This window comes from Gymnogyps californianus, chromosome Z, assembly GCF_018139145.2.
Source record: "Gymnogyps californianus isolate 813 chromosome Z, ASM1813914v2, whole genome shotgun sequence".
Classification (NCBI taxonomy): domain Eukaryota; kingdom Metazoa; phylum Chordata; class Aves; order Accipitriformes; family Cathartidae; genus Gymnogyps; species Gymnogyps californianus.
The window spans coordinates 56,124,683-56,246,578 of NC_059500.1; the positions used below are offsets into that span (position 1 = coordinate 56,124,683).

The following is a 121,896-nucleotide window of genomic DNA, read 5'->3' on the forward strand; positions in this document are numbered from 1 at the left end:
TTACTGAGTCCCAGTAGTATTTCATGTTTACATGCAAGCAGTCTTTGCTCTGAAGAGCTGACGGTTTTACATATGGACAGTGCAAAAATTCAGCTTCCCTAGTGAAGCAGGACACCCGGCTGTAATGTTTCCCAGGTATGTTGTATGACCAGGTCTGTAGTTCTGCTGACTGCTACAGTCTTATGGTTATCTACAACAGTCATTTTTGCTTTTATTGTAAGTCCATGTTTCCCCCTTTGTTTGCTTGTTAAACCTTATCTTTTTTCTCACATAGCTTTTGCTTTGAAACTCTTTTTTTTTCCTGTGCTTTTATTTTTTTAATAGCACTGGATAATTTCTATTTTCTTATCCCAGCCATTGACTGTACTTTACTTTTTATGTATTTTCATGGCATTTGTTACGTTAGGTTTTTCGGAAGCTCTGTGTTAAACTCTCACCTTGCCAGACATCCCTTCTGGGAAGACTCCCGTTGGAAATACTCCAGCTCCTTGCAGGAACGTGGCTTTGTCCAACAGGTGTCCACCTACTCCTGGTGGCCACACAACAGGGACAAGTTTTGCTGAAGGGTTTGTGTACTGGAGCCTTCATCACACTGCACATTACTAAGCGATGTGTGGAAAAGGAGGAAAACTGGGAAGATGAAGAAGGACAGTGATAAGGAGCAGGTGGAGGCCTGATGAAGCAGAGCTGATAGGCAATAATGACTGGTAGCATTAGAGCATGAATGAGGGAAGAGGGAAGAAATGAGGGAGCACCTGGAGGTGGTCTGATATCTTTGCAGCAGCTGGCTGTCTGGAGTGATGCTAGTGCTGCCAGTGGGCAAACAGGACCCAAGGGACCACAGCAGCAGCTGCTGACCATGGGGGGCAGATGGCCTCAGGGGAGGAGGAAAGTAGCTGAGCTGTGCAATGCCCTTGGCCCGAGGCCCCCGGGGGAGGGTGCTCTTTCCCAGACTTCTCACTGCCTTTGGATGCCTTTCCTAGGCTTGCTGGTTTGGTCTTTCTCCTGGTGGCATTTCTGTTCACTGTCTGTGCTGGTTTCCAGCGGGTTGGTCACCACACCTCTTCTTGTGGCTAGCAGCTTGCCCCAAGGATGTGCAGCTCTCTTCAGGCTGGTTCCTGGCACTGCCAACCACAGGGAGCGGGGAGCCTGTCCTGTGGAAGCACTGCACTGTGCCTGGCCCCTCTCGTAGCCCTCCCTGGGCACCTGCACTGGCCTCTCTTGGAGAGAGATGTGTTACATGGATCTTTAAGTCAGACCTGCAGCGGCTGCTGTCACGGTTTTGTAACTAGGCCATAGGAGTTAACTGAGTTATTCCTACTTCAAGAGCTTATCTCCTGACACATCTTTAGAGAAAGACAGGGAGTGTTCATTTAAAACATTGAGGTGAGAGCACTGGCCTAGAAAATTGCTCTATTGGTTAATTACATTTACTGATTTTTAAAAATGAGCATTTTTTTACTATGAATTCAGCTGGCTTCTGCTTCTAGCTGTTTGGTCTTGTTAAGTCTCTGCCTGATGAAGAGCTCTCTGCTAGTAGTAATCACCTCCACATGTAGCTGCTCCTGGACAGGGAGCAAGTCACCTCTTAACCTTTCCTTGGCTAAATTGACTAGACTGTGTTTCTTCGGTAAATAGCTTTTCCTGAACCTCCCATCGTTCTCCTTGTTTTCCTCTGAGCTCTTTTCAATATTGCAATGTCCGTCATGGAGGCTCCCAGCAGAGGTGTGGGATTCCGTAGTGGCTGTACAAATGCCACGTGTAGCTACAGGGTAATACCTCCCTACTTCTTCTGGTCGTAGTCCTGTGCTTATTACTTATTCTGTTAGGCACGCTGGCAGGGCAGGGTCAGTGGGTTAACCTGCTTGACTCTGAAACTTTTTGAATCCTGGCTTTCCAAACTATGACTGTATTTATGTGTCCTATAGCCTTCGCTCCTACATCCGTATCTATAGACATAATGCAACATGTTAGTACGAAGTTGTCTTACCATTGGGATACAGATCTGACAGTAGTCATGACTCAATCTATTCACCATTCCACCAGTTCTGGCTCATCTTCCAACTTTTCCAGCTGTATGTTTGTCATCATGTAGAGGAAAATACATCAAATAGCACTGGACTGTGAACAGACTCCTTTGGCCCACCAGAAATGCCTCCATTTGTCATCTGTCTTCATAACTGAGATCTAGCAGCAGGCAGACATCTGAATATGGGTCTGCCAAGTTGATACACAAAGGTATCTTCTGGCCAAGTTTATACTGGTGGGTAGGGTTTATCCAGTGTCTGACTCAAAACTGGACTGAAAACTCTGCTGAAGTAATGTTTGGTAGAGATCCAGGACCTGTGTACTTCATAATTCATTCCAGTCTTCAGACCATGGCCAGTCCCCTGTGGCCGATTAACAGTAATTTTCCAGGAGTTAAACTACGAAGTATGTTATGAAGGCATGCTTAACAAAAAAAACCAAACAAAAAAAACCCATGGAAAAAAACCCCAAACCAAAAATGGAGAAACAAAAACCCCCGAAAGAGCCCTTCCTGGGTTTGGTAGCAGCAGACTGAGAGCTGTGGTGGCTCTAAGGAAGAGATGAACACAGAAATGCAAGCTTGCTAGGCTTGCGTCTCTGTGCAGGACAGAGACACAAATTATGCCAGCTGTGGTCAGCTATGTGGGGTGGGTTGGTTGGTTTGTTTGTTTTCACACCTGCTGATCTGAGCTCCTTGCCCAGCTCCTGGGACTCCTGTCACCCAGGTAGCTGGGGCCAGAAAGGGCAGTTAGTTTTGTCCCCTCTGCCCTCCAGCCCCACAATGTGGACATGAAGCACCCAGTCCAGCCCCAGGGATGCTTCTCCCTCTGCCTGCTGCTTTCTGCACCAGGCACAGAGGGTGCAGAGAGCAGCCTGCAACTTTTGCTGAAAGTGAAGGCTTGGTAGCTCTGGCAGAGCTAAGCAGGCAAAAGCCTGCTTTGAGGCAAGAAGGGCAGTTGGCACACTGGAGAGTTTCAAGATAGAGAGGGGCTGGGAAAGATAAACAGGTAGCAATACAGATGGGGAGAGTACCATCTAAGGATGAGCAAGGGTACTTGAGCCTGTGTGATGGAGCAGGAGGACATGGGGCTGAGGGAGCAGGCTGGGGTCGGTGGAAGAGGTTGTTTTGAGCTGGAGGCTGTACTGAAGGAGTGGAAAACATCCAGAGCGTCTCATGAAATAATCCCGCACCTCTGAATATGTAATGCTTTTATTCATGCAAATGTCCCGAGAAACACTTGACAGAAAAAAGGCATTCACTGCAGGAAAAGAGGGAGTCCAGGCAGCACATACTTCAGGCAAAAGTCCTCCATCCTTTCAGTGGGGAGAAATAAGAGAAAAACTAGACCTGGGTACTGAGACGTGAGCATTTGAACAAAGGGGAAGTTCAATGTGTTTGTGCCATTGAATGATTTATATCTTCTCGGCTTTATTGTGGCGAAGATAAAATAGAAATAGGTCACCGTGGTCTAAAGGTGAACAATCGCTGGGAGGTTACATATACTGTGTTTTCTTAATGTATTTATTGAGAACTTCACTGACTTTAGGTATTTTGCATGTATCAGTGCTTTTTGTGAGGTCTTATCTTTTACGTGACATCTCAATTATCTGTAAAGTCAATGCAAACAGCTAGGGCTTTTTTCTCTGTAGACATTTAGTTTCAAATTACTGGTCATCAAAGTGGGACCTGCTGGACTTTTGTGCATGTGATCTCTTCAACTCTCCTTCTTCTCAATGAGCTGTGGATTGACCGCTTAAATACAGCTATTTTTGTCTTCTCTTTTTTTTATACCTATCCTGCAATCTGAGTTCTTCCACAGTGATAAGAACTCATGTTGCTGCTAAAAAGAAGCTCAAACAGTATGATACGATTGTTCGTTTATCACTTGTGGAAATGAATTTCCAAATAAAGCCTTGTGTATTGTCCTCCATTCAATGGTGAAAAAGCAAGGCTGAAGAAATAAAAATATAAAAAAGAAAACAACACACAAACCCACACGACAAGGCCCAGCTATTTACTATGGAGTGTTTCCTAAAGGCAGCAAAAAAATACAAATGTCTCATTAAAAAGATATTCCATATCTCAGAGGCAGCATAAACAACCGTATGATGTGGCAGTTTCTATAGTGACTACTCGCTTTCCTTTGAAAGCTCCCTAAGCAGTCAGACAAAACCAGAGTGACTGGCTGAGGTGTTGTGTAATTATTTCCCCCCCTCCCCCCGCCCCCCAAAAATACTGAATACACAGATTTTCTACCCTTGAATTGGAAATGCTCCTCCCTGTGAAAGAGCCTTTGTTGCACGATAGAAAGGAGGGGGAGGCTTCAGAAACAGCTCAGCAGTGGTGTGGAGAGCAGAAAATTAGCGAACTAGCTGAAACGGCTTCAGGCTTGTGGTCTGGCATTTGGCTGGCTCTAGCGGGACCCTCGGTGGGACCGCTGCCCGCCAGGCATGCCGTCCTTGCCTCCGAGGCATTGCAGCCGTCTCAGCCGCTCTGTCGTTGGAGGCAAATCACCAAGCAGAATAACGTAAAGAACATGAACAGAAGCACAGTGTTACACTTGGGCTTCCTGAAAACCTCTGGGCTGGGCTGTGGGGTGACAAAGAGCACAGTTACAGACCTTGGGAGAGAGATACATGCTGGTAGTTTCAAGGAAAAAGAAAAGAAAAGCTCCTTTTTTTTTTTTTCCTTGAAGCCCTTTGTTCCCTTCCAACATCTTTGCCCTACTTTTATTTGATAGGTGTTTAACAGCAACACTTTTTTACTTTGTGATATGAGCACTTTATGGCAGAGCACTGAGTGAAATCACGTGCTTGATTCCTGCTGTAAGTTTTCAGCTGATTTTTATGAATGCCTTGTTGAGCACTAATTCCTAGAGAATGGAGAATCAGAGATGGGCTCATCAGAAGTTTGATTCTTTTTCCCCTTGCGGCTGCTCCTACTGTATTAGTAGCATCCCCCTTGACGTTGTCACTCAGTGCTTCAAGAGCTGCCAGACAATCCCCTGTGGCTGACTGACAAGAAGTGGATATAAGCACTTTAGTCATGGGGAAAAAAACCCAAACCACTTGGTGTCCAAAGAAATATGACTCACCTGACAGCACAGGCTGCAGTAACATTGAGATTAACCTCACCTCTAAACAATACTGCTCCAAATATGTCCTGGCTAGTTCTGAGTAAATAATTCAGCGGTGCATGATTTATTTGATTTGTTTCAGCTCTCCCTCTGCTTACAGAATGGTGGTGACACAATCCTGATTTTCTATCCTTGAGTTTCTCAGTAAAATTTCCCCCTTCTTCCTGAACTCTGGATTTATGGCAAACATTTTGCTGTGAGAATTCAGTGCTTAAGACTGGAGGTACATTGACTAGAGCATCAATCACATGGCGTTGCTCTGTTGTGTTTTGGGGTTTATGCCTATTCTGGATGGATATAGCTTGTGATCAAAAGCTTGGGAGATACTTCTGTTCAGAGAGGGGTGTTTGGGTATCAAACCTGTGAATTTAAAACTTGCTTTCTGCAGGTACGATGGGAATAAAGTAAAATTGCACCAATAATAATGGGAAATGAGCATAAAAGGAAAGAGTGTATTTCAAGGAATAGTCAGAGAAAAACATGTGCATACCTTTGCTAGTGGTACTTTAAAAGATAAGTTGGCACGCTGACCGTGAACTGTTCTTGTGGTAATTAGTTTTATTGTTGCTGAATGATGTTATGGTGCTAAAATTGAGTACAATTAAGCTGTGCCTTTGGAAGGACAATCCTGGTTTTGATGTATTAATATTCTAATACAGAGTAAGACAAAAGCTTTGAAAAGGAAAAAGGAATGCTGCAGGGTGGGGTTTTGGCAAGAGAAACACCGTCAAAATTGTTGCTGCTCTTAACATACAATTCACTTAGATAATGTTTTAATTAAAAAAAAAATGTGCTATCAAAGTAGATCTTAACTGCCTTTAAATTGAGAAGATTGAGTTGTGGATGAGATTATGATCTCAGTAACTTATCTTCTGTCTGATGCAGTATTTTGCTTCTGCATCTGTGACAAATCCAGCTGCTCTAGACACACTTCATAAAGAAGCGCCATAAATTAACGTGGTGTCCACATATAAATACTGAAGAAAGGGTGACAAGCTAGTAAAAATGGTGGTTGCAGCAGTGCTCCAGAAATTAGAAAAGTTGATTTTAATATCTGACTCTGCCACAGACTTTCTCTGAGACCTTGAACAGGCCCTTGAAGCCTGGGCAACACGAAGCAGTCTGTGGTGCATGGTCTGAGCTGCAGTACTCTCACTGATGTAGCAGTCCATAGGGCAGCGTCGAAAGGCTGCTTTATACTAGCATGGCTTATTGCCTTCTCAGATGGGAATATAGTTTATGGGTACAAACAGTAGTGTTCATGGCTGGGATTGTCAGTATTTCTCAGAGCTGATCTCATTTTCTTCCGTGGGATCAGAATCAAGGTCATGCAAGCTGGCTTTGAAAATCTAGCCCTACAATGTCATTTCAACATTACTGCTAGCATTAACTGGTTTGTTTGCAACAGCAACGGAAAATGCCATCCGCACCATTTCTGTGACTTCTATATTGTCATTGCAAAGGTGTTCAAAGAATTGAAATAAATAATTTCAAACCAAAGTTTGTTGGTTTACTACCTGCCAGGGTTTGTTTACAGATTGTAAATGGATACGCTAAAGAAGAAGTCAGCCGTGTGATTTATTGAAACGTTTATCACCTCAGCTGATTTTACTTGAGCACAGATGCGTTTATGAGATTTACACACAGGCTGGAGAGGAGCTTGGAGAGACCTTGCATTTTTTTCAAGATGCACAGGCAGGTTTTTGTGTGAAACAGCATGTTCATTTCAGAAATCACCTTCCTAATATGTATCTAGTCTTCTCAGGAGACAAGACCAGCGACAGACCTTGCTGCTGTGACTCATTTGACTGCTCTGCAACCCCATGCTCTCTGCTACATGGGAGCAAGCTGCCGCTTCAGCATTTTCTGCACCTATAAGGAGTTGGGTTTCTCGGCTTGTTTCCTCCCTGGTCTGAGCCCGAGTCCCTCTCGCACAACGTATTGCTCTGTCGCCCACCACTGCCCAGGCAAGCAGTGGACTGGGCTAGTTTTTCTCTTGCTATTTGAGCCTGGCCGTGCTGATGACAAATGCATCTACACATTTCTAACACATAGGAGAGGAGCGTTGGCAACTTTAAACCCTCACATCTCCCTAGGTCTAGGGTCTGCTTCGTTCCACCTCAAGTAGTGCCTTGCCCATTGCATTTTCACATCTTTCATGCTTCATTTTGCAAGTACAAATGCTTGCTTTCAATGAAAGCTCGCTTCTTTCTGTGTTGCAGTACTGAGTTTTGAATTGCTAGCAAGGTTTTGTCATCAGCTGAAATCAAAAGAGATAAAAATGATAACAGGATTTTGCAACTTACTAAATGCACCTTTGCAGGTTGCCCTGTGCAAATATATCCCTTCACAGGGGTTAATAAGGTTGCAGTGACTTTACAGGCAGGTCAGATGGGATGCAAAACAGCCAGCTTTTGCTTCAGGCAAGGGCAGGAGAAGGTTGTATACATGGTCTTGACTGATGTATATCTGGTGGAGGGGAGGAGGGTTCATTAAAAGAGCACTTTCCTGAGCCACAGGTGAGCTTTGGAGCCCCTCTGAGGTAATTACTGTGCCACGTTGTATGTCACGAGGAGGAACCTGCAGCCTGAGGGTCATCAAATGATAAACTGATAAGAGACAGGAGGCACACTCGCTGCTATGAAAGCTCCCACCTCAGCAAAATCTTACTTGTTGCAGAGAATAGCCTGAACCAAAATCTGAGATGTGAGTGGTTGTGAGTGCAGAGGACATATGGAACCAAAGGTTGTGGCTAGCTCATCAATGGGAGTGTAGGAAGTAGCATACGGGACCAGCCTGCAGGTACGGGTACCCAAAGATGTCATGTCCCAGAGCTCTCTTTCCTGAAGTATTATAAGAAACTCTGATACATCTACTATTAAAGAAATACCCAGTATTATAAAAAACTCTGCCTGCAATGACATTTGCATCATGCAAGTTGTTAAAATGCCCTGTCCACAAAACCTGTTAATTTTCAGCATTGGAAAACTGTTCTGTTCCAAACAAGAAAGCAGAAGTATGTGTCTTGGATTAGATGGAAAGGTGCAGTAGCTGGAAATATCCTGGTACCAAAAGAGGGAGTTCCCAAATTGTTAGTGAGACATCATTTGTCTCAGCCGATAATACTTCCAAAAATTATTTACACACTGAATTAGCAAGGAAGTTTTATAGCTAACTGTGGCTCTCTGTAGATACTTTTACTTTCCTAACAATGAAACAATATTGTTCTATATTGTTGGAGATATTAAAAACCTGACTGGACATGCTCCAGGGCAACCTGCTGCCCCTGACCCTGCTGAGGCAGGAGGTGGGACTAGAGGATCTCCAGAGGTGCCAGCCAGTCCCCCATGATTTTGTGATTCTTTTTTTTCCTAATGCTAAAGCTGCTATTGATTTTTTTTTCTCCCACAGAAATGAACAGATTTGACAGGTGCATCTGTCATCTGGTTTTAGTGAGCAATTATCAGTTAAATAGAAAATTTAAAGAGGGATAAATAGGATTTTAAACTTAAAAATATAGGAACTACAAGGAAAACCAAGGCTGAAAACAGTAGGCTTAAGCAAAAAGACCTGAAATTAGATTATTCATTCCTTGAAAAACACATCAGAATATTCTAACAGTAAGTCAAGGGAAACTGAGACAGCCCAGGATGGGCCCAGGTTGGTAAAGCTGAGGCCAGAGCTTTTTTTAAAAAAAGGCAATGCTCCCATGTAGACAGAGGGCATCCCACTGAGCCCCAGTGGGGTGCTGAAAGCCATCTGCTTTGTCTCCATCCCGAGCTTTGAGATACTGACCCAATTGTCTGGTTCATTCTTTTTCATTGGCTTGTCAGACTGACTACTTCCACATATGGGGGAAAACCCTGATGGCAGGTCATGGCTAGAGGTCCAGGGCAGGTTGACCTACTGGTCCTTGAAGCGGCAAAGCTGCTCTTGGATGCAGGGGTCCTTCCTCCAGTAAAGGCATTGGCGGGATGTCTGGGGGAAGGGAGAGCAAGTCCCACGGGGCCGTTAATTGTGCCACTGCTCTGCTGCTGCTAATGCTCAATTAGCACTTGTTGGGACTGTACTATTCCAGACCTTAGCCCAGGTGATAAAGGCAACCAGGAGTAAAATCAGACATTGCTTTTAATTCAGCATTTTCAGTTGTCAAAAGCAATATACCATTCTTCATGGGTAGGTGCTGATTATAGGATTTGCAAAGGAATAAATGGAGTAAGATTTCTAAGCAATTATCCTGGTTGTTAGAGAGGTGAATGCTCACGGAGCCACTTCTGACGTCACTGGCACCAAAGGAACAGGAGTTAAATATATAACTCTTCTTGCCAATGGCACCGGTAGAATGTGAGATCTGTCATTTTCCTTGTGTTAAGAATGAAAGAAAAGTTGCTTTGACAGTCTTGATTAAAATCCTACTCTGAAGCAAAAAAGTAGGATTCAGACACTTGAATTGGTGATTTCACCCTGACCAATCTCTCTGTAAGGCCACCAGTTCTTTCATCATTTCTCAGTTATCCAGGATACTTTGGCTGCAGTGGCCACATGAGAAATGTCTTTGCATGAATCCTCTGTGCGGTGAAAAGCTGCAGAACTGTAGTAGCTGTAGTAACTGTAGTAAAAATTCATCTCCACTTGTTGGAAATAGATCCATGCCCTGGAGTAAATGCTGCATGGGATGAAATTTCCATGACCAGCTGTCCATGGCAAAACAACCTGCAACAAGTCTAATGCAGCAACATGTCTTGCAGTGAGATTTTGTTGTGACCAGATGTCCACGGTAGTGATTTTATAACTAAAAATATGCAGGAAGAGGACAAAAATCAAAATGGCACTCTGTTTTTCTTGATGTCCGAAGGATGTTTGCAAGAAAAAAAATCCTTTGTGGGAATTAAATTAGAAAACACTGACATGCATCATTAAATTTTAACACTCAACCCTAATAAAAAGGGGAATGCTAAAGGAGATTGGGCAAGTGATTGATGTAGGCCTGGCACACCTCAATTCTATTAAGGCAGCAAAATGACTGGTAAGCCTGAAATGCTCTGTCAACGCTACTTGAATTAACTTGCCAACTCCAGCCCTTCTCTTGCTCCTGCAGCTCTACCGACTCCGGTAGCCAGAGTGTGGATGCTGCTGCCATGGGAAGAAGCAATGCTGGCGGGTGCTGTGAGGACTCAGTTTATGACTGTTCCTCCTACATGGCAAGATGTCCTGCTTTCCTCTGAAAAGGGGGGTGGGAAGTGGGGGTTAGGCAGTCAAAACCCTCTTCTGTTCCAATACCAAGATTTATTGATTCTTGAGAATATTACATTTTACAGTGATCTGCTTTTTCCAGTTAATGCAACTTGAATCTGAACCTGGAAAATTTATGATGGCTTCTTAGATCAATACAAGCCTGCCCAGAAGCACATCATTTATGCAGTGACCAAAAAAGGGAGAGAAGACAAGGTTAGGTATTTCAGCTGCAGAGCAAGGAACAATAAATATGCTTTGGAGATGAAGCCTAATTTTGCTACGAGGTAATCCAGCTGTTTGAGACTCCAAGAAGAGATCACAAAACATGCCACAGCCTACAACTAATTCTGTTTAACTGCAAACAAAAATTTTGAGCGAGGACAGCATTGATGTAACACCATTTAAAAAAATAAAAAAGCATCTCACCTCTTTCATACAGTGCCAGAAACAACCTGCACGGTTTTATGAGAGAAGAGGAGCATTGGCCCTTATAGCACAGATAAGTTCTGAGGATGAATCTTCCACATAAACATGCAGTGTACACATTTCAGAAGTCCTGTCTGCTACTGAGATCTCAATCCTTCTTTGCCAATGGGCCAGTCTAGGTGACTTGTCTAGATCTGTACCAGACTTCCTTCATCCTTAAGGCTGCATCTCAGGATCTGAGAGGTAAGAATACATGTCCCTTTAAGGCAAGTCCTATCATAATTGTCTATTAGTTTTTGGGGTGGGGTTTTTTTTGGGGGGCAGGGAGGTGTTTAGATCAGACCATTGCCTGAGATAGCCTGCTGAGGCAAATGAGAACTCATATAAACAACTAGAATAGTCCTGAGGGCTCCATACATTTTTTAGTTCAATTATTTCATTTCAACAGGGTGCCATATTACAGCCATAAAAACAAATGCACCACAATGGGAAATACTGCAGTATAGGAGTAGTGATTACATATGGTAATCTCATGGTATCTCATACCAGATGGAGTTGCCTGAACAATGGTGTGTGATCAACAAATGGTTGAGCAGTGTTCTCTCTAAATTTTCTTTTTTTTTCCTCTTCCTTTCAGAGCCATAATGATGGGCATCCAAATTTTGAATATCTCTTATCAAGGGTGTAGAATCAAGTGACCGCCCCTCCGTACTCCCTCTCCTACCCCAGCTTAACCTTGATGAACTGGTGTTGCTCTGAGCCTCCAATAAACTCTGGTAAGCATGAATTGCATATTTTACTAGGATGCAAACTTTCAGTTGCATGGGCCACACATAAATGACACTGTCAACTTCTTCACTGTGGTTCTTGATTCCCCCCCCCCCCCCCGAAACATGTTCCAAACATACCTATCACAGAATCTCAAAGCCCTCCAACTCCAAACCTTCAGGTTCGGTAAAGATGCTGTTGTTGTTCTGACAAGTGCCAAGGTCATTATAACGCATATGAGTTGTCAATACTTGGCATATAGCTAGCAGGAGAGCCTAAGCGCCAGCTCAGTGGCCAGGTAAATAAAAGAAGACATGTGCCACTGACCTCATTGCCCATTTTTCATGTTTCAGCCCTTTGCCACTCTGAAGGCTGTGCCCATTTAGGGGAAGTCGCCACAAGGTTTCCGTTCTGCTGCACCCAGAGGAGCGAAGATATCCATCTGTGGCCCATGATGGGGGCAATGGCACATGGCCTTGTCACTACACACTTCCAGAGCATTACCAGTGGGGTGGGGGGCAGCAGGCAGAAGATTGGCTTAACCTGTGGTTGCCCTCTACAAATTACTTAATCCAGTGTTGGCTTCCACCTAAAACCCTAGAAAACGATGCAGTCTCCTAAATGGTGCTCTCTGGTAGAACTTCCTTAGCTCCAAGTCTGGATGTGAAGAGACTTTTGTTAGGGGAATATCTGCAGCAACAGCATACATACACAAGCAGTCTCATATCCATCCCATCCTCCTCCTGGTAAGTGTGCTAAACCCTTCCCCTTGTCAGGGGCACTGGTGCAGAGCTCACGCTGCTCCACTCCGAACACAAGACACATGCATTTCTTAAACCAAGAGCATCCTTTAGGTTGCTGGGAAGCAATGCAGCTGTAAGATCCTGAGTGGTTCAGCTTTAACGAATTGCTGAAATAAAAGCAAAATGTTTTTTTCCTCTGTTTTGTAACATACGATGTCCTGGCGCTGTGGTCTGGTCCTTGCTGCCAAGCACTGCTGAGTTCTGGAACTCACCCAGTCCCTGTTCGGCTTCTGAAACACTTTGTGCAAGCACCTAGGATCCACTGAGGAGGACTGTGAGTCGCATGAGCAGTAAAGATATGAAGAAAAGGCCAACAGGCCTTTGTTTTTACTTCGGTGAGTGTTTGAGATGTGCTTGGCCTTCCAAAGGAAAGTTAGGGTCCTCCGGAATAAACTTCTAATCTCAGGCAGTTTATGGTTCTCCATCACTACTTTCCCAATACAGCTGCTGTGCATTGCAAAGCATTTCACACATGCCATGCCCCTGTGATTCAACCCTTTCGCCTGACAGTCTGCAGACAAATGTGTTCATTTTCAATAAAGGTCATAAGTTAAAGGGAAGCAGGAGAGCTATAAAACGAAAATGTACGCTATCTGAAACACTGTGACAGAAACAGTATAGAGCAGATATTAGTAATACAATATAAACATTGGATGCAAGCCCAGTAATAAAGCTAGAAAAGCAGCATTTCAGCTAGCAAAACCCTGAAAGAAGAACTGGAACTATGAGAAAGAGTTTTAGGCTTGTCAGCCTCTGTTTTGCTCTGACGGTTTGAAATTGCAGCAGCAGGGGTTCTTGTTTAGAAAGGACATCTTTCATCTCCATGCTGCCAGGGACAGTGAAAGGCATCACACGCTTATTTTTTCCCATCGCCACTTTAAACAGTGAGGCAAATCAGAAGGGAAGGTGTAGCAAGGACCTTTGTGAAAGTAAGGGTAAAAAGATGTGGGATAATAGGTAGTGAGCTGGAAATGGGCTCGCAGGCCACTCTCTGCAGAGCCAGACCTGCTTTCATGTGTTGCTGCTTTGTGCTGGAGAGGCATTTCCTCAGGGAAATGTCACGTGTGTGTGTGTGTGTGCGCGCCTCTGTGTGTGTGTGTGTGTGTATGTGTGTGTCTATGTCCTTGCTTTTCTTATTCAGCTTTCCCAGGAGTAGCCCACAGATGACAGCTGAAAGCCCCTGGTGGAGATCCCTGTTAGTGGCCCCAATTTTAACTGGGGATGCTCACTTGCCAAGTTTAGAGTTTATTTAGTGTTTGATCTAGAGGTTATTTGCTGCTTATTAAAAGTTAGACACTACGATGTGAGTATTTGGACTCAGTTGCAAAAGTTTGGTGTAGAATTATTAATTGTCCTTGGTGTGTAAAAAAATTGGTAAATTTTCAATTTTATCTCTCCAAATGAATGGTAATTGTGTCTGCTGTGTTTCAGTTGGGATTAGTAATACTTTGTGCTTCCAACCAAAATAAATCTGAAATAGCTTCACTCTCTTGGTGCTTAAATGATTGCCCAATTTCAGTAGTGTCACTTATTGCTCATATTTTGGATGAAAACAGAACCTCCCCCTCTTCTTATTTTTGCACATTCCTGCCTCTGAATTTGAGCTGGTGACTGCTAAAGGTCAAAATGCCAGCGAGATTCAAACTGATATTTGAGTTCACCTGTACATATGCTGAACCTTCCTTTATTTCTGCTTTCAGAATTAGCATTTCTGTGTACGTGCAAAGGCCAACTAGGAAGTATCTAACAATGAATGTATTAATTTGAATGAATGAATACCCACTTGCATGCAAAAATACGTGTCTGTATGTTTCACATACAGTTTTAGAGGCAGGAGTTTAAAAGCTAGTACTGAAAATAGAACCTTAAAGTAGGCAGAAGTGGCAAGAGGCTGGAGGCAACTTGATGTGATGACTATAAAGAACTGCAGAGCTGTCATGAAACAACATCTATGGTACCAAAGTTGACTTGCATAAGGGTGAGCGACAGCAAAATTACTATGGGTGGTTCAGTGGGTAATGAATTTCAAGTTTTTAATGCTGTGTCAGTTATGGAATATACTATTACATGGCCAAAGGGGGTTGATATGAACAGTGATTAAATCTTATGACCCTTTAAGCAAATTCAGTATCAGAGATGCAATGTGCCAAATCTGTCACTGAGTGTTATGCTAATCTCCCATTGACTTTTATGGCAGTTCCCCTTTCAGGGTGATGGCAAACGGCCAAGGGCTCTGAGGCAGGTGGCAGTGTCCCAAAAAATATTAGAAATGGAAAAATAAGGAAATTTTGTTATCAAGCAGCTTTGGGCATGTTGGGATTCAAATCCTGCTGCTGTCTTTTAATGGGTTTTTGTGAGGGATACTCTAGGAAGTAATTCATCTTTAAAGACTCCCCAACAATGGAAAGTGAGCAAACCTGAAAGTCTCCAAAGATCCTGGAAGATGACACTAAATACATTGATGGAAAAAGAGCCCAGAACATCAAAAGTTAAGTACAATGCTTTTGAAACGAGAGGGGGAGCGTATCTGAAAAAACTTTAGAGGGCAGGGCAGGCAATAGGACTCATCTTCTTGCCACTCCATCCAGGCAGTGTGCAAGAGCTGCCTGGGCAGTGTCTTCTCTGAAGCCCTACAGTACGAATGCCCTTACCTTGGAAAAGGCTGCAGCGACGCGCTTAAGAGCCTCCCTTTTCATTAATTTGTTTTTGCAGCTTGTCCTGAGATGCTATTTATCTGTTAATTTCGTTTCATGCAAGTAGAGCCTCCATTGCCCTGATTAACTGATTTTGTAGCGCTCAGGTGCGTGCTAGGGTGGAGGGTATCATTTCATTACACATCCACTGTGACTCGGAGTTTCCTGTTTTCTTGCATTGCTCCTGAGGGCTGTGTTGCTGATTATTTAAATGCCCTCTTATTAGCAAATGTCCTCATGTGTTGAGCAAGCAGACATCAGCTTTATTAAACAAAATTTCCTCTACAAATTTTGGCAATTAGAAAGTCATTAGAAAGCATAGACAGCAAAATGTAAGTTAAAAAGCTCATTTCGCAAAATGGGAATATTAAAATAATCGTTAAAAAATGAGGAGAAGAGGTTTGATCAATTTTGAAAGTCCCTGTTTCATCACAAATGTTTTTGTGCTCACATTGTCCCTACAGTAAGCATGCAAAGTAATAGATAGTGGTTGGAAATGACAGTGTAGAGAGAATCTAAGGCTGTTTAAAAAAAAAATGCATCTTGGAAGTGTCTAGATAGGAAACAGAAAAGGAGGAAGAGAGGAAAGCAGCATTGAGAGGATATGAAAGATGGATTGAACAAAGTAAAAATCAAACACAGCAAGGCAGAAGAAAGCAGCAGAGATGGGGAAGGTGGCATTTACAAAACCCAAACCTGAGGCTTTTCTGCAGGCAAAGGCCATCTGGGAGGCTGCTGGAGTGGAGGAGGGTGTCCCTGCACTCTATCACAGAGCTCACCTACATATTTATATGCAAGTGATGGACTCTGCTCCTCTCCTGTTGTTAAGCGATGAGCAAGGGGACCAGCTCCCAACGCTTGCCTGAAATCCACATGGGCCTGTGCAGGTATTGCGTCCCTTGTAGTCTTTCGGATCTTGGTATTTTTTCCCACCCTGGCTTTTAATGGAGATTTTTGGGGGCATGGAGGAATACTTTGGGGAAAGAATAGTATCAGGGGCAGGACATCCTTTGTTGTTTATAGCTGAGAAAAACTGGAAGCTGTATGTTTGTGGCCTTAAGTTTTGTGGGACCCTTGTGAAGCCAAAAGGGTTCTGTGGAGTGTAAATTAGCAGTCAAAAATATAGATGGGGCCATTTCTGAAATGTAATAATGAACATATGGGGCCTGAATTATTCAGCTCTATATTTTGTCTTCAAAACTCATAGCAAAGCATCATGTTTGCTTACAAAAACCCTAAAGCTATGTGAGTGCGAATGGAGAGCTGGGATATCATGCACTCTTGAAATCAATTCACTCTCACTGCTGATCAGTCCGTGCAATTGGAAGCAAACCTGGGCTACCGAGTTTGGTATCTGCAGGGCTGGGATACCCTAATACACCTATGACCCTTCCTGCTTATTCATATTTCAGAGCTTAGAGGATACTTCTCTGTGCTTGGAAGAGAATAGCCTTTATAAAAGCTTGGCAGAGGTGATTGAGGCATGTGGGTGGGAGAAGGGGAGCTGGCTCTTCAGGGTGGGAAAAGCCCCTTCCTCTGGAAGCCAGCAGCCCAAGAAGCCGTGGGTTCAGCTCCTCCAGGGAGAGTGCTTTGGGTCCAGGTCTGAAGGTTGCAAACAGAAGCTGTAACCATAAGAGTGAAAATGACATCATCCATTACATTTTTAGCCACTGCTTTATTTTAAGCAGTTACTTGCAAATGTAATTTTAAGAGGGGTTAGTCAATATGTTTGTTTCCTTCTGATACAAAGCTGAATAAGCAACTCATGCATGAAATATATCAAGACTTGTTAATTTTCCATTAATTCTGTGAAAAGGTAATTTTCCCTGCAGACAAGATGTTTATTATAATAATTAATTACTAATGTTCTGAAACCTGAATTTGGATTTCTATTGCTGCCTTTCTCTCATGAATGTCCAGGTATACACTTTTGATATATCTTTAAAAGACTGTTCATTCTACAGAACTCTAAAGTGTAGATGCATGTATATAGAGAAAAGTGTTTGTGTGTGTGTATATTTGTGCATGTGTGCGTGTATATTTGTGCACGTGTGCAGAGATAGCACGTGCATGTAGATATACATATTAGTCTTTCTAATCAGCATATACATTATATATATATTTAAAGAACCACACTGCAAGTGTACAGTGTATATTTTTAGCATGGCTGAAATGCAGCCATCATGATGGGGCGGAAGGAGGACCATTAACAAACCATTGTGCAGGAAACAGCCATTTCAGCCAAACACATCAGGCAAATTCTCACTCCTTTGTGAAACCCAGTGCTATCTTGAACATGCAGGTAACAAGGAGGCAGGTGGTGAGTTAAACTATGCGCACAGCTAATCTACGTGAACACACACTCAGGTTATCCCTGCTTTATCCTCCTCCTCATGCATCTATTTGTTTGGGACAAGTGTTTAATTCTATTATTGGTGGAAAAATGTTGGCCTTGAATGCTGCATAGCTCATGCTTTTATAGGAAGAGCCAGGATTGAGCCAGAGAAGGACATTTTCATCTGTCTGAGGCAGTCACTGTTGTTTCCTTTCAGATTTCTGCAGCACCCAGCAGAACTGTTCACCCTGAATTTGGGCTAGATGGTAATGATGTAACACAAATGAATAATGATAATAATGATAAACTATTCCTGAATGTAGATGAAGCAAAACTGAATAATTCAACAACAACAACAACACAAAAACAAACCAAAAAAAACCCAAAACCAGAAAGGTTTTCCAAGGAAAACATATGCTTTAGCCAGGTGGAGTAAGCAAGGGCTTGTGACCTCTGTGTGAGTGTGTCTTTGCTCTCTATAGCACTATGTGCTTGTTTCTTACATTAGGAAACTGTATCATCTTGTTTATCCTGGCAGACTTTCTTGAAGGCTGGGGAATTAAGAGGTTTATGACTTCAGTGTGGCTATGAAAGTAGGGTGAACTTCACTGGGAATTTTTATTCCCAGCCCCTTTGCAGTGTTTTGGGGGTTGGGTTCTCTGCTGCATCTGAGCTTTCCCAGGACATTGGGTGGGCAGCATCCCCACACACATACACACTAGACTGGGAGCTGGGCAGGGTCCAGTGTCATGTCCCAAAAAACCCCAGGAAAGCACTGCCTGGAGGTGTTACTCAGACTTCCAAACCCCCGCTGGCTCCCCGGCTGCACATCCAGGGAGCCCACAATATACCACGCATCAGGCATCGCTTGATACTCATACCTGATACTCTATTGTTGCCACTGGTGGAGCTTCAGCAGGGATCATGTGGGGGAAGAAAGGCTATTGTCCACCCTGGCTGCAGCTGGGGGATGAAGGCAAGGGGGATGGGCAGGGGGCTGCACGGCCGCTGGGGTCTCCTGTGCTGCCGGACATGTGCGGGGCTAGTGTGCATGGGTGTGTGGTAACACAGAGCACGTTTCCATACCGCTCCCTCCTCATCCTGTAGAACAAAGGACATACCTGACTTCAGGCACATAGCCACTCAGAGGCTGGGGAAAAAGGGATATCCTTGGAAGGCTGTGGAATACAAGGTGTCCAATATGGAAGATCAATGTGCAGTGGGAAAAAAGTGTATATAGGACTGCTATTTTTCTTATCTTTAGAACCACACTGCAACTATCATAAGTTAGTATACTGCATACAAGATCCAGGCAAAGCAGCTTGCTTCTGATTTTCTGATTTTTTTTTTTTTTTGGTAAATGAGATGGTTTCTGTGCTATAGAAGCCACTTTTTGAAGTTAATCAAACTGTATATAAAAGGCTGGCACACTTTTCATTTTAATATGTTATCCTATTCTATATTTAGAGTAGCTTCACATACAGCAGGCAGGATGCTGTTCTCATTTCTACCAGTACGAATACAGAATAACTCCACTGGCTTTGATGTCAACACATGGCAATGAGAATCTGACAGTGCAGTGTGCTCATTTATTTACCAGCTGTCACCTATTAATTGTTGGTCACATGCTCCTAAGATATTGCTTAACCTTAAGAACGCAGGGCCATCCTAGTCAATCCTATGGCCTTGGGCCCAGGTTTTGCACATATGCGATGTCGTGTACATGCAGCAGTACCTCTGACAGGACCTCTGTACATACGCAGAGCCGCCCTGTTTGCTTCTCAGTGACAGCTGGTTCTGGGTAGCACGTCAGGCTGAGCTGCTCTACCCATACCAGGCTCATTGGCCCTGCCTGCTGTGGGTGATGCAACTAGCATTAGAGCAAAAGCTAGGCACTTGCTGTAGGGCAACCTTCAAACTGTTGGGTTTTTTTCGCGGGGGAGTATGCATGGAGATGAGATGGCACTGAGTAGAAAAGGCTCCTTGCCAAAGAAGAAGAGATTTTAACATAGCAGACAGCTAAATGCATGTTATCTTGCCTGATGGTTCAAAAGGCCATTCTTGTAAGCCCTTAAGTTCTGAAGAGCAGGGATCAGTCAGCTCTTCAGAAATCTCTAAGTCACTTCAGAGCCCTCAAGATCCCCTTTTTAAAAATCCTGGCAGATGGGTTTTCTCTGCCCCAAATCCTAAACTTTGCTGAACTACTTCTGGCAGCTCAATGTAGTCTCAGAATAGCATCACAAAGTGGAAACTCTGCACTGTTTCTTATTTCATGAATAAGAGTTTGACAAGGGGTGTAAATATCAGGATCAAATCCAGCCCCATCATGATTCCTCCATGAATTTTCTGACCCGACTGCTAGTAAACTTCGTCTGTATGTGCAATTAAATAATGCCGGCTCAAGGGATGGGTTTAATAAATTAGTATAGATCAGTGCAATGTCTTTTGAAAGCAGTGCCCAGTCTTACACTGATGTGATTGGCTCTGGACAGTAAGACAGTGGCAATGTTTTTTCTGATGGAAGAAAGACTGCTCTGTAATTCTGCTCCTGGTGTTTCATTCTAGTGGATGCAAATGCCCAGCAGCCTCCTCCTGCATCCGCTGAAAAGCAAGTTTTTTGTACATAAATGGATAAATAAAAGATCTGGCCAATATTTTGGAACCCAAACATTTCATTTATTTTCTATTACTTTAATCCAGAAACATGCCATAGAAGCTGTAGCTGCTGTGAATCAGTGTGTCACTACTGTGATACATATGTGTCTGTGCTTTGAAAGAAAGCACCACTCCTTGGCAGATTTTTTTCCTTTTGCCAGTTGCAGCATGAAAAAAAACCTTAATTTTTTATCCTTCATGCATTGAATATGAAAGTTAAAAACCATTTATCAGTAGAACACCATATGATTTTCCATTTTGACAGCCAAAGGACATTTCTTATTTATAGGAAGATCTCTGTATGTATCTAACTTTTTTAATTATTGCATTGCCAGCATTGCCAGCTGAGGCAGTGTCCTGGTTTCGGTTGCGATAGAGTTAATTTTCTTCCTAGCACCTGGTATAGTGCAGTGTTTTGGATTTAGTAGGAAACTAATGTTGATAACACACTGATCGTTTTAGTCGTTGCTAAGTAGTGTTTATACTAAGTCATGGATTTTTCAGCTTCTCATGCCCAGCCAGCAGGAAGGCTGGAGGGGCACAAGAAGCTGGGAGGGGACAGAGCCAGGACAGCTGACCCAAACTGGCCAAAGGAATATTCCATACCATATGACATCATGCCCAGTATATAAACTGGGAAGAGCTGGCTAGGAGGGGTGGATCACTGCTCAGGAACTAACTGGGCATCAGTTGGTGAGTGGTGAGCAATTGCATTGTGCATCACTTGTTTTGTATGTTCTAATTCTTTTAGTATTATTATTGTCATTTTATTATTATTATCATCATCATCATTATCATTATTTTTCACTCCTTTATATCCTATTAAACTGTCTTTAACTCAACCCATGAAGTTTTTTTTTTCTTTTCAATTCTCTCCCCCATCCCACTGGGTGGGGGGAGTGAGTGAGCAGCAGCGTGATGCTTAGTTGCTGGCTGGGGTTAAACCACGACAGGCAGGAATGTGTACCCCAGTGAAATGAAGATGTCTGGGTTTTGGCAAATCAAGTGAAAGACTTTGCTGCATTGGTACTGAATAAGGAATCATACCATTGAAGAGTCTGTGTTAATGGGCTACTTTTGAGTGAAGGAAAGCAAAGTCCATAAGGTAATGATTAAAGAAATAAGGAAAAAGCACAAATAATAAGGTCTCAACGTGGTTCAAAGTTATCATTAAAAATGAACAAGTAGTGAGCCTTCACCACATATGTGAGCTATTTGTGTGAATTAACAAGCACCGCATACACCAATTGCAGTACACGTATGCAAGAAAGTGCTAAATGACATGCAAAATGAAAGTAAAATGACAATGCAAAGGCCCCGATTCTATCTTAAAAGGAAAGAAAAAAGGGACCAATAAAGGCAGGAGAATGGAAGCGTTCCTTTCCAAGACCTTAGATCATAAGCTTATGACTGCAGGGTATAAAAATCAAAATTGCAAGGAGTGACATGCTACGGCCATAAGAAATCCCATCATCAGCCTCCTGGGATATCATTAAACTGATTGAGGACAAGATCAAAATGGTCTAGATAGTAATTTTCAGAGTTATGCTGATGACATCCATCCAACAGCTCCAGCATCACCCAGGTTGCAAATTAGAGGAGCTGTCAAAAAACATCTTATGGAATCTTAAACCATTGTTTTGTGTTAAAAGTCTATACTTATACAAAGTAAACTTTATGTCACTTTAGTTTTTTCAAATGTTGAATGCTGTTATACACATATACCAAGCATGCAGACACCCTTAAACAACATTTTAGCTCAGCCATCACCAGCATATTCCATTATTTTTTTGTTTCAGTGGAAGAGAGGGAATAATGAATATGATAGGTTTAAGTGAAGGCAAAATGATACCCAGGGCATGTGCATCTTGTTTGGTAAATGCAGTCTCAGCAAACGAAGGAATGGAATATTTCTTCTATATTTATATTGCTACTGTAATATAAATTCTATATTCTATTCTATAAATACATTAGCAACAAAAGGAGGGCTAAGGAAAATCTCCATCCTTTATTGGATGTGGGGGGAAACACAGTCACAAAGGATGAGGAAAAGGCTGATGTACTTAATGCCTTCTTTGCCTCAGCCTTTAATAGTAAGACCAGTTGTTGTCCGCATGCCCAGAGCCCTGAGCTGGACGACAGGGACGAGGAGCAGAATGAAGCCCCCATAATCCAAGGGGAAATGGTTAGCAACCTGCAACACCACTTAGACGCACACAAGTCTATGGGGTCGGATGGGATCCACCCAAGGGTACTGAGACAGCTGGTGGAAGTGTTCACCAAGACACTTTCCATCATTTATCAGCAGTCCTGGCTAACTGGGGAGGTCCCGGTTGACTGGAGGTTAGCAAATGTGATGCCCATCTACAAGAAGGCCCGGAAGGGGGATCCAGGGAACTACAGGCCTGTCAGCTTGACCTCGGTGCCAGGGAAGGTTATGGAGCAGATCGGGATCCAGGGAACTACAGGCCTGTCAGCTTGACCTCGGTGCCAGGGAAGGTTATGGAGCAGATCATCTTGAGTGCCATCATGCGGCACGTACAGGACAAGCAGGTGATCAGGCCCAGTCAGCATGGGTTTATGAAAGGCAGGTCCTGCTTGACTAACCTGATCTCCTTCTATGACAAGGTGACTCGCTTAGTGGATGACGGAAAGGCTGTGGATGTTGTCTACCTGGACTTTAGTAAAGCCTTTGACATCATTTCCCACAGCATTCTCCTGGAGAAACTGGCTGCTCATGGCTTGGATGGGTGTACTCTTCACTGGGTAAAAACCTGGCTGGATGGCTGGGCCCAAAGAGTTGTGGTGAATGGAGTTAAATCCAGTTGGCGGCCGGTCACAAGTGGTGTTCCCCAGGGCTCAGTACTGGGGCCAGTTCTGTTTAATACCTTTATCAATGATCTGGACGAGGGGATCGAGTGAACCCTCAGTAAGTTTGCAGACACCACCAAGTTGGGCAGGAGTTTTGATCTGCTTGAGGGTAGGAAGGCTCTAGAGAGGGATCTGGACAGGCTGGATTGATGGACTGAGGCCAATTGTATGAGATTCAACAAGGCTGAGTACTGCCTCCTGCACCTGGGTCACAACAATGCTACAGGCTTGGGGAAGAGTGTCTGGAAAGCTGCCTGGCAGAAAAGGACCTGGGGGTGTTGGTCAACAGCCGGCTGAATATGAGCCGGCAGTGTGCCCAGGTGGCCAAGGCGGCCAATGGCATCCTGGCTTGTATGAGAAATAGTGTGGCCAGCAGGACTAGGGAAGTGATCGTTCCCCTGTACTCGGGGGAGAGGGGGACCTCACACTGATGAGGCTGCACCTTGAATATTTGTTCAGTTTTGGGCCCCTCACTACAAGAAAGACATTGAGGTGCTGGAGCGCGTCCAAGGAAGGGCACACAAAGCTGGTGAAGGATCTAGAGAACAAATCCTATGAGGAGCGGCCGAGGAACTGGGGTTGTTTAGTCTGGAGAAAAGGAGGCTCAGGGGACACCTTATCGCTCTCTACAACTACCTGAAAGGAGGTTGTAGCAAGGTGGGTGTCAGCGTTTTCTCCCAAGTAACAAGCAATAGGACAAGAGGAAATGGCCTCAAGTTGCACCGGGGGAGGTTTAGATTGGATATTAGGAAAAATTTCTTCACCAAGAGCGTTGTCAAGCACTGGAACAGGCTGCCCAGGGAAGTGGTTGAGTCACCATCCCTGGAGCTATTTAAAAGAGGTGTAGATGTGGTGCTTAGGGACGTGGTTTAGTGGTGGACTTGGCAGTGTTAGGTTAACAGTTGGACTTGATGATCTCAAAGGTCTTCTCCGACCTAAATGATTCTATGTGTTTTCCAGTTACAGGTGCCAGCAGTGAGAGGTAGACTACTGAATCACTGGATATCATGTGTCCTGATTACCAAATACTGTGCTTGGGCAAGTGATTATAAAGGCATACATTGAGTATCACACTGGAAAACGGAGGTGAACAAACATTGATTTAAAATGATATAGAAACCATTCTGGTCATTTATCTCATAAAAATAATTTCTGTTAATGTCCCTTTGCAATCTCCCTGCAAACCATTTTCATCTGAAACAAAATAATTCCATTGATCACCATTGCATTGCTTGTATTTTCATTAATGGACCTAGGGATAGCTCTGGTCCTCATCTGTAGTTGTACTTACCCAAGCCTGCAAGAACTGTTTCAGAAACTCAAAGCTGTTATTTGACTAAGTTGAATCTTAGACAAAAGTTGATTCATCAAAGTGATTGCTGTGCTTTGATTAGGAAAAAATAAGACCCAGTAACTGAAACGATCCAGGATGAGAGATCAGAGTTAAAGATATTATTCAGTCTTTTCTGGGGATGAAAGTGTCCATGACAATACCAAAAAAGAGGCTGTATGGCTCTTACTTTATGTCTGTTCTCATTCTCCTGTTCATTTTGGCAGAATTTGGCCCTTGGTTATCCATTAAATTCAAGAGGCTACAGGAACATTACCAAAGAGAGATATTTGGCCCCAAACAGACGGGATATTCTAAGTGAAGGGGTTTGGGGTTTTATGTACTTGTTTATTTTGGGTGTGCATAGATTTGAGACTTTTTAGCCTGTTGGGGGGTTGCATCCATGTCTTCATCTGGAATATTCTTTATTGCTGCTTAGTAGGATATGAAGCCATGCAATGTCAAAGCTGTGCAGTGCCTCCTTAGGTACATAGTGAGGTTCACGTCCTGTCTTGGGGCTGTTCCATGTGAGGTAGTCCAAGAGGGATGATATTGTTGTGTGCATTGTACAGGCTGTGTGCTTTGTCAAGGAGATGTTATAATGATTCTTTCTGTGCTAGCTGCAATAATCTAAATAAAGCCATTCAGACTAAAAGCATGTGTGAGCTGTGAAGATGCATAATACCGGGTTTCACGGAATAATGTAACAGTGTTGGGCTGGAATTTCTAACGCAACTGGGGACTGTTGAAAATTAGAGAGTAAACTGTTTTCAGTGAAGTAGTGCAATAAACCATGAGAATTGTTCTAGCTATAGAGCAAACAAGGAACAAACTTTACTATCAGGCTCTGTGCATGTTCTTTGTCAAAACTCCCATAGTTTGATTTACCAGACGAGCCTCTTTTTATGGTGACCCTGATGTCAGGATTGCTTTGATTTTTTTTCATGTGTTGAATAAATAGACAATATTCCTGTCTGCTAGTGACTACGAGGGAGCTATAAGCTCCTTGAATAAGCCTTCTCAAAAAGCCCTTTGGCCAAGTTTTGTTTTAGAAAACTACACTGAATTAAAAAATTGGAAGGAAAAAAAAAAGAATTTTGAAGTTTATTTTAATTTGGTAATCTTTAGTCTTTCCTCAAAATTTCAGCTAATTAGTTGGCCTTTAAGATTTCTGCATTGCTCTGAATGTGGTATTTCTGTTCTCACACTTACTGGCGACCTTACCCTTAAAGTTACCCTTACCTCTAATTTGTCAGCTTGACACTCTGCTATGTTCAGGAGTAACCTGGGGGCTACTTGTCCAATCTGAGATCCCTTCAACACTCTGGTGGAGGTGGTAAAATTTACCACTGTTGTAGCACTTCTTAGAGTTTTTTACCAACAATGAATTAAACTAACAGCACTGAAAATGATGACATTTGAAAAATCCAAGAGAAAGGGCTGAAGAAATTGGCTCTTGCAGGACAAAATCTGTAAGTCATGGCAAAGTCTTTTTTTCATTCAAAGTATAGGATATTGGGAATTTAGTTATCATCTAGGATTCACATAAATGCATTTACCTTAACAGCTCATTTCACAGGGGTGGATATGTGATCTTTGTATGGAGATGGATTTTAGGTTGGTCCCTGCGTGATAAATATAGTGCAGGAAAAGGGGCTGGGAGACAATGGTAATCTGTAGTTCATCAACTATTTATATTTTTCAAGACTACAAAAACACTGATTCACTCTATTGTACCTCAGAAAAAGGCTGAAGCTTGACTTGTTTCACCTTTCAGGCCATAAACGGATGCTGATGGCAATCAGCAGACGGTGGGTGGCTTCTGAGCATGTCTAGTGGGGAGGCTTGTTTTTTCCAAAGCACAGTTTCTATCTTGAGAAGGAGGGAGCTGAGTTGTGCTGCATCACTCTCCTTGCAATCTGTTCTGGCACAACTCCCTGTGCTGTGCGAGGGAGTTCAGCCATCCTCCAGCATTGCCTTCGGATAGGAGTTAGGACTAATGAAGACTGAGGACTGAAAGTGCTACAGCAGAAAGATGTGAAAATATTGACATGTTTTTAGGAGGCAAAGGATGAAAATATTGTAATTTATAGCCCCTTGTTTTGTACGAGACTGATGCTGGAATGGAATACTAACCTATTTTCATAGCAAGGTACGCATGGGAAGTCTCAAGGTCCCCCATTTCGCTGGTCCAGATAAAATGCAAGAAAAGCAAACAATAAGAAGAAAATCTTAAGTGCTATTGTTTGAGACAAGCAACCTTCCTTGCCTGCATCAAAGAGACTACTCTCCGTCTAGCTTAGCTGATTGTAAGCTTTGCTTTATCATCACTGCTGAGCCTCCAGTTGGATGGGGTCCTAGTGCTAAAAGCCTGAAACTTCCAGAGAAGGAGCACATTTGGCAGCAGTTGCTGATGCTATAGCACCTTTCAGGGCAACTTGCTTCTGAGCAATCAAACTGGAAATTTCTTCAGAGCGTGGTGGTACAGACTGCGCTTGTCATCTGCAGCCACCTGCAGAGCTCTGGTTTTAAACCAGCTTTTGAGCCCATCACACCACCAAGGAGAGTAGCACAGTGGGAAAATCTTCACTTGTCTTCTTTTTTTCTCCTCCATTTCCCACTTATGCTTTATGGAAAACTTCATGGATGGCACTTTCCCTTTGGCTTACAATAGCAAATTAAAACTTAAAGTAGGGGGTTTGCTGTGTTTGTCTGTGCTCTCCAGTGTTGCACATCGTGCTGAACGTTCTGATAACAAGAAGGAGAAGCCACATTGGGCAGTATAGTCACAGGCTACGTTTCTTCTAAGCTGCCAGGGTAGCAAGAGGCAGCATAGCTACTCAGGGCAGGGCCAAAGCTGGGAAAAGGAGAGCTGTGACAGCTCCACTTACCTTGCGCAGCTCTGCTTGGAACTTGGAGACAGTTCGCAAGCCTCTGGTGACGGTGTTACTATAGAGACGATGCCCTGTGCCACTCGCCCTTTCACTGCAGTCAGCAACTTGCACAAATAAAGTCTGCCAAAAGATTTCTGCTAAGTGTTTTCTCTAACATAGAGGGTTTATATGACATGTAAATATACATTCAGATGCCCTCCTTATTAATTGTTACACCGAAATTTTGCAGGTTCCTGATTTCCCAAAGCAGAACGTCAGCTCTGCTTGAATTTTTTCTTTCACAAGATTGATTTAAATGCCACTTTAATACTGTACTCCCCCAACCTGTGTATGAGCTCACAACTCTCTGCCAGCAGCACTTACCTATTTTTACTGTAGCCCAATTATTGATCATAGTTATACTGATTTTTTCCCCCCCAGGTAATTATTTTACTAAGTGCTACATCGAGTACAATAAAAGCAAACCAACAGACCATATGGTCACAGGTAAGAAATCAAATGGCATCTTCTGTCCCCAGCTGGTCCCTCTGCTGTAATCCACCTGACCAAGGCATGTGCAAGAGCAAGCTGTTGTTAGACGGACACCTAAACTGGTCTGCCACTCAGCCAGGCAACCGAAATTACCATTGCATGTTACGAATTCCCTTCTGTGTTACAGTGAATTGCAGAGACTCGTGGAATTTGAGCTGTGTTTCCAGCTGGGTTTCGAAGGGCGTGGGACTGGTGTGATCACACTGTGTCTGTCTGTCTGTCTGTCGGCTTCCCTCCTTCCTCCTCCCTGTGACTTCTGGACTTATGGACAGGTTTCAACCAAGTTTGAGAGAGTGGATGATGTCGCAAACACAATTACGTTCTTGCACATATTATGAGCATTAGTGGCAGGGTAGAGAGAGACAAATTAGCACCCCTGTTTCAGAGAAAGGCAGTAAAATGTGATTACTATACGCTGTTTGGCAGTAATCTGTGGCTAGTCCATGGCTGTATTCTGCTCAGCTGTATGTGTAACACTTGGCTAGATTCAGTAGGCGTACTCAGGTGGCAGCACCACAGAAAACACAGTGAGGGAAAGCCGGGTTCGTTGTAGTGGGATTGAAATAAAGGAGGCAAAAGATACCATCAGGGGCTGAATCATCCTTCTTAGAATATTCAGCAACTTCTAAAGGAAAGTGCCTGCTCCTGCAATCCTGCGAACATGAGACTGCTTTCATTTAACAACAGTTTCTAGCTTACATGTTTTTTGAGAAAAGCTTAGAGACAAGACCTATGAATTTCAAAAGGCAAATTAAAAAAAAATCAAACAAACCCAATGAACTTTAAAGGTTTCTCTCTTAAAATCTCATCATATTTGAAAAAAATCTCTTGATCTGGGGTGACAGGACAGAACATATTCCTAATGCAGTAAATACACTTGTTTTAAGTTCATAAGACAAGTTCTTTATCTAATGCTCTGCTGAGTACAGTGACACATCTGCAATCAAACTCTTTGCCCATTTACTTCCTTGAGCTGAAACCTGCTATCCTGTGTGCTGCTCTACAAGTAGAATAGTTGACATCCAAGGAGCTGATTGTATGAGAAGGCAAATTTAAAGCAAGTAGTAAGCTTGTTTTTCAGACAATGTCTTTCTTCTCAACCCCCCCCCCCCCAACCCTCAGTTTAATGAGTTGGTGGGAAAGCAAGTCAATAAACCTTATATATAAAACACCGGCATAATGCTTACAGTTGCCAAATACTGTATACAGAGATAATAATGAACTAAAAGATTAGCAATTTTGGCTCTAAAGGTAGAAACAATATTTTACTATATTTAAGCTTCATTTAACTTCATGTTTGGAAACAATATTTTTCTTGTATGTGGGCTACTTTTTAAGTTACAAACTTTAAAAACCTTTCCAGCTTTCATAGTGTGTTATCTGAAGACTGAAGGTGCTAAAAAGTGTATGTATTTTTTAATAGATTTTATGTATGCTTAGAAATAGAAAGCCATAAAAGCAAAGTACATAAAAGTTTAGAATCAGTGGAAAAAAAGCTTACTTTTAACATTCTTATTGAAATGTGAAGTTCTTATTAATATCTTGAAGATGGTTGAGTCAGATTCCCAAAACACTGCAGGTGCACAAACCCCATAGACACAAACCCGTTCCCTTGTTGTTTGCTGATGCTCCCTTCATGGCCATGGTCATGCAGACGTTTGTCAGTGACTGCCCATGCTGCATGTTGGTTTTCCACCTTGAGCCTCACTGACCATGCAGACAGTGAAGCACACAGAGAATATGTTACAAGACCAGGGCTTCAGTCAGCAATTAAGTACTTTCATATTTTATTATATTATGGGTCAAACATCAGGAGAGTGTATACCAAATGGAGGACAACTGCAAAGATGCTCTGATACTTGGGTTGAATATGCGAACAAGAAAGTGTTGGGACTCGGGAAGGTTCAAAAGTTGCTCTGCACTTCAATTGCATGGAATTGTGTAATGAGTGGCAATTTATATTTCTCTACATTTTATTCGGGAATTATCTTAGAATCATCGAATCATAGAATCATAGAATTGTTTAGGTTGGAAAAGACCTTTAAGATCATCGAGTCCAACTGTTAACCTAACACTGCCAAGTGCACCACTAAACCATGTCCCTAAGCACCACATCTACACCTCTTTTAAATACTTCCAGGGATGGTGACTCAACCACTTCCCTGGGCAGCCTGTTCCAGTGCTTGACAACGCTCTTGGTGAAGAAATTTTTCCTAATATCCAATCTAAACCTCCCCCGGTGCAACTTGAGGCCATTTCCTCTTGTCCTATTGCTTGTTACTTGGGAGAAAACACTGACACCCACCTTGCTACAACCTCCTTTCAGGTAGTTGTAGAGAGCGATAAGGTGTCCCCTGAGCCTCCTTTTCTCCAGACTAAACAACCCAGTTCCTCGGCCGCTCCTCATAGGATTTGTTCTCTAGATCCTTCACCAGCTTTGTGTGCCCTTCCTTGGACGCGCTCCAGCACCTCAATGTCTTTCTTGTAGTGAGGGGCCCAAAACTGAACAAATATTCAAGGTGCAGCCTCACCAGTGCCGAGTACAAAGGGACAATCACTTCCCTAGTCCTGCTGGCCACACCATTTCTGATACAAGCCAGGATGCCATTGGCCGCCTTGGCCACCTGGCCACACTGCCGGCTCATATTCAGCCGGCTGTCGACCAACACCCCCAGGTCCTTTTCTGCCAGGCAGCCTTCCAGACACTCTTCCCCAAGCCTGTAGTGTTGCGTGGGATTGTTGTGACCCAGGTGCAGGAGGCAGTACTCAGCCTTGTTGAATCTCATACAATTGGCCTCAGTCCATCAATCCAGCCTGTCCAGATCCCTCTCTAGAGCCTTCCTACCCTCAAGCAGATCAACACTCCTGCCCAACTTGGTGGTGTCTGCAAACTTACTAAGGGTTCACTTGATCCCCTCGTCCAGATCATTGATAAAGATATTAAACAGAACTGGCCCCAATACTGAGCCCTGGGGAACACCACTTGTGATCAGCTGCCAACTGGATTTAACTCCATTCAGCACCACTCTTTGGGCCCAGCCATCCAGCCAGGTTTTTACCCAGTGAAGAGTACACCCATCCAAGCCATGAGCAGCTAGTTTTTCCAGGAGAATGCTGTGGGAAACGCATTCAAGAAAAAGTCTTGATGTACTACACATTCCTGTGCGGATCTATGGCATACCTATTATTGATCAGTTACTTAGTCTGTGTTCATTTAAACCTGAATAACAGATTTACAAGGTTCCGAGGACAAAAAGGATTAGAGAATATAATGGAAGGAGACAACAGTGTTGGCAGTGGAATATGTTACATGTGTGGTATTTTCTGCTTTCAGTGTCTCTAACTGAAATACAGGTTGGCATATGTACAGCCAGGATTTTTTTAATATATTTTTTATAGGTGTCTGCAGTAAGATTCCTTTGCCTATAGGAAGCCAGTGGGGAAACTCCACTTAAAAATTTGATTATGGTTTAAATACAGATATGGGTCTCTAGCTTCAGGAGCACATCTTTCAAAGTCTCTGCTTTCATGCTCCCAGAGTTTGACACAGGCCTGACTTGCATCAGTTTACAGCAATATTTTCAGAAAACATTGTCCTTTTTACACTGACATGAAAGCACAGTAAATCGTCTTGGTGCACACATGTCCATAGGTGCCCACACACATACTTGCGTTTGCGGATGCTCACCATTTTCCTTGTCCTGTGCATGAGGCTCAGAGACAGGAGCAGGTGTCAAGCTGAGGCTGCAGCCAAGTGCCATCTCTTCACAAAGCTGCTGGCTCCTGCCTTGTCGCGGAGTGTGTGCGCAGACCCATGGGACAACAGGCTGATCAGCGAGGTTAGCCCCATCTGGCACTGGGGTCCCAGGGCTGTAGAGAGCTGCGGACATGCTGCCTGGAACCCAAAACCTTACATAAAGCGGGTGAAATATTCCCAGGAAATACAACCGCACTGCTTGGCTGTTTTTGACTGTGCCTGAATACGGCCCTATTAGCCTGAGACAGGATATGAGTTAAACTTTGTACATATAGTCTGAAATTTATCAATGTTGTATTGTGACCTTTGAATAAGTAACTATATTAGGACTAGCCAGCAGGACTCTCAGGATAGAAATAATGAAGAAAAATTATGCAATGAGGATGAAAGACCTTCCCACAAACTTTTGGGAATTTGTTCAAAGATTACTTGGTGAACAGCTGATCCAAAGGGCTTGGCTTGACCTCCTGTGAAGTTCAGGAAATAGGTGGTGAACTGCAGGGTAAGGAGCAGAAAACTGCCAAGACAAAACTTTGCTATGCAAAAAGTGACTAATTTGCAAGAGTTGCTTGGAAGCTTTTTCAGGAATCAGACAGCTTGTCTAGAGTCTTTCCTCTTCTTTTATGTCCTGCTCTGTTCCTGTCATCAGGTTGATCAAGACATTGTTTTAAGGAATCTACCATATTGACCATCAGCCACAGACTCACAAAGGGAATAACATCAATACTGGACCCAGTAAGGCCTCCTGGGTAAGGATGATCACTGCTCTCATTTAGCACTTAGCATAAAAATAGGAAAAGAGCATGATGGGTTTTCTGAAGGGATAACACTGTAGAGAGGAGTAGAAGCTGAGTTGCAGCTATTTGCCCAACTGTGAACACTGTTAATTTATAAACATCTCCATTCCAACCTTAGTTAGAAATATTTTTAAAGAAAATAAACCTCGTTTGTAACTGGTGCATAGAATTTTGCGTTAATGCATTTACTGGATTTGCATTCTGAAGCGTAGAAAAAGTAGTACAAAATGATGTTCCAGAGGCAACACTCAAGGCAAAACTGCTTGTCAGCCTTTGACTTATTAAGAACAGAAAATCAATTTTCCTTCAAACACCTTATTGGACAGTACTTGTAAGCATCCGAATAATGGCATTATTAATGATTTTGTACTGTAACTCATTGGTTCATTGTACAAATTTGGAGAGAGCTGAAAGCTTAGTAGTCCCATCAAGCTTTTTTCATTGAGAAAGTAAAAACGCATGGCACAATCTCCTTCTCTTCTGGAACTGGGCTAACTTTGCCTTTCATGCTCCAAGACAAGAACTTTTAGAAATCCAGCATAATTTGCATACTGCTCACTACATATTCACTGTAGGCATTTATATCAGAGACCATAGTTAGAAGGCTTGTCTTTCTCACCTTCCAGTACAGACAACGCAGCGGAGGGCAAGGGAGTTCTTGTAGAGTTCAACTCCCTGACCTCCCCAACTGCACATAAGACTTAAGTAACCTTTCTTGCTACTCTGGTTGTCCTATGTACTGTAATGATGACAGTGTGGTGATGCAAATCCCACCTTGAAAACAGGAAGAACTAAACTGCAGTGCTGGTATGTCTGAGGGAAAGAATTTTTATTGCAGAGATATGAATGCAATAATGAATTATTCAATCAGTGTTTGCTCATTTGAGGTACCTTCCATTATTTCATTAAATTTCAGTTTCGATACCAGTAAAACTTATTTGATAGAAAACAAAACTTTTATAGAACAACCTGCATTACAAAATGGCTGTGACCTATGTGTGTTGCTAGAGAACCAGGTGACATTCGGTGAGAACAAACCCAAATCGATATTATAGGATGAGGTTATGGGTCAGTGTCTACCAATATGACATGGACGCAGAGGAAAAAAGGCAAAGTAAATGAGCTTTCTTTCATCTAAAGTATACATCATTGTTTCTTCCCTCAGGGGATCCTGGCGGTCAATGAATGTTTCAAGAAGCAAAATCAAGAGGTTCATCTCCAGTCATTTCATTAGCTACCTTTTTATTTGGACAGTTAAGTTTAGATGAAACTCAGCAATAAGACCGCTGAACAAGTGGCAAAGTGTTCATTCACTTCAGCTGGGCTTCCTTTACACACCAATGGTGGATAATCAGTATCTTCTAAGAATCAATTTGTCGTCATCAGCTGAGCACCCAAAACTACTTTAGCCTTCATTCAAAATTAGTAACTCCGTCACTTTCCATATACAACACAAAATTTTAACGTTATAAGCTTAAGTTACCACAGTTAATTTTTTAGGCATCTAATCTAGTGTCCTGAAGGGAAAGGTTCAGCGTCCTCAGTCCCAACTGCAATGAGCAGAGGAAAAGGGGCACTCCCGCAGAGTGCTGCTCACAGCACCCCAGTTAGGCTCCTACTGTGAACACCATCTTATCCTCTCCTGACGATGCAGGGAGCACACAAAGATTTCCTTCCTAACCTAGAAACCCAAATTTGGTGTCTTTCTTAGAGAGTATGACTGTTCCCAATATTCACGGTGCAGTTTTCAAATTTAACTTGTAATGGCTATTGTTGGGAAATCCTGATGTGATCATTACCCAATGCACATGTGTGCAGCATAAGTAGTAATGCACAAGGACAGACTGGTATGTTATTAAGGCTGCAATGAAGACAAAAGATGCAGTTATTGTGGTCTGGACTAAAGAAATGCTACAAATTTTACCCTGCTAGTATCCTGAAACTGTAAAACAACTGGGCCTCAATTATCATCCCATTAAAACAACTGAGATTTTTGTAGTGACTTCATTATGCCCCAGATTAGACCCAGTGTAAGCTAAGGCTTGGAAAGGTGGACAAATGAATTTGAAAATCAAGGCAATAATTGATTAAACTGGACATCAGATGATGAAGTGTCCATATTGAGGATATCCCATTTTCTGGAAATGTAACCTTTTAGGACAGGTTAAGTCAATTGAATGCAAAAATCTTAAGTATTTCAAAAAAGAAGACTAGAAGCTATTCAGGTCAATGTACACATTGTTACAGCCCCTATGAAATGTTGAGCGCACACTTAAATCATGTGGCTCATGCACACCTTATTCCTTAGGCATACCCTACACTTACCCAAGGGTGCGGCCTTTTTCTGGCCCTTCCTCCAAACCTGAAACACCTGCCGTCAGTCTCAGCTTATAATAACACCCACAGCTGCATTTTGGGGCTCTGCTTGGGGACTAAGGCCCAATTGTTATGCCTTAGGCCATGTGTTTATCCCCATCAGCCATTAAACCAGCAGCAATGTTCACCCCTGATCGTTATTACTTAAGTCAATATCAGTCTAGTTACTAAGCAGATGAGCTCTTACCAGGGTGATTAGGATGTGGTAACTGCATAGCTGCAAGCAAATCAGATCATTCCCTACCACTATCCACAATATGTATAAAAATAATTCTTCCAGGTGGTTCAAAGCTGTTGGCCGTGTGCCTAACAACTCACCTAGGCATTCTGGGATTGCATAATAAAATACTACTTGTCATGTCTTACTGCTTAATTATTGTTATCAGCTTCCAGAATTTCAGTAAACTGGGCGTACTGCATAATGAGGTTATACTAAGCCAGAGGCATTGTATCACAAGTACAAAGAGAGCTATACTACTATATTATACTGGATATACTATTACCGCATCACAGTAAGCTTTTCAGTCTCTTACATTTTTTCCTAGGGGAAAAAAAAACAGTTTAGACTAGACTTTTCTTCAGTGTGCCTGGATCTTAAATTCTCTGAGAACGATAAACTCTCTGATACGATAAACTCCCTTTGTTAATGTTATCACAGCAAGCTTAAAATATATCTGGAGAGCAGATGAGGAGACCCCTCAGGCTAGGAGACAGCAAAAGGGAAAGCAAAAGGAGAATGATCATCCTCTCATGTCATGAAATCTCACCTTCACTCATTTGCATAGTGACAACATCTCCCTGCTTTTTGAATCAATGACATCAAGAGCATAAATGCTTAAGGTAAAAAAACCCAAAAAACTGAGTAACATTAGCAGAAAATTCCTTAAAAGCAAAATATACATGTAGGAAATCAAGCAGAAGAAAACAAATGCAAACAAAAATCCAGACAAGAAATACCTCTGGCTTTGCTGTTCTCTGAGAATGAATATCTACCTTTTCTCCTATGTATTTCAAACAGCTTTCCAAAACCAAGCAAATATGCAGTTTATAAATGAGAAAACAGGAGAATAATGAAGGTCAAATACATGATTTAATATAAATACATCTATGCGACAAATGTAAAATACATTGTTTCCCTTGGCAGGTGGGCTCCTCTCATTCTTTCAGAATTACCTAACCTTACTATCCTCACTAAAATAAGATTTTATTAATTTTTACTGCCATTAGTAGCAGAGAACAAATTCAGCTCTTGGAAGATGAGCTGGATTTTATTCTGGTTTATTTATCATCAAAAGAACTGTTAATTAAATTCTCAGTGCAAAATATCACTGTAGATGCATCAACCCAAAATAAACCAGCTTGGCTTTCAGTGTTTATTAGATTCTGCTGTATGTTTTCCTGCTCATGCTCAGGAAAAAAATAGCAAAACAAAACCAAACCCTAAAAAAAGCTTTTAAATGGAAATTTGTCTAGAAGCCACTGGAAAACAAGTATCATGGAATGAAAATTTTAGTGGCTACCCCTAGTCAGACAGCAAGGCAACATCAAGTTGGAGATAGGTTAGATGCCCCTGACTAGTCCTTGTACGCTTGCTGCTGGTACAATTGTGGATGGACAGGCCAAGCCACCAGCGGCACAATGCAGAGATAGAGGGAGGCAGGGGTCTGCAAGCAATCTTGAGAAATTTCTCCCCAAAGACATGGAGTTCAGAGAGATCACAGCGCACTCAGTCTGGAAAATGCTTACTCATGAGAGCATCCCATTAGCTTTTGGACTTGGAGCCAGAGTGTGTTGGCACTGCTTGAAAAGAAGTTGAAGAGCAGCACGCTGTATAGCAATCCTGCGACGTGATGCTGTGCCCCTGCTTTGGACAAACAGTCCTGTTGATTACAGCAGGAGTTTTAGTGTGGTCTGTAAGTGCATGGGAACCTTCAGGTGCCCCCTCGGGAGCTGTAGAAGGCAACTCAGAAAATCTAGTCTGTTGTCAATAGGTTTAAATTCTCACTGTGGTAATCTGCACCTCCATGGGACAGCCCATACATTTGATAAAGGCTGAAATTGGATTAAAATCATGAGGAGTTTTTTGCTCAGTCTTAAAATCCTGGAGGTGGTTGGTGAGTGCAGTCAGCATCGGTCACCTTTCATAAGCACCCAGAGGAGAAAATGAGAGCTGTTGCAGGCATCCTGAGAGTCAGGAGATGCCAGAGGTGCTGACTGCATGGCCGGTGGTCTGCTCCATGGGAAACGCAGATGACCTTTGCTGCAAGAAATCGTTCTGCTTGTCTGAGGGGATGAAGTGACTCTTTTGGCCAGTGACCACCTTGACTTACCCTTTGTGCCATGCCTTGGATTTTGCAGGGTTGAGGCTGAAGGGGAATTGTAGCAGAATCAACCCTCTCCCCCATTTTTCCCCAAATGATGAATTCCCATCCCATATCTGGGACACTGATTCTCTTGAGGAGAGCGCATGGGAAGAGAAGTGATCAGGTTTAATGTTTGTTTAGATTCCTACTGTATCCATCCAAATCTCTTCCTACAGCTGCCCTTCCTTTATTTATGTAATTACTTTCCAAATTCAACTGAGAATGCCATGGCCCTCTTGCTAGTCACCTCTTTGCTCTTACTCTACTTTTCCCCCAGTGCACACAGCCTGAAAGCAGGTACTAATACATATTATCACAGAAATTTGCACAGTATCTGGGGCATCTTTCGCAACCAAAATAAACACGACTCTTTCTTGATTTCATGTTGTTCTTAGTCAGAAGCTTTTCCTCTTAAAAATATTTCACAGTCCTTGATGTTTATCCCTTTTCTGTGCTGGATACCAGCAGAACATGGGCTTTGCCAGTCAGCAATGCCCTTCAGAGCCAGACCGGCACGCTAGCCACCTAACTCGACTTTCTGCAAAGACAATGGCAAAAAAGTTTGTCATCAACCCTGATCATGCTTGGAGCATAAAACCAAAACCTAGACTTCAGAGAATATTTCTGAGGGAGAAAATAGCTTTGTCCGTTTTGTTATAACTTCACCAATGTCCTTTGTACTTTGTCTCCCAATCTTTTCTTCTTCTATTCATGACTCTTCTCAATACTTTGCACCGTAACGTAGTTTTAGCAGTTTTCTTCTAGATATAGTTTTACTGGTCCTTCTACCATGGTCTTAATTTAGTTTTCTATAAAGTGGCAATGGACAGCTGCTTTATACTCTGCACTGGGTTTGTTAGTATCCAATGAGATTGAGACACTAATTGAACCCAAGGAAAATGCTGTGGTCAAACTGGAAGCCTGAGCCTACAGCTTTGAGATGTTGGATGAAAAGGTAATCAGAGACTCCTCTGGAGATAAGCAAAACTTTTCATTGAATGAATCATCTACAATGATTTTAGTGCTGTTAAAAATAGAACGTGTGAATGCAGGAACATAACAACGAACAATTTTATGACCTGTGGGTTGTAAGGAATTGTTTGGGTGCTTTTTCTCAATAACGACAAAAACTGCTGTGACTGAACTTAGCCACATGTGATGCTGGTGGTAAGGATGTCCAGATAAAAAACACTGTTCCCTCAATTTATTAGTAAACCTATTTCCTGTTACAGAGTTGACACATTATGGTTTGTGGAACTGGGATTTTCTCGGTGAAATGTGAAAAAACAGCTCTGACCACATGTTGCTAAAGTCCAGAGCCTTTGTATTACCCCAAAATGGAGATTACATTCTGTCTGTGCAGTGTAATTCCATGACTTTGCTTGGAAAAGATATATTTGTTCACGTCTTTTCACAAAACTGAGTGCAACTGCAGCATACTGTGTGTTATCCCAGAAATAGCAGCATTTCAGTGCTGGAAAAAATTATTCCTGCATGTAAAAAGTTGTAGTTGCAGAATTACTAGGAGGAGAAAGAGGCTTTACATATATCATGTACATGATATATAGAAATACGTATTACTGTGCCACATAATGACAATAGCTGCTATCTCAAAAGTGTATACACAGGGTGACTGCAGTAAAATATGTCAGATCTGGCTAACACAAATCTTGCCTTCCTTGAGTTTTGAAGACTAAACAATGACCTTTTAAATTTGGAATTCAAAAAGTTGTTGGAACCAGCATAAAAAGAAGTTGGAAAAAAACCTCAGCCAAAGAAGTTCAAGCTATCTTGGGTAAAACTGAATGGAATATTTGGAAAAGAACATTAAAAATAATGCTCCTTTTCCACATTTTGAGATTTGCTTGGTCGTGGATCTATATTTTTGCATTGGAAATCATTTTTCAGCAACGACTCTAACATTGTTGCTCTACTGCCTTTGCAAGTAATGAAGAAGAACAAAACTTCTCTGTATTTCAGAAATACGATAACAGCACTCTAGCATTACCCAAAGAAGTTATCATGCAACATCTGGTAAACAGGATACCTGACAAAAATCGGGACAATTCTTAGAGAGAAATCATGGCAGACCCTTGTCTGTCCCATGGCATGGTTCCAGCTCCGCAAGGACTCTTGGGGCACTGCCATGGTGGGACCAGTAGAGACTTCCACAGGCGCAAGGCAAACACTTCCACAGGCGCAAGGCAAACACTGATGGTGACCCCCTTTATATCAGAATGCACAGTGGTGGTGGTCTCTGCCCAGTCCCAAAACAGGGGCCCTTTAGCAAAATGCTCAGCTTGCTGCCCTCTCTGGGCAGCCCTGCTGCACACTCTCCACTCAGGCCATTCACTAAATTCTGCAGCGTGACCCTTAGTCAGCACATCCCAACCTCCTGCAAAATACTGATGACTAGGAATGACTTATTAAATTCAAGAGCAGATAAAGTAAAAAGAAAGAAAAGATCAGAGGAAAACCATCCTTAAATCATTTGTATCGGTCTATTGGAGTGCACAGAGTAGACAGATAAATAGTAGACAGAAACCAAAGGGAAGCCAAAAAAAAGCCAAAACGGTGCCGCAAAATTGTACCAATAGTAATGTTGCTATTAAGCCACAATAGAAAGTGCAAGAAGGTGGAAAGGAAGCAGATGGTCAGTCTTGTAGGTGGTCTGGATGAACAAGTCTGGAATTTGTTTTGAGAGACATGTAAAACGAAGTTAACCATTCCTACTATTTATTCTGTAAGAGTATCAAGTTCTACGCAAAAAGTATGAGTTTCTGTTGTAGTTGAAATGGTTAAAGAACTGGATTATTGTGGGAGTAACGCTAAAGGGTACACCAGTAGAATGACTAAAACCTGTTTAGGCAATATCAGAGTCATAAATTATTCTCATAGGAATAGGCCACATTTCATTGTAACTTACTACACATATTTAGATGAAATCCAGTCTGTGAAAGAGAACTAGAATGAAAGGCCCCACCAAGACCCTTGCAGGAATGTAGTCTGCATGCACAAAAAATCCTGGGCAAGGGTGCAAAATGATGCACGACCCTGGTTGCAGCTATGAAATATGTGAAATTGCAGTGGCCTTGAAGAGCTGGGATGTTCCCAGTGCAGGACCATGGTCTGCTGGACCTCTGCAGTAGGCAGATCCAGCAGTTCCCCAGTTTCCATGTTCAGAAGCCGGTCAGTGCACTCTGTGAAATAATGCTTGCCTGGATTTCTTGCTTCCGATTCTCCATGCAGTAGCAATATGCCATTTCAATTGTAGTGTGCTCAAGAGAACATGAGATGGACCCTTGTAAAATGATAATAATCAGTTTTAAATCCTACAAACTAGCAGAGCTAGGCAACCTCTGCAAAGTATTTTAAGGTATGTCGTAAAGATAGATAAGAATATCATGTAAAAAATCTTCTTGATGTTGGGTTCCCAGAGGCAGCTTTCGATGATTCAGCATGGGGGGAAAACCAAAAACAATGCCCTTTGCTCTAGAGCACCTCCATATGCTTTTGCCACCCGAGTAGCTAGGATGGAGCAGCATGTGACCGACAGCCCATCGATATTTTTCTCCTCTGTGCTTCTAGTTAGTTACAAGACTAACACCTGGCATACAAGACAGCTGATGGTCTTCCAGCGGGGCCATGGACAGGGTGCGCTGCCAGGGCAGACAGGTTTCAGGCAGCCTACAGCCAGGCTGAACATAGGTGTTATGGCAGCCAACACCACCTTGCGGGAACTCTCAGCTTCCAGCTGCCTCCCAAATTAAGCAAATGATAGTGTACAGATAGTCATTCAAAACCCATGGCTTGATTCGCCCCTCTCTTAAGTCAAGAAGGAGCTCTAAAATTGGTTTGAAAGGAACCATATGTTAAGCCTCTGGACTGCAGGGCTCCTCAGGTAGGTGTGACAGGAGATAAATCGTATCTTGTCCCTAGAAGCCAAATGTAATTCTGCAACTTGCAGTCCTTCAACAAGAATTAAAAACCTGCAGAACCCACCTCCTGAAACCCAAACTATAGCCCACATCAACAAACTGTTCTTCTCTCTTTTGTTCAGAAGGGTTCAAAACTGCTCGAAGGAAGCTCAAAACTACTGCCTGATGCAGATTCACATTGTCTTACCATCGTTTTTGCTGCTGCTGCTGTTTTAATTACACATCCAGCTTTGCAGTACAATGGGTATCATTGCTTTCAATGTTTTTATTATCATTTATTGCTGAATTTTAAGTGTCATCCTAATTAGTAAACAGGATCTAATTACTTAAAACTGCTCTATTTTCTCTCCAACAGTGGAGACGCAACCATTTTATTTTCATGCAAAACTATGCGATTTTTTTCATAGCAAATTTCAGGATAAGTTTATTCAAAATCATTAATTTCTAATTTGTCTTTTTTTAATAGTCAAGAAGAAATTCCTTTTTTTAAATTTCATTCTCACTGCAGTTAAATAAAGTATTTTTCCTTTTTTTAGTTCTACCTTCTTTTTCCACTGAACAAAAAGAGGGAAATTACTCTGATAAAAAAATAATTAACTTTTTCCATTGGGAACTAGAGCAAAACGTTACTTAGTGTTATTTTTCTCTCACTTTAAGAGAGAAAGTTGAAAGTGAGAGAAAATTTTATTTTTAAAAGCAATAGTGTTGCTTTCCTCACTTTTTTTTTTTAATATTTAACTCCCTCTTTTCTATGGGGAAAGTGGGAGGAGTGGGAAACAGCTGAAATACTGACTGAAACGGGTATTTCACCGCAAGCAAATAAAAACTTTCTTTCTTTTGCTGTTTAAAAAGTAATCACTAAAATTGAAGTAATATAATTTAAAATACTTGAATGTCAGACAAGTAATTTTTTCTTTTGCATGTAGTTAAACATAAAGCTTGCCATCTTAAGAAGTAAAGTAAGTATTTCCCCTCTTAAAGAATCTCTCCAGGAGTTCAAGTCCCTGGCTGCTCACGCAGGTACAGCTCTCTCTGGTGCTGTAGATACTGGCCTTTGCCATATCACTGCTGCAGGAGAAGCTCCTCCAGCAGTGCCAGCTTGAGGATGTTAAGGATGAGGATGCCTCCCTGCCTAAAAAAATGGGGGAAGGCAAAGAGGAGTTGTCTTTATGAATCACACGGCCAGGTTCTTGCAGGGACGTGCAGGGCTCCTGACTAATCACATCACGGCCAGTGGCTGCAGGATGACACTTCTGCTCTGCTGAGGTCAGGGCGACGTGCTGACTGCCCCTCTGTGCCTGCACTTCTGCTGCGTGCTCTGTTGAGTTGTCCTAAAGGAGCAACGCATGGAGGAGACTCTGGGAGGTAAAGGCTGGACCATGTCGGGATGGTGGAGCTGCTGACTGCAGGAAACGGGGAGTGTGGGGTGACACATGGGGGAGCAGGAGTATTGAGAGTGACAGTAGGTCATACTGGGAAGACATCAGGTAAGGTACAAAATGTTATGGGTATTACTTGCTATAATGTTGGTGGCATATTCTTGACTTCATCATGCATCAGGAAACACTTTTTCACTGTGAGGGTGACAGAGCACTGGCACAGGTTGCCCAGAGAGGTGGTGGAGTCTCAATCCATGGAGATACTCAAACCCGAGCAACCTACTGTAGGTGGCCCTGCTTGAGCAGGGGGATTAGACAAGAAAGATGACCTCCAGAGGTCCCTTCCAACCTCAGCTGTTCTGTGATTCTGTCACCTCTGGTGTAGGCTGGCAAAGCTTCATCTCTAAAATACATTATGCCTTACTGCCTTATGAAAACCTACCCACTTTAGGAACTTGCTTCATGACACACTGTGCAGTCCTCAGATTGACACTTCTCTCAGTGAAGACAGCCTTCTGAACCACTTCACTTTCAGTAAAAGTTCTCTTAAATTGGTCTGAAGTAATGCACATGAATATGGATTTCTTTTATGCTAGGGGTGACATTTGGCCTCAGACAAAGGGCCAGCCTAAGGGTTTGTGCATCACTGAAACCTCATTCAAAACTTGAAGATAGGACTTGAACGAAACCTGAATATTAGTCAGTAACAAATGGCACACACCACTGACAAGTATCTTCTAGTTTTAGACTTCAAGCGCTTTATTTAAAACTGCCTGTTTACTTTAAAAAATACCAGATGTGCAAGAAAAATACAGCTCTACATGTAATGTTTGACTATATTCAATTGGGGGACACCAATTCGGTATTGAACATACTAAAGGAACAAAACCAAACCAAACCAAACCAAAACAAAGCCAGACAGCAGCAGGTATCAATCACTGTCTCTTTAAAACAGCAAGACATATTCCAGAGTCCACATGAGTTTTGCTGTTTCTTCTACTGAGGTGGCATATCTATGCGATTTAGCTGCAGCTAGGAAGCTGGTATTGCTTTCAAACAGTGAGGGTCATATGACACTGAGTCAGCTTTATACAGCACATCTCCACATTTCACCCAGCAGAGGATCTGCTGATATGCTCCATATTGCAGAATATAAATGGGTTTCCAGATAGGGAAAGATGATGACAAACAAAACTGCCTGAGTGAGATACCGACAGGGCAACTCACAGCGTGAACACTGACCACGGAGCTGGGAACCTGCAGCTTCCTCAGAGACACATCCAGGATGTTAAAGCACGTTTTCTTGTCTAACTTCCATCTCAGACAAAGCGGCATATGCTTGTGAATAGATGAGGGCAGAGGTCTGCATCCCTTGAAGAGTTCAGCGCAAGACCATTTTCTTCCAAAGGCAGCCTTTTGTCCTTAGGGCTTAATGTGTGACACATCTCCCACCACAAGACAGTTTGACTGTAACAGTTCACCTTTTATCATACCACGTTCTAGCTGCATATTATTTTACAGTGCAATATAAAATACAGGACTACCTCAGCAGGCTATTTCAAACATATCTGTATTACCTACTTGTATGTAAGCATTTTCTTCTTTGATACAATACATTCTTACTTTTCAAATTCACGGGCATTTTTCCAGATATGCATGTCTTCATTTTTTCTTAAAATAAGAAAGTGCTAAAAAGCACATATAATGCATTTTGTGTACTGGTGTGCATTTCTCAGAGTAATGCATTTAACCTACTGTGCTTGTGAGGCAAGTAATTGTTCTACCTTTATGTCCAGGAACCACTACCAGCCTATTCTGCAACCAGTTAGCAAGTCCCCTTGGCAAGCCTCTTCAGAGACCAGCTGGTCTCTGGTCTCCAGAGACCAGCTGCTCCTGTTGGTGATGATTGAAATAAAGGCATATCCCAAAGCTACGCATTGCAGTGGGAGAAGCCAGAAGCTGGCTTTCTCCAGTGGGCACCATGTGGCAAGTCTTGAGGGTATCTATAATTAGAATAGATTATTAGGGTGGGGGTCATATAGGACATGGCCACAGGGGAGTGGACACTATTTCTAGGTAGGCTTCTATACTACCCCACGGAAACCGCCAGGATCAGCGCGGGAACGCCAAAGTCACAGCCAGGCTCAGATGAACAGGGGTACCCAAAGAGCAACACTCTATGAATACCTCGCGAACTTTAGAAGAACTGCTGCTAGTTCTTCTGCATTTGCGCCGCTGCATTTGTTCTATCATCAGCAGTGTCAGCTCTAGTGAAGAATGAGCACCGTTGTGCTTTACCACCGTGTCATCTCAGCCACCTGACATGGCTGTAAAAATGCTTGTCCGCACTCTACAACCTTCAGACTAACAGCAGCTCAGAAAAATAGTCTACTTTGGATGCAACATCCAAACACATCACGTCGTATTAGCCAAGGCTCTCAGTGCTGTATTTATGCAGAGGAACTATTCATATTAAAAACACTAGGTGCTATAGGCAGATATAACGTTATGGACCAGCACCTACAACAATGGTGTTTCAATCTTTGTGGGTGCCTCTAGGCAAGTAAGACAAATAGCTTAGCAGTGACAACCTGAAATGCATGTTAATTAGAATGAGTCCAGTGTGCCCTAGAACAAAGTACATATTCTAAGAAAACAGGACTGATGTATCAGTTCATCCAGGCAAGCACTCTGTGTTTCTGAGCAGCAGGCAGTGAATTTAGGCAGTCAGTACTGGAAAGAGCTGCACACAGAGGAAGTGTCTTCTCAGTCAGGGACCAGAGGTTGTCTTAAAAACCAGGCTATAAAAGTCCTTTCCTAGGTCACAGTGAGATTTCTCCCACATCACTTTAGCCATATAAACAAGAGGCTTAGTGTAAACCTGTGCCTTGCTTCTGTCAGTAAAGTGAGAGGAACACCTCAGAGAGGCTGATTTATCTGACTGCTCTATCCCATTTTAGGAGAGGATAAAGCACTTTTAGGAGGTGATTGAGTGAATCTCTTGAGTGGGTCTCAGTGAGTATTGGGGAAGCAGATGTCTAAGTTTTATGTGGAGAAAAATGAAACCTTTGTTTTTGCAATTGTAGATGTCTTCCGATACCATTGCTCCCTGGAGTTGCTTGAGCCTGGTCAAAATTAGTTACCCAAAGCCCTTTGAACTTCCTCAGCCTTAAGAGTATGGGTTTCAGCAGCTTGTCCAAAGCCAGTGCTTTTCTGGTGCAAGTCATGTATCCATGGGCCTTGAATATGTGCAGAAAGGCTATGTTTGAGGTATCTTATTAAGCGAACTGCTTTCAGATGAAAAAAGGCAGCAAGAACATTGAGATTGCTGGTTGTGTGTGTGTGGGGGGGAAGTATGACTCAAATTTTGCTGCAGTGCTACAGCGAGATGGAGGAGACAGGACCCTTGCCCTTGGACAGCGGAACTGCTTTTTCATCCGTTGGCGTCAGGGGTGCAGCTGAAGCCCCGATGCCGGCCTTCCCCGACGGGCTCCCCAGGTCTGCCACGGCGTCACCTGCGGCTCCTCACCGCCGTGCTTCAAGGCTGGGACCCCGGGAGGCCCTCGGGCAGCCGAGGCAGCAGAGCCAGACCCCGGGGCTGACCAGCCCGGCAGGGCGACGCCCCGGAAGGGCACCGGGCAGCGCGGGCCGCGGGATGATCGAGGGGTGCGGGACCTGCGCCGGCCGGGGCAGCGCGGGCCGAGGGGTCCCGCCGCCAGGGCCGGGAGCCGGGCCCGGCACCCCTTGGCGTCCCCTCCGGGCGTCGTTCGCCCCCCGCGTCCTTCCCGCTTCCGGGGGCCGCCGCGGGGAGGATTTGCCGCAGATGACATCAGCTGTGGATGCTGGAAACGCGGCGGCGGCGGCGCAGGGATGCGCCGGCTCCCCCCCTTCCTCCTCCTCCTCCTCCTCGCCAGGTCCCTGCCCTGCACCGTCTCCGTATAAAAGCGCCGCCGCCTCCCCGCCCGCCCTCACTCCCTCCCTGCCGCCTGCGGAGCCGCCGCCCAGCGGCCCTTCTCCCCTCAGCGCCCCGGAGCCGCGAGGCGGAGCGGGGCGGCGGCGATGGCCACCGTGGTGGTGGAAGTGGACTCGGAGCCCTCCTGCAGCATCCCCAACGCCCCCTCGCCCAGCCTCTCCCACCGCTTTCTGGACAGCAAGTTTTACCTGCTGGTGGTCATCGGCGAGCTGGTGACCGAGGAGCACCTGCGGCGGGCCATCGCCAACATCGAACAAGGTGAGGCGGCGGGCAGCTGGGACGCCGCAGGCACCGCCGCGGCACCCCCCCCCCGCCGGCGCCCTCCCCCTCCCCCTCCTCGGACGCGGCCGGGGTTCACCCCCCCCCCCCCGCAGGGCACGGGCACACGAGCCGTCAAGTCGCGATCTCCGGTTCTTTATTCCACGAGGGTCCCGCCGCAGCCCCCCCCCCCCCCCGCCATCCTCCCCCGGTGGGGTGCGGGCGCTGCGGAGCAACGGCTGCGGGCCGGGCCCCGGTGCCGCCCAGCGCAGAGAGCCGCAGCGGGCTGGTCGCCTGCCGAGCCAGCCCGGCAGCGAGCCCCCTGACCGCCATTGTTGGGGCGGTGGGGCCGGGGTCGGGTCGGGAGCCCAGCGCCCGCGGCGCCGCCGCCGCCGCCGAGCCCGTCTGCCCGGAGACACCGGCGGGTGGGCGTGGCGCAGTCCGCACTGCGGTCCCTATGGCAGCCCGGAGCGGACAAAGGGCGGCCGCGGCGCCGGCGGCAAACGCGGCTGGGGCTGGGGCTGGGGCTGGGCTGGGGCTGCGGGGCGGCTGCTGCCCGCAGACCCCCGTCCCCCGCCGCTAAACCAAAGCGGCGGGATTCGGGGCGTTTTCCTCCTCGGCGGCAAAGACTGCCCGAGCGGGAGCGCAGCCGTGCCTTTGTGTCTAACTTTGGGCGGTGAGACTTTTTTTTTCTCTCGGCTGGAGGATTTTTCAGGACTCAAGCTTTAAATGGGCATATATATGTTTCAATAAAGAAAAACCGTATGGGTAACGAGGATAATACCCGAGTGCTCAGCCTCATTATTGTCAGGCTGCGGGCTGCTGTGACTCTCTATTTGTCCTTTTCTTAAGACGGCGATACAGGAAGGTGTATCAAGTGAAATGACAGTTTTCTAAGTTCTCGATGTGGTTTCTGATACAATAGGTTGCAGCGTACACACAGAGGCGGAAAAAAAGCCCCGTTGCAGTAATAGTGGTATGAAGCACAAAGAAAATTATTGCTGGACCCTATAGTTTGTTAAACTCAATTGATACCTGATTTTGTAACACATCTTTTTGTTCTGGACTGGTGAATGCAGAGATTTCAGAAACCTGCCATTGTTAGAGGGGAGGAAGAGACCCTGGAACGGGGGATTGGTAGCAGCCTTGTCATGTAGGTGTGGTTCAGCAGTCCAGCTAGGACTTCATTTGTCTCTATTGTTGCTTTCTCAAGCATTGTTGCTTTAGTTGGCTCTTTCTCTTGATTCTTTTTCACGACTGTGGTAAAGGGCTGCCTCATCACAGCTAACCAGCTTCACCGTGACCTGTTCATCTTTATTGCTACCATTGTCTCCTAGGGAGAACTACTGAGGCAGATGCTTTGTCATTCAGAGCCTCTTCAGCATTGCACTTTCCTAATTCTATCTAATTTTTGGTTGTGTCAGAAGTGAATTGGCTGCGTTTTAATTAAATTATTAAAAATTATAGAGCAAATGGATAAAACTCTGCCCTCAAGGCAGCTGATGTCATCCTTCCTCTGAAGAAATGCTCTTCAGTCTCTTCTTGAAGCTTCTATTGTACAGTTGCTGCTGCATAGCTCTGTTGCTGCTACCTCCTGCCTCTAAGCATAACACCCACTTACCGTTTTAGATGTTCAGAGGGAACGCTTTGGCCTTTTTATTCATCATTTTGGATTAGAAGTCACCTCACTGCTCCTGGTGTCAGACGATCTGATTGAGATTTTGCCTGCTAGGAAAAAACCTTGATCAAATTTTGAGGTGCATTGTTCTGGATGAGTACACTGGGAGTCTGAAGCTCTATCTGCGTGAGGCAAATATGGGCTCGACTAGTCTCTTTCTCTTTGGAAAGCGTGCTGTAGTCTGGAAAAACCCACTTCTTTCCACCTTTATTCTCAACAGAGCCTTAAATGCGTTTTGGGTTCTTGATAACTCTGCTTCACTGTCTTCTCTGGTACATCTCCTGAGTACCATCACCGAAAACTGTGGATTCATGCGCCAAACTGCAGAGCAACGTGTCAAAGAAAACATCTGCTGATAACACATCAGTGGCGTGATGCTACGCAACCTGGTGGAATGCAGAGTCATTTCTTAATATATCATGAAGAGGGAATGGCGCGGCAAGATGCATTTTCAGTAATTACATTTGGGATGTGACTTTGCTAAGGGGGCAATCCTCCAACCCACTGTCCACCAAAAAAAGAAGAGGAATGAAGAGAAAGCAACATTTTTCCACTGATTTGGCAGATGCTACTGGGTGTGCCCTGTGTGCTGTCTGATTAGTCCTGTGTCTAGTGGCATTGCATTCCTAAGATTGCAGAAAGAAAGAAATAGCTCCAGTTCAGCCATGCTTCCAGTAGTTACGTCCATGCTGTTAATGATCTACATAATTGGATTGACCTTGGATTCTAGTTCCAGATTTACCTCCATTCTACTGAAACCTGATTTGATTATGTAATGTATATAATACATTATGCTACTTTGTAATGTACATGCATAATTTTTGCAACCAGACTGCTGAATCATGCGGCTGCAGATTTGGGATATTCTATCCAAACCCCAGCTTCAGCTTCTAGGACTACTGTGTGCCTGGGATGTCTAGGCTTTTTTTTTGCTATTTATTTTGCATTGAGTCCTGTATTTTGGACGTTGCCTGGCTTGGCAGTCTGGACTATGCCTAATTAGAATCTTATCCCTACAGCAAATTTGGATTCATGGCAAAAGCAGCTAGGAATGATGGACAGGCCCTATCATTATCAGCATTGCTGAATCATAGTCCATATTGCTTAAGTGACCTCCAGAAAGCTTTGTAGTCTCCCCACACAAGCTTGCTGTTAGAGGCCAGTGAGCTGTTTATCTTCTAGCTTCTTGAAGTTCAGCGCTCATTTGTTCAACGTACTTCAGCTTTGTGATCGATGTGGGTTTACTAGTCATAGTTTTCATATGCGCTGTATGTGTGTGGTATTATATCATCTTTACTTTCTTGCTCTCAAATATTCCAACACCTGGAAAACATTAAAGCCTGCCGAGCTGTATTTGTCTGCCAAAACTATGCCCCAAAAATGCACCATATGGCCAAGACATTTTTGAGAAATGAAAATAAGGAGACTTGCAGAAGAGACTCACTGCTTATGCCTCTGAACAATGATGCATCAGTGAGGAAGTGGAGGTGGCTGGTTATAGCTCAATTACTTTTCTCGAGTGGTTATGAAACACAGAGGCAATGCTGTATTTCCAAATTTATTTAGAGTTTCAGATGGCAGCTACTTAATAGCTGGTAGCATATCCCAGTAGTAAGCATGCTCCTACCTGGACTGGGATGCTGTCAAGGAAAAGCCCTGGATGAATTCTGCCTGAAGAGGCTTCAGGCTCTTGAAATGCAGATGTTCATATTTGCATGGAGAACCTACCCAGAGCTGCAATGGGAGACCAGCACTGCAGATCTGGTTTCTCTGCTCTTCCCCCTCTTTCTCCTCCTCATCCTCCAGCCCTACAATATAGCTTCTGCCAGCACGAGTCCTGATGTTTCTGCTGCCTTGAAAGAGAATATAGCATGGGAGGTGGCGTTGACAGCAACGTTCACAGCCTGAAACGCTGACAGAGTTACCAGCAGGAGTGTTAGTGCTAGTCTTATGGTGAGGGTTGGCCACACACCTCTTCAGGGATCTCCTTACCAAACCCCAAAGTGATTTAACTCAACAATTTCATGCAAAGGCATGGTCAGGCATGTGGGGAGGGGCCACCAGACACTTCCTTACCTGCAGTCCCTTCTGCGTTTGCCAGCTAATTTGTGTAAGTCTAATGATGTTCCTTTAGGAAAAAAAAAATCACTGTAATGTTGGTGTTCAAAATCGCAGCAGTGCCTGGACTTACCTGTAGTGCAACTGCCTGCTCATTATTTTTCTAAACTAGAAGATTTTTCAGAAGAATTTCAAAACAAATAAACTGCTGAAAAATGTTAAGCATGTTCTCCTGTTATTTCTTTATTTATTTGTCATCAAAGTATTATGGAAGGAAAGTATAAATTTGTCTTTTGGCTGCAATGATTTTTTTTTTTTCCCCCTGGTCAAATTTCAATCCTTAAAATATATTTTAGAATAATACATTTTTTGATCATATGTGTCAAGTGTCTCACTTTATAAGTAGCTGGGGGGAAAAATGGTAGGGAATAGAGCTGTGCTGCTTAGTTTTTAAAAGCAAAAAGATCAAGCGTAGCATTTTTAAATCTCAAAACTAGAATTTTGATACTTCATAAATAAAAGATCACTTAAATTTTAATTTAAAATATGGAATGCTTCAAAGCTTTTGAATTAAGAAGTCAGCAATTCAATACTTTATATTTAAATATTAATGTGCAACATGCTAGGTGATGCTGTCTTTTTTCTCAGAGGAACAAGTACAATGGTCCTGCAATGTGACTAAAGTGTCCTCCGAGTGATTCACTCAGTTTTGTAAGTCAGTGTATTGCTATTTTAAAGTCAATTCAGGCACATCAGTAACTTCTCGTAATGTGGCTACAGCAGTCCTAAAGCTGGGGCCTTAAAGGATGGTCACCCTTTGGAAAGGCAGATTTCCTCTTGCTTGTGACTGATTCCTGTCCAGAGTGCTCCTTCTGAGTGCTCAGCACTTTCCAAAAAGTAGCTGTGTGCCTTGAAAGGACGAGGGGCTGGGTTTGGAATTTAGAAATATGCAAATAGCATGAATGCAAATGGAGAAATACTCAGTTAAAACTTCCAGTGCTCATGTATCAAGCTAGATGTGTTTTGTATTTTGAATTTTAGGAATTCGATCATGGGACACAAACTTGATTGAATGCAACTTGGATCAAGAACTGAAACTTTTTGTGTCTCGCCATTCAGCTCGATTCTCTCCTGAAGTTCGAGGTGAGTTTTTAGAAGTGTTTGACAAAGGTCTTTTGTTTGTTTGTTTTTAAGAGCAGAATTAATAAATACTCTCTGGAATTGTATGGCCCACTTTCATTTGTGATTCTTTACAACGAATATTTTTTTTCCTTTATTTTAAAATCTGGCTTGAAAATTATAATTTAACTTTCTCACAACTTTTAACTTTAAAATAATCAGTCTTTTAGGTTAGCTTCATGTATATCACCATGATTACTTTGGTAGTAGATGTTAGTTTTAGGGCCACATTAAAGTTAAGTAAAACTCACTTTTTGACTGAACAGTTTGTTTACGTAGCACCAATCTAGTAGTCCTAGAGACTGAAGCTTGTTGTGGTAGGTAGAGCACATACAAAAAAATAACCTGAAAGGTTAGCTCTGCAGTTTGATAGAGCCTGAAATGGTGTCACGGCTGTTGCACAAGCGTGGCTCAAGCCCCATGTTTCTTCCCAAAGGGCTTGGACTTTTCTCTTTCTTGGTATGAAAAACTGAGGGGTGGAGGGTCTACCTTGACTCACAGGAGCTTTCTTTGGCTTGTATAAGTAAATCAGAAATTCACAGGGCTCATAAGACAAATCTCTTTTGCTGCCTTTTCTTCAAGCCTGACCTTCCTTTAAATGATTCATACAATAAAGCAAAACAAAACAAAAAAATTCTGATTTTGTGAAGTGTAAAATTTGATTTTGTTCTACTTGCATGGGAATTAAGTGTTTGGTAAGTTTTCTAACATCTCATTACTTTAACATAAATGCTGAGTGAGCATGGGTGAAATTAGTCACGGTTTTCATGTAAAAATATGTAACCTCAAAGGAGTAGAGGTTGCTTTCATTGAAATCATTGTGGCCATGTGCATGTTGACTAGTATGACCTAGTACTGATAAGTGTTATAAATTCTAGCTTCAGGAACATCTCTTAAGTGTGGTGAAAAAGGGCTATGAAATGTTGTATCATGCTACTACATCACATTCCTAGGGTCAGTTGCTGTACACTGTTGACGAAGAGATCCTGGTGTCTTGCTAGCATGACAGCATTGACCTGATGGTTTCGAATAATATACCAAAATGTCCTGTGTAACTAATTCTTCCTCTTACAGCAAAATCTGCTATAACCTATTCTGCATCTCCCCATATCTATAGAGAGTAAAACATTGCCAGAATTAAGAAAAATATACTTCTATAATTCTTCCCCTGGTTTGAAAACCAACAGAACCAATACAACAATACTCAGTGTGAAGATTTAGAGTTAAGGCATGTAGTTCCTGATTTACATGGAAGTAAACTCAGGCGTAGAATACATGTCTCTAATTTCAGTTTAAGTGTCATGAAGCCAATTCAACTTCTCAGTGACACTAGTTGCTTTGTTTTACAGAGAAGGTATTCTGATAAGTGAAATTAGCAGAATTTATCTTTAAGAAATGTAAAATGCAATGCATCCCATTTTTAACATGTACGTGTTTTGCTTCAAAACTTCAGGGAAAAAAAAGGTCCTGTGCTTCTCCTTTCGCAAAAATATTCCAGTGTGCTAATATTTTTTGTTGTCTTTTTAGATGCTAAATCCTGATACTGTTGCATGAATTGAAATAAAGCAAATACTCTGCTTTCATATGATAAATAAAATAAGATTATGCACCCCTTTTTTTCAACAGAAGGATTATAGAATCCTCCAGGAATTTTTCCTCTAGGAATTGTATTTTTGGTTGATTTTTTTTTTCTTATTTGCCTAGACTTGCCTGTTTAGTCTGTCATTGTGTTGAATTACAGCTTAATTGCATGTGACTGGAATTCATCAACATCTCTATGACAAGCAGTAATGAATGTGTTTTTCACCACTGGTCAATCTTTAAACAATAAACTGCCAAAATCTATGTTGAAAGAGCATTAAGGGAGCCTGAAACTTGGATAAAGGGAACATCTAGGAATAAAGCTAGCCCTCTTGACCAATTTCTTGTCTAAAATTTCGTGGGGAAGCCCATTGGCACCTCCAGAATCCCACTGCACAGATCAGAGGATCATTTTTTTTAGTTTCTCTCTGTGGTTCTCTGATGTTGAATCTGCATGAGGCTCCTTTGTATCCTCCCTACTGTTTGGTAGGGAGAAGGGGTTTTTGTTGCCATTTGTTAATAAAATTTCAGAATGTTTGATTTCTGTTACAACACCCAAATGTTGAATTTTGAGTGTTTAACCCCTGAAATGGTCAACATTCATACTAAAGAGATGATTGTAGGTATGTATTCCCTTATGGTCCCAAACTCAGAAATTCTGCGGAATTTTGGTCACTAGGTGACATTTTGTCCCAGGAAAGTATTCATCCAAGGTGACGGGGTAGTCTGTGGGATGTAATTAAACAGGCTTTTTTTCAGTTCTTTGAGACTGGACTCTTTGTGCAAGTCACACATAGGGACAGTTTACTCTTGAGGAAGGGTAGAGTCATCTAGTGTGTCTGCACAGCTCCTACTATAGTCAGGTCTGACTGCTGACTGAAGCCTGTTTGATTGTAATGTTTAATTATGGTAATTGCAGTGCTGGCTCAGTACTTGCTTGTGCGCTTCTCAAAGCAGCTCAAGGATACACACAGCAGCAATGTGAAGGGTAGGACTCTTTCTCCAACAGGAAGCTTGGAGGAAATTGGGCCAACCCTGTCCCCATGCCATATGCCTGCAGTGTCGAAGGAGAGACGTGAGAAAATGTGTCTGTCAAAGCATTCATGTGTTTTCACTTGAGGAATTTGAGGTCTAATCCTTCTCCCTGTGTAGTGAAAAGCACTGTACATATTGATACTGCAGGGAGCATGACTGGATCCCAACACTTTTTGTGCTCTTTTCAAGGGAATGGATTGTCACAGTGGTATTTGTGCATCCTATATTCAGCTGCTGGGCAATTTATGGATGATTTATTATTCCTGAAAAATAGGATTCAGAATGGAAATGCCAGCAGATCTTTTCTGATTCCTTGTAAAGCAGCTGAGTTAGCAGACTCCTTAATAATACCAAATCTTGCAGAGATGTTGTTGTCAGGTGCTGGTGAAAAATGAGTAACAGAGCTTATTAACTGGTTGCCAAGACAACAGGCAACATGACTTAAATGGGTACTCCAGTGCTTACCTCTGTTTTCTCTGTCATGTACTGATAACCTCCATCTTATGTTAACGTCACAAGGACAAAAAATTCGAACAATGAATTCTAATATGTACGTGCTGGGAAAGGAACTGTGTATCTGGTAGTGAGGCAGAGCAAGTGGAGAGTCTTGGAAAGAGCTCTATTGAAATTGCAGCTGTACTTACCAATCTTTTCTTAATTAAAAAAAAGTTTCAGCTGCATAAAGCAGCTTCACAAAAGACCAAGCAAATGGAGTTTGGGGTGGGGATGGGGGAGGGTGAAGACATTGGGGGCCCTTCTGCAAGACTTCCACACCTGCCATTTTGTCCCTCAGCTTCCACCTGGGGACACTTGACTGTTGCATTGGTGCATATTCAAGCCCTTGTCTAGATGAAATCCATTTATTTAAATAGCTGCTCAGTAGCTAGTCACCCCCTACCTTCTGAGAAATACTGCTCAAGCAATGCACTGTGGCTAGTTTGGACTTTCTCCTGTTGTTATGAAGAATGTATCTGTGGAAGATGTGTTTGCTATCTGAGCAGTACTGGGATATCTCCTGTTGCCCATAAGTCAGCAGCTGGTGACTGCACTGGCTTAAGTGAGTCCTTCCTTACCTGTGCCCAAGACTTTATTTCTGTCAGCCTTCCTGCAGCCGGGGGGGACCTTGGCAAACTGTAAGACGTGTTCAGTGTCCCCTGGGCAGCCACCTGCATCAGCAGCAGCAGTGGGCTTGCCTCCTTCAGGCTTCCTAAAGAAGGTCATTGTTCTCTGAAGCTGTCGTTACCCCAAAAAGTCTTAAGAGCTTTCATTCTGAAAGTTACTGTTTCAAAAGTTACTGTTTAGGACTGTTAGTATCCTGTGGAGAATTTTTGGATCTGGGAATTTTGGTCATCAATGCCCACAGCTCCATACTTTGCCAAAGTGGTGTATAGTCCCATTGCCTTTGTCAAAGCAGATCTAAACTCAGTTAATATCACACCTAGTAGTTTGCAATGTGAGCTCCTGGAGTCGCTGGTAAAATCCTAAAGGGCATGGGTTTAGTGCTGTCTCACTGAAAACTGCAGTTCATCAAAATTTGTCAAGTAAGAGGACATAGGTACTTGAGCAAAACCTATCACTTAAAATGAAAGAAAGAGAAAAGAGCCAAAAAGTCAAGACCAGATTTCTCAGCTGGTGTCAGGCCACTATCACTAAGTGCCTAGGAATTAATTTCACTTAAAATCTCAGGTAGTCTGCTCTGTACATTTAGGGACATCCTATAACTGAGATTCTTCAGCTATTAGAGACTGTGGTAGCTGGAATAGCTATCGAGTGGAGTCATTTTAGCTTATTATATGTTTGGAGAGGTTAATTTTAGTTGGCTGCCAGACTTGTTTTGTGTCTCGAAGTATTTGTGCCTTGGAAGAAAGAAAATGGAGGCAGAATAGGACTTGCATACGGAATTGAGCTGACTCACGCCGCTGCGGCTGTGAATGGTGTCCCGGCAGGGCGTTGCTGCCAGCGGTCCAGGGCTGCAGTGGTGGGGCTGCCTGGCGGCGCGAGGCCGGGGAGCCCCGGTGTTCTCACGGGGGCAACCGGCTGGGGGCATGCGCAGAGCTCTCATCCGCTTGCGAGCTTTTTTTTTTGTGGGGGATGCTAGGATTTTGGTGGCTCAGGAGAGGATTACAGTGCAACAGCCTGTATGTTCGGATACGTGGATTGTCAAAGCCTTCCTTTCTTAGTACTGATCAAAATTCCAGAGATGGGCTAATAAGTGACTTTATCTTTTGTTCAGTGAATAAATTGTTGCACTTATGTGCCAATCATTCTGGCACTGACTTCCATTTCTGCTTTTTTTAGGAATGATCTCCAAGAAAATTAGCATGAATTTACATTGCTGCCAAAACACCAGTACCTGCTGATGCTAAGCTGTTAGTGTGAATCAGCAAAATGACTGAGAGGTTATTTTTAAATGCCTTGTATCACAAGTACATACAATGAGTTCAGTGGTATTAGAATAGCCCATATTTTATGGGAACAGGTTTTTGACCTGTGTGAAGCAGCTACCAGAGGCATGGGATTAAGTTAGTTGTGAATAATGATAGAATTTTAACTCCATTATGAAATTTCAATCCCCATTCCTCTTTACTAGAATGATAATTCAGTGTACCTAATGGTATATTCACAAGAGTTATTTTGTTAAGGGTTACTTAACAAAAACTTACAGAATTATAATTTTTAACTTGTCCCTTACGAGACTCCTCAATCTTTCTTTCCTAACAATTTGTCTATGTGGAACGTCTGCAACTGAAGACTTAAACAGTATTTTATTTTTGACCCTTGCCCAGTATCATTTACAGATGACCTACCTCTCATCTCTTCCATCATGGATTTATAAAAAATGTGTAATGAGAACGTCATTGCAACTTTTTTCCATCTAGTTTCTGGTTGTCATGGGCAACATTTTTCTTGGATGTCTGTTTTTCTTAATTTTGTCAAGACTTATCTTTTTTAATTGCCTGGATTTTCTGTTACTTTCTGGTACAGTTTATCAGTCACTTGAGAGAAATATTAAATGTTTGTAATTGGACTTTATAATGAGAAAAGACTTGATCCAAAGGCCACTGAAATAATTGGATTGGACTTTGTATTAGAGGAAATACTATTTAGTATTTTTAAGGTAGAACAAGGACCAAATTTTCATGTAATGAGGGAGACAGTGAACTTTTTAACTTATTTCTTGCCAGATAAAAATGGTGCTTTATTTGCAGTGAGTTGCCTACAGCTGTATTCAGTAGTAGGACCAGACCCAGGGAAGAAGAGTTGAGACACTCCTTGTCTCTAGACTGAGTGGAATGGGGAGCACATTTTCATCCCTGTTGCCAACTATAGAAAGAGAGCCGCCACTGTGGCGGCTGCTGTCAGCCTTGCAACAGCATGAGGAGCTCCAGCTGTCATCTACCTTGTAGAGACAAATGCAAGAGATACATTAGTGCTGGCTGCAGATCCAGGTGCTCCTGTCTGTAGACTGCTGGGAGTATCCCACAGTACCTCACAGTCCCTGTGGGTAGGCAGGGAAGATATGCACTTTAGTCAGTAATAGTCACAAATAGAAAGCTGGATAGTTCTGTAACAGAGGCCCATGCTTTTGCATCAAACCCCCAGATGGTCCCACCAAACAGCCATGATGGTTACTTTTGGCTTGTAGTTGCTGGTGGCAATCTGTTCCTAGAGTCGAGGAGAAAAGCCAGTGCTCCTGATGACCTGGATTTGCATGCTGTGTGTGCAGCATAGACTCATAAATGTAAGGACATGACTCGTCTGGTTCCTGGCTTTTCTGCTGGTTGGAATTAGTCTGCTTATGATTCAAAACTAGTTGCTGATACAAGACAAAATTAAGTTGAAAAAAATTGTATTAAAATAATTAGTTCAGAAACAAATTTCTGTGAATGTCAATATTATTTTTATGTTGCAACTTCATGTACTTTGATACGGGAGTGCTTGTCTATAGTGGTGAGATGAGTCACTGTCTTGTGTCCCTATGTCCCCATCTCCTGCATAGCTGTATGTGGGAGACTCTGCCCATTGGAACTCTGGGAAGCTTAGGGTTTTATTTAAAACAAACAAATGAAAACCCACAAAAAAACCCCCAAAACAAAAGAACTCTTCCAATGAGATAAACCATATTCTTAAGCTGTGTGATCTCTGAGTGATTCTAATGAGCTATGGAGACTTTTACCTGGAAGTCAACTCCCTCCTGCCAAAGGTGGCCTTTGGAAGCTGTCCCAGTTTTACGGCAGTTCTGTAGCTCTTCTGGAGAAAAGACCGATCCCAGCTTCAGCTCCCATGTCCTGAGTCACAAATAAGCTTTTCTAGGTCTTGTAAGCCTTTATGGTGGATTGAGTTCCCCACCCCTGAGAGACTAGAAAGAGCAAAAGCAAGAAAACTCATGGGTCAAGATAAAGATGATTTAATAGGTGAGGGAAAGAGGGGAAAAAACAACAAGCAAAGGAAATTGCTCACCACCTCACACAGGCAGACTAATGCCCAGTCAGTCTCTGAACAACAGCCACTTTGGAAACTAAAAACCCCGCTTTCTTCCTCTACTCTAGCTTTTGTTGCTGAGCATGATATAATATGGTATGGAACATGCCTTTGGCCAGCTTGTGTTAGCTGTCCCAGCTTTGTCTCCTCCCAAATTCTTGTCCAATCCCAGCCTACTCACTGGCAGGCAGAGTGGGGCAAAAGAAAGCCTTGATGCTGTGCAAGCACTGCTCAGCAATAGCCAAAACATTGGTGTGTTATCAGCACTGTTCTAGATACAAATCCAAACCACAGCAACTTACTGGCTGCTGTGAAGAAAGTTAAATCCATCCCAGTCAGAGCCAGTAAACTCTTCTAGAAAGGGTTGTTTCCTAATATTCATGTGTGTATCCATTAACAAGAGCAGGACTCCAGTCTTGGATGAGTCCTTTCAAAAGACCATCAGGAAAGGACTGAAGTTTCCTGGATCACTGTAAGTGTGAGGAAATTGGCATAATGAAAACTGTCCCAGACACATGGGACAGACAAGACAGACTAGAAAAATATTAAAACAGGGAAGAAGGAAGCCTTGCTTTCATCTTTTTGTGTACAAGTCATGTTTTTTTGTTGGCACCGTTGTTGAATTTCTGGGAAATAAATATGGGATGAAGTCTGACAGACCCCTCAGAAAAAAGCCCAGCTAGAGGGGTCTTGCTTCTGATCTTGGGGCTTTGAAAAAGCCAGCATGTATCCTGGCATGGGTATTATGGCCATCCAGCATGCTTTCTTAACCTCAGGCTGTGTTCTGAAATTTTCTTCGTCTTCCAGAACCTGCACGGAGTTTAGACAAACTGAAAAAAATGAATAAAAAATTATTTTCTGTGTGACCAGTACTTTAAATGGATGTAGAAGGCAATGCCTTCAAGAGTATCTCTGGATAGGATTTAATGCTTGTTGCAAGCTTATAATTTAATGGCATTACTCATAATCATTTGTCTAGCACTATTGAATTTTGCAAACTTATCATGACTAGTTGCAAAGCTCAGATTCTAAAAGTTCATTAGACTTGGAAGATTTAAAAATTTTTCAATACTAATTAGGTTTTTGTACATCTAACATTTCGTAGCAACTTCATAAATTTTAATCTTTCTGTCCACTTTTTTAGTAATTGTGTTACAGAATGCCATTCTTTTTAAACTTCAGTCCACTATATATAAAAAAGCTTGACATGATCTTTCGTTTGTTTTTTATTGTGTCCTACAATGTGAATTGCTGGATCAAAAGAAAAACATACCACCTTTCAACATAACACATGGAAGACATGGAAGTCACCAAAAAGAAATCCAAATGGAGATGGTGTATTATTTAAGTGACTCTTTAAAAGTAAGGATAGGCTCCTTTGATCATAGCACTGCCTCAAGTGCATAAATAGTTTGGCTGCACCAATTGTATTCCTGAAGAGTCCCTAGTGAGAATACTTGCTCTGCACCTAACAGCCTTCTATACCTATTAAAGCTTGTAATTACAACAAGAATTACAAATTGTCTCCAGCTTTGGTGGGATAATGTCATTGTATGTGAAGTAGGGGATTATCATGTGGAAGGAGACCTTGTGACATTCTAATTTTGTGTTAAACAGGAGGATCTGATAGTATTAATCTATTAGGAGGAGCTGTTGAGTGGAGGAAACCTATTTACTGGGCTATGCTAATGGGTGTGGGTCCTCCACAACCATTTGTAGACAGTAATCACAGGAAAGAGGAGATGCAAAGCATTCAGGTTTCCTTAAACAGTATAGACTTACTATTTAGTCCATTGAACAGTATAATACTATCATGCGTTAGAGCCATGCTTACCTAAAAAGGTATAGTTTTGACTTCTGGATTGTTTCGTGGCCTATGTGCTCCCTTTGTAATTAAATTGGTTTAAACTGAAAGCAAATTCTGGGCCAAGGAATCAGTTTCTTGCAAAGAATCTGGAAGAAACTTAGAGATTTACTTTATTTTACAGGTCTCTACTTTTTTTAGTTTCACACAGCATGTTACGTATTTGCAGAGTTGATGTTCCTCTAACTTTCAGTCCATTCCTAACTTGAGTCTTTTTCCCTGCTGATGCTGGAGACAGCTGGGCATCTATGAAATTACGTATGTCTCCCGTGCTTTTCAGGCCTTCCTAGAGTGCTCTGAGAATCAGATGAGTTCTTAACACAGTGCCTGCTGCTTTCCAGGGGAGTGGTATTTAGTTTGGTATGTTCAGCCCAGGGCAATGTTCCAGTCCTGGCATGGTAACACTTTCTCCCTTCTTGTCTTGACTTGTAGTCACAAAAAAGCAGGGATGACTTTAAAAGAAGGGGCCACTCTACAATCTTTCGTTCGCTATTGGAAGTGAAAGAGTGGTGGCGCAAGGCAGCCCTACGTAGAGCTACCTTACCAGCTCCAGATGAGCTGGTGCCTCTACCCAGGATAGTGCAGTCCCGTGCAAGTGCAGCCCCAGGCTTTAGTCCCTGGGAGCAGAATGATCTCATCAGTGACAGGCCTCTTGGAAGACCATCAGGAGGGTCTCATCACATCAGTATTTAGCTTTGCCACAGCTCCGAGTCAGCAAGGCTCTACTGCCATGTTTCAGAGACAGCTTTGGTGTCTCTGCAAGGGCAGTTTTTGCATGGACAAAGCATAGATCAAAGGCTTTATTCTGTGACACTGACATCTGAAACTATTTTTCCCGTTTTCCTGATTTATTTTTTTATTTCTTCAGCTTATTTTAAACATTGTATCCTTTTCCCTTCTGCTTTCCCAAAATGAGTGAAATGCTGCATTTTGATATTAGCAGATGTTTTCAAGACTACAGAGAAGCTTGTGTTCATCCTAGAAGACACTTACTTTTCTTCCTTTCCTCATACTGTTCCTCCTGCAGTCTTCCTATATGTCACAGTAAGTCATGGTAATTTAGTGATAAAATGTGAATGGCATCTTGTCAGTACTGGCACTTCCAGGCTTGCTGCCTTTCTTGGAGCCACACCACAGCTAACAACAAAGGAGTGTTTACTTTTTTTAAGAGGTGAGTTTAGAAAAAGCTGTGGTCAGGGGTGTCTCTGCTCACAAATGATGTTTTGTAGTTTTTCCTCCTACTACTTCTGGCTTCCCTCTGCTATTAAATATGTTGGAGGCACTTCCAGCTTTTTTGTTGGTCTTCCTTTTGAGCAGATTGCTGTCTCTTTGTCAGTGATGTTACCTTAATCTAGGCAATGATCAAATTAGATTTAGACTAAAGTCCTTGCTGAACCCCACCAAATAGTACTCCCTGTACTATTCCATGTCTGTGACTTACTTGCAAAGGTGGAACACTGTCAGAAAATATTAGGTCAATATTAGACCAACTGTTTTTCACTAGATAGTCTAGGTAACCCGGTTGTTGGCTAGGTGTGGATTGGGCACAAAAAAAAATCTCATCAATAATCATTGGGGAAAAAAAAGAGAAGTAGTTTTCAAACCAGCAGAGATGGTTCTCAAACCAGCAGAGATGTAGCTTACGTGGATCTGCCTTGCCATAGTACTATGACAACAGTTACTGTTTTGTAAGTGGAGTTAACAGGACAGCTATTCTCCACCGAGATGACTATTTGCGATCAAGTCACAAATTGGCCATGTAAAGCTTGGAATCACGGTTGCTATAGCTGACGGCACAATAACAAACAGATTCACTGCTGAGTTTGGTGCTTTTTCAGATTTTAGTGTCAAAGGTTTAGACTCTGAATATTCTTACCAAATATTTAAAGAACTCTTGAGAATAATTTTTGAGATCCTGTGAAATAAAAGGAAGCATAGGAAAGTACGAGCAATCTCAGTCTCACAGCTCTATTCGTGTTTTCCCATTATCTCTGATGTATTTTAAATTGTTACTATTTTCAAACATTATGCTTTTCCAGTACAAAATTAAGTTGTAATAATATGCTTCAGGTTCAAAATTCATTCCCACCAAAGTTTCTACATAAAATTCAGCATCATATCATGCAGTTACAACTACTTGATTTAAAAAACTTGAAACGAGCAATTAAAAAACCCCCAAAACCCAAACAAACTAATGACCCACATCATGTTTTCTTACCCTTTCCCTTTTTTGGAAATCGCCTGCCATGGAACTACGCTCCCTCGTGCTTTTTTGCCAGTAGATGGCATTCTCAATGCCCATACGCACTGCTGTGCAGTAAATGAGCACATACTAAAATAAGGATGAATAGTTCTGTACTGGTTTTAGGTCATAGCACTTAATGTGAGACATGTTTCTATTTTGCTCTGAGATCTTGCTTCGAGTTTAAATTTCAGACACTTCAGCTCTGTGGACTGTGAAGGACGAATCCCTCAATGTGAAATGAGCTTGGCAAACTTCAGATCTCTCATAGTCAATGGAGGAAAAGCAGAGTGTAGCTCAGGCAGGGCAAGAGCTCTCTCAGTTTGAAGACCACAGATAGTGATCGTTGAGGAGAATGCTTAACATTACATTAACTCTGCAGAGCCAGTAGGGAGAAAAGCAAGACCATTATACATACAGCTATATTTGTGCATAAATTAACACATACTGTAGATATAGCTGAGGAAATCAGCCTTAGAGATCATGTATTGTCTGTGTTGGATGTCTCTAAGAGACCTGAGCTTCCCCTGTTTGAAGTTGCAATATAACCACACCAAGACGTATAGTAGTGCCTCCTGTCCCATGCTGAATGTAGAGCACAGCGTGGAATAAAGGACCTGAGACCTAAGCAGGTAGACTCTGACTTACTTGTCAAGTTTAGTATATCTTGGGTTTTTTCCCCTGTCTTGGTCTGTGCTATGACTGTCTTTTAGGAGTATAGGAATATAGTAGCATGTAGTTTGACAAAGCATTGCAGTATTGTCTGTCTAAAAATACTTGTTCATACAAGTTAAATCCCAGTGTGGCCTTTTGCCTTTCCTAGGGATGGAAAAAAATCATGGCTTTCTAAGTGACTGCAGAACACATGATATATCCTAAATCAAGATACTTGAAGTTTAGTCCTTAACTTTGCCCCTCAACTACATAAAGACTGACTGTGGCTGTCACACTCAGATGCTGTGGACAATCCTTAATCTGGATTATTCAGTTGCAGGGATGTAATGACATTTATTTCTTTTTGTCTTGCTTCAGCTTCCCATCGAGGACTGCTCTGCCAAGTGTGCCAGCAGGGAATCTAACAGTGATTTATGCAGCATGGTCTTCATTAGAATTCAAAATGAGGCCACCAACTCTCTTCAAATAAGCTACCAGCCAGATGTTAGAAAGTAATCACTACAGGGATCACTCAACTTGATTTGAAAATAACACTAAAGATGAAAAGCTGAGATTAGCCATTTGCCAATTTGTGTAACTCCTTCAGATTTCTAAGTTGTATTAAAAAAAACCACGAGAACCATTTTATGAAACTGAACACCTGCATACATCTGCATGGGCAAAACCTTTTGATATACGCAAATACTGGTAAATGGACATTCAAACACTTTTCAGTTGATTTAATTGTGGGCAAAGTAGCAGGGCTCTGGATGCTCGCTGGGAGCAGCTGTCTGTTACTACTTATTGAAAAAACCCAACCCAAACAACAAACAAAAAACCAAAAACGCCCAAAAACATAGCCAGCTGTTTATCTTAAATTGTGATTACTACATCACTTTGACAACTTCTGCTTTTAACAAGTGTAAATTATGAGTAATTTTACTGAAAACAGAAGGGTCCCTCCAGATCTACCCCATTATATGTTAGGGCAGCATTGGAGTGCTGTTGAAGAATTGCAATTTGTAGATCCCATCTATAAACCGTTGGAGGGAAACTGTTGTGGGGAGCTGGTCTATAGTTTGTAACAGGGTTCCACATAAAATGAAATGCAGCACTGCTGGGTTGCTGTGGCACCACTTGAAATAAAGCCCAGCAATTCTCTCCTGTGGTTTCCTTGTGAGTCTGGGTGGTGCTGGAGTTGGCAATAAATCGGCTGACTTCCATTAGACCTAAACCTCTGTAGGAAGCTGAGTGTCTGTGCAAAGCGTAAGCCAAGCTGGTGAAATATTGTCTGCCATCTCTAACAAAGCTCCATGTCAAGTGGGAGTGAAATGCTTTTAAGGACTGCCGCGTGTCTGTGGAAATGTGTGCTTTATGATTACTAAAATGTTCTTGCCAGTCCTAAATCCAGGAATGCTTACAGGGTAAAAGTTAAAATGCCATGGGGAGATGAAGTAAATGACAGTTTGATTACCCCTTCGTGTTTGGCTTAGTGACTGACACAACCTTCAAATCCGGGGGAAGAGAAGTGGCAAGGAGTAGTCTTTTGCCTTTTGTCACCTCTGCTGTGCCATCCCCGCCTCTGCATGGCTGCTTATCTCACAGCTGAGGGTTAATTAGAAGACTTTGAGGCTGAAGTTGTGGATGGGAATTTAAATTGCATCTGTATGGATTACGATCTGGTGGAGTTCATTAGTATGCAGGTGGAGTTCGTGCGCCCCTCTGCCTCTTCCCAGAGCTCGCGACTTCCAGGCATTTCCACACTCCGGCAGATCTGTTGTTCCTTATGGGCTTGGCCTGCATTTTCATATTAGCACAGTTTAATTAGGCAAAGAGAGATTGCTGTATCTCCAGAATGATCTACGGATACGATAGATCAATATTTATTACAAAGATTCTTTCAGATAAATGTCTGCTCTGTTAGACAGGTCTGCTCATTCAGAGGCCCTAGAGCTATTTAAGAAAAAATTAAATCCTCTCTGGTGTGAAGCAGAATATTAAAAAGGATTAAGACTGACAGACTGTATATTCTCTCTAGGTTCAGCTGCATTCCTGTGCCTTGCTATTCTCATCTGATACGTAGGTTTGATAGAGGCAGTTGGGTTCAGGGACCGCTGCTCATCCCTTGCAGCAGTGTAGAGCACAAGAGAGGATGTAAAATGGGTCAAGGCATTGGCTCAAAATGATCAAGCCCAAACAGAAATATATAGCTGTAGAGGACTATACAACCGCTGTGCTGGGAAGAACTTTCAATAGCTAATTTCCATAAAATTTGTGCTGGTTATCCAAATTTGATGTGAAAGGCGACTATGAAGCAGTCCTTCACAAAGGACAGCTTCAAAATTGTCAAAACAATTGTCAAAACACGGCTAACTGGGTGAAATTTAAGGTGAGAATTTGATATCTCAATTCAAATAGGTAACAAGTCTTAACGTTGTATTACCTTTTTAGGCCACATGAGTTAATTGGTATCACTTTGAGCCAAAAAACCACCCTCTCTCCAGAACTGCGAAATGTTCTGTGCAAGGGAAGCAGTTTTCCCTTTAGGGAGCGTGTTGGAACAATATGCAAAATTTGCTCATTTGTGAGGATTCATGAAGGACCTGAAACAGAAGCCATAAGTCAAAACTTTTCAACAGAAAAAGTCAAGGTCAAGGACTTTGTGATGTCAACTAATAAGAAGAAATTATATAATTTGTACAGAAAACAAACATTTCCCTTTCTAAGTTTTGTGCAATTTGGATTTATTTATATGGTTGAGTTTGCTACTCATGTTATTGTGCATATTCCTTATATATAACTTTATTTAATATATTCTTATAATACTATATATTATAAATATTCCTATTTTAAAATTTGTATTTTTCAGGTTAATGTCTTATGAACTACACAGTAATGTAACTTTGTAGAAGTGTAGCCATCTCAAAAAAATGCAGTAAGGGCCACAATCACCAAGTTAAAAAGTATGCTGAAACTGGGAAATACAGCTGATTTGACTAGTTCAACATGAATGAACCTCCCTTTTCTTTGCTGGAGTTTTCAATTATAAACTGAATTTGTAGCAAGAAAAATCTTGTATGCGAAATTGTTCCTTTTGGAAATCAGTCAGAATTTTGCTCTTGATCCGAGTGAAGGCAGGATCCACCCCAACATCATTTATTATTCATGTTCTCCATAGGTAAGTACTTTTGTCTTAAGTTAAGAAAGAATACTTGTGCATTTGCACAACTTAGAACTATCATCAGGCATAGGTCAGTTGATTAACATCTAGTAAGAGTTCTCCTTTTAGTGTAACTCCCTTAGAAAATTAAGTGTGCCAGACTTAAAATATATCACGGTTCTTATGGAAAGAAGAAAAATAATGCAACTCTGCCTATCATGCAAGGCAGTGGAAGCTTCCAATGGAAATCTAATGGCAATCTTTACAGTTCTTTGTCAAGAGAAAATATTAAAACTCACAGGATTTCTCTTCCCCCAAAAAAGAGAAAATAAATTAAATACTGAGTTATTTTAATCTTTGGGGAAAAATGCAACTATATTGGTATCATGTTCCTTAAGCACCCCCTGCATTGTTTTTTTTCAAATGATGATGATCCTAGAAGTGTACTTGAGTTGTGTTCATTTAATACTGGGTGGGTAAAATGTCTCACCAATGCCGACACTTTGTCATTCTAATGAAGTACAATTCATGAGTGTCTGTAATTACACAGCCTGTGTGCAATCAGCAAGATTTCTAAAGGGAGTGTATCACATCTAAAATAACATTTTCTTCATTGCATAGTCTAATTTCACCTGACATTTTGCCAGCCAGAGCACAAGCTTTCTGCAGGAAGCAGCAGAGTATCTCTGGTCTCCTTTAGACAAAAGAAGGTGGAAAATTAAGTTATTATAAATTTGCTTCTAATTATGTTAATGAAATACTACATCATGTAGATCAACCTGCTGTAGATCTTAGATATTTCTTGTATTGTTTTGGTAATTTGCTCTATTTGTTATGCATGAAAAATGCTTTTGATAACCCATGTTGATCATACTTGCTAATGAACCAATGCCTACAATTATTGCACTTTAGGATATATCTTCAGAATATACAATGTTAGAGGGTTGATAATGAGCACAACAGTAGCTGAAGACACTGATTAATTTAATCAGGGTTATTTTGCCTGTTGCCAAAGTATAGGAGGATGGATGCTGCCACTGGAAAATGCTGGATCATTTAACCTGTGGCTATGTATTTAGGGAAAAAATCAGTTCAGCTAGCCTGTTTCAGAAACACTGGTAACGCAAAATGTTTTCTCCATTATAAAGGCAGTAGGTATTTACTACCTTGTTCAGATCAATTTATTATGAAGCAGCATGACACATTGTACTGTGAATCTTAATAATGCCGGAGGCATTTACATGAAAATTGCTCATTTAATTTTCACTGGATTACTTTTCTCATTTAAAGAACAATAATAATGTAAAGTTAAGCACAGAGCTCCAATAGCTTGCAAGGTCCTTTCCCAATATTCTCAACCTAATTTTGAAAGATTAATCTGTGAAAATACAGCTTCAGATTTCAAAGATTTTTTTTTTTTTTCTTTTTGCCTTATGTGGAAAGCTGAATATTTGTTACTAGTTCTCTTAGTTCAGCCAAAGCAGCGTGCTTGTCACTAAAAGATACAGGCCGTTTTTTAAGGCAAAACTTCTGTCAACCCAGCTGATGGAAAGAAAATGGGTAATAAACACAACTTGCGTTAGGTCAGTGATTTCCATTGTCAAAAAAAGAGGCCCAGCACAACACTTACATCTATGTGGTTGGAAACCAGACATGTAAAAGACGTACTTTGTCATTGAGATGGATTTTGCTAATGGAATTGCCTATGAGAGCATTGTCTGCCAGATGATGAATGCCAGATGATCAGCACTAGCACAGCCTCTCAGAGGCTGCAGATACCATCCTCTAAAGCAGAGGAGGAGTGATGTGTTAGTGACAGCAGCTCTCGGGGGAGGAACGATAGGGGCTGAGGAATATATCAAGGGGAAGATCAGTGGTAAACAGGCAGACTGGATGGCTTTTACTCACCTTCTATGAAATCTCTGGATGTCCCCAATGGCTATAAAAGAATAAAGTGGCAGAAATTTACTGTCGTTGTATTGTTCATTAATACATGGGCTGAAAGAATGTCTTTCAGTTCCTCTAGATTTACTTATGTCCAGTTTTCCAATATTTTCATGTCAAAACACTATCAAGAATTTTTTTTTTTTTGGTGGCTGCTGCTAGCAGAAGCCCTGAAAAGAGAGAGAGAGGAGGATTTTTTGCTTTCTTTTCTGCCCCTCAGCGTGCTCTTTCCAGCAAAATGCCCGCAGTCACCTCCCCGTGGGGCAGGGGCTGTGGTCTGCTCAGACCTCTTGCGGTACCTGGTCGCATATCTTCTGACAGGCTCAGGCGTTTAATGAGAATGGCCAACCATCTAAGATAGGGTTGGCCAGAGACCCCTCAGTCTTCACAGTTACTAGCTGCTTTCTTGCTCTCTCAGTGATAAGTACAGATCACAGAAGCCAAAGTTGATGCAGGCATTAAAAGGAGAGCCAAGTTTGCCTGCTACTTTTCTGCATTTTCTGATTGAACATTGTCCAGATAAGGCTGCAAGAAAAGAGCTCCAGAATCACTCTGGATGTTATAGAACATCCATAGGGCTTGGATTTGTTTCTTGTGCCAGCTTTGTTTTGAGATAGCTTTTAAAACAAGACCACCCCAAAGTGCTAGACTTGGTACGTCCATCCACCCTGCAGCCAGCCCTAGAAGAGAATAGGGCTAATGCTGACTGAGAAGAAGAGGAGCAGAAGGTGATGAGGGAGACTAGAGGTAACTTTCCTTTCCTGGGTATTACTCAGAGACTCACTGGGCGGGCTTTATTCCTTACTAGGGAAAATGTTTTGTTGGTTATATCAAACTGCAAAGTAACAAGTATTGTCTTCATTTTGCTGTTATTTGAAAAAGCTATTTAAAAAAAATATGTTGAATCTAGACCTTTAAAAAGCCTGTTATTCCCCTTATATCAGCCCAAGGGAAATCTTGCTGTTTCCAAAGTAATATAATTTTTTCCCTGGAGGCAATACTTATTAATAGTCTATACTGAAATTCAGACCTGGAAATTGCTTTTGTGTTCCCATGAAAAAAAATCAGTGCAGTACATATTCCATGTTATGTGTGCTCTTCAAACATTATTTTCAGGTTAATCAGTACTAAAGGAGAATTCTTATAAAGCTTAAATGTTTAAAATTTTACTAGGTGAGTGGCTTTTCAGACCAGTTGTCAGCATAATAATATTTGAGGGTAGAGATAATTCACTACTGTCTTTCTTTATAGGTGGGTTTTTTTTGTTATCCTCAGCTCCCTTCTACCATACTAACCTGATAATTGGGGATAAATTGCAGCAAATCTTGACATGGTCACATACTTCAGAACTTTAAATGGTTGGTTTAATTATAAAGAAATCTGCATTTGTTAATAAAGTAATAAAATGCAGAAATAGGGAATAGGTCCCCAAGTGGGAGACCATACATGCTACTACTAATCTTGCACAGGAATGCTTACTCTGCATAAATAGTTAGCTGTTTATATGTGTATGTATAATTTGCATAAACAATGTAAAAGCCAAAGTTGACATAAGACGCTTTGAAAAATGATTTTAGTATTAATTTTTCTTTCCCTTCCTCTTTAATGAAACATAAGAGATGGGAAGCCAAGCCTTCCCTTTGTGCCTCATTTAAAGAGATTTCCATTCTGAGTTTCTGTAGAAAGAAGGCTGAGAAAATTGTCATTAATGTCAGAGGAATTCAGTATAGTCCATGTATTATCAAATATGACTAGTCAGTGCTGCTACAAGCCGTTATATCTACAGATAACTCTGCTGATGTCACATTGGTTATATGGCCCATATGGTTATGTGGACCACAGCACAGTGCACAGTAACAGAAACGAAGGCATATGGGGAGCTGATTCTCCCCGTGGAGTATCCAGGTGTGCCCTTGTTCTGGATGCAGGAGTCGGGGACCCCAGGGGCCTACGGTGTGTGCTTGTCCTCTTGGAAACCCTTAGTACTCCCAGACTGTTGGATCCTTCTCCTGGCAGCTGCCAACCCAGTTCCTCTTCCGTGAGGATTCCCAATCTGCAGTGCTCTCTGTCTGTGTTACCCTTTCTCAACACTTCCTTGGACTCTCTCATATGTTTCTTATGTTACTCCACTTCTTTTGTGGGATTCCCATCTAGTTAAACTCTAAGCCTGTCAGCATAGGAAATACATAATTTTCATAAAAGAAGAGACCACCAGATTGTTATAAAGGCCAGAACTAGATAATTCACAGGAAAATTTTAAGCTGAGGGAGATAATTTTAAATTCGTTTGGTTTTTTCTTTATTTGTAGAAGAAACAAAAACAATTTGGGCACTAGAAATGTGACTAAAACCCAATGTTTTTGTGAACTTTCATTACTCATTTAAAAATTGTACAATAGACTTTCATCTTCCCATGCTTTTTTCTAAGGGAAGCAAATTACAATAGTCAAATTATAAACCACGCAAAACCAGTAGCTTATGAAAAATGCTGAAAATGTCTTACTTGTATCTATACTCCTGGGCCATTCCTCTAATGAGGTTACAGCGTAGCTTTGACAGGTATACTACAAAGGATTTTATACTGTCAGATGAATTCTGAGAAGAAATCTACCCAGGTCCCAGGAAGAAATGCAAGAAAACAATTTTTTGTTAGGAAATTACATTATGGTTGTGTCTCGTTCTGTCAACTTCCTTTGCTAGACCACTTCACATATATTGCCATGGATCCAGACGTTGTCTTACACTTGTTCCTACTCCACACAGAAAGTAGAGATGGCAGCTCATGATAGGTCTACGTGCAAGTCTTACTAAAACTATTTGATGTATTATTATAAAAAGTAGCCAGGATTTTTTAGAAGAATATGTGCAGTAATATGATACACAGTGAACATGAGATAACAGTGCAAGAAACTCAAGCCTTGTTTCAAGAGAACACTTAATGAATTCTTAAATCTTTCCTTGACTAGGAAAGTGCTGAAGCGTAAGCCTTAGTTTTAAGCCTTTAGCTGTAATGTTCAAAACCACAAAGGTATGCAAGAAGATCTGTTTTCCACACATCAAGTCCCTAGGCTTTAAAGGACAGAATTTTAATGCTTTCTCCATTTCTGCCAAGTGACCAATCTGAAGTTAATAGCCATATTACTGTCATTGTTAACTTTATTAATTTTCTACTGTATTATCACTGTGCTGAACTAATGAAATTAGACAGTACTTAATTCACTATCTTCAGCTGAAGAGTTCAATGTGGATTTGGTGCTTTGCAAGTAGGGAGTGAGATGAGAGTCCCTAAACCAAATGCCAGTGCTAGTTTGAATAGGTGATTAAAAACTGTCTTTTATATTAATGGAAAGGGAAACTTGTACATGATAATTTATTTCAGATCTTCCAATTCAAAGATGTTTGCACAGTCCCTAATTTTGGGGGGCTTTGTTTTTACATGTCTTCAAACAGGATGGAAGATCAGATTTCTTTTCCTTTTCAAAGTACTTGCACTCTGATGTACTAAAATCTTTTTCCCTTGTAACTTAAACGTCCTTTTCAGAGGTAGTGAAAGATCCGTGATCAGAAACTCAAGGCTTTGGAGGTCTTGTTGTGTCTTACTAACTGTAAGGTCCTTTCCACTCCTCTTCAGACTCCCAAGCAGCAGTGGCATGAGTAGAGCAGTCATCCTTGATCTTGTGCTGAAGCTGCCCATGCGAGGTCTGACTGCATGGAAAATTCACACTCTAGCTGGCAAGCCTGTTGGCTCCTTCACAGATTGTCACAGAATCATAAAATTGTTTAGGTTGGAAAAGACCTTTAAGATCATCAAGTCCAACCGTTAACCTAACACTGCCAAGTCCACCACTAAACCACGTCCCTAAGCACCACATCTACACCTCTTTTAAATACTTCCAGGGATGGTGACTCAACCACTTCCCTGGGCAGCCCGTTCCAGTGCTTAATAACCCTTTCAGTGAAGAAGTTTTTCCTAATATCCAATCTAAACCTCCCTTGGCACAACTTAAGATCATTTTCTCTTGTCCTATCGCTTGTTACTTGTGAGAAGAGACCGACACCCACCTCGCTACAACCTCCTTTCAGGTAGTTGTAGAGAGCGATAAGGTCTCCCCTCAGCCTCCTTTTCTCCAGATTAAACAACCCCAGTTCCCTCAGCCACTACTCATAGGACTTGTGCTCTAGACCCTTCACCATCTTCCTTGCCCTTCTTTGGACACGCTCCAGCACCTCAATGTCTTTCTTGTAGTGAGGGGCCCAAAACTGAACACAGTATTCAAGGTGCAGTCTCACCAGTGCTGAGTACAGGGGGACGATCACTTCCCTAGTCCTGCTGGCCACACCTTTTCTGATACAAGCCAGGATGCCATTGGCCTTCTTGGCCACCTGGGCACACTGCTGGCTCGTATTCAGCCGGCTGTCGACCACCACCCCCAGGTCCTTTTCTGCCAGGCAGCCTTCCAGACACTCTTCCCCAAGCCTGTAGCGTTGCGTGGGATTGTTGTGACCCAAGTGCAGGACTCAGCACTCAGCCTTGTTGAATCTCATACAATTGGCCTCAGCCCATCAATCCAGCCTGTCCAGATCCCTCTGTAGAGCCTTCCTACCCTCAAGCAGATCAACACTCCCGCCCAACTTGGTGTTGTCTGCAAACTTACTGAGGGTTCACTCGATCCCCTCGTCCAGATCATTGATAAAGATATTAAACAGAACTGGCCCCACTACTGAGCCCTGGGGAACACCACTTGTGACTGGCCGCCAACTGGATTTAACTCCATTCAGCACCACTCTTTGGGCCCAGCCATCCAGCCAGTTTTTTACCCAGTGAAGAGTACACCCATCCAAGCCATGAGCAGCCAGTTTCTCCAGGAGAATGCTGTGGGAAATGATGTCAAAGGCTTTACTAAAGTCCAGGTAGACAACATCCACAGCCTTTCCGTCATCCACTAAGCGAGTCACCTTGTCATAGAAGGAGATCAGGTTAGTCAAGCAGGACCTGCCTTTCATAAACCCATGCTGACTGGGCCTGATCACCTGCTTGTCCTGTACGTGCCGCATGATGGCACTCAAGATGATCTGCTCCATAACCTTCCCTGGCACCGAGGTCAAGCTGACAGGCCTGCAGTTCCCTGGATCCCCCTTCCGGGCCTTCTTGTAGATGGGCATCACATTTGCTAACCTCCAGTCAACTGGGACCTCCCCGGTTAGCCAGGACTGCTGATAAATGATGGAAAGTGTCTTGGTGAACACTTCCACCAGCTGTCTCAGTACCCTTGGGTGGATCCCATCCGACCCCATAGACTTGTGTGTGTCTAAGTGGTGTCGCAGGTTGCTAACCATTTCCCCTTGGATTATGGGGGCTTCATTCTGCTCCTCGTCCCTGTCGTCCAGCTCAGGGCTCTGGGCATGCGGACAACAACTGGTCTTACTATTAAAGGCTGAGGCAAAGAAGGCATTAAGTACATCAGCCTTTTCCTCATCCTTTGTGACTGTGTTTCCCCCCACATCCAATAAAGGATGGAGATTTTCCTTAGCCCTCCTTTTGTTGCTAATGTATTTATAGAAACATTTTTTATTACCTTTTATGGCAGTAGCCAGATTAAGTTCTAGCTGGGCTTTGGCCTTTCTAATTTTCTCCCTGCGTAACCTCATGACATCCTTGGAGTTGCCTGCTGCTTCTTCCAAGGGTCATAAACTCTTCTTTTTTTCCTGAGTTTCAGCCAAAGCCAGGCCGTTCTTCTTCCCCACCGGCTTCTCTTTCGGCACATGGGGACGGCGTGCTGCTGCGCCTTTAAGATTTCCTTCTTGAAGAATGTCCAGCCTTCCTGGACTCCTTTGCCCTTCAGGACTGCCTCCCAAGGGACTCTGTTAACCAGTCTCCTAAACAGGCCAAAGTCTGTCCTCCAGAAGTCCAAGGTAGCAGTTCTCCTGACCACCCTCCTTACTTCTCTGAGAATCAAAAACTGTCATTTTGTGATCGCTCTGCCAAGATGGCCTCCAACCATCACATCACCCAAGAAGAACCCAAGTTCTTCTCTGTCCGCAAACAACAGGTCCAGCAGGGCGCCTTCCCTAGTTGGCTCACTCACCAGCTGCCTCAGGAAGTTATCTTCCACGCACTCCAGGAACCTCCTAGGCTGTTTCCTCTCTGCTGTACTGTATTTCCAGCAGACATCTGCTAAGTTGAAGTCCCTCACGAGAACAGCGATTGTGAGACTTCTCCCAGCTGCTTATAGAATATTTCGTCTGCCTCTTCATCCTGGTTGGGTGGTCTATAACAGACTCCCACCATGATATCTTCCTTGTTGGCCTTACCCCTGATTCTCTTACCCATAAACACTCAACTGTATCGTCACCATCATTAAGCTCTAGACAGTCAAAACACTCCCTAACATACAGGGCTACCCCACCACCTCTCCTTCCTTGCCTATTCCTTCTGAAGAGTTTATAGCCATCCATTGCAGCACTCCAGTTGTGCGAGCTGATTTTAAAATAGCTCTGTGTAGGAATTGTTGCCTTTTTTCTCTATTGACACTCAAGGTATCTGAGAACTAGACTAATTACTAGTTGCTAGTAGCACTTGAGACAGCACTGCAAGAAGTTGAGAGATGTCAGAAGACAACAGTATTTACCCTTAGGGATGAGGGTAGAAGTCTGACCAGGCAGTTTGTTTATATTTAGCAAACCCCTTTCTCTGCTCTTGCAGAATATTTATTATGCATTTGGTTTTGTGTCAGTTGATAAGTTGTGTGCTGTACAACAGGAGATCACAAAAGACAGGCATGAATAAAATCAGACATGCTAGGAGGTAAGAGAGGGAAGTGAAATAACTTTTCTTTTCATCTTTCACTTGTCCTTAAATTGTCACTGGATAAGTATCTGATAAGATAGGACTCGTTGTCAACGGCAGAAGAGAATATAAACTAGAAGGCACTGTTTCTTTGTGCACCAAAGAAGGGTGGCAATCTGGGTGGTGATTTGCACGTACACTTAGAGAAGTAAGCACCTGTGACAGTTAAAAGGTAATGATTTAAAATAGTTAGCACCTTCCCAAATATATTTCTTAAAAATACATTTTAAACATTACCATAAGACACAATAAAAAGCTAATACATGGGATGAATAGATATGAAAGCAAGAAAATCTTCTGAAATTTTTAGAACAACTTTAGTATCACAATAGTTATACTACTACATGGTTGGGTCTACTTCTGAACTTCTTACTCAGCTGACTCATTCAGTGGACTTACAGATTTGGCAGGATTGTATCCTTCAAAGATTTAAGCACTTGCTTATGTTTTAGCATAATCATTTTACAGAGATTTAAAAAATAGCACTTTGAAGTGTGGAGTTTTTTAAACTTTCCCTTTGTCTTCTGATTTGTCTCCTTAGTCTGATTTTGTTGAGAAAAGCTTGAATGAGATGATAAAAAAGGACAAACATATCTGCAGATGCTTGGACCTAAATTAGTAAAATTAGACCGATGCCTTTAATTTAAGTTGGTGTCATGATTTAACCCCAGCCAGCAACTAAGCACTGTGCAGCTGCTCCCTCACTCCCCCCTACTCCCAGTGGGATGGGGAGGAGATTCGGGAAAGAAGGTAAAACTCATGGGTTGAGATAAGAACGGTTTAATAACTAAAGTAAAATATGATACTAACAATAATAATAATGAAATATAATAATAATTTTAATGAAAAGGAATATAACAAAAAAAAAAAAGGAAGAGAGGAAAAAAAAGGGGAAAAACCCGGTGATGCACGATGCAATTGCTCACCACTCACTGACCGATGCCAGAGCCGCGAGCTGCCCCTCCCGGCCAACTTCCCCCAGTTTATATACTGGGCATGATGTTCTGTAGTATGGAATATCCTTTTGGCTAGTTCAGGTCAGCTGCCCCAGCTATGCTCCCTCCCAGCTTCTTGCACACCTGCTTGCTGGCAGAGCACGGGAAACTGAAAAAATCCTTAACTTAAGCACTACTTAGCAACAACTAAAACATCCATGTGTTATCAACATTATTCTCACACTAAATCCAAAACACAGCACTGTACCAGATACTAAGAAGAGAATTAACTCTATCCCACCTGAAACTGGGACAGTTGGTTTTAAGCATTATACTGAAATACTAATTTTTCTTTATACTGTTTACTACAGCTCTTAATCCATCTGGTAGACAAACCACAGAGTTTATGCTGGGACCGCTGCTGCACACATATGTTGCAAAATTCAGTCCACAGGAGCTGTTCTAGGAGGAGTTACTAAAGACATTCTTGAGTAGAATTTCTTAGGCCTATTGCTAAGTGCATGCTAAGCACAGGATAACTGTGAATTCACTGTTGCTATGCCAATTTACATTAGGTGGAATCTGAGCCAGGGGGTAATTTCCAAGTAACTTGCAGATGGGATGTAGAACTGTATGAGAGAGGATGAATAATTTATGTCTGAGTTCACAATATTAGACCAAGAACCAACTCACAATTAACTTATTCTTGAAGGCATGGAAAAATTTGCGTTGTAGTGCATGGTGTATGTATTAATTCACTGAAAATCTGTCAACGTTAAGTTTTCTTGGGATTGCTAATTAGCAAGTTAAAATATTTTTGGCAGTGTGAAAAATCCTGTATTTTTATCTTGTAAAACATATTTTCTAGACTGTTGTTTTTAATTACTCTATCTCTCTAGTGAGTTTGTCCAACTCCTACTGAAGTCAGTGGAAAAAGTTCTGTTGTTTGAAGGCCAGTTGGATCAGCCCTTACTCTGTGTAACTTAGGATGTTTCTTCTGTTTCCAGCACCTGTGATAGATGGTGCATGAGAAATATACACAGTCGAATTAGCTCTGTACAGAAGAATAATATCTTATATTCCATAGTACTTCTGTTATTTTTATTACAAATCATGCACAATAGCCATAACTGGAACAAAGGCCTTTGTGCACAGCAAGTTATGAAATACAAGTATTTTCCAAATGTTCATTAAACAACTTTACAAACAGAAATGGAAGCCATAAACAGACGTTGCCTTATTTGAAGTGCAGCTGTGGAACAAAATGTGTGACAACTTTATTAACAGCACCCAGAAAATTATCACAAAAACTAGCAAATATATTAGCCAGGGAGATACTAAGCAGGTGGAAAACAAACTGCTTCTGGGTAGGAATTCAGTTGCAACACACAAACTATTCTGCAAGATGTCAAGAGATGCTTTGTGGACAGGACCTTGGTTTTCTGTCTAGCTGAGTCACCACAGCTGCAAGCGTGTCCTGACATCTACAAAGAGATGAGATGAGTCCCTGCAGGATCTAGCTATCCTTTGAACATTTCCTATCAAGGACTGGAAGACAGAATAGTAACCTTGATTCTGCCACTGTTTTTCAAAGATGATTTGTCTAGGCCTACCTCAACTCTGAAGAGAGAAAAAAAGGGAGAGTGAGTTGAGGGGAGGATTAATGCCTAACTATTCACACTGAGGGTGCACTGAGGAACCCAGAGGTCCATTAAGAAACAAAGTACTCTTGCTATTAGTGTCCTAGCCATCAGCTTAAGAGGTCTGATGTCATCCACAGGCTCAGTGTGGCCATTTCAAATCCCAGTGTTCCCCCACTGCTCTGCTCCCCGGGGCTTTTTTTGCCAGAAATGTTCTTCAGTATTTGGAGGCAATGCTGTGTATCGTTTGGAGGTACAGTGGGACGTGGATGACAGTGCTGTTCAGAAGCAGGGGAGAACAAATGGGATTAAATGACACTCACGGCTGTTACGAGGAGCAGGACTGAATGCTGCCTTTACTCTGGCCTTTAGTGGCCAGAGTGGTTAGTTGTGGTAAAGATGGGAGAGTGCTCTTCATTCTGCTGCCCACAGAAGATCTGCCCTCTTACAGACATGCTAGCACAGTAGGAACACCTTGCAGAAGTGCTGCCATGCCACAATGAAGCGTATAAACTGGGGTTGTGTTCGACCATTGTTATAGACAACATCCATGGAGTTTGCATAGGGATGTTGCAGCTTCTCTCTAACTTTGCTGCCTTTTTTATTTCCCTCTAGAATCTCGATTTATAACACTACCTGCAGTTACTCCGTTGTATCTGACACTAGCCTCTGAAGTAAGCTTTCAAATTCTGGATCAGTGCAAGTGAGAAATGACCTAAAGGACATGGGAATAGGGCTGAGATAAGTATCAATCTGTGAATTGCAAATCAAACTTCCAGCTAGGAAATGCAGACTGTGAAACATTTGGTAGAGCAGCATAAGATACTCGGGGGAAGAAAAAAGGAAGAGTTACTAAGCCTCAATTTCTTTTCTATTGCACTGGTTTTGGAATCATATTTTAATATGTTTAAGCTGGGCAACAGAGGTGATTACCTATTGAAAACTAGGTTACCACCAGCTGTAGAAAAAGTTCCCTTTTTAAATTACAGTTTTTGACATATAAATACTGTTGATCTCACCTGAAATGGTACTCAGCATTAGGGACTGTGCAATCTTACCAAGTTTTCCATGTTTCAGTACTTCAGCAGCTGAGTCAGATTAATAAAAGACATTTGTTTTCTATGCAGGACTTCAATTTCTTTTGTAGTTCATTGCTTCCATTGATTCTGTTTGAAATGCAAATAATGGCAGAAATGGTAGGCCAACAGCTGCAGCTGTGAAACATGGCACTCACTCCAAATGTAAATGTGGCACACAGGGACTAACCTCCCCACCACCACCCCCACCGCCTGTGGCCTGGAGGGGTTTTGTCAGGAATAAAGCAAGCAAGTGCTCCCAGGAGCTAGGGAAGTGAGCTGGAAGGAGTGCTGAAAGGAAACCAAAAGTAGAATTTTGACCTCTGTCACTAAAAATAAAGATTGCAAAGCTGGTCAAAGATTTTAGCTAAGCATATTTTAATTGAAAATACCCTTTCAGTAAGATTCACGTTCTGCTAAAATATCTTTTTTCTTTTTCCTTAGATGAAGGATTTTTCAGATATAAGCGAAATGTGTAAAATCTTTTCTTCCTTTTGCTGCCCCCACAATTTGCAAATTGAACATAGTGTAAAAATTCAGTTCCATTTAAAAAATATTACCAGAAAAGCATTGTTTTCCATACAGTGTAAGACTGGCATTATCAGGAACATTCGTACAAAGGCTTCCTTTTCCCTAGTCTATTCAGGGAGCAGGGTGAAGGAGGAAGGTCTGCACAGCTGAGGCATGGGCACTTATGCAGGTCATAAGTAGTAGCGACAGCTGTGGTCTGATGTGCTGATACTGACCACGTCCACTTCCCTGGGAGACCTGCAGCCAGAGGATGTCCTGGACGTCTACGTTGCCTCGAGGCACCTAATACATGCTGGGTTTATGGGCAGCACGTGCTGCTCTGGTGTTACTTGCTTATATTGCACGTTTGTGTCGGTTCACATGCTTCTCAGGAGAGTTTTTGCCCCTGAAAAGACAGAAAGGAGACAAGGGACAAGTGGAGAAAGGGACGAGTGAAGAAAGAATGAAGGTTTCGTAACTAATTAGCACAAACATATTCAACATTTTGCGATGCTGGTGGTGCAAAGGAAATGAAATTCCATGGTGTAAAGTGGGGGGGCCACCTCAGCCTCGTAAGGTAAAAGCGCCAAACCTTGCCAGGCGATCTGATTTCTTACTGCTTTCCTATTTCCTTCCGAGTCACCAGGAGCTGCAGGTAGCCAGCACCAGATTTGGCCAGTGAAGACAGATCCTTGCAAGCCGCCAGACTGCACCTGAATGGTGGCAGTTCCTCTCTGACTGGTGTTCAGACCTTGAGTTTATGAACAGGAAAGAGGCAGATGCTGGAATTAAGTTTTTCAGAGCCAGAATTAAGATCTTTCGTGATTCAGAAAGGTCTAGAATTTACTGCCATACAAACTGTGAAGATGCACTGCAATCTAGAATTGAAATGAACCTATTGTTTAATGTATTATCTGATGCTAAGATGGGCAGTGAATATTTTTCTTGGAGATGAAAATGACAGAAAGGAGGACGCTATAGGAACTATGAGTATGTACGTGGATGTAGAGTGGCATATATAGTAAGTCTGACAACAGTGGGGTGATAAGTGCTCAGATATTTGGAGTGGATAGGAAAAATGTGGGCATATTAATGTTGGCATAGATAAATTTTCAGAGAAATGAGAATGAAGGTCTCACAGGTATGTTATTGTGTAGGAATGTCAATATAGAAGTCAAGTGGGGGTAAAGAAATTCTGATACAGGATGGACCAAACTGTATCAGTGTAATTAAAACTTCAAGTCAGACCTGCTAATTGATTTTATGCTCATGAATATATCCTTCCCCCAAACATAGGTTGCATACACAACTCGTGGCTTGAAAACTGACAATACTCTGAAGATACAAATGAGCCCTTAATATTTTTAAGAACTGTCTGGTCTGACTTAGTTGAATGTTATAAAGTGTTTCTGAGAGTTTCATGCATTAAATGAAATATTACAATACCAGCTGAATTCTCAGTATCCCTAAGCAGATCATGAAAGCAATTTATAGCATTCAAAGGACAGTGGCATGGGACATTTTATAAATATATTGAAATAACAGCAAACATGCTGTGGCTTGATATCTATAAAATATAAGTCCACATGCTTTGACCTGAGGGAACAGCAGAGGTGTGTTTACAGTTGCATATCAAGATCTAATATTCACTAACAGCAAATAGATTAAATCTATATACAGTGAGAGCTGTGCCAAAGAACTTGTGTTTTTGTTTTATAGCAACCAACCTAAGGACAGTTTGTAAAGAAATGTGCCAATTTTCTTGGGAACTTTGATATTAATTTTTTCATTCTTTGGCATATGAAAGAGAAACTATTTCCCTCAATTGTAACTATCATTGTAAGGGTTTTATTGGTGAACATGTGAAATATTAGTGGCAGGGTCTAATATTCATACCAGACAATATCTGTGCTTAGAATTTGATTGGACTCTATCCCATGCTTTGTCATCTTCTAAATTAAAAACAAAAGCACAGGTACTATCTCACAATATTTGGGGAAAACAGGGCAAGGAATACCTGTTGGAAATCCAGGAATCTTGCTGAGACCTTCAAGCTGGGAAGTAAGGGATGCTAAGGAGGGGGCCAGAGACATTGTTTTGAAATCTAAATCTGATTTATTCCTACCCTGTTAGTGATTACTTAAAGTACTGGAAAGTGTGGCTCTGACCAACCAGGTTTTTCCTGAAAGAGATGGGGAAGCAAATTTACCCACCTCAGCAAATCTCTCTAATCTCAGCTGAGCCCAGTGCCCATCGTCGCAGAGGATGGGTCCTAAAACTGGGATGCAATCTCACCGTGGACTCCCAGTGTGAACTATCCTGAGGTAGTGACAAGGCCCTCTCATGTCTGAGTGATACCTGCTCTCCTCGAGCGTGAACTTGGTTTGTTTTTAAAACCCCCATGCCTTGCAGATCAGCAAATGGGTCTTCTTCTGTTTCTCTCCTTTAACTGGGTATATACAAGCAGCTTTAGGATGAGTGCTGAATGTTCCCAGCAGTGCAGTCCTGGTGTAAGGATAGACATATATGTTTTTATCTTTCTTAGATATATGCAAAGAATAAATAACCTCTGTATGTAAAGATACAATCACTTACCCCTTGTCTGTCAGCAGTCATATCCAGTTTTTCCGTAAGCATTCATAAAAAATTAATTAAATTTTGCCCAATGACCTATTAAAAATTGAGTAGCAGCATATGGGACTTAGCCAATACTGCTAGGCTTATGTGGGGAAAGCCACTGTAACCAACAGCTCTTTTCATCATCACTGGGGTTTTATTTTTTCCAGATGCTTAAAAATCAGCTATTTCAGTGTTGGGCTGTGCCAGTTCTGTTTCAAATGTGGAAGGTACATGGTTCTCAGCATTGGGTGAGGTTTTCATCAGTCTAGGTAGGACTGTGTAGTAATGAGGAGTGTGGGCTACAGAGCACATCCTGCAGCACTGTGTGGGCTACAAATTGAGTAAGAGAGTCATTTTATGTATCAGCTGAAAATAAAAAAAAACCCCACAACTGTGCACTGACTGTTCTTTGAAGAGGAGGTCTCCAGAAATTACCTTTAAGTTAAGAAATGCAGGCAATATAGAATGCTCTTTTTCTGAGGAGGACACAGTGAAATCTCACCCTTTGTGCAAAGGTGATGTTGCCTTGCTTCCTGCCCTGTGTGTAGACCTAGTGCATACTGTTCACCGTAAGACAGATGTGGCTTGAGGCACATTCAGTCTGAATTTGTACAGTGCTTGACTGTCCTAATGCTACTTTTGGACTTGACTTTCTTCATTTACCCTGCAGGCATCTGTTCGTAGACAACACACAACGTTACACCATCGTATCTGAATCGGGAAAATGTTTTTCTCTTGATTTTTCCAGAGGTCTTCTTCAAGGTATCTTGGAATGGGCCTTCTTTTGTGTGTGCCTGTCCAAGGGCATGCTATTAAAGCTTATGAATATCCTCAGGGAGGCTTGCCAAATGCTATAAAATTCCCACTTTTGCCACTCTAGAAAAAATTCTGCACAATTTTTTGGGGGAAACCCTACAGGAATTTTTGAGACTAGCTTGATCAAAACGAAAATGTTGGTTACTGATAAATGATTTAGACTTACAAAATTTCAAGAAAACTGTCCTTAATCTATCTACTGAATTTACCACACTCCCTCATTCTTCATCTATGTGACAGCTGAGATTTTTTTCCCTGTTATCTGGATTTTCTGCATATCACCTCCTTTTAAGAAACTCCCAAGATCTGATTTTTTTCTGGCTTTCATGTTCCCCAGTTGTTTTATCTGGGGAAACACAGCATGAAGATAATTTCAACAGTACGACCCTTGGGACTACAGGTAAGAGCCTCCAGACTTGAGGACTCCTGGAGAAGTTTCCAGGGGCAATCAGTGCACAGAGATAAAGGCAAAGCCTGGAGCCTGCTGGGGAGAGGGGCCAGAGACTTGGAGGGACTATCTTTATAAATGAGAAAGTGGGCTGGCTCTCTTTAAAAATCTGAACTGTTCTAGATACCCTGATTTAAACAGAACCTTTACATCTCTAGGATCCACCCAGTATTGCTTAAGAGCTACCACTTTAATAAATTATCAGTGTCAATCGTTATGAAATCCCCAGATGGAATATGGATACAACACATCTTTTAAAACATACGAAATGAAAGTACTGAACATTTCTTTCTTCAGTGTTTCCATTTTAATTGCAGCCCTCATTTCTCTGTGTCCATATCAACACATCAGCTCTATTAATAATATTCTACCAACGCATCTCTAGATTTCAGTTCTGACACATTTGTAAGTGCATCTTCTCTATCTTTAAAGTCTCATCTTGGAAATCCATTGCTGGAGGCTACTTGGTTTCAATTGCCAAAGGTAATTAGAAAGATGAAATTTGTTTAAAAAGTTGGTGATCACCATTCTTCCTGCTTGAACCCTAAAGCGTGGCAACTGGATGCAAGCCAGAGGAATTAATTCTAATACCAAGCCTAGTGTGAATGAGGCTCTTTCTTAAGTTTGATTTTTATAAATTTCTAGGTTTCAGATACAGGAACAGGGGTTGCCAATAGTAAATTTTTTTTCACAGCATGATGAAATCTGTACGATGAAACCAGCTATAATTATTCAGCTGGTGCCTGCAAACAGTTGCTTAGTGATTGGTGGCCTTTCTGTTCAAATCTGCAGTAAAACTGATTTGTGGGCTAGGTCACTAGCTGGTTTAAGTCAGCATGACTCTGCTGATTTAATTGGTATGCACTAGGTCAACCTAGTTAAAAATATCTCTGTATATTTAAGAATAGTATGGATAGCTTCTATAGACCAGACAATGCTGACCGATAAAAGAGACATCTCATATGGTTTTCAGCATACTAGTTTCTCTTTTACAGATGTCTTTATTTTCTTGGATTGCTGTCTTGAAGAGTACTTAAAATCACCCCTGCAGCAATTTTACTTTTGGAAAGTACTAGGTGAAGCTGATCATATAGCAACTCAAGAAGGCGAGCCTGTGTGAAGTTTGCACTGAAAAGCATCACAATATATTCCTTCCTAACTAAACACCTTTGTATTTGAATCCATGATTGTTCAAAAAAAAAAAATTTTAAGGATTTGTGTAGTTAAAAATTAATTAAAAATAGTCTATTGTTTAGTTACAAATATTCAAACTGAAAATAAAACCACATGTTGTTCTCAGTGGGGGAGAAAGTGTCAGGAGAATAGATTCATAGCAGCTTACAGATTAATATCCTAAGCAGAGACTGGTCTATGCATGTGTTGTGGAAGCAGCTTTCCAGTTACAGGGCACCAGGTGGTCACCTATGGTTGATTTAAGAAGCAAACACTGCCACAAATGCTATTAGTAGTGTGTAATGAGATTAAGTCCCCATAGTACTTGCAATATCCTTGAGGTTTTTCCCTAAAGCAGCACAGGGCTGATCACCACCTCTTAAACAATGAAGAGTTTAATCTTTCATGGTTGTATGCACATAACTCTCATCGGCATTAATAGGAGTTAAGCAGGCACATAAAGGGAAGAATAGACCTTAAAGTTTAAGTAATCATGGTATGCTAAAGGTTTCCAACAATTTCACAAAGGACCAGGCCAAAATTGTACGACTATTCCCACTGGGTGACATTAAGTGTTTTCAGAGATTGGTATTTTTGAGGCATAAAGGGTGATTAGAGGTTCTAAAATAACAATGAAGATTTAGGAAAAGGTAAGAAGACTTAGCTGCAAGAGACAGAACCTGAGGCAGAGCTCATAATTAATTAAATGTTTTTCCTCTCTGTGGCAGGGTGAGATTTTGCTTTCTTTTATTCTAAAGTAACTAGTTTTGATGTGTACTGAGCATTGTGGTGGACTTCCTGGGAGTTCGGTGGATGTTTATCTAGTTAGAGATGACACAGTTCTCCACAGCAGTTCTTGCATATGCAGGAGGAAACTATTTCACTAGGTGCGAATTCTGTGCCCTCCTGTAAAAGCTTGGTGTGGCTGTGTAAGCAGGAAGGATCCTCCCATTATGGGTCAGCAAGACTAAGTCCTCTGCTGCTCAGCTCAGAGGCTGCCTGAACTAGTTGTAGGGGCATCTGCTTCTTCCTAGGAAGAAGACTGGGAGTACAAAAGGGTATCAGAAATGGTAACTCAAACACTTGAAGATTAAAATAGGTGTTTTCAGAGCTTGATCTGTTCCTCACTTATTTTTCCATACAGAAGTTGCTGCGGGGAGAGCGTACAGGGCCAGTAAAGAGAAAAAAAAATCCATGCTAGACTCTTGACTGGCCTCTGGAGTCTGCCCACTTTGTCATTTAGAGGGTCAGCTTTTGCTTTCACACTTGCTGGTTCATTGATTTATGATTTCCAAGCCCTTTGACTTCTGCTAGTGGATATTTTTTTCTTGTATCGTATCAGTGGATATGGGCTGTTGCTATTTGTTGATAATACACTGCTTTTTGATACTACAGTTTCCACCACTGATTAGGGGAATTGCTTTGTTAAATTTTAGAGTTTAGGTATTAAAAGACATTGACTTTTCAAGATAATATTTGGATATGGCTTTGTATTTTCTTAAGAAGATACTTGCCATTTTTTCCCTCCCTCCCTGTTTTTGATGTTCTAATTACAGGATAGCATTGACTTTTTCAGTCTTATAATGTAGTCCAATTGGTTGTACTTAAGCACATCATCAGAAAATTTAAGGCCAAAGACTGGAGGGACTACTTTATGGCTTGTTTTAATTCCAGAAATGAAAGCCAAAAGAATGTCCCTTTTGTGCTGAAATATCTAGCTGGCAGGTGTGCCTTCTCATTTTCTTCTTTATAAAACCTAGAATTAATTAATAGTACTTGCCTGTATTGGACACAGAGGCAATTGATTTCATATTACATTTGCAATTTGTATAAAACCATCACGGTGGAGAATTGCACACATCCAGTAAAGAATCGGAGGATGAAGGTGTTTTGAGGCTTTCAAGTGAGTCTCTCTCCTGGCAGAGCAAGATCTCTGCCTTCGGGTAGAACCGTTGCTTTGCTCTTTCAGACCAGGAAAGCGGTTGCTGCTAGAATAGGACAGTGAATTCACATCCAGAAACTGATTAGCAACACTGCGTATCGTCATGGCTTTTTTCACTGACTACATGTAAAGCAACATAGAAGCTTTGGGCAAGTTGTCCTATGGAGCTGGGAAGCCAGATGGTTGCCAGGGGAAAAGCTTAAACCTGGTTCTCGTTAAAGGCTTACAAACAGAGCATCTTGTTAGGTTTTGCAGTGGTTGCAGAGGCTCAGGGATATTCCACAGCTGGTAAATTAGTTGATAGTAATAATACGTTTAATAGAATGACGGGTTTCACACAAAAGTAAATCCAAGTATTAAAAAATACAACTTTTCCAGTGTAATACAGCTATTATGATTTTGTGATTTGTTCAGGAAACATCAATAAAGCTGTGATGTTACTTGTGAAAGAACTTCACAGTTCTTCAAAGAGCACCACTAGGTAAATTATGTTTAAGGAGGTATTTTGGCAAACAACCTGGGATCTTTTTTGTACATAATAAACGTTACAGTACAAGTATCAAGGGTAGGTTATAAACTGTGGGGTTTTTCCAAGGAAAACTTATTGATTGCCAGACTGTAGGAAGATTCAACCATAAATAATTTTATATACTGCGAAGTTAAGTGTCTAATCTGGAGTGCAAGGCTCCCTGCAACAGCCCTTAGTGCTTGCAAACAGATCTGTCATTCATTATTCATGGGCTGCCAAGGCAATGAAATCCTTCTCTGATTTGAACTAGGAGGAAGGATAGAAATTATATATAAACTGAGAAACTTCAATAAATACACATCAAAGAAAATGTGCTTGAGGAAAAGAATGGACTCCCCACTTGTGAAACCCCTATAGGTTGTATTGACTTGTCTGACTTCCGACAGAGATGGCAGATGAACTTAAAACTAAGTTGCATATGCAGTAATGACCCCAAGACCAGAAATATGCCCCAGAGGATTTTAATTGGAGCTTTCGTTTTGGCTTCAGCTGCCATAGTGATGAAAACCTATTAGTAAGTAGGCTGTGGCAATTTGGAAATATAAACAGGGACCTTCTGAAATTATCAAAATTCAGAGACTTCTCCCTGAAGGGAGGGAGTAAAAGACTAAAAACATATTCAGGTAGAGATGTCTGGGAAGAGGAAAGGCAGACTTCTGAAATTATTTTTTTCTGAAATATTCATTTCAGTATTTATCCCTTTGCTGCACATTTTGCATTTACATCAGCTTTTCCCTGATGCTGCTGTGCTCCATTTTCCATATGAAGGTGGGAGTTACGGTGAAGTGCAAGGAAGCATCTGCACAGTGTGCTGCAGAGCAAAGGAAAATATCTAAGCAAATTTCCCTTCCCTGGCAGTCGGGATGATGAGGGTAGAATGGTACAGCCAGGCACTGCAGCACAGGGAGGTAAAATAGAAGGATGTAAAAAGGAGGTTTTAGCAATGGCAACATTTGAAAGGAAATGAAGTACATTTAACTGAGGTTGGGTTTTTGTTTTTTTAAATACAGGAAGGATCTTGGCTACTTGCTTAAATTCCATTAAGGAGAAACATAATGCTGATGTTCCCTATCTTGTTTTCAACAGCAGATGTTTATTATCAGGGAACCTTTTTGATTCCTCATTGAGCTCAGTGGCAATTTTCCTATGGAGTGCACTTGGATTTGAGGTAGACACTATGTTATTTAATGCAGATTGGCATGACTGTATTTTGTTTTAAGAAGTCATTAAAATAAATCTGATGTTTGTTTTCCATAAAAAGCAGCCCTTGGAAAAAGTCCCAAGCAGTTTTCCTTTGATGCATAAATTTGCTTAGCATCTTTAACAGCCCAGTAAATGGTTTCGTTTGTAATGTGAATATACCGGGCACTTGGTATAACAAAAGAACACTTAAGCTTCTAACCAGTCCTGTGAATTATGATATATGGTACTGTTCAATAAACAGTGGAGTGTGAGGTAATGAGCCACAGAGGTATTGAGAAAGAAGTAGTGTTTTTTCCAAATAAGATTTTACTTGGCTATTTGACAGTTAACACTGAGTTGGGACGTGAAAGAGATATTCCTTTTCTGAATAACTAAGCAAAGTTAAAATATCACATTGTGGGAACTATTGCAAATAAATTATACTGGGAAGTGATCTGCTCTGCTCAGGATTATTTTAGTTTCTGGGCCTGAGATGTTTTCCAGTAGTAAAAGAAGAAATTTCCTTCTTTCTAGACAGAGAACGTTGTTTCTTGAAGAGGTCTGATGTTGCGCAGCTCTCTTTCTCTTCCCTGGTTAGTAATACTCCCAAACACAGGCTCAGATGAGGACTTTCATTGACCTTCAGGACTGATGAGTCAGCTCTGCATCACTGCAGTCTCCCATCGTGGTGCATGTTGGCTCCAGTTTCTATGCAGTACTGGGGCAATGTGCTGTGCAGCTGAAAACTACAGCTCCAGATCCACGGATCAGTTCTGCAGTGGCCCTTGCCATTTTCTATGCATTTAGGATTTAAGGGGAGGAGAGAGATTAATGTGAGACAATGAAAGGATTACAGCCTAAAAATATAGGGCTGATCGTAGTATACATGCCATTAATTTAATAACTTGCTGTTAACAGCTTTTTAAGATTATTACTTGTAATGGAGATGTGTAACTCAAGACAACTGCTTACAGAGAATCTCACATTTGCCTGCCTGCCTGCCTCAAGTTTATGAAATACGAAAACTAAGAGAGGAAAAGATTAAATTGCGTTGCTTTTGCCTAGATAGTCCTGGACAAATTTCTCACGAATTTCAGTGAGTGTTGGTGTCTGTTTTCCGTTGCCATTTGTAGCTAGAGTTTCAAGGTCTGCAGTGATAACATTATTATTTGTTAAATAATATACATATCTTAATAGCCAGGCAAGTGGTTTATGGAAGAATTTCAGCTCTGGGAAGTAGTTAAAGGTGACTTAGGAGGTCTGTCTAAAAAAATAATCCATTATGCATAGCTTTTTAAGTATTCAGTATTTTCTAATGCACAATATAGCGATGTACCTTGCAGAACCAAAAGGATTGTGTAGCTGCAGCACTCTGGTTGGCTTCTGAAGATTCAGGATTCTGTTTCTATATGACCTTGGAAATTGTTTCCTTATCTCTATTTTATGGGGTTAAAATCATTTCACACCTATCAGTCAGATGTGTTCTAAAGATAAAATTCATTGTGAAATGAATTCAGAGATCACAGTGTCTCTAGAGTTTTAATCTACAAAACCAATATATGGAAATATTCCTAAAGAAGATTTAAATACACATTTCAGGAAGCCACTCTGAAATGTGAATATTTTGGAGGAAGATCCTAAGTTTTGTTTATATGGAGCCTTAATAAGTGCTGCGTATTGCCTTGACAATAATGGAAAGCCTATACAATTTATATAAAAAGGCTTTAAGGGCAAAACAACCGAAGAAGAAGACGTAAAGGTACATATAAAGTCTTCTAGCTGTCGCTGAAACCTCTCGTTTCAAGGTTGGAAGGGTAATCCTGAGGGAGATGGTGACTTCAGGTAAATGAATTGTTGGTGAAAGCCCATGTCCGACACTTGGCATGGGATGGGGTGTTGGCTTCTCAAAGCCACACTGACTACTCCCATGCTATTGAACAAGGCAGTTCTCATGACTAGGGACATTGCATGGCCCTCTGGTAAACAGCCATCACTCTTCCCTCTCTTTCTGCCCAGATATGAAACTGCTCTGCTCTCTAAACACTCCTTTTTTTTTCCTTCCTATAATTACAGGAGATAATTTCTTGGAGTAGGGTCATAAAGCTGCATTCATCTGTCTGCAAAGCGTAGTTCCAGCTGTGCCAGTTCAGATTTATGTCCTGTGCTTGCCATCCTCTCACTGAAATTACAGTGCTGCTAAATAGTGACGGACAAGGCTTCTGGGATTTGAGCTTTATACACCATGTGGATTGTAAATGACACAGGTCAATGAAAGAACCGAAATGGTAGAGTTCAGAGGCAGCCATCCCTGACTACAGCAACAATTAGGCATCAAATGAGAAAGCCAAGACTGCTGCCAGGGACCTGCTATCTCTACAAAAACTGGTTAGGATATTGGGTAGTTCCTCCAGAAATATGAAATCTTAGGTATTGGGAATAATTGGTTATCGTAGGATGGAAAAGGAATGTTTGGTTTCCTAATCAAAGAAGTACTCTAATAATTAAAGACAGTCACTCACTTCAAGAAAGAGGCTTGTCTTTTTCCTGTGGGTAGCAAATTTTAATGCTTGATACCAGTAACTTGCAACTGAACTCATTGAACAGATTGGTGCTGTTGACTGACTACTGGATATATTTTTTTTAAAGCAAAGTCAAGGGTGAGCGCATTTATCAGGACCATTGGATTCCACTACTGTTGCGAGTCCAGTATATAAACAGGAGGTGTATTCTTGTTCTCTTTGACTCTGATTTTATTGAGGTCTTCAGCAATCTTGGTTTTAAATTTCACTCCTGTCCAGAGTCTCAGTGAAATCAATAATGAAATCCCTAGGGTACTTGGTTCAGTTTTTGTAGCATATCCCCTTTTGGGGAGATAAACCTATTTTAGTAGGCATTAAAAATGTAATATATAAGCTTTTATTGTTATTGTGCTTTAGACTGATTTGCTTCAGCTTGTTTTTCAGAGTACTTTTTGTAGTTCTACTTTGTTCAGAAGAGATTTTTAATGCTTTAGCAGTCCTTCATAGAGCCCTGAAATTGTAAAACATCAAGAATTATGTGAAAAATACTGTTTCTGAAGGTGAGGAATGAGAGTTGAGGGTAATAATTTGCCCCTGACAATAACAGATGGGAGTGAAAGGCCAGCAGTTTGCTTCCACTTGATAAATGGCTGTAATTTGACAGCAAATTACATGTCACATGAAGTTGGCAAATGGTGCAAGAAATCAATATTTAGTGTGAAAAGTTGATACAATTAGTCTGTTGATCAACAGGGTGTGTGAAAACATGATTTAATGCCTTGAATTTACTTCTGGTGATTTCAGTGGGAATGGGTCGCAGAGCAGTGAATCGCCCTGCGATCCCTGGTAGTCCTTGCAGCAGCTCCTAGCACAGCTCAGTTCGTAAGTCTGCCAGTATTAGAGATTAAAGTTTGAGGCAGAAGATATGAATCCAGCTATGAATATTAGTGCAAACAGGTCAGCTTGCTTTCCTTCACTGCTGTTCAAGAGTCCTGAGCAAGGATTGGTGGACTGGGTTCATGTACAGTAACTGGAAGCTGAATCTTGCAGTTACTGTTCAGGCTGCATCATCATCTTCTGTCTAGCTTTCCACTTTCAGGGCTCTATTATTACCTGGAAGTATAAACCCAAATGAGATCTGACGGATAAGGACTTATCCAAGAACTAAAATGAAATTATATGCAACTAGCCTTATTTCATTAAATAAACGTGAGCTTAAAAATCCTAAAATACAATATCCTGCAGGACATTGCCTCTCAGGACCTGTAGTTAATAAATTGTTGCAAGTCAGATGTGAGTAGGAAAAACGTTAAGCTATCACGAGGCTGCAGTTGAACTATATGAAACTTGAATATGAATTCCATTTATGCAGGGAGAGGGAGAAGATAAGACAGGGATTTATGCTTCCTGCAGAATCTCAACACAGTTCAGTATTCCAGCAGATCAGATGCAAGAAAGATTAACCTAACTTTGCGGAGACAACACATAATTCTCTGTAAAAAGCACATAACATTAGATACGAATCTGAACTAACCATTGCGTTCAGAGCAAGCAGGTTTAAATAATTACAAGGAAAACAGTCACACTTTGTAGTCAGTGTCACTCTTCCAAATGTTTGTCACCATCAGAGGGCTCAGCAATGTTAGTAGAGCTGACTTTTTGTTCACAGTTGTCACGCCAACTCAGCATCCTAGCAGGTATGGATTTTATTTTCACCTAGAAATGTGTAAAGTACTCTGATACTTGTACATATGTAAGAGTTCTTGCTGGAAAAAATGACTATACCTTCCTTGCACCCAGCTCAAATTTAAGAAGTCATTGGGCTGAATTGAGCCCTGGAGGCAGTGAATCTATCTTCTCTGATGTAAATGGAGTTATGCCTGTGTTATGCACTCCCCATCCTGTCAGCCAGTTACAAGACTGACTGATAAGCTTTTGCAGCCCCTGGCATCACCTTCAGGGCTTTCAGAGCATGCCAGGAAGGGGCCTTCTGACGTTCTGCTCTCGTAGTCCAATGCCTGGACATTATACATCCATTTCTCCATCAAGTCTGCAAATAATTTTATTCTTACTTGCAGATACAGAACTCCAGATTTTTACAACATCAGAATTTGCTTTGGCAACTCTGTAAAACCCACTACCTTGCTTAATGCTGTACACTTACCTATATCTCCAGCTTGCAGTTTAGGTCAGCAGGAAACTTAGAGTGCTCTGGTGGCCCCGTTTCAATGGAGAAGGTAGAGAGGATGGAGTGCTCCATATCATTTACGCAAGATTTCTTCAGATAATTGATAATCTGCTGTAAAAGGGGATCTTGATCCTTTCTCCTTGGTCTGGAATCATTGTTGCAATGTAGTGCCTCCAGGTTGACAGTGGGGAAGTTCAGGGGCTGGTCACAATTACAACATTATTTAACAATTTATGCCCATTGATCTTTGTGTTGAAAACAAGGAAAAATAGATTTATTCAGTTAGTATAAGAAATAGCAACCATCAGATGACCAGTCATCCAGAACTCTGAATACTCTGTGATAACATAGAACAACCATGCTGAACACAAGGTTAACAAGTCTTTTTTGGAGGACAAATTTGAAGTCCCCGCTAGAAAAGGAAGGTGAAACAATGAGCAGTTTGAAGTTATTTAAAAGGTATGGGTTATTGCATTACTGTTGACTAGGCAAAAAGCTCCTTTTTTTCCAAAGGAATTTATTGCTTTAAATATATAATGTGCAAGGGATATGATAACTTCCGATAACCTTCATCAGACATCTGAAACAGATATAGTTGAGACGATTCTTGAACATCAGTTACTGCTTTCCAGCATAGTGACTGACAAACCCCAATACTGTCTTTCAGAGTCTTAGCAGCTCAAAGACCATGCTCCATCTCACCTCTTGTTCAGTGGTGAAGACCTTTGTTGTGTTCCTCAGGCTATTTATTGCTTCTGGTTTTGCTGAAGGCGTATTTTCTTCTACCAAATTAATTAAATGTAAGAGAGCATCTGATTTGCCCATGCCTTGACCTTTGGTGCTTGGATGCATAGGAAAGGAGTGTAAAACCCCTCCTCTCTTCTCCCACCTTGCCTCCAAGCCCCCTATATACTCACATATATGAAATCCTTAGCTGGTAATATTTTTCAGTCATCCAGCTCTTGCTTACCATGGATGTAAAGGCAACGAGGACTAAATCTTTTAAGATGTCACTATGTGTGGATATCAATAAACAGGGTTTTGTCCTGAGCAGGAATTAAAATACACCAAGCCTTTCCTGCCATCTATACCTAGAAATGTCAAGGAAAAAGGTTGCACTTTGCCGCTCCTCAAATGCAACATTGCCCTGTTGGTAAAATGTCTTTTCCTCAGTGAATGTGTTTGTCTGTTAAAGGCATCTTCTCAGAGTTGAAGAAGGAACTCAAGGAATGGATGTTTTACAGTTCATTTTGAAGGATTTTTCTCCCATCAATGTCCACAAATTCCTCCACAAGACAGGGTGTTCTGGTTTCAGCTGGAATAGAGTTAATTTTCTTCTTAGTAGCTGGTACAGTGTGTTTCGGATTTAGTGTGAGAATAATGTTGATAACACACTGATGTTTTAGTTGTTGCTAAGTAGCGCTTATCTTAAGCCAAGGACTTTTCAGTTTCCCATGCTCTGCCAGCAAGCAGGTGTGCAAGAAGCTGGGAGGGAGCATACCCAGGACAGCTGACCCGAACTAGCCAAAGGGATAGTCCATACCATGGAATGTCATGCTCAGTATATAAACAGGGGGGAGTTGGCTGGGAGGGGTGGATCGGTGCTGGGGCATCAGTCAGCGGGTGGTTAGCAATTGCATTGTGCATCACTTGTATTTTCTTGGGGTTTATTTCTCTCTTTTTTTTTTTTTGTTATATTCCTTTTCATTACAATTATTATGATTATTATATTTTGTTATTATTATTGTTAGTGTTATATTTTATTTTACTTTAGTTATTAAACTGTTCTTATCTCAACCATGAGTTTTACTTTTTTTCCCTGCTCCTCCTCCCCACCCCAGTGGGAGGGGGGAGGAGGGAGTGGCTGCATGGTGCTTAGTTGCTGGCTGGGGTTAAACCATGACACAGGGGCAGCTGGGGGGGCCCTGGGCATTGGAGCTACTTGCAAGTGCAGAGCACTGAACGTTTCCAGCTGCAGAGTTCACTGCCTAGTCATGGCTTGTGGAAAGTTTCGTTAGCAAGCCTTGCAAGCTATGCCATCTGCTAATGACACCCAGCACAGTGACTGGTGTAACATGGCAGTCATTTCTTCTGACAGTGAAACGACACTTTAAAGTTCTTTACAATGAAAGAGAAAAGATGTTTAAAGTTGCCAGAGTTGTGTTTGAATGCCGGCTCAGGTGTCAAACAGTTATCATCTTCAGGGAGAAGGAATTCTCCCTTCACCCTTTCTGCCAAGAATCATCACAGGAAAGATTTACCTGCTTCCTCTGTGTTTACTTTGTGTGGGCATGGCATTGATGGGGAGCGAGTGAGTCCTGGTGTCCATCCGGGGTAGCGGGAAGGGCTGATGGGAACCCACCCCTCTGTTGAGTAGCTTGTTGCCTACGGCATGCACACCCGTGGGCTGGTGTTGCACAGGCATGCCCAGTAAGAAGTGTGTCAGTAGTGATCCCTGGTTAAACAAGACTTGAAGGAAGGCTTGCTTTCTTTCCCTTGCCATTCATTTACATTTTGTGTTTGCAAATTTAACATAATCACTGTTAAAAGTGGGCCCCATGATCATGCTGCTTGATTGGCCTGGAAAAATCAACTGTGTAAGTTAGAAATATGTTCAGTCACTTCTCCAGGAAATGTTACTGACACCATCCCCATCTCAATAATCCTACTATAAATGTCATTGATATTTGGCTGAGTAGGGGAGCAATAGGATCCTATGGCCATAGGAACTGGGATGATGCATGTGGAAATCACCCTTTAAGCAATTGTCACATGCTGTTTACTTCTCCTCTCTGATCTGGTTCTGAAACAAACGGCTGCCAAGACTCTTTATTTATATCTGTTTTTAATTGGAAGCTTTACTTAATAAAATCAAGGATAAGCAGATACTTAGATTTCTTCCAAACACGATTAATATTTATTTCTGAAAGTCTTTGGATAGGACTTCGACTTGCTTTTCAGAAACTATAAGCAGGTAAAATCTATCCACGCAATCCCTTTTGTGCAACCTGGAAGTTTTTTCCTTTCTTCCTCTGACATATCACAGAAATATGCTGTCAAATGTGTAGAGATGGGCTGCAAAAATCCAGTAGAGTTAATTTAAAGCAACCCCAGATCTTCTACACATGTCAGATTCTCCCACTCCGTCTGTGGTTTAGTAAGTTGCAGTCTCTTGCCAGTTTGTGAAACGCTGTTGCCGCTTTCTGCTCCCACACTGTGATAGTTTGTTTCTGTTTGATAAAACTGTTCCCCTGGGAGACTCCTCCAGTCCAGCTGAGCATCTCAGGGTATCAACCTGGGCCGTTAGCCTGTGTTGCTCTTACAAAATTGTAAATAGTTTTTAAAAAGACATGGTTTTTTATTTCTCAAGCAGTGACATGGGACCATGTTACTGATATCAGCAAGTAGCCGCAAACTTCCCAAGTTTTACATGGGATGGGAGCCCTCGTAGTGACTCACACCCTGCCAGTGCTGGGTCCCCACCCTGTATGATAAGTAGTAGCACATGTTGATGCTGAGGAGTTGAAGAGAGAGGCAGTCATGCATGCAGCTCTGTACCGGCACCATGTACATGGTGCAGACCTCTACACTTGCCTCCGGACATCAGTCTCAAGGTGCGTGAAACCATGCAACCGCTGGAGCTGGGTGTCTGGCCCACAGGAGCATAGGATGTAAGTAACTACCATCAGTGCTGGTCAGCAGGAGTTGCGACTCCTCAGGTCAAATCCCTCCCAGCTACACGGATACATGACTTGGAGCAGCTTCAGTGAAGTCCAACGTGGGTGCTTTGAGTCAGGTGGACACTATGCGTCTTTGTCTAACTTTGCGTGTGGCTAACTGCATTTCTTTTCTACCTGTGTTTGATGTGTTCATGTCTAATCATGTATGAGGCTTAGTCTGGCCTGAAGCAAAGTGTGTGCTTTGTGTCACCAACTATTAAGCAAGAAATGTCTGTGGCAACTAAAGGATGACGATTTCGTTTGTTTACTTACCAACTCTAGTCTAGAGACTAGATTCAATAAACTCTGCCTAATCTCTTAGTTTGAGGGAAATCTTCAGAATAACTACAATATCACATCACAGAGCATCTTCTGAGGGAGTCTGTGGTAACAGAGCCATCTGGATGTTCTATTCATGTAGCCTTATATATGCATTCCTGTTAGGCAAGGAAGCAGAGCTATAAAAATTAATTGAATTACAAAGGGTAATGCCAGAACTGGATGCTGTGGAGGGAGACCTGCCCTCCTCCCCTTTCATAATATACAGTTTGTCTCCTCCTTTCAAGGAAGCATAACAGAAAGAATATATGTTAAGAAAACTAGGTTTCTTCAAACAAATTAGTTCATTATCCACAAGTCTCTAGGCACTGTCATGCACAAGAGAGTAAACTACAACCCCACCTCACGTTTTACTTGAGAACATCATTTTTTCCCCTTCTCCTTCACTTTCTCCCATTGGATTGTAAGCTTTTGCGCCTATGAATGCAGAGCTTCCCCAGAGCAACAGCAGAAGACGCAGCACATTGTGAGCTCGGTGGGCGAGGAGGAGGAGGGCAGGAGGGGTGCAAGCCGGGCGAGGAGGCGGAGGGCACGGCTGGCGCAGGCAGGGCTCGCTGCCCGGGGGCAGCCCCGAGCCTGCCCGGCGGCGGGGGCGGTGTGGGAAAGGCTGCCTGCCCGCCCTCTCAGGCTGCCTGCCCGCCCTCTCGGCCTGCCTGCCTGCCTGCCCGTCCTCTCGGGCTGCCTACCTGCCCGTCCTCTCGGCCTGCCTGCCCTCCCTCTCGGCCTGCCCCCGCGCCGCCCGCGGCTCTCGGGAGCGCGGAGCTCCTTTCAGCGTGGCATGCTCGGCCTCGTTATTTTACCTCTCTTTACAGGGGAGTTTTTCTAAGTCGGCAAATAGGTGGCTTGTTCTGTGTCTCTCGTGCTTCCTTTTAAGCGCAATTAATTATTTTAATTGATTAATATTGCACCGAGCGGTTTGCTGGGAAGGGACAGCTCTTCTGGTTTTTTGGACTAATTACCAGTCTGGATTTCTGAATGACAATACGGCTGCTAATTAATCTCACTGCAGTTCTCACAGAAAGAGACCCTGATAAGAACTTGCCAATTAACATAAGGAAAAAAAAAAACCCATCAAGAGTGCTGTTGTGGTTTTCTGGCATCCACTCCCAGTCAGATGAATATCACTGTTAAATACAGAGACAGATTAACTACTAAGTATGAAAGCCAGTGGGCTGCGAGGCTGCTCCAAACGTGCCCAGACGTTATTCATTCAGGAGCTAGCTTTTATTTGTGCGCCCGTTCACTCTTGTTGCCTAACATTGCTTGCTACGGTTTTTGTAAGCAGGAGGAAGATGAAGCAGAGCAGCGCGGCAAGTACCCGACCATCCCATAGGGAATTTCTCGCAGTGTCCCGATGTTAATCAATATTAGCAGAAGGCTGAAAGGGGAGTGTCGGCAGGGTGGGTCCCAGCTTTCACCTGGTTCAACTGGTGTGGCCGGGGACCTGGGGTCTGCGTGGGGCACTGCCTGGCTCCGGAGCGCTCCCACGGTGCGTGACAGGGAGCACGTGAGGGCCGTGTGGGATGGTGCTGGTGGTGGTGGGCAGCGGAGACACCCCCGGGCTCCTTTACTTGTCTCACAAATTGTGCTCGTTAGCCATGGTGGGCAGCACCAGCATACAGCCCAAGTATTCACTTTGCTTCTTGCAGGGGAAGTTTGCAGCCCATGCTGACTTTCCTGCTGCTGCGGCTAAGCTGCTAATAGTTCCTGGAAAAGCTCATTTAAAACCACCTGGGCACGTTACAGGACTGTGTAATCTCAGCTGTATCTGTGGTGTAGATATGTCCATGAAAATACAGGGCCAGATGATGAGCTGGTGACGGTTACTCCAGTCCCTGATCCACACCAGCTCTGTGAGACCAAGGTGAGTTACAGAGACTGCTCCAGCCAGGGGGAAGGGACAGGACCTGGTGCTGTTGCCAGTTTGTTTTCATTACCTTGAATTTTCGGAGCGGTGTTTCTGGCCCACAGGACCACATGCCACGGGTGTTCCCGAAGAGATGAGCAGCCTAGCAGTTGCTGGGGCTGGTGTGTGCTGTCCAGGGTGACCAGAGAGCTGTCGCACAGCAGGATGTACGACAAGCTCATGGAAAGTGCTGGTTTAAACCATGCTGGTTGAATTTAATTTCTTTTCCTTTTTTCCTCTCTGTGCTTGCAGGTCAGAAGATTCTTCACCACAGAAGTGATGTCTTAGAAACTGTAGTCCTGATCAATCCCTCAGATGAAGCAGTTAGTACTGAGGTAAGTCAGAAATACTTCATTGGATGTGTCATAAAAGCTCCATTAGGAGGACAGGATGAGAGCAGTGAAGCAGATGTAGTTGAGATGATTCTTGAATCAGTTACTGCCTTCCAGCTTAGTGTCTGACAAACCCCAATACTGTCTTTCAGAGTCTTAGCAGACTAAGAGCAGATCCTAACTGTGGATGAGAGGACATGTTAGGAGCAAGTATCATGAAAAACATCAGCCATCCCTTGATTTTCTCCTTGGTTTCCCAGACTCCTGACAAAATGTCAGAGGCATAGGACAGAAACACACCTCTGATCCCAGCACTCCTTTTCTCATAATGCACCAAATTCCCTTCTTGATGAAGTGGAGGCAGCTGTGGTGAAACTACATCTGCTTTTCTTCTGCTCCTCCATTGTTTGGTAGCTCTGGATGCCTATGTTACACATGAAAAAAGTGCCTGAAGGTGCCCTGAGACAAATTTAGGTCTTTGAGAAGAATTACCAGCTATGTGGTGGTGACTCTAGGTTGATCTATCTGTCTTCAAAAAGCATGTGAGCTGATAATGGATTCTGGAGAGTGCCCCAGAAGAGGACTGCCAATTCCTCATGAACTTGCCAGAGTAGAGTCAAAGAACTGAGCATGTAGCTCAAAGACAAAATTGACAAATTTAACTAGTGAGACTGAAGGCTGAAAAAAATAGGGATAATTGCATTGCTAGCCTGTGCTGGGAAGCACTGACATAGTACCATTTCTGTTGGGAAATGAAGCTGCTCTGCTTCTAGTATGTAGTGAAAAATCTATTTTGTTACCAACCTTAAGTGATATTAAACACAAACAGGAGGAAGGACTCCAAAACAAATGAAATTTCTGAAGTTGTGAAAGTTTAAATAAGTAAGTCACCTTAGTTAATGACAGCTCACTCACTAAAAAATATGTGTGAAAATCTCTTACAAGGCATTAGAGGTACTTGGTAAGGAGCAAGGGGGTCAGCTGGATAGCAGCCCTTAATACACTTAGACGTTCAGAGTAAAAAGCTATGAAGTGTGTGTGTGTGTGGAGGGGGGGAAGAGCCAAAGGAACTGCCAAAAGTAGGGAAATGCTGTTGCTGTTTCTGTTGTTCGTCATACCTTTGATGGATGACCACATGGAAGAACACGGCCTGAGGCCCATTAATGACTTCTGAACCCTGGCTTTACTCCCTTGGCTCTGGAAGATATTTGGCTAGGTTGCTGTTAGTTTCCTCTCGCTAGACTGTGGGAGGCAATCTTTTCTTCACTTTCATCTTGCCAAACTGGTCACAGCCAGAAGTTACAAGCTGAGATTTACCTTGGCTGGCTAAGCAAGGCTCTGACTGGACACAAGCCAGAAAAAGACAGTAAGAAAGAGGCAAGAGAATTAAATCGGAGGTTGGAATAGACATGCTCTGCCCAAATAGAAAACTTAGTTTCATACATCAAGAGATTTCCAGGTTGCATCTGGGGAGACAGTGATGTAGCATGGAGCTCTGACTTCATCAGAAGAGGAATTTGAATCTATTTGTTCAGGAAAAACAAAGGAAAATGATATTAAAACAAATTCCTGCTAATCTGGCTGGTAATAGCTATACTGGTGGTAATCTGAGCATGGTTCTGCCCAAAGCTCCTGTCATATTCTGTCAAATGCCAAAATACCTCCCAGAAGAGAGAGGCTCAAAGGGAGAGAGACTGTAGTTTCCCCAAACAAACAAGTTTCTGAAACCCCCATGAAGTTACTTCCTTCTTAAGAAGACCCCACTCTGTTGCTCTAATGCTCCTGCAACTGTACTGTAAGTCTGGGAAACCGCTGACGCTCCTGTGTCTGTTCACACTCCATCTTCACCTCCGTTTTGACTGAGGCTACATCTTGCTGTTTGCTTCCTTCAAACAATTTGGGACTTCAACCAAGGGGAAAGCTGAACAGAAACACTACCTTGCAGTAATTCTTCTGAAACAGAGTGGTCTTGAAGTCAGGAGATAAATTTCTGGTAGTCCTTCAGGAAGCCTTGGTTATACCCAGACACAGAATTTATGTGTCTCTTGAAGGTCTTCTATGTGTATCATACACTATGCTCTGTAATCTGCAAGCATTTATTTACTTTTTTTCTTGCCATAGTTTGCTAGCTCTGCAGAACATATTTCATCATCAATTAATAAAATAGGTTGAAGGGGAATTATGCAACAGTCACATATCTGTGATTCACGAGTCAGGAAATAATTTTGCTGTTGGAAAACCTGGTGAGTTTACACATAAGTTGGCAGACTGCCCAGCACTGCTGCCAGCAATGAGAGAAAACATAGAAGAGGAAGCCAGTTCTTTTATGGTTTTAGTACAGCTAAAACAGACAAGATTTGAGCAACACACATCAGACCGCCGGCTGCATTTATCTATGTTTTTGTCTGAAAAAGAAACAGATACACTTGATCCAGCAAGGATATGGCTGAATTTATAGTTATTTAGTGCAATTAGTGACAAAGCAGCATTAGTCCTGCATTTAATTAAAGGAACTTTCTGCTGCTCAGCATCAGGGTCACTTATTTAATAAACTAACAATGAAGATGTGGTAGAGTTGGGATCTTCTTTCAGATACATACTCTTCATTGCCTCTTTCCTACTTGTACTGAAAATGCGAGTTGTTCAGCAGAGGTTCAGGTTGACCCTCCCTGGCTCAGCCTCCCTGGCGTGAGCGGGAATTATTTAGAACTGGTTGCTTAACAATCAATATAAAAATTTAAAAGAATAGCTTGCTAGGAGAGCTGAGGTGATTATGTCATCTCCATGGAGATAGAGCTTGGATGCAATATCATGTGGAGTTGTTCCAGATGGACTCTACTCATTTAGTTTAATACGTGGATAGCCTTGTTCTGAAATCACTATTCTGGTTTAATTTAATTCCTCCTTAAACAGAGGAATTAGTGCACTTGAAATTCATACCTTACCGTAGGCTGAATTGATTTTTCAGTGTTGGACAAGACTTTTGAATTATTTGAAAAAAATTTACACAACCGTACAGAATCTTACACAGGTTTCGTTTAGTTTTGTTCTTCAATTTAAGTTTAATTCAGCCAACAGAAGTATACTGAATATATGGATTTCTCTTAGCATGCAAGTAGATCTCCCCCTGGGGGGGAAACAAGAATTATTAGTAGCTGTGATGAGGGTCAAGTAAAGTAACGAGTATCTACTTTAAAATAGTTAAGAGTTATTTCAAAATGCAGAAGAAAGTTATTTCTCAGTAGCAAGCTCATTTGTTCCATCAGGCACCCACTTAATTTACTACTGTATATTGAAAAAGATCTTGGGTTGGCACACTTTAAAGACTTATAGTGTCCATAGTTAGTGACATCATGAGATGTAAATGGTGCATGTGACTGTATCTGAGTGCTCGAAGTTCAAGTTTATAGTTATGGTAAAGCAGAATCATCCCTTAACTTTCTAGATGATTCAGGTTACAACAGAATGACAGTCTAAATATGACACTTTTATGCGTGATTTGTGGCTGTTTGTTACTTTTCAGTGATGTTTTCACAACTGAATGGCAAGTAATGCTGTACTCTTGGAAAAGAAGAGCAGCCTTCCAAAAACTGAGTCTGACACATGCAGTTTTCCCTCATTAGCACATGGGGCACAGTTTACCAAGGCTGTCCTGATACAGTGCTATTAAAATTCACCAAGAGTTATACAAGGAATATGTTTGTTCCTTGAAAATATTATTTTTTCATTCAAATTTATACTGTTCTGTTCCTTGCTCTTTTTTCCATGTCATTAGTTTGGTTTATTCATCAGACCTTCTCTCTAATTGCTTCTTGTCCCTCCTTTTTTCCCCTTTGCACCTCTATCATTGTCTTTTGTAAACAGCACTGTGACTTGATAATGGTTTGTCAGTCCTGGGAGACTCTGGTGCAAAATATGTTTTAAATTAGGAGAGAGAAACTGCACGTTCTCAGCGGAATATAGAAACACATGGTAACTCCCATTATTGATGTATTTCTCTCCTTCACTCTAGGTGCGCTTAATGATCACAGACACTGCAAGACACAAGCTCCTCGTACTAACTGGACAGTGCTTTGAAAACACAGGAGAACTCATTCTTCAGTCAGGGTCCTTCTCCTTCCAGAACTTCATTGAGATCTTTACGGATCAAGAGGTGTGTTCAGAAAAGTGTCTTCCATACATTGTCATGTGATGGCAGAGATTTCTAGAAGACTAACAATGGCCCTCTGTGTTGTTAGAGTTAGCATCGGCAGGCTGATGCTGATGCTCTTTACTCTTCATTGTAGGCTTTCTTTCAAAACATTTAATTTACTTTAAATTTAATGTAAATTGCTTAACAAAATAATCAAATTTTAGTTTGGGGAGTTAAATTATGACTTCCAGAAACAGAACATCAAGGACCTTTTTGACAATGGAAGGAGATAGTGCTGTGTTTAAAATATACAGGTTGTTTATCTAAGGTGCACATACAAAGCAGTCAAATTGAACTTGACACCAGGTTCTTGCCTGGTGGCAGCTAAGTAATAGGTGACATTAAATAAGACAGAGGCTGTCTGTTGGAATAGCTGCAGTTTTTTGTACCACCTACCTGCTCGGCTTCTTTGTAGTAGTGTTTAAAATCTGGCCGGTGAAATCTGTAAACCTTGTGATTTTTACATACCAGAAAGGTAAGTATGAAGTATACCAGTATTTAATGCCGTTTGTTTCATGACTTGTTATTTTGCTGTCTTGCTTAATGTACTGTGTCTGAAAGCTCCCATAGGGCAGGAACCCATAGTAAACAAGCTGTCACACTTAATTTGGCTGCTGTGTAAAGTATATATTTAAATAAACTATATGGCTACATCCCTAGGAATTTAGTTTCCAAAATTAATTAGGAGCATGTCAGTGGAGTGAGATTTGAAAGTTCAGCACAGAAAAAGCAAAGTTTGCATGAGCTCCAGTGTGACCTTATTGTATCCATTTGATCCTATTCTCAAAGCCTCTTTGTTCAGCATATGGTTGTAGGGTTGGGGAAAGAGCTGGATTCCTGCTCTCTGAAACATGCATGATGCCTAAAACTCATTAGCAGTTCACAGAGTTACTTTTCTATGAAATTGCAAACCCAAGATCCTTGCATCTCTGGCTAATTAGTGACACATAATTACTTTATGACTACATGCAAAACTAGGAGCAAATCCTACCATTACCATTAGGAAGTGAAACTGTTGGCTGGAAAGCGGAGGGGTGGTGGTTGGCCATGAGTTACAGATGCCAAGGGATTGCTGCAGTGGTGGGCATGCAGGGCGTATTCCCATGGGCTACGAGTAAGGCTCACTTGGCTTGTCTCTGCGGCTGGCAGCAGGCTCACCAGGCAGCCAGCATGGCTCTTCAAAAGAGTTGGCTTCCAGCTTATTGTTTCTGAAGCCTTGGCCTCTCACTGCATCTACAAGATTTCACAAAAGCAAAGAAGGATTGCATTTGTCATACTGCAGTCTGTGTATGCGACATTTTTTAAAGGGTCCCATTACCAGGGAATTTTTAAGTGGTCTACAAATTGGAAAAAAGGTTAGAAAAAAGGGCTAGAAAAAAGTGATTAGTGGTTTTCTAAGTGATGATCAGAAGAAAGAACACCTGTGCTGTCCGAACCCTGCTGGACTTGGCAGTGTTAGGTTTATGGTTGGACTCAATGATCTTAAGGGTATTTTCCAACCTAAATGATTCTATGATTCTATGAGCCTGTAAGGTTTGATGAGTACTGTGTAGAGTTGGTGTTTCTGGCCTCTGCCCATTTTTACTTCACTGGACCAAACCTGAACTATGGTCAAGGAACATGCTCACAAATAAGTAAATACCCTTTGGGGGTGTTGTGGCCTAATCCCAGTCAGCAGCCAAGCACCACGCAGCTGCTCCCTCACTCCTCCCCCCTGCCCCACTCCCAGTGGGATGGGGAGGAGAATCGCGAAAGAAGGCAGAACTCGTGGGTTGAGATAAGAACAGTTTAATAACTAAAGTAAAATATAATACTAACAATAATAATAATGAAATATAATAATAATAATAATAATAGTAGTAGTAATGAAAAGGAATATAACAAAAAAAGAAGAGGGGAAAAAAAAAGGAAAAAAACCCAGTGATGCACAATGCAATTCCTCACCACCCGCTGACTGATGCCCAAGCAGCGATCTGTGCCTCCCAGCCAACTCCCCCCTGTTTTTATACTGGGCATGACATTCCATGGTATGGAATACCCCTTTGGCTAGTTGGGGTCAGCTGCCCCGGCTATGCTCCCTCCCAGCTTCTTGCACACCTGCTTGCTGGCAGAACATGGGAAACTGAAAAGTCCTTGGCTTAAGATAAGCGCTACTTAGCAACAACTAAAACATCCATGTGTTATCAACAGTATTTTCAAACTAAATCCAAAACACAGCACTGTACCAGCTACTAAGAAGAGAGTTAACTCTGTCCCAGCCAAAACCAGGACAGGGGGACACTCTTCCGAAGTCTAATTTAGAAATCCATCGCTAGTGTGCAGAATTCCCTGCAGGCAATGCCTAAAAGTGGTGTTTTCAACTTCTCCCATGCCAGAAGATTGAAGATGTCCCATTCCCCTGCCTCTGCAACAACAGCTAGCAGAGGAAAACCTTTCTTTTTACCTTTGTGGTCCAGGGTAGGAAACAAGCTTGTGTTTTCTCTGAGCAGCCAACTTGCTGTTTGCCATCACCAGCTGTGACACCTTTAAAACTTGAGGATTCCTCAACAGATGTCTCTCAGTGCTTGAAAAGATGATCAGGTTCACAGATATATTGCTTTGTTCCCAGAGTGACTTTGAATCCACAGAAGAGAAGGAGCAGTTACATCTCTGCGTTGTCAAATAGCATAAGCAGCGGAACTGTCAATATTCTTGGTGTCACCATTTAAAATGTAAATCCATTGAGGCCTTTTCTGGGGCATTCCTGAACGTGCTATTCCTAACAGATATGATCTATGTCTGGAATAATTTTTCTCCAACTTTTCATTGGCCAGCGCTACCAGTGGCTTAACACTGTCTGCATTATGCGTGCCAGCTTTCAGGAGAAAGAAGGTCAGAATTTAGGAGTATGAAGCAGAAATCCAAATACATTATAGTATAAACTGGAGAGGGCTAACCCCAAACCTTGGCCCCGTATATTCATTAGCCCAGTGTATTACCGTATGATTTTTTTATCTAGCCAGAAAATTGGCCCTACATGAGAAACAGTCTGCTATCTCCTTATGTGTGCAACAGACTTGGATTTATTCATCCAGAGGAAGTGATCTTTTACTACCTTTGTCTCTCCCTAATAATGTGTTTTCAACCCTGATCAGAGACACAGCATAAGGAGTACACTTGAGATCCTAAATCCATTTCAGAGCTGTGGTCTGTACTGTCCCTGTTTTCTTATTTCTGCAATAAACAACAGGAATGGTTCTCCTATTTTCCTTATCTTTCGTCCTTTTCAGCCTCTTGTCCTTTTATTTTGTTTTGCTTTGTTTTTTCCCTTGCTCCTTTTCAGACAAAGCCATGTCTGACATATGGGTGAGATTTATTTATACTCCTGTCAAATGGTTTGGATAGTAAGTAAGGCTGACAAAGAAAGATAGAAAATGTTTATTTTCTGCTTTATTTAGGTATTGGTTGGATTTTTGGGTTTGGGTTTTGTTTTTTTTTTTTTTTTTTGATAACAGCCACTGCATCTTTGTTGAGTTTTATTTTTGGTAAATGCTGAAAATAAATTATCTAACACAAAAAAAGGAAGTGAGACATACACACACAGAGGCCCAAACAGATCTAATGCAATCAAACATCATTAATTTTTTATATATTAATTTCTTCTGCTGATTCAGCTTGTGGTCCAAGACTTTCAAATTGTTCAGCTGTTGCATAATCTATAGCATCTTTATGAAAACTGTTCTGACAGCTTGAACTAAAAATTGAGTCTCTGCAAAGAAGGTCGTGGTATTTTGCATGATGATGTGCTGGCATCTTTTGCACTGACATTTTGTGTCTGAATTACTTCTTTAAAGAAGAAGTTTACATAATTTGGTGGTCTCTTTGTTAAGAGAAAATAGAGCGGAAATGGACTACATTTAACCTAATTGTCAGTTTAAAAAAAAGTCAAATGAAAGTATCTGGAACAGGGAGAAGGTGTAAAATATGTCATACTTTTTCATGTTTGTTTGTCTAGTAATCTGGGACCATAAAATATTGGGTTTTAGTTCAGACTGGAAGAGAACAACAGCTCATCGTACTATGGCATAGAACTTCTTATTTTCTGTGCCTTTATTTCAGCAGCTGGTTTTGGTACTAGCATTTTATCAAATACTGTCAAAACTAATGGAGTTATTCTAGATTTCAACGTTTGTGGTCCATGAGTTTAAGATCAAAATAATGATAAGAGCATTTTTAACCCTAACACTATTTTTTCTGGCTCCTTCTTTAGCCCTGGAGTTTCAGAAATACAAAACTTGTAGCTGTTTGCATTTCTGAAGCAATAACTCATTTCTTAGTGTTCTGAAAAACTCTCCTGCAGTCAGTTGTGCTAATCTGGGAGCGGTGCTGGCTTTTCAGGAGCCAGCCTGCAGAAGGAACTGCAGTAACAATGGTGTGGTGGAATATATCCCATGAGAGAAGGGGTGAGGAAGGCGGCTGCCCCTGGGAGGATGCTGGCCTCCTCTGGGTTGTAGTTACTCTCTGCCTGTTAGGAGGATGTGCTTTGTCCCTTAGGTATTTGGCTGGCTCTTCTGGATGGACTGGGGCAGCAGGAAGACTCATGAGCCAATGATAGAGATAGTGGCAGCTCTGGCAGCGTTAGCCTCATAGTCCTCATACCTTCTCAATATAAAAGCTTGTACCATCCTCCTATAAAGGGTGGAGGAGAGAAGGGGGAACATTGGGGTACTGTTGTCCTTTGGGCAATAGGGACCAGGAATAAGGTCCTTCTTTGTATTTAAAAAAATACAGTAGTAAACTAATTGTGGTAACAGGTCCTTTAGCTTCGAGGATGGGTACTAACCAGTGCAGAAGCAAATGCAAAAGGTTTTATCTATCTGATCAGGAAATATTATGTTCTGACATTAACTGTCATTAAAAAATTAATTTACATGCATTTTCTTGTGTTTTTGTTTTACAACCCTAGATTGGCGAATTATTGAGCACCACGCACCCTGCCAACAAAGCCAGCCTAACTCTTTTCTGCCCTGAGGAAGGGGACTGGAAAAACTCCAACCTTGACAGACACAACCTTCAAGACTTTATTAACATTAAACTCAACTCAGCTTCCATATTGCCTGAAATGGAAGGACTCTCTGAATTCACAGAGTATCTGTCAGAATCAGTAGAAGTGCCATCACCTTTTGACATTTTGGAACCTCCAACCTCAGGAGGCTTCCTGAAACTCTCCAAACCCTGCTGTTATATTTTCCCAGGGGGAAGAGGGGACTCTGCATTGTTTGCAGTGAATGGATTCAACATGCTTATCAATGGAGGATCCGAAAGAAAATCTTGCTTTTGGAAACTTATCCGGCACTTGGACAGGGTAGATTCCATTCTGCTCACTCACATCGGAGATGACAACCTGCCAGGAATCAATAGCATGCTTCAGCGAAAGATAGCCGAACTAGAAGAGGAACAGTCCCAAGGGTCTACTACCAACAGTGACTGGATGAAAAATCTGATCTCACCTGATTTAGGAGTTGTGTTCCTTAATGTACCTGAGAACCTCAAGAACCTGGATCCTAACTTTAGAGTAAAAAGGAGTGTAGAAGAAGCTTGTTTTACTCTCCAGTATTTAAATAAATTGTCTATGAAGCCAGAACCTCTTTTCAGAAATATGGGAAATACCATTGACCCCATCATTTTATTTCAGAAAATGGGGGTTGGTAAACTTGAGATGTATGTGCTTAATCCTGTCAAAAATAGCAAAGAAATGCAATATTTTATGCAGCAGTGGAGTGGTACTAACAAAGATAAAGCTGAATTCCTGCTACCGAATGGCCAAGAACTAGACATTCCATTATCCTACTTCACCTCTGTCTCGTCCCTGATTGTGTGGCATCCAGCTAATCCTGCAGAAAAAATAATCCGAGTTCTGTTTCCTGGAAACAGCACCCAATATAATATTCTAGAAGGACTAGAAAAACTCAAACACTTGGACTTCCTTAAACAACCAATGGTTACACAAAAAGACCTAACTGGGAACATTGCTAGTCCAGCTGTGAAACAAGCAAAGTTGAAACAACGAACAGACAGCAAGGAGAGTCTCAAGCCTGCTGCAAAGACACCACCAAGCAAGCCTATCAGAAAAGAATCTAAAGAAGAAACACCAGAGCCTGCGAAGCCTAGTCCAGCACCAGAAAAGCCTCAGAAGTTGGAAAGCAAAGAAAAAGTTCCAATTAAAAAAGAGAAACCAGCAAAAGTGGAGACCAAACCTATAGTGGCGGAAAAAGACACAGCAAGTAAGGAAGAACAATTAGTAAAATCTGAAACTCCTGAAAAACAAACTACAGATGTAAAACCAAAAGTGTCAAAGGAGAAGCCAGTGAAAAAGGAAGTCAAAGCAAAACCTGAAGAAAAGAAAGAGGAAAAAGAAAAACCAAAGAAAGAGGTTTCTAAAAAAGAGGAGAAAACACCCATCAAAAAAGACGAAAAGCCCAAAAAAGAAGAGATCAAGAAAGAAGTTAAAAAAGATGTGAAAAAGGAAGAGAAGAAGGAAACTAAGAAGGAAGTAAAGAAAGAAGCTCCATCAAAGGAAGCTAAAAAAGAAGTTAAAAAAGAAGAGAAGAAGGAAGAAAAAGAAGCCAAAAAGGACATCAAAAAGGTTCCTAAAGAAACAAAGAAGACAGCCACTCCTTTGACTGAAGCCAAAAAGCCAGCAGCAAAGCCTAAACCACAAAAGAAGGAGGAACCTGCTAAAAAAGAAGCAGTACCTGCTGGAAAGCCAAAGGAAAAAGGAAAAGTTAAGACTGTGAAGAAGGAGATCAAAGTCAGTGGAGCACAAGCTGCCCTTGCAGCAGTTGGAGTCGCTGCCACAACTGTAGCAGCTGTAGCAGCTGCAGAAATTACAGCCGGTGGAAACGAACTTGAAGCGGAGAGATCTCTTATGTCTTCACCAGAGGATTTAACAAAGGATTTTGAAGAACTAAAAGCTGAAGAAGTAGAAACAATAAAAGAAACAAAACCTCAAGTTGCACTTATAGAGGATGAACTGAAACTCACTGGCACAGTACAAAAAGAGGTCTTTGAAGTACAAAAAGAAAAATTAGATAATGAAGGACCTGCTGAGTCCTCTGATGAAGGCATAACTACCACAGAGGCTGAGGGTGAGTGTGAACAGACACCCGAAGAATTGGAACCTGTGGAAAAGCACAGGGTTGATGACAATGAAAAGTTTGAAGATGAGGGAACTGGCTTGGAAGAATCATCTGAAGCAGGAGATTATGAGGAAAAGGCAGAGACAGAAGAAGCTGAAGAACGAGGTGAAGACGAAGAAGAAAAGACACCACTGGACACCACAAAACCATATATGGAGGAACCACGAAAAATTGAAGAAAGCTCAGAAGAAATAATGGCTGAAGCAGATGCTAACATTAAAGATGAAAAGTATATTGAAAAGGCAGATTATGAGGCATCAGATGAACGGGCTGAGGAAGACCGGGAAGAAGCAATAGAAAAGGCAGAAACTGAAGAGACTGAAGAAGATGAGGAAGACAAAGCAGAAGACATCAGAGATGAAGAGGAAACTGAAAAAATAGAAGCTGAAGAAGATTATGTGATGGCTGTGGTAGACAAAGCTGCAGAAGCTGCTGAAGTTGAAGATAAATATGGCCTACTCATAATTACACCAACAAAACACTCAGAGCCTCAGTCTCCAGCAGTTGAACCAGGCTCTTCTATCCATGATGAGACATTACCTGGTGGTTCAGAAAGTGAAGCCACTGTTTCTGATGAAGAAAATAGAGAAGATCAACCTGAGGAATTCACTGCTACTTCAGGTTACACACAGTCTACCATCGAAATATCCAGTGAACCAACTCCAATGGATGAAATGTCGACACCCCGGGATGTCATGAGTGACGAAACTAACAATGAGGAAAGCGAGTCACCCTCTCAGGAGTATGTGAACATTACCAAGTATGAGACATCACTGTACTCTCAAGAGTTTGGCAGACCTAAACTTTCTCCACTTCCAGATGCTTTTAATGGATTATCTGAAGCATCCAAAACAGAGGCCACAGAAGGTAAAGACTATAATGCCTCAGCTTCCACCATCTCACCACCTTCTTCATTAGAAGAAGACAAATTCTGCAAATCTGCATTCCAAGATGTATACCGGCAAAAAGAAAGTGAAATCCAAGGCACTGCCAAATTAGAAATCAAAGAACCCTATCAAGAAGATGTTGGTGGAAAACGTAGTCCAGCCAAGAGTCCAGCTGACAGTTTGTCCCCTCCATCACCTGTTGCCAAAACACCATTGAGTGAACGTAGTGTGAACTTTTCGCTCACTCCCAATGAGATCAAGGTCTCATCTGAGCCTATCCCCGTTGCTACATTGCCTGATGTACGTCAAGAAGTTGCTGAAGAGCACTGTGCAAGCCCTGAAGATAAAACATTAGAAGTAGCATCTCCCTCACAGTCTGCCGCTGGTAGTGCTGGCCATACACCTTATTATCAGTCTCCCACTGATGAAAAGTCCAGTCAGCTTCCCTCTGAAACCAGTGAAAAGTCAGCAGAAGCTCCTGTTAGCTTTGAATTCAGTGAAGTCAAAGATGAGTCTGCAAAACCCAGAATAAGCCCTATGGATGAGCCTGTGCCAGATTCAGAATCTCCTATTGAAAAGGTTCTCTCGCCTCTACGGAGTCCACCACTGATAGGTTCAGAGACCACTTATGATACATTTTTGAGTGCTGATTTAAAGTCTCCCACCAGAGATTATGGAAGTCCTTCTGAGGGGAAACCTGAAAAAGAAAAATCACCTGTTCAGATGAGCCCAGCTTCTGAAGCCAGCTCTGTGGGCCTTTTCCAAGAAAAACAAGATGAAAAAAGCATGGAGTTTATGGTAATTAAGGAAAGCTTCAGCCTAGAAAGGAAAATGGAGGATACAGAACCCAGCAGCTCCCAGTCTTCACTGGTCTTGGATGAGCGGAAGTTAGCAGGTGATCTCTCACCTACTCAAATAGATATCAGTCAGTTCGGTTCTTTAAAAGAAGATACCAAAATGTCAATTTCTGAAGGCACTGTTTCTGACAAGTCTGCAACTCCCGTTGATGAAGTTGTAGCAGAGGACACCTACTCCCATATAGAAGGAGTAGCTTCTGTCTCTACAGCATCTGTTGCTACTAGTTCATTTCCAGAACCAACCACTGATGATGTATCTCCTTCTTTGCATGCTGAGGTTGGATCTCCCCATTCTACCGAAGTTGATGATTCCCTTTCAGTGTCAGTTGTACAAACACCAACAACTTTTCAGGAAACAGAAATGTCTCCATCTAAGGAAGAGTGCCCAAGGCCCATGTCAATTTCTCCACCAGATTTCTCACCTAAAACTGCAAAATCAAGAACGCCGGTACATGATCACAGATCTCCTGAGCAGTCAACTATGTCAGTAGAATTTGGTCAGGATTCCCCTGAGCAGTCTTTAGCAATGGACTTTAGTAGGCAATCTCCAGAATATCCTACTGTAGGCACTAATATACACCATATATCTGAAAATGGACCGACAGAAGTAGATTATAGCCCTTCAGATATACAGGAGCCTACTTTTGCACGGAAGATTTCCCCTGTGGAGCAGTCATCTTACTCTCAGGAGAAAGATATTTCAGAAATTATTTCAGTTTCTCAAATTGAAGCTTCATCCTCAAGTTCATCAGCTCATACACCTTCCCAGGTAACTTCACCACTGCCAGAGGAAACCTTTTCAGGTGCTGTTCCACCCAGAGATGTGTCACTACATTCTTCTTTTACCTCAGAAAAGGTGCAGAGCCTAGGAGAAAAGTTGTCACCAAAGTCTGACCTATCTCCATTAACTCCAAGGGAATCTTCTCCTCTGTACTCTCCTAGTTTTCCGGATTCACCTCCTGCAATCACAGAAGCGGTGTCAGCTAGTCACGCACCTTCATTGTCACTGCAAGTGTCCTCTGTCAAAGCATTTGGTTACCAGGAACCCCTAACAAAGCACAGTCCAGAACCTTCACTCAGCCCAGAAAAAGAAGATTCAGAGAAAAGCAGCAGGTCACCAGAAGAACTTAGTTATTCTTATGAGGCCACAGAGAAGACTACTAGGTCACCAGAGGATATTAGCTACTCCTGTGAGGCAGCTGGAAAATCTACTAGATCACCTCAGGCCACAGATTATTCCTATGAGACAGCCAGGAAAACTACTAGGTCACCTGAGGCCACAGATTATTCCTATGAGATAATTGCAAAAAATATGAGGTCATCTGAGGCCACAGATTATTCTTATGAGATGACAGGGAAAACTACCAGGTCACCAGAGGCCACAGATTATTCCTACGAGACAACAGGGAAAACCACTAGGTCTCCTGGGGACACAGATTATTCCTATGAGATAACAGGGAAAACCACCAAATCACCTGAGGCCACAGATTATTCCTATGAGATAATTGGGAAAACCACCAAATCACCTGAGGCCACAGATTATTCCTATGAGAGAACTGGGAGAGCTACTAGATCACCCGATACTATGGATTACTCCTACGAGACAACAGGGACAACCACTAAGTCACCAGAAGCCATTAGCTACTGCTATGGGACAACTGGGAGAACCACCAGGTCACCAGAGGCCATGGCTTACTCCTATGAGACAACTGGGAAAGCCTCCCATTCACCTGAAGCCACAGATTACTCGTTTGAGACAACTGGGAGAGCTACCAGATCACCCGAAGCTACTAGCTATTCCTATGAAGCGAGTGCACATTTCACTCCAGGAAAATCGTTAGCAGAATCCCGTCAAGATGTTGACTTATGCCTTGTGTCCTCTTGCGAATATAAACATCCCAAAACTGAACTTTCACCCTCATTTATCAACCCAAACCCCCTTGAGTGGTTTGCAAGTGAAGAACAGTCTCAAGATCAAGAGAAGCCATTAACTCAATCCGGGGGAGCTCAGCCACCTTCTGGAGGAAAGCAGCAAGGGCGGCAGTGCGATGAAACACCTCCCACATCCGTGAGCGAGTCTGCCCCATCTCAGACTGATTCGGATGTTCCCCCAGAGACTGAGGAATGTCCTTCCATCACTGCAGATGCTAACATTGACTCGGAAGATGAGTCAGAAACCATTCCAACGGACAAGACAATTACGTACAAACACATTGACCCACCGCCTGTCCCAATGCAGGATCGCAGCCCTTCCCCTAGGCACCCTGATGTTTCCATGGTTGATCCAGAGGCTCTGCCTGTTGATCAGAATTTAGGTAAACCTTTGAAGAAGGACCTCAAAGAAAAGACAAAGACAAAAAAGCAGGGTACTAAGACCAAGTCGTCTTCTCCTGTTAAAAAAAGTGATGGTAAATCAAAACAAGTGGCTTCACCAAAGCCAGCTATAAAAGAATCTTTAGACAAAATTTCCAAAACAGCTTCTCCAAAAAAGAAGGATTCTGTGGAGAAGGCAACCAAAAATATCTCTAATCCAGAAGTAAAGTCTCGAGTGGAAGAGAAAGATAAGGACACCAAGAATGCAGCAAATACAACAACATCCAAGTCAGCAAAGACTGCAACCACAGGTAAAGACAGTAGCAGTTCCCTAGTGTTAAGATTTTCTTAGTTGTTGCAGTGAAGTTAGTTTGCCTTTATATCAGCTGAGAATGCGGTTTGTAGCAAATCCCCAAAGAAAGTCCAGGTTTTAAATATAAATCCAGCACGTAAAGACTACATTTAAATGCATGAAATTCACTAATTTAACTTTTGTAATCTGAGAAATTTGATGTGTCAGTTTGCTCAGAGAGTACCTAAAATATAAAGAACTTAATACTAGCTGTCTAAACTGTTAACCAACTAATCGAATTAAAAGTACCACTTCTGTAGGTGAAGTGAAATCAGTAGCAAAGTGAACCACTTTATTCATTGTAAGAAACAAGTAGGCACAATTCTCTTGACATAAATTAATGCAATTTAATATTGTGGGAGGCAAAGGTACTATTGGCCGTTGGATGCTCTTATTTGCTGGATTAATTTTAAAAGCAGTATTTTAAAAAATTATAACAGTAGTAAGAGCACTTTCAGTGAACTAAGCATGTACATCACATAATCCAGTTAAAGTCTTATGCCATCAGAGATGACTAAACGTACAGAAAATTAATCTTATTTTGAATGACTGTTGTGTATTCTAAGTAGTAATAAAATATGAATTAGATTACTGAAGGAGGCATTGTGCTAATCTGTTGTTTCCAGTGGATTTTGTTAGATAGTGTTTGAGGGATACTTTGATTTTGCTGTTGTCAGGACTGACGTTCTGTTGAAAGCTTTTTTACAAGGAACAGGTCTAGGATTCGGCACAAACAAACCAGCATTCAACTGTCTTTAGCTTCCCCATTTCAAGTGGTCCACTGTTCCTTTCTTGCACCATCGTTTGCCTGTCTCTGTTAGTAGATGTGTTTCAAAGCAGCAATATAGTTCCTTATGCTGTACATTCCTCCAGCACTTCAGCTCCATATGAGATTCTTCTTCCTTAAAGCATGCTTCTCAGGTATACACTAGAGCAGAAGACGAGGCTCTATTTGATAATGACATTTAAGTGTAAAATGTAACATCTAATATTTTATCCAGTGTTGGTATCCACAATTCAGAAAGATGTATCACAGATTTTTTATGATAAAAGATGATAAAAGATTTTGTAACATAACCAATAGTAAAAACTCTCTAATTCAGGAATTCGTATCATATCATGATGCTTATTTGGCCTGTTGCCCTATGATGAATGGCAGGACATGCTAGACAACTGTAATGGACTTTGCTGGCCTTACAGTATGTAACCCTAAATAGTGTATTGCTCAGATAATTGTTTACCGAGCTTCATCCTCTGTAACAACATGAGAAGGCTAATAGAACATAAATGGTGATCATCTGGATAAAATTAGTGGTTGAATCCTGATTTTCAGTTCACATCATGATGCAGTGCAGAGCAAAAGCCACTTTTTTGGGGGTAGTATTTTTAGTGTGAGTGTTCAAACTTTGAACTTCCTTTTGACTGGAGCTCTTCTTAGAACAAATACTATACTATGTACAGCAGCAAAAACGTGCTTCCCCCTACTTTTTGTGAAAAGTGGCTAATTTGTGTATGCAAATAAGGGTCTAGCAGGCAAACAAACACTTGTTCTCAGTTTCCTGAAATAATTGCTTTACAAGTTTCTCTGTCCCAAGTTCCTCGTTGACCCTCTTTCTGCTCACGTGTAGTAGCTTCCTGATGCACCTGTAAGGCAGTCTGAGCATATCAACAGCTACCATGTCTTGCTATGCACTGATACCCCAAATCTCAGCACTGCTTCAAATCTGCATGGATCCCTGTGTGACCCTAGGTTTGACAATCGTGCATACCTGAGACTTTCGAAAAGCTGTACTTCTTAACCTGGAAAATAATACCACCATTTATTGAATGGTAATCACAGCCCTGCGTAGTAATTGTTGGATAATAGTAGTATATTAATGGGAAAGGTTCAGTCAATTTTTGGTTATGTGGTAGTGAGTTTTTATTGTATTATATACAGTTATTCAGGGTTTTCCTCCCATTGCAATCATAATTGGGATACAACAAAGCTGGAACATGTCATTAGATGTAGGAGGGTAATGCCATAATTGGACACATCTCACCTCAGCAGTTATAACAGTAATTAATAAATGCATGTTTTTAACGAGCCTGTGATATATTCTTTTGTTGTTTGATTTCCAAAGGACCTGGGAATACTAAGGTGGCAAAATCTACAGCAGTGCCTCCAGGACCTCCGGTGTATTTGGATCTGGTGTACATTCCCAACCACAGCAACAGCAAGAACGTCGACGTTGAGTTTTTCAAGAGGGTGCGGTCATCCTACTACGTGGTGAGCGGGAACGATTCTGCAGCCGAGGAGCCAAGCAGGGCTGTTCTGGACTCCCTGCTGGAGGGCAAGGCACAGTGGGAGAGTAACATGCAGGTAGGGTCTTCACTAGTATCTCTACCTGGAAATTTAACCTTCTCCGGGAAGCAACTACGGGAAGCCAGAGTGTCTCTAGAGTGGGTGTCGGCTGCCAGGGAATGGGGCCCCAGGCTGGGCACCTCATTTCACTGATGATGTGAGAGGACACCCGAGTGAAGCACAGAGCTGCACCGCACTCAGCTGCTTCCCTATTTCTGACCTGTTGCTGATGAATAAAACAAGTTGGAGCTGGTTTACAGGGCCATTTGGTTGTTTCGTCTTGTTACTATACCATATATGATCCAAGTTTGGAAACGTTGCAGTCTGTAAGTAGGAAAGAAAAGTGAATGTTTCATGGTTTATATGGTAATCACGTACACTTGGAAACTTCATGTGCCTTTCCATCATGTCAATAAGTAAACAAAACATTCGGCCATAATCTGAAGAGCTATCATGGCAGACTACAGACTGCTACTTTTCTGGAAAGCTGCATCTCAGCACCTTACAAAACCAAGGTTTTATTTTGATAAACTACTTCTTTGCAGTCATTTTACCTTACCTACGGGTTTGTTTATTTCCTTTTATCCATCCATTTATTCAAGTATTTATTGCATAAAGACCCACTCTTTCCAAAAGGGAAAGACACGTGTTGGCTAGGGCTTCTTACAAAGACGTTTTTCTTATCAGCTGTTTCCATTGTCCGTTCCTCAGGACTTCTCCTGTTTTGTGTTGCAGGTGACCTTAATCCCAACCCATGACTCAGAAGTGATGAGGGAATGGTACCAAGAGACCCATGAGAAACAGCAGGACCTCAACATCATGGTTTTGGCAAGCAGCAGCACTGTTGTTATGCAAGATGAATCTTTTCCTGCATGCAAGATTGAACTGTAAGAACGAGACCATGCACCACAAGATTAAACTTTGTTTCCAGAAATTCTTCAGTTTGAAAACACCTTTTCTAAAAATTCAACCCATCTATTTCGACTGCTGAACTATATACCTGCCAAATGCTATACTGTGTCACAGTGATGCAAGTCACTAATATTTTTCAGTCTTTGCTGATTGCTAAGGGAAATAACAGTATTCCCATAGTAGGGTTCAAATTACTGCGAAAATACAGATCCAGTTTCATCTCTGCTGAACGTTTGGAAACCATGCACTAGCAACCCCACCTGACTTCTGCCAGGTAGAGGCATTTGCCATCTAAAGAAACACAAAGAGAGAGAAAGAGAGGGAGGGGTAGGAGGAGAAAGTAACAAATAATTAGATCTGCATTAGTCTCATGGCAATAGATGTATCGCTTACTGCAGTGTGCTTATGCTCTCACATGAAAATATAGTTTTGAATTTGTATCCATCTGAGCTATCGTAAGGGGGATTCTTTTTTTATAGAATTAAGTTAGCTGGAAAATAAAAAGAAACAGAATGTGGCTAGGAAGGGACATACAACCTAAACACTCATCGGCAGTTTTCCACTTTAATTTGAACTCTGCATACTGACATACCATAACAATCATAGGCCAAGTATGCACATAGTCTGCACCCCATCCAGAAGTCTAAAACTTTTCTTTCAACATGCAGAATTGTTGGTCTAAGGCATGCTCCCAGTGAAAGTCCACTCACTCCAGCCCGAACTGACCAGTCCACATGCTTGAACACCCATGTCCACTGTCGATTACCTGAAGCAAAATACCAAAGCGGTTGGGAGTACATACAGTAGACAATTTGCCTTAGAAAGTGACTTGAATGTACAAAGAAACTTGATGTACTTATTTTTTAATGTTGAGACAGCAGATTTATAAAACATCTGTGTAGGATCATAGTTACACCAGTAAAGAAGTGTGAGTGTGCATGTGTGGTACTAGAAACCTATCTGACTGGTCAAACGGCTTGGTGCTATGAATTAAATATGTTAGCTATGTGAACGCTTCATTGATGCACCTGGACAGTTCAACAAGGCACGATGAGCATTTTTTTGAAAGCTGCTTTTGTACTGTGGAAGCAAGATTGAAGTGGTGTCCAGTATCAGAGTTACAAAACTTAGTGAAATTTGCAGAATGATGAAAAAGGTTACCTGCGAGCCTGTACAGTCTTCAACCTTCCTTTGTCTTACCTTATTTTATTTGTTTAATTTAAGAGTGAATATGGGAACAAATGTACAGAAACCTTTTTTTTAGTGGTGCGTGAACTTTTAATAGATGAATTTTTAACAAATGTTTTCATTTACAGGAAAATGCAAAGAAAAATTTTTCAGGTGAAGGCAATTTTTTTAGTAGTTTTGTAAGATAAATGAATAATGTTGTTTAAGGTTCTAGTGAGAATGGATATTGAGGTAAAATTTATTTAAAATAGTCAACTGCCAATACCTTTTGGGGGGTGGGGGGTGGGGGTGGAAGGGCACCCTGGCGGTAAAATTAATCTATTGATGATGACAGAAAATGGGATTTTGAAAAGTTGATTGCCTAATACTTACAAGGGTGTAACCTACATTTTCAATCCTCACAAGATCTTGAAAAAAGATAGAATAAGCAATAAGCTAAAATAAGTGACCCTTCCCTTCCCTTCCCTTCCCTTCCCTTCCCTTCCCTTCCCTTCCCTTCCCTTCCCTTCCCTTCCCTTCCCTTCCCTTCCCTTCCCTTCCCTTCCCTTCCCTTCCCTTCCCTTCCCTTCCCTTCCCTTCCCTTCCCTTCCCTTCCCTCATTTCCTTTTTCCTCCTCTCATTTCCTATTCTTTTACTCTTCGTCTTCCTTTCTTCTTCCTTTCCTCTTCCTTACCTTGCCTCTTCTTTTACTCTTCCTTTCCTTTCCTTTCCTTTCCTTTCCTTTCCTTTCCTTTCCTTTCCTCCTTCCTCTCCCCCTTCCTTTCCTTCTCTAGACTGCTTGCAGAGGAACAGCATCACTGTTCTGTGATTTAAGACAGTTTGGATTTTTTAGTCTCAGAAGTTTTACCCCAATTAAAAAAATCTTGTTACATTGTAGAAGGTTTGCAAATCTGATGTTAAAGAAGGTGTAAAGGCCTCCAGAATGGAGATATGTGCTGGTCGGTATGATTCACCATTATGGCTGGTATTAAGTTTCACAATGTAGTGAACTATGACCTAATTTTATTTTCTTTACTTATAATTTATTTCGATTTTACATTGTTAGGATATTTTTGTTTAATAGGTATATGTTTGCACTCCTAATTTTTAAGAGTTTTTTTTTTATACTGCTTTAGGGTCCTTTAAATATGGGCTCCTGAGGCCCATTTAATGCTGTGAATTACTGTTTGTCAGTTGTTGGGGGTTTTGATTTATTTTTAATGTCTTCTCTTTTTTTAGGTATCTATCTCTAGCAATGCTGTTTTATTTATTGCTATACCTTTTAAGTTGTTAAGAATAACTCGGAATGACTATGGCAAAAAAGGCAGATGGAAATGTATTGTGAAAACAAACATATTTGCTGGGCTCATAATCATTCACTTAAAATTGCTTTTGTAATACATAGTCTACAAAGTTATAGGCAAAATGTTTGGCAGAATAGTTGTACTATTTCTACAATTCTTTCTGCTTTGTCTACTTTCTTATATAGGTCAGAGATCAAACTTTTTGAGTGGGTGGGAACAGATTTTCTGATTTTCTGACAATATCTGAAATGGTTTGTATCTCTGCTTTGGTAGAAAATCTGTTTTAAGTACAGCAGTGGTCCTGAGACTAATCTCACTTATGCCACTTACTCCTGTGAATTAGGAGCAATTTCACTACAGTCAGGAAAGTTACAGTCATTTGGTCCTACTGTAAATGAAATTGGAATCAAGCCTTACATCTCCCCAAGCAAGTTTGTGATGGCTCAAGCATTTGATTTACTTTTAAAATAATAATTAGACAGTTACAGCTGGTCTTAAAATGTACATTTGCTTTTTTGCTGCTACAAGAATATTAAAACCCCAGTCTGGCTATTCTGAGGTATTGTAATGCCTGTTCCATCCATTCCCTTTCAAATGGCAATGGCACCTGGGTGCAACACAGCGATGAACTCCTCCATTAGCTCCTCTTGCCCTTAATGTCTTTCCTGCCAGTGGAACTAATCTAAGTGTGCTAGTCCTAGTACTACACAATTAGTTTAGTGTAACAGTCATCAAAATGTACCATGTACATTAACGATGAGTGCTGTTGATCAGCATAGATTTCTAGGAGCATGGTTTGTTATTGATTACTCTAATTATAAAGATTCAATATCTGAGTGTAAAGGACACTCCATTTAAATGATGGTATTACCCATAACAGCATCCCCAGTCATGATCTTTATGCTATTACTATACTGCTTCATATAATTCAATGAAGAATTAACTTTGGAGATCCCACCCCACTCCTGAACTTGGACAGGGCCTCTCTTGCATGCCTTTTCAAAGTCCTGTGGTGGGCCTGACTTCATTGACCTCTATTTTCATCCCATCTTTCATAGCAATCACTTTTGATTTTTTTTTTACTTACTTTACCTACTGTGGTGAATGGAGATAACTGTGTATATGAATGTTGTTTTTTTTAATTGTCTACAATAGCTTACACATTCTAGGAGAGTTCCGGTACTCATTTACTAAGATTTAATCAATTTGTTAACTGAATTTTCAATCCCTCCCACCACAAGCAAGTC

At 41.9% G+C, this 121,896-nt stretch overlaps 1 protein-coding gene across 2 annotated transcripts; it reads left to right on the forward strand.

Moving 5' to 3' along the window:
• The first annotated feature begins 46,372 nt into the window (after positions 1-46,372).
• On the forward strand, positions 46,373-119,626 carry LOC127027183 (microtubule-associated protein 1B-like). 2 transcript variants are annotated; one of them, XM_050912753.1, is made up of 8 exons: positions 46,373-46,547; positions 51,325-51,426; positions 99,064-99,146; positions 103,156-103,296; positions 108,281-113,421; positions 113,524-114,881; positions 117,046-117,284; positions 118,002-119,626. In XM_050912753.1, exons 1-8 carry the CDS (start codon positions 46,376-46,378, stop codon positions 118,155-118,157), a joined length of 7,392 nt encoding a protein of 2,463 aa, XP_050768710.1. In that variant the 5' UTR covers positions 46,373-46,375; the 3' UTR covers positions 118,158-119,626. The 2 variants fall into 2 exon arrangements, with proteins under 2 accessions (XP_050768710.1, XP_050768709.1); XM_050912752.1 differs by having other exon boundaries at positions 108,281-114,881.
• The last annotated feature ends 2,270 nt before the right edge of the window (positions 119,627-121,896 follow it).

Coding starts and splice junctions, on each gene's coding strand:
- LOC127027183 (XM_050912752.1), top strand. CDS start 46,376: ATGGCCACCGTGGTGGTGGAAGTGGACTCGGAGCCCTCCTGCAGCATC. Junction 99,147..103,155: donor ATGAAGCAGTTAGTACTGAG/GTAAGTCAGAAA, acceptor CCTTCACTCTAG/GTGCGCTTAATGATCACAGA. Junction 114,882..117,045: donor AGCAAAGACTGCAACCACAG/GTAAAGACAGTA, acceptor TGATTTCCAAAG/GACCTGGGAATACTAAGGTG.